A 137534-nucleotide genomic window follows, 5' to 3' on the forward strand; every position below is an offset into this window, starting at 1 on the left:
TATCTCCTGACTTTATACAGCACATTCAATGAAGCATAAGTTAGACTTTGGCATTGAAAGTATATTCTCTGTTAGACTTTATTTTTGGACAGTTTTGCTGATATTTAGCTACTTGTAACTTACATAGCATCTAATATTCCTAATCATTGGATGGTCACCAGCACTCAATCTACTTCTAGCAACAAAATCATTGATAAGTACTTTTAGAATCATTGGAATGTTGATACACTAAAAACATGAATACATGCATCTGCATCCAGTGAAGAACAATGTCAAGAAGTTAATCATACCAACCTACAGAGAGAACCTGGTTTGATATGGTCGTACGATTATCTATGAAACCCTCATTTGAGTGACGAAACAGCTTCTAACTTACCTAGAATCTAATATTCCTAATCATTGGATGGTCCTCTATACTCAATCTACTTCAAGCAACAAAAGCATCGATAAGTATTTCTAGAATCATTTGAACGTCGATAAACTGAAAAATGAATACATGCATCTGCATCCAGTGAAGAACAATGTCAAGAAGTTAATCATATCAACCTACAGAAATAACCTGGTTTGATATGGTTGTATGATAATCTATGAAACACTTATTTGAGTAAAAAAAAAACAGTATAATTCTGCAACAACAAGTTACGAGCTGTATATATGTATAGGGAGGCAAAAACTGGAACCACTCTTCTTTATGCCATGTCTAACAAACTCAGCTAATGTTCAATCGAAAGCAAAGAATACATTACACTTGCTTTGCTGTATTCAATTAAATACTTCTCTGATATGTGAAATTACTGATACAGGACAAACAGTAGCACCAACAACAACGAGAAACCCATCCTTTCAGACGACCAGTCAAGTTTCCTTTACTTGTATACACATAATTAAAGGAAAAAAAAGACATTATTGACCGTCTCTTATTTCCCCTTTCAAATCACAAGCAGAAATCTCCATTCTTTATCCAACAACAACAGTTTTTTCTATTTCTGAGATCAGTAGGGAATAAGATAATATTGAACACTAAACTTTCCCAGATTTATTATAAGATTAAAAAGTAAAACATGAAACTGGGGAGAATACCAACTACGAACAAGCGCAAGGGTTCTCGAGGGCAACAAGATCTTCCTGTCCTTCGCCCCTAAAGACGAGATACCCGACGGCCAAACCAAAGACGATGGCGATGAACACGCCGCCGTTGAAGGACATTACGGCGAGCATGAGAAGGTACCCGATCGCGGAGTTGACCCCGAAGAGGACGGCGGAGGCGAACCTCTCCGGCGACCAGACTCGTCCGGCGCCGGCACTGGAGGAGAAGAGGAGCGGAACCTCGACGGCCGACGGAGGGAGGGGCTTGGCCTTGGAGAGAATCTTAAAACGGATCCGACGGTCCTCCATGTACTGGTAGAAGACGGAGACGAGGAAGAGGGCGAGGAGGCTGAGCCCGTAGCTCAGCCAAGAATCGGTTCGCCATGAATCGAAGAGGATGGTGACCCTTATGCCCCAGTAGAAGGTCATGTGCATCATCTTGGATGTGGGGAATGGGAGGAAATGAGAGTGGCAGGAATGGAGAATTCACAGATCGGAAGCAAGAGGACGCTAGCCGGGAAATGGAGATATATACACTCTATGTGATTCCATCTGATAATTTACGCCCTTGTAAGTCGAGATAATTACGGCATTGTTATTGATGTAAGGATTGAGTGATTTGACTTTAAATATAAGGATTTTTTGTCCACAAAAAAAAGACTTTAAATACAAGGAATAATTATGAAGTGTTGGCAATTAATTTATTACAAAGTTGTCGTTAACCATCATTTTGCTATGTCATGTAACAATAGCTAATAGCTAAGGGCGACACTAAATCAAAAAAGAAACAACAAAAAAGAGAAAAAAAGAAAAAGAGTTGTTGTAATAAGGGAATTCCGAAATCATACCAAATAAAAGGAAAGGGCTTTATAGTTGGAACGAAGCTAAACTTATGCGCAAGGCTATTTTAGAAGTTTTCAAAAAGAACAGAGGGGTATCGGAGTGACGACAAAGGAAGAGTCGTAGACGAGAATGTGCAGTACAAGTTGTACTACAGTATACTGCACAAGAAGATGGAGGTAAGTTGGGCCCATAAACTCGCAATTCCCCACCCAACAACATTATTACATGTGGCGAGTGATTTGCATCCTCCAACCTGGCGCTTATGACGTAATTAATGCCCTTTGAAATGCTATAGTCGAAAGCATGTCATTTAGTCATTTTGTGTTCTTGACTAAAACTCATCATTTGCAGTAAAATGTTGTTTGTTTCAACCAATCTATATATATGTGATCCATTTGGAAATGACAAAGTTAAAGAAGCTTTACTAAGCGGTTAGGATAATCAACCAAGTATCATAAACAACATGCAGTAAGACGACGTACTTACGAAGAGAGTTACCTATGGAAAAACTTTCAAGGTCTAATTTTCTTCCAGATAAGGTAGAGATTACAAATAACAAGTAGCACTAGGAGCAAGTAAAATATTTGAATAAGAAAACAAAGATATTTAATTCAAGCACAAATCAAGGTTCGCAATTTAACGCAATTAATATTACTTGCATAAAGTTGTATATTTATCAATTTTACCGGTTCTCTCACAAGGTGAGGGTGAGATGGAGGCACAGTTCATTTGAATAAAAAGGCATAAAATATTTGACAAATATTCAAACATAATCAAACGGTACGTCTAATTAACTCAACTTTAGTAGCATTTACTGAAATCAGGAAGTGCTTTTGACACGACGGTTTAACCAGTATATAACATATATGTAAATTAAAAGGCAGCATATGTTCCACAATCCCTATATTGCTATAACAATATTTAACAGAATTTTAAATTAACAATATTTAATAGAAAATTAATAATCTTGAAATTACCTATTTATCATCTTCCATTGGATAGGCAGGCTTTGTAACTTTGAAGCTACAGAGACATAGCGAAGGTTTCAGTTGTGAAAAATCATGTTTATAATCGTGATTTTAGCAATAAAGGGCAAGTATTATTTAGGCATGTTTACAATTCAAGATGATTACAGAATTATAAAGAACAAGTTTCAACTCGGGTCACAGATCAAATAATATACGTGCGGAAGTATAATTGTCAATTATATATTTAAGGGGAAGATCACTGACACACCTGACTAGATGGAGCTGCGATAATCATCAATAGTGCTAGATTGAAATTACAGTTCAGAGAGGTAAGCATCTGATAGGTAATGACAATATGGAAAAAAAAAGATAATATATAGCTAAGCAAGCTTTGAATCTATCCAAGTTAACCTTCACCTTTAAATTTGGTGTTGGTTTTCTTTTTGGCAAACTTTTTGTGTCAACAACCTATAGCCCAACCTTCACAATTTGATCAGAAAAGTTAGCAGACGATTGGTAATGATCAATAATGCTAGATTGAAATTACAGTTCGGAGAGGTATGCAGGCAATCAATAATGACAATAGAAATATATATATAGTATATTCAAGTTAGCTAAACAAGCTTTGAATCTATCCAAGTTAATTTACCTTTAAGTTCGGTTTTGGTTTTCTTTTCAGGAAACATTTTTGTCAACAATCTAAAGCTCAACCTTCATAATCTGAACAGAAAAGTTAGCACAGTAAACATACAAAAGAGGGAGAAAACAATACAACATGTGAACATGAGGGTCACAATTTATTGCCACTACTAGTAAAGGAGGTATAGGCAATTTGGCTCAAAGTAAAAAGATTCTGTAGAAAAAATAAGAAAAGCTAAGACGAGTAGAGACTTTTAGAGAAATTGAAGAGCATATATATAACTGCATATTTGACAGTACAATACTTGATTTTTAAAACAAACCTCTCAAGCTTCAAGAGTTCCACAGTGATAGATCTAAAATACTATAAAAAGCAAGGTAAATTATTAACAGTAAAATATTTTGATATAAGATACAAAGATAGAAGATTATCAAAATCAGTAAACGAGAATTTACATGCAAAGTAACAAGAGCCAAGATTATGATTAAGAAATAGATGGGCTTAAAGATAGGAAAAGATTTGAGACAGATAATTTGTGTATCAGTTATAGCTGTAGAACAACAATAACCAAGGTAGAAAAATATCTGCAATCAGGATCTACTTATTGCTAAACATAATTAGGATCGATAAGGCGTAAATGCAAGGACCAAGGTTTTATAGTAGGCACTGAATCTAAGATTCAGGTGAAGGAAATGTAATCCAAGAAACAAATCGAGAGGATGAATAAGTTGTCATTCATTTATTGCAACTCTATAGCACAACAAAATAGCAACTCATTACCCAGACAAGCAAATTCTTCCAATGTACAGTTACAAACTATCATGTGAGCTTAAGAATGCATTAGTGCAATGAAAAATTTAGCCAAGGTTATATCATTATAACAAGATTGAAGTACCATTAAGCCGAATTGAACTTGGTTAATAAATTATATGGAAAGATCATGTCTGAACACCAAAGATGGAATTGGGAACTCGCTATAATTCACAAGATGAAAACTAGACAACTGGAAAGCCAGAAGAGAAATTGGAACATCTGAACATATGATCATAACTCAACTTTATTAAAGCAAATCACATTTGACTAGTTTTATGGAACTACTTCTAAAGCAAGTCACGTATGAACAAAACTGACTTTAACTAACAGATCTTTGCATTTGTAACTCAGTTTTCAATTTCTAATTTGACTATAATGCAATAACGATAGTCTATCACAAACTGGGGACATATTTTTAGTTCTAACAAAATAGAATAGTTAAATATCCAGAACAATATAGCATCTGTCAAGGAACAGAATAACATTTAAGTCATTTTGTTTTCTTGACTAGTAAAATTCTGCTATTCCGACCAATTAAATATGTGATTCTTTTGGAAATCACAAAGTTAGGAGCTTTACTAAGAAGTTGGATATTCAATCAAGTATCATGAGCAAGATATAGTAAGATGGGATGCTTCCAGAGGGAGTTACAGATTGTTACGAACCAGATCTGGAACGATCCGTCCGTAGGATGATCCTGAGATTTTGAGTAGTAGTAATCTCAGAAATTCTGAATCTAATGGCTTTGGAATGGTTAATCAAAAATTTGGATGAAAATTTATGATTAAAATAATAGAACAAGGTCGAAGAAGGGCAAAATAGTAATTAATTGACGTTGTGGCGGTCGTCAGAGGGTAGCTGACGACCAAAGGTGGTGGTGGCAGTTTGGAGCTCCCCTCCATCTCTTTTAAGGGTGGAATTTTTCTTGCCATGAGTAGCTGATTCCGATGTGGCTGGCGATTCTGGCTGCACAGGGGGCTGCTGTCGAGCTAAAATAATTGCTATCAAGGCTTGGACAGTCTTCTTGATCCTCTCAGAGCTCTATGTTACTCTCTTCGATAATTTCTGCAACGAGTCCATGGACTCTAACAATGCCTTCGCCTACGCCGGTGGCTCATTGCTGACGACTGCTGGTGGTACTGAGGAAATCTCAACAGACATTGAGATGAATTCTTAGTCCTCCATGGATGCAATCACCACCGGTTTAGCTTTGTATCGTGTGTTCATCATCGTCCGAGAAACGTTTGCTCTGATACTAATGTTACGAATCAGATCTGGAACGATCTGTTCGTAGGATAATCCTGAGATTTTGAGAGGTAGTAATCTCGGAAGTTTTTGATCTAATGACTTTGGAATGAAGTCAATCAAATATTTGGATGAAAATTTACAATTAAAATAGTGGAGTAATATCGAAGTAGGGCAGAATAGTAATTAACTGACATTGCGACGGTCGTCGAATGGTAGCAAATGACTAAGGGTGGTGATGGACGGCCGTGGGGTAGGATGGCTGCTGGAGGAAGGTCGTGGCTAGAGTTTGGAAGCGTTGAAGGTTCTACGGTAATGATCTACTCCTAGAAAAATAATGACGATCTAACGATTACGGTAAAAAATAAAGACGACAAGTAATGTAAGATAAATAAATTTAACTAAATATTTATTCCATGATAATCAATTAGGGATGTACTTTTTCCACATATTTAAAGAGACTAGCCCTAGACCGACTTTCATTAGGATTTGCCTTATTAGCTTATATTAAAGATAAACATCACTTAGAGATAATTATGACTTAGCTAAATCAACATTCCTTATCTTTCTCGAATTACTCCTTCGTTCCGCCGTAGATAGATTCCGAATCTGGAGAAGTCGTAAATACCAAAGTTATAGATCTAGAGGTTGATGATCTTATCCAGCTGGTTTGATATTATTCTGACATCTGTAGAATATTATGCGAAAATTTTCCTAAAAATGCGCATAGCTGGATTTAGCTAAGTAATTAAAATTATAACCTATTAAGGCTCTAATTAAACTAAATAAGCAAATAAGATAACTAGACTCCATACCACCCACCTATGCTGCTAGCCATGCCGGAACATCCCACCTAAGAACCGGCCATGGTAGAAACCACACACACCATGATGGTCGAACAAGAGTGCATTGAACCATTGGTAGACGAAAGCACCCTAGAGTTTGGAGCGGATGCACCCCTTGAGTGCGCACATCAAGGCTCGGCCCCACCACATGGTGACATGCCACTAGCTGAAAACCCGCCTCATCCGATGGCTAGGGCTTGCTTTGATTTGACAACGCCTAGGGTTTTGGCAAGACCATTTGTAGCTATAGTTTGGCTCGAACCATCCGCGGTTAGGATTTGGTTCGAGCCAACCATGGCTAAGGCAGATTATGGCTCAAACCAGCGAGCCTTAAAGAAGAAAACACCACGGGGCCCCTTCCAAGTGATAGATGGGACGCACAGGAAGATCAATGACATAAAGTTCGAGAGCGGACGAAGGTTTGAAAATCACCATGAACACCTTGAGGACAAGGTGGACGAAAACGTGGTGGATTGATACGATCTGGGTCAAATCGGATCACATCATGAGGACATTGGGCTTAATGGATTGAGTCTAATTATCTTATTTGCTTATTTAGTTTAGTTAGAGCCTTAATAGATTAGAATTTTATTTAATTAGTTAAATTCAGCTCTGCGCAGTTTTGGAAAAATATTTGCAGAATATTTTACAGACGTCAGAATAATATCAAACCAACTGGATAAGATCGCCGACATCCAGATTTATAACTTTAGTATTCATGACTTCTCCAAATTTGAAAACTAAGGATTAATTCGAGAAAGATAAGTAAGACTGATTTAGTTAAGTCATGTTTATCTTTAACATGAGCTAATAAGACAAATCTTAATAAAAGTCGGTCTATGGTTAGCCTATATGTGGAGTGCATCCCTAATTGATTATCATGGAATGAATATTGTGTTAAATTAAGTTTATTTAACTTGCATTACTTATCGTCTTTATTTTTTACCGTAACCGATCTATCTTTTTAGAAGTAGATCATAGCCGTAGAACCTCCAACGCTTCCAAACTTTAGCCACCACCTTCCTCCAGCAGCCACGCTACCCTACCCTACGACCGTCCACCAACCCTCTGACGACCCCCGCAATATCAGTTAATTACTATTGTGCCCTACTTCGACCTTATTCCACTTATTTTAATTATAAATTTTCATTCGAATCTCTGATTGATTTCATTCTAAAACTATTAGATCTGAAACTTCAGAGATTACTACCACTCAAAATCTTAAGATCATCCTACAAACGGATCGTTCCAAATCTGATTCGTAACACAAATGAAGAAACTTTGTAGGTTTAATTTACTTCCAGATAATAAACAAAGAGAGTAATTTACAATGATGGGTAGTAATATGACCGCTAAGTAAAATATTCGAATAGGAAGACATTGATGTCTAATTGGTGCACAACAGCACAAATCGAGGTTGATACTTAAAACATAACTAATATTATGCATACTTGTAATCTAGAGAAAATATAATGAGACAATGAAATTACCTAAGCAATTAAATCACACGATTTGAGTTAAAATCCAAAACCACGAACTACCAGGTGAGATCAAAATCCAGAACGAAAACGAGAGATCGAGTCTTTTATTTTTAGATTTAATGCATCGGTCTCCTATAACATGTCAGGGGCAGATCGATCATGGAATTAGGAGTACGAAAAAATGATGCCAAAGGTTAATGCGTTCCTTGGCATCGTTCGTCTACTCTAAAGAAACTCAAACTCCCATCAACAAGAAACCAGAATAGAGAACTCATCATACAAATCACCCATCACGAACAAATAAAGAATAAGATTCCATATACAAGAAACAAACCAATCGAACCTGATCTCTCATCATATCGCGATGTCTCAATCCGACCTTGGACGATGAAGAAGATGATCCAGCTCTCCAACTCATCTGATGGATTCGCGGCCTATGGAAACCCGATGTGATGAAAACCCTAGGTGAAGACGGACGACGCCAAGACAGAGGAGGAGAAGAGAGGAGAGGAGGGAAGAAAGAATACGAGGGAAGCAAAACTGACCTCGGTAATGATACGCGCCGTCTCCTTTTAAAGAGAGTAGACTCGCAATACGCGGGGCCCACGAGATACGCAGGACCCATGGATACGTCGTGTTGCATCGCCGTTAATCCCTAACCACTTACTCAGACTAATACAGAAACGCCGTCTAAATGAAACGTTACTTGCACTTGTTTCGCGTGGGTGGCACGCGGGCGTTGTGGATGGCGGGAACCTTAGTGAGCTAATTTGAATAACGCTTTCTTTTTAACTTTTCGTTTTTTGATTGATCGGATAATGTTGCTCGCCTCGCTTAAGCTAGAAAAATAATATTAAAGATGATTACATCAGCAATATTTACTTAATATTCTGACTAAGTACCATTTTTTTTATATTTTTCTTATTTGTGAAAAAAAAACAGTGAGGAGAAGATGTCCGTGATAATGAATTATTATTAAGAATAAAGTTAACATCATAGAATTAATATATACTAACAAGTTATTTCAAGCATGGATGGTCACGTCCGCGACGTACCGGCACGAGGAATTAATATATACTAACAAGTTATTTCAAGCATGGATGGTCACGTCCGCGATGTACAGGCACGAGGGGGTGCCGCACGGCACCCCTCCTAATAGTTTCGTTGCTTGTCATCAATCTTGTTGTCGAGCTATCCGTCGTTGCTCACCGTCGTCGTTCGTCGTCGCCTAATCTCGCATCGGGTGCCCTAGTCCGAGAGATTCGGAACTTAAGTTTTTAACTGATAACTTTATATATGTATATATATATATATATATCTCGATCTCTCTTGATTTCTCTTTCTCTCTCTCGATCTCTCTTCCGCCTACCTCAAGCTAGGGCACCCAACGCTAGATCGGACTACGGCGACGGCGAGAGGCGATTGGCGAGTAGCGACAGCAACGGTGAAGGTGAATATCCCTTTTTTTTCTCTCCTCTTACGGCACGGCCATCGTTGATTTCAAGACGCTATAATCAAGGGCAAAATAAATGCTTAAACTGTCATTTTCAAAAATTTATGGGCATCTGTCAACAAGTAAAAAAAAACATCATTTTGCTGCCCATTGAATCCCCGCTACCTTTCAAATAAGAATTGGGTTTCACGGAACTGGCTGGGAACTGGAACTCCATTTCAGATCTCATGGTATTTCATGTGAAGTATTCATCATTACACAAGAAGAGTATTCTATGAACATATACACATACAAAATATCAAATCCCTGTGCAGGCAAACCAGGATCCGGATGAATTACATTCATCATAAGTCAACTGAAAAAGATGATGAGAAAACTCTGCCCAAATACCAGAGAGATGAAAAGGATTGCATCATAAAATAAAAGTAGACGAGGACAAAAGGAATAGAACCATGTGATGGTGTAAATGAATGTCTACTTGACACATTTTCCTGTTATCCTGACGAATGATTAATTGTAAGAGAGAATACAAACTACGTTATCAACTCTTGAAGACGTCAGAGAATAAACTACACTCTGCGATCTACTCAAACAATAATTCAGAAACCCAAAACATGAAAAATCCAGACATTCCGAAGCAATAAAGATAAAATGAACGATAGAGTTGGAGTTTGTTCGAGCCCAAGGCAGGACTTCAGAAAACTTCAAACAAATTCTCTTCACCAAGTTATTAGAAAAACATAAGCCGCCATGATTATAAAAAACATAAGGAAGCACATGCATAGCACATATGCATGAATTATTGGCAAATCGAAAGGCCATTATTGTCCATCTTTACTGAAACTTTGTTGGAGTCGCCCATCCTTGCTGTGCATATAATCAGTTCAAAAAAGAGTACAAATAAATGGAAAACATAGGTATATCACATTCCCCACCGCCACTAATCCCCCATATAGAGTTTAAAGCAGGTCGCCATACACACATGTTAGCAAACAGAAATAAACAAGGAAAATTTTACATAGCTCAACAGCACCTTTTGCATAAAAGTACACAGATGAACAGAAAAAGGCAAACTGATCTGACTAGCGACCGGTAAATGACTGATATGGAGTCAATTTCACGATTTAGCTAAGTAAGCATAATGATGTTAAGGATTAATATACATAATGTATTCTACAGGCAATCCTAGAAACAAGCTTAAAAGACACATAATATTTCTTGCCAGTGACACATCAAGTGAAAGGATGAGGTGCGAAATAATTTTAGTTATCAAAAGCATAATATATAGAAGAGGGAAAGCAGTAATATAGTAATTTATCATTCATCTAAATATGTGCAATGTTTTACTCCTATCAAGAATACAAGGCTATGTAAGTGTGGTACTTGCTTGGAGTTCCATACCGGATAGATTATTTACATAATCCAAATAACCAGGTTCTGACAAATCTGTAGACTTCTCAGTTTGCAAAATAATGTTAGTGCAGGCCAAACATCGGTCTGTTTCCAGCTGCTGCACTCACCCTAATTGACAGAAATATCAGATAAAGAGCTATAAGGCTAATTCCTAGCATCTTACTGGGACGCATTTCACTACGGGGGAGAGCGAAAAGAACCCAGAGGAGGCCACATATAAGAAACCCCATGGTATAAATCAATGAACTATTCTTTGGAAGAACATAGGATGCAGGCCTCGCTGACCATGCTGCAATCAACACTGAGATTCCTAGTCCAACAAGCGTGTTGAACATGGGCCCAGCATAGCATCCTGAGATAGCAACTTGAACCTCATCACTGCCTTTCAGTGCCAAAGCTACGTTCGACGTCAAGTCACCCATTGAATTACCCCATGCTAACACTGTTAAACCAAGAATAGATGGGTTGATATGCAGTATTGTGCCCAAGGCTACCAAAAGTGCAAGCAACTCATTAGCAACAATATAAAACCAGATGATACTCATAAAGAAACCTCCCAGAACCCATGGCAACAAGTATCTTCGTGGTGGATTCTCATTAGTGGTAAATAGCAAAGCCAAGGCCCCAAGAAACACTCCGACAATGCCAGCAGCTGTATAAGCGTTTATATTAACTCTGGAGTCCTCCTTGTCATGGGTGTCCCAAAGAAATGCCAAAAGAAATGGTGCTAGGGAAGCACTAGTGACCGCGAATGCCTTTGACCACCTATCTTCCTCGACGACGGGAATGGTGCACCTTCTTGGGAAGGTCAGAGGCATCTCCGCGAAAGCTAAAACTTTGAGCAGCAACGACTTATCATCTTCTGCTTCATCCCCCCAACCCCAGAGAGGCTTTGACTTATCAAACGTACCACTCCTGTGTCCATAATTTGAGAAGATAGCCACATGCGAAGCCCACATCCATTGAGGGAGCGAGGTAAACTGAGGCACATCGCCAATGGCAACATCGTCAAGAAATGGGTTGTAAATGGACGTGTCCTCGTCCCCTCCATTAGAAAAGATGCTTCCTGCAACTGGAATCAAAGGGTGCACCGCGTCCAACTTCAACATATGAGCATGCTTCCCCAATAGCTCATGCGCTGCCACGACAAAGGCATAAACCAAGTATATCATAACAAACGTAGCTGCTCCAATAATATCCACCTTCCCAATAATCAAAATTATTGACAACACAACCAGTGTGAACAGGAAGAAGGTAACATCCCTGATAAAGCATTTACGATCAATCTGAACATTCTTCTTCGCAACACACAAAGAGACTATCCCAACAACCACACAAGTAACAAATAAAGCTCCACCTAAAACACTATTCAGGCCAACTTCACCTGAGCCAGAGCCCATAAAAGCTGCTATGCTTGCGAAAACATCCGGAGCGCCATTTCCGAGAGGGAGGAGCGTAACCCCAGCGACGGTCGGAGGAAGCCTCAATAAGTTCGCCAGCTTTGAAAGACTACAGCAAAAGTAATCGGCAGCAGTATTGCCCAATAGATAAAACAACGCAAGTAGCCATAGAACAAGCACGGCGTAACCCAATACATGAAAATTCTCACAGGTGCAGTGGAAGAACATGAAGTAATCAAACAGCCCACCGTAGCTGCACTCTCTATGTGACCTCAGGAACTCGCAAGCATTGGCAAAGCCCTCGTGTTGGGTTATGCCGGAGCATACTGCATTGGGATTGACGACAAATTCGAAATTTTCAGATATATTCGCCGAATTGGGTAAAGAAAGCTCAGCTATCCGCTGACGGGGATTGATATTGGACTCGTAAATCTTCCACGGGGGGCCAAAATTTGATCTTTGGTTTAGAAATGGATTCCTAACAACGTCGCCTCTATTGTAGAAGAAGAGGAGCAATACCAGAGCACACGATGCAGCGAAAGCTGCACGATATCCGTGCTTCGGCTTCGTCATCCCCAAGAAATTCCGCAGCGAGGCGCACCGAGTAGCGGATGAGAAATATAGATTGGGTCGCTTAAGAGAATTAGAGTAGGCGATGAGGATTTTGAGGGGTCAATTAGAGTTTTCTAACCTGAATCTAATTGGGTATTTTTGGGAGCGGGAGCGTGCCTCGGAATTGGTGATGCCTCCTCTCGTACGAGAGAGAAGAACTCGGAGCAGTTACGCGTCTCCGTGCGGTGGTTCCCGCGTAAGCGGAGACCAGCGGCAGGCACGTGCACTGAACGTGGCATAAAAGCCCAACTAAGAAGTGGCTTATAATTCTAAAGCCAGCATGATATTATCATTCGTGGGCTAGATGATGGTCTGGGCCCATTACATGTTATATAAATAAATAAATAAATTTATTTATTTATTTATATTATGGATAAATTTCACTTATTCTAATGTGTATTTTATCTAAATTATAGGAGCTTATTTGAAAGGTAATCCTTCTTACCTCCTCCCTTATTAGTTCTTGGGCATTATCCTTATATCTCTTAGTTGCTAGAGTTTGTTAACTCTTCGTTTAATGCTGTCTATTATAAGCAAATTCACGGTTACAAACTTTTTCGTCTCAAAATTTATAAAACTTACATTAAATATTAAATTTAAGATCATCTAATTTATTAGAAGTCGAAATTCTAAATAGATCGTTTTAAAACTCGTCTGGTAGTCCCTTTGGTAACCAATTAATCATTAATCCATATAATTTAATTTGCTTCGTTCGCGTCTCATTATTGATTCTTAGATCCTTTTTATAACGTGACTTTTCCACATCGTTCAGCCGCGATCGGCATGCCAGCTATAACGATCGCTCATAATCGGTGGGCTTCTTGGATATTAAAAGATTATCAAGCAAAAGAAAGAAATTAAAAAAAAAAGGAGTAGTGGGCCGCATCAACGGTCATCGCTAACCCGTTCCAAAAATCCGACGCGCGCGCAATAGCGATATTCCGACAACCAACGTCTTCGTTTGATCTCCTCGCTTCGCTTTACTCGCATCTAGTTGCAATTATATATATATATATATATATAGATACTAAGACGTTTATTCCCTACAGAAATCTCTCAGCTCTGCAATATTTCCGCACGGGAGGGAGAGGGAAGCGGAAGAGGAGGGAGAAAGGAGACGGTCTCTCCTCCTAATCTCTCTATCCGTGGTCGCCGCCTCTCGAGGTAAATCTCGACATGAGATTGATTCCCCCCTTCTCTTTGCCATAATACCTCGCAATTCTGTCTCGATCCCGTAATTCTCTCGAATGATTTTGCGATCGATGGTATTTAGATCAAATTTATTGGGGGAGATGGGTTCTTGGATGACGTTGACGTTAGATCGTGGGAGCAGCTCGATGGTTTAAAGAATTGTTTATTTACGTCGCGAGATGATTCGAGAATTGAGTAGTCTCCTTTGTTGCTTAATGTAGAATAATGCTTGGATCTGAGACCTTCAATTGAGGTGGTTATACCTGCGTTAGAAGATGGGGGTGATTTCAAGGAAGGTTTTGCCTGCATGTGGAAGCTTATGTTTCTTTTGCCCTTCGTTGCGAGCTAGGTCTCGACAGCCAGTTAAGCGGTACAAGAAGCTCCTGTCAGACATTTTCCCCCGATCACAGGTTTGATCTGATTTGGTCCTAATGCTATTTTACTCGATATGGTGGGACTTTTAGATTTTTTAATTTTCTCTATTTTTGATGTTCTTACTATAAATTTTAGTTTATTTTTTATTGCTTTTGAATGTTAAACGTGAATTCCAGTTACAATGCATTGTGCCATTGTGGAAGTTGTGTTATTTTATATGGTTGAAAAAATTAATTAGGAACCACACGTTGCACATCTGCTGATTTCACTTTCTATAGATGAACCAAAGTGCATCATGCTTTCATCATCGGACTCACATTTGATGAAATTCTTTCTTCTATAATTTTTTGATCACTTGACTCCTCGTTCTATCAATATATTTGACTTCGTATTCTATCGATTAAACTTAGGCATGCCAACAAACATATATGTCTTGGACCCTGTGCAGGTTGCATGGGTATACAACAAGGAGTGCACTTGATGAAATATGAATTTTTTAAAACTCTGATAGGAGCAGTAGGTCTTATCTCATACTTTGGCATATGTTTACAGTGTCCCTAAAAGTAAATAATTCTCAGAGCAATCCGTCTAAGATGTTTTCTATGCAGCTTATGACTAGAGCTTCTATGCTTCCTAAATCCTGCCTTAAGCAATTGGTTAATCAGTTTACTATTTAGGACCTGCTATAAGTTGTAACTGTCTTCTTGGATGCACAGACACATGCATATACACATAAGACATAAGTGTGTTTGTGCACGTAAATAGAAGAAAATGGCAATTACTTCAACGTTTTCATCTTAGAAATCATCTTTTGTCCCATTACTGCATTATTGTATGGAACAAAGATGTTATTGTTATAGCAGTCAATATTGTCTTATTGTAACAAACTTATCAGTGTTAGACGTCTCATTATAACAAGTAATTGAATTTTCAGCTATTTATTCTTAACTCATAAGGCAAGCTTGGATTTTGAACTAGAGTTCGTTATAAAGAAATATATTGCTCCTAACAAAGACAAATTGTGTGTGTGGCGGGGGGAAGGATTACGGATTACAGTTCGTTAATAGGCCTGCCTCTTCATGCTGGAAAGAAGAAAATGGCACTGAAATAATTATCACCAATGCATAATCCCTCGCAGGACTACCTATCTAAACCTATACAAGAGGCAATTTCTTGCTTCTGCTGAAAGATAGTGAACATAAGGTACCAACTTCCAATTTTTGAAATGATGAATGCATTGCATCTGAGAGCCAGGGGAAATATTTGTAGTCTAAAACGTTAACAAACTTGAGAAAAAAGTGAGCTTAACATGGCACTTATATGGCATATCGGATAGAATGAGTACTGCATCTGTGTGAAATACAGCGTAGTTTGTATGTTAGTATTGTGTGGTGAGCTATCTTAAAACTGATCGAAACCTACTGATAGAAAGACAAAAGAACAAGATGCTCTCTGGATAAAATTACAACTAGAGAATAAGCTACATGAGAATTGACTATTAAGATGGTTTTGATATGTTCAACAATGACAACATAGAACATTAGTACAAAGGACTGATTTAATTTAAGTAGAAGGTGCCTTGAGAAAATATATGATAGAGCTTGATTGTTATGAAGTCTTACACTAAATAGATAAAGGAAAGAAGGGATCCATACAACTGAGTAGTTGACCTCAAATATATGGAACTAAAGTCTTTACTACCATTGTTGTTATTCTTTGCTTGTTTAATTTAGTTCTGTGCTTCTAGGCCTAATTAGAAACTAGAAAGAGTTAATGCAGTCACAAATACTTGTCTTGCAGGATGAACAACCCAATGATAGAAGAATTGCCAAATTGTGCGAGTATGCTTCCAAAAATCCTTTGCGTATTCCAAAGGTAATGCTCCATTTTTCGCCTTTGAATGCTGACAAGTTTCATCTTATAAATATTAAATGTCTTTTTCTTCGTTGATATTCTCTGTAAAGCATGCAAAATAAGAATTGATATATTGGCATAAAATAAGTAGCACAGAAAGCATCAAATAAGAATTCTGTTATTGATGCTTTCTGTGCTACTTATTGGTTGGACTGGACAACTGAGGCTACTATGTTCTCCGCTGAACTTTGAATTTCTCTTGACATTCATTAATTAGTAGAGTGAAGGATAAGAAGAGCATCCATCAAATGAATTTACCTATTTCTCTAAATAATATCACTTTCGTTCTTCAAAAAGTACACTTTCTTGTTCCTATTCTATCTTCAAGCAGTTTGGCTGTCTGATTTCTTACTTCAACATTTATCAAAGATTAAAAAGGATGAATACTTGACAAATATCATCATTCTCATCAAGCCATATTCTCCAACAATATAAAATGCAACACACCATAATTGTAAAGGTCTCATGAGACTTGACTTCATAATGGTTCTCAACCTTATCAACCCTCTGTAAGTTATATTAAGTTCCTTAATCCTTACCCAAGCCAAATGTTGGTGAGAGTGAGGCTGCCATGAACCTGTAATGCTATTTGGTACTTGAGCTGCTTATTGTCATTTCTCAGATTCCTGCAACAAGAAATCTTCCAAAGTTTCTATTGTCTTTGGAAAACCAGTATAAAATATAAACAAATAAGAAAAAAAAATTCTATGTTAAACTATGTTTTATGATTTCTACAGTTTTACTTGCTTTTTTTCTCTAGATGCATGGAAATAAAGAAAATAATTCTCATAAAGTTATTTCTCTTTCTTCATAGATTTTATGCTTTTGAGATTTAATATTCGACACTTTTGCTTATGAAATTCGTTTATACTTGTATACTTTTTGTAGATTACAAATTATTTGGAGCAAAGGTGCTACAAGGAATTACGACTCGAGCGCTTTGGCTCAGTAAAAGTCGTCATGTGCATTTATCGTAAATTATTAAGTTCTTGTAAGGAGCAAATGTAAGTTCTTCTTCTAATAAACTCAATTCTTTTCCATTCCATTCTCAAATATTATCTCCTTCTAGGTCATACTTGGGCTTTCTAAAGTCATCTTAGTGAATTCGGAGCCAGACACTATTTGATTACTGCAGTAATAATTTACTATCATTTTGTCCACTAATTGATTCTTTAGCGTAAATCCTCCCTTACTCCCTATTCTGTGTTTATTTTGGATCATTAAATGTATATAACTGATTGTTTAAAGAGTACATGCATATATTAAAAAATGATAGAGAAAGTAAAGTTCATTTACTTCATCAGAAACTCTGGGAGCATGAGTATAATTTTGCTAATCTGGATGCACACACACATATATATACACAGAACATATAACTTATATATAATGGGGCATTTGGACAAAAAAAAAACCTCTTCAGTTTTTAAAATAGCAAAAAGTGGCTCTTGTGTGCATCTTTTATATAAATTGTGTGCATTTCCTAATAGAAAGATGGATATCTAGTGTAAAAAATGAATACACTAGTTTCAAGAGCTCAATCTTGCTATTACCGAAACTTAAGGGTTTTATTGTGCAAATAACTCATATATAACTAATGATAAATGATATTGTCCATTATTTATGATTTTTTGTTCAGAATCATGTTGGTCCAGGGATGGCTCATGGCTAAACATATGGTGCTATACTTTGGAGTTTGGTTGATGAAGATAGCAATTTCTGTTTTTCTGTTATATACATGTCCATTCAGATAATTCTCAGGTTTAAAATGGTTCTCACTTAGGAAGTATGTGTCTATTAAAAAACTGAACAAATGAAAAGGATTCATCAAAGTGACTGCAATAATTTGGTTCATGAGGTTCTCCTCTTGTTGCAATTGCTTCTGAATTGGAGTTTTAGAACCATATAGGATGCACCTTGAAATAGCCAGATTGCAATGAACCTAGAATGTGGCTTGTCAAAAAATTATAACTCTATTGGTTTCAACCTTCTGTTAATAGTGATGCTCACTTTCAGTATCTTTTAAATGAGGAAATATTTAGGCATTTATATTATGCAAAAAAAAAGTGTGTGTGTTGTGTCAGTTGGACTAGAAATTTTGGGTTAAACAATTGGAAAAGGTTTCAACACCTTTCTTACCATGAATGTACCTCAGGCTTTGAAAAAAAAAAGTCATCTCAAGATGAGAGGTAAAAGTAAATTCTTGCTCTGGACACTGATATAAGTGTGTGTATATATATATACAACCAAATTGTATATCAACTTACTGCAAGACATACTTTTACTCTGTGCCCCTTGACTACTGAGATGCACGAGTGAGCTACAGCTTCACCACTTTGGCAGCTATTGCATGTCTTACATCTTATAGAAGTAATCTGATAAGTGGTAACAGTTGGCTTCTTACTTTTGTTTCCAATGAAAGTTGTTTCTGAAGTATTATATTTGCCAATCAGATACCTTCAGGACAATGACATACACATAGATTTATGATCTTATTTTATCTATTTTTTTGTAACTACTTTTCTATTTTCTTATGTGATTCTGTGTCATTATTAATGAAACTCAGGCAATGATGATCAAATTTACTCTGGGTGCAGGCCATTGTTTGCTAGCAGCTTATTGACCATAATACATACTCTTTTGGATCAAACAAGACAGAATGAAATGTGTACGATTGGATGCCACACCCTTTTTGACTTTGTGACCAATCAGGTTTGTTTTTTTTCTTTTCTTTTTGAATCAGAAATCATGGTTATTTGTAGGTTTGCAGTACTTTGAGAAAGAAAACCTTGTCAAGGTGGACTAGCTCATTCCTTACAGGAAACACCTATTGATCTTTCTTTATTATTCTTCAGATTGATGGCACTTACATGTTCAATTTGGAACTCCTAATTCCCAAACTATGCCAGCTGGTTCAAGAAATGGGTGAGGATGACAGTGTGCATAAGTTGCGTGCAGCAGGGCTTCAAGCTCTTTCTGCCATGGTAGTTCTTTCCATGATCCCATGCTAAATACTTACTGCCATCTGTGTATATGTATATATTTGAAGTCTGGATAGATGCACTAGCATTGTTGATTCTAGAGTCAAACTTTTCGGAGATTAGTACTAAGACTTCAGCATGGATTTCCTTGCCATTGGGTGGGCTATTGTATAACATGATAGGCAACTGAGTCAGATGGCAAGAGAGAGTGGACCTGGAAATATGATCTTCTGGCCTTTGCCATCGTGGCCGACAAAATGTGTGGCCATTCTTCTTTTAGTTAATATTTTTCTTGTTATAATTTAGGTTCATGGTTTTCCTTGCCTTGCTTCAGTGTATTTCTTCCGCTCTGTTTTGTTAAGTGCCCTGTAAATTTAAATTAAATGGCTGTTTGAAGTACTGAATCTACTCTGTTTTTCATGAGACATTCACAGAAGTTATTGACACCTTGTATGAGTGCAATAAGACTAAATATTGGTACCAACTGGTTGATTGCATAATTACAGTTGCCTACAAAAAACAAGCACCTGTTAAATTGAGCAAGTGACTTATATTCCAGCCCAAGTAATACATGCACGTTTCCTGTTAAGGTGTGCTTCTTCTTTGTTTAGATTGTCTTATTGCATATATGAGTAATTTTGGATTATCAAGCAAGTCTATGGGATGCATCACATGATACTCTTTGAATGTGTCAATTATGTGCTTTATTCTAGGCACAGCAAAATCTTCTGCTGTAGAAATTGCATTTAACTTGAAGAAGGATCTCTTTGCTCACACATTTTTTGTCTGATATGTTCAACTTAACTATTTAGTACTTTTTTTGGCCAATTATCTTATATTAAACTATCAAATCATATATGATTGATGATGTCGTATGCTTATTTGCATTTATTTTCCTGTACAGGTTTGGTTTATGGGTGAACATTCTCATGTCTCCACTGAATTTGACAATGTAAGCTCATATCACAGTACATATGTGTGTGTGTGTATGGCTATAGACTCACAGTAATAACTGAAAAAAATAAAGTTTTGCTAGACGAAGTACACTACTAGTGAGACTCTTTATGAATTAAAAGACGAGATTGAAACATGCACAAACACCATAAATTTAATGTAGAAAACCTTTTATCAACCAAAGGTAAAAAAACCACATACCTCTTCTATGAGGTAAAACCAAGTATTATGAGTATAGTGGTTACAAAAATACTTACAAATTGATTGCCATTATCCGCAAACGTCACGATAGTATTTTACTTGACTCCTCTTTAATACAACCGTCTCTTGTGCTTGGTTCGCAACCTTGTTGACCCTTAAGATTGTGGCTTAGCCTCGGTGACCCCTGAGGCAATCTCAAGTACCTTCTTCAATCTTGAACTAAGTGAGCATGAGATAGATCCAATATCTTCAAGCTTTAAGCATCTCCAAGAGCACCTCTCCCTTCTCTTTAGTGTAGCTTGATGTAGCCTCTAGAGGTGCCCCTCACGTTTTATGTTTTTTTTATATCCCTAGAAAGATAGACTCCAAAAAGCCTTAATTTGGTCAAATAAAAGCCAACTTGACAAAACCGTTCGAACCAGATCTAGAGCGTTCAAACGGTTTGAGTTCCAGCTAATCGTGTTCCAAAAATCTTGTTCGAACGGATATCCAACGTTCGAAGACTTTGGCCTACTGCTCGAACCCATAAGCTCTCTCTGAAAAACTTGTTTGAACGTATTTCTCAATAGATTGAGCTCTCTAGAAAATCCTGTTCGAACGCAATTCCCGCGTTGGACAGATTGAGCTCTCTGGAAAATCTTGTTCGAATGCAATTCCCACATTAGAAAACCGCTTCCCTTTGTGATGCGTATCACGTTCAAACAGATCATTGTACCGGAAAATTGTTCGGACGGATTTCCAACTCTTATTAAAATGTGCTTCGCGGGAAAAGCCGTTCGAACGAATTGGTCCCATTCAAACGGATTGGTGTGCCATTCAAAGTTAGTTCGAACGGATTCAAATTGAAAATCTTTTTGCCTCCAAGATGTGCTTTTGATTTTTACAATTGAATCTAACAAGTTACAAATTATAAGTTTTTTGTTTTGTCACAAATTAACCAACTACAAGTGCTAACAATAATGGAAGTTTTGTTAATTTGGCATATATGAGAATAAAGTTATCCGCTAAACATAGTGAAGGATTGTTGTTTACCTCTTCAGTCATTTCAAAATCAAAATGTTTCATAAGACATCACTAATTTGTCCACAGGTTGTCTCAGTAGTCCTGGAAAATTATGAGAATCCATATAATAAATATGAAATTCTTAATGTCACCAATCAAGAGTCCCATAACCGCTGGGTGCATGAAGTCCGTAAAGCTGAGGGTCATGTATCTCCTTCCCTTATTGCCATGACAAGGGTTCCTTCTTGGAAAGACATTGTAAATGATCGAGGCGCACTAAATTTGGCCATGTAAGACTTTGTAAGCTGTAACATTAGTATTTCTGCATTTCAGCTTCTTTTGCCTTCTAATTAAGTATACCTTTTCATCTCATCATTGTTCTACAGGGAAGAAGTAAATAGTCCTAGCTTTTGGTCAAGGGTCTGTCTGCATAACATGGCCAAGTTAGCCAGGGAAGCAACAACAGTACGGCGTGTCTTGGAGGCTTTGTTTCGTCACTTTGATAACAACAATCTCTGGTCACCTTCTAATGGGCTCGCTCTATGCATCTTGATGGATATGCAAACAGTAATGGATAAATCAGGTAATACTTAAACTCTTTCAGTTTGAAACCGAGTTGCTACATTTTATTAAGTAAGCAGTCAGATGTCAATGTAGAGTTTTGGAACAGAGTGATGGCAAGAGAAGTCTTAACTATGATTCATGGTTTTGATATTGCAGGTCAAAACACACATTTGTTGTTATCTATTTTAGTCAAGCATCTTGAACACAAAACAGTGTTAAAACTTCCTGAGATGCAGCTAGACATTGTTGAAGTCACTACCTGCCTTGCTAAACACTCAAAAGCTCAAACTTCTGTAGCAATAATTGGTGCAATAAGTGATCTGGTGAGGCATTTGCGCAAAAGCATGCAATGTGCACTATCTAATGCAGGTCTTGACGATGACACAGTGAAGTTGAATAATAGATTTCAAAAAGCTGTGGATGAATGCCTTGTTCAGTTGTGTAAAAAGGTTAGGGCTGCTGATTTAATATTATTGCTGAACATGACAGAATTTGCTTCTCGCCTCAGTATCCATCCAATAGCTATAACAAGTCCTAAATTGAGACTGTTAATTTGGCATTCTTTTGTTTTTCGTCATAGATAAATGTAAATAATTATATAACATTTGTTTTGCTAGAATTGCTGCATGACTTCATGAAGCTCACAATGTCATACTCCATAACCATCGTCCTGCTAAAGATGTGTAAAATTATAAGGTTCCAATTGCATACCTTCTTTCTTCTCTGCTATCAGGTTGGTGATGCTGGACCTGTTCTTGATGTGATGGCTGTAATGTTGGAGAACATTTCAACTGCCATACCTCTTGCACGATCAACTATTTCTGTGGTCTATCGTACAGCTCAAATAATTGCATCCCTGCCGAATTTGTCATATCAAAATAAGGTGAGGAGATATATAAACACATAATTTTTCTTTTTATTCATGAATAATTTATAAATGTTCAATAATATATGTGTAACCTTATGATGTATTACAGGCATTTCCTGAAGCACTTTTTCATCAGTTGCTTTTAACAATGGTCCACCCAGATCGTGAAACACATGTAGGAGCACACCGTATCTTCTCTGTAGTTCTTGTTCCATCTTCTGTCTGTCCACGCTCCTCTTCAGCCACTTCAGAATCAGCCAACATATACGATCTTCAACGGACACTATCAAGAACTGTCTCTGTCTTTTCATCTTCAGCTGCTCTTTTTGGGAAGCTGAGAAGAGAAATGTTTTCCTCGCAAGAAAGAGCATTCCAAGACAACATTGATAAAGTTTCCTACAGTGATGATGGGCAACAAAATAACATAAATGATGCAAAATTACATAAATTTCAGTCTTCTCATAGCAGAAGTTATATTATAAAAGACACACCATTGCCATCAACTGCAGATAGTTTGAGTAACTCACAGGAGATGGTATGTTAGATGCAATGTGGTAATAACTTAAGTTTAATCTGATTTAATCAGCTTATCAGAAGTAATGCTGAAAATTCCTTCAGAGATCATTAGATTGACTCTTTCCAATGCATTAAACTTCAGGATCCAATCTCCCTTAGGTTGAGCAATCGTCAGATTACTCTTCTGTTTTCCTCCTTATGGGCACAGGCCATGTCGCCTAATAATGGTCCCAAAAACTATGAAGCTATTGGTCATACTTACAGCTTGATTCTGCTCTTTTGTCAAGCCAAGGTAGGTTCACATTATGGAATGCTATTTTCAATTAGTACCAATTTAAAGTTGCAACTTTCTGTTTTAATATTATTTTGTTATTAGGGGTAATATTGAATTGTTACTGTTCGTTTCAGCTATGACCTACAGGCATTGCCCAAAAAGGGGAGAATGAGTTAATAATGTATTTGGGCAGCCTGTTTCAGTACAACCTTTTGTATTCTGAAAGTAATTAGATCTTTCTGAACAACATAAGACTGACATGTATTGCAAGTTTAATTTATTATAGATAAAGCTTCCAACCCTTAATTTTCTGGACCAACTTGGCACCAAAAGTTCCAAGCTTTAACCAATCATGCAGTATTACGAAAAATTTCAGAAAATCCTGATTCAAAATCAAGTTTTTTTTTTAAAAAAAATTCATGGTGTAATTCTCACTTTTATTCCATATGATGTTCTTCACTTCTTAGTTATCCAGCTTCAATGCACATCCCGTGAAATAACACTGAGGGGCATCTAACAGGAAGCATCTTTGATGTTTAAACTTTAAACAAAAATTGGGTGAGTCAGAGAGACAGTTAGATGTTTAGATGCATCGTGCAAGTGGCAAGTGATGAAGTTCTTGTGGATATGCTTGAAGATGAAAGGACATGATGCAAAGAGAGAAATAGAAGTAAAAGAAAAAAAGATATGTTGGTGAAATTTCTAGAGTTTATTTAAAAGTAGAGGGAGAAAAGTCTTGATTATCTAGTATCATATACGTATTTTGGGAGATATGTTATGTTACATTTCATGATGGCAGCACATGTCTAATTAAAGGCCCTGCAACTATCCATTAATTTATCTTTAGACCAATCCTAGTTAGTAGTTGCATACCATTAGTCTGTAGTCTGTACTGCTTCCCCCATATATCGGATCTTCTATCATGTTAAGAATTTGGACTTTCTGTTTCTGCAGATACTTGAGTTAGTTTTTCTATGCTTCTGACATTAATATTTTTTGGTGCAGAACTCATTCCATGAGGTCTTGATTCGTTGTTTTCAACTTGCTTTTTCATTAAGAACCATTTCTCTTCGAGGAGGTATCTTGAACATTTGATTTAGTTTTCGACCTCGTCATAGTTCAGCTAGTTTTTTTAATGCCATTGAAAGTTGGATGCTAGATTCTCTTATATTCCTGAAATTTCTTAAAGAAACATTTATATATTATTAAGTTTTCTGTCATATTTATTAATTAGTAAGTTCTCTTTCAATGTTGCTTTGTCTTAAATATCACCATCGGCACACAACAATGTTGAAGTATGTGGAAGTTTCATCGTAAATCTGCAAAAATAACTTTATGGCATTAGTGGTTTTTCTTTATTTTTGTACTTTTGCATAAATGGTTTTTCTTGGGCATCTATCTAATTTTACAACAGTTATGTGAATTTCAAAGTCATGCTATGCATGTATCATTGCATTAGTGACCTATAAAGTAACACACAGCATAGTCTAGCTGGGGCAAAAACCTTGAAATTTGATGTGTATGAGGGACCTGCTGAGCTGATAATTTCAACAGTTAAGAGCACAAGATTCAGAGGCAAATGGTGCAAGTTATCAAAATTTGACACATGCTAGAGAAGTCAAAATATTGCATTGTGGTCTACACACTAGAAATTATTTCGTGCCTGTTGTGAGAACAGGCAAAGATTTAAATGTAGATCTTATTACCTCTTAAGAGATCTTTAAAAGCTCTGTGCAAGCCTAATAATGCCAAATAGTAAAGGAAAGGATTACTCATCTTTCATTTTTTTGGTGGTCCTTTTTTAAAAGATATTTATAGTACCTAGTACAATTATGGTCTTAACAATTACTATTTTATCTTAAGGTAAATGCTTGAAGAATTTGAAGGTTCTTGTTTCTTCTCTTTATGTGGACTATTTTCATATTAGGGCCATGATGACTTGGTTGAATTTTTCACTGTCCAAAAAGTTTGTAAAATTTCTTAAACTTCTAATCTACTATTTGCTTTCCTTTAGTAGAATAACAATTGTAGGAAATTGGCTAGACTCTACAACTTTACAGATTTGCAACTTTCGTTGTTCTTAAATGTCGAGGTTGAAGATTATTATCATCTCATGCCATATGGGCAGATCTTTCATTCCATTAGCTTTTTAATTATTTGTTTACTTTCATTATTCAGTTTTATATGGATACATTCTCTTATCAAGATATAAAAAGAGAATTATTTGATATGCTTTCTCATCAATTTGTTGATTAAAGCAATAACTCTAGTATATGTGTCTGTCAACCTTTGCAGGTGTTCTGCCACCATCACGACGCCGATCACTTTTCACATTAGCAACTTCTATGGTTGTGTTTTCTTCAAAAGCTTTTAATATTTCTCCTCTCATTCCATTTGCTAAATCATCACTCAGCGAGAAGACAGTAAGCTAGTTTCCTTTTTTCAGTAGAAGTCTCCAATTTATTCGTCAAAAATAAGCATGAAGATATACGGCATATGCATATAATTTTCTAGTTTATCTAGATATAAAATCAACACATTAACGGGATACTTTCTTTCAATCATGGCATGCTTTTAATCGATTTGTTGACCCAAAATGCAATAACCTTGTTCCTTTTTCCTATTTCTAGCATTTCTCTACTGTTCCAAACATTTTGAATAGGTAACATTGTTTCAATTAGTTATACTTCTGATTCTGCCATTGAAGTCTATTAAATAGCATCCTCTATGTCCTTGAAAATTGTAACTTGTCTAATATCTTTTCTCATTTGAGTTTTTTATGGTTCTTAGCAATGATGGTTATGCCACAGGCACAACACGTGCCGCGGCACTTACTGGCCGTGCCGTAAGAAAAGGAGAGAAAAAGGTAACACCTTGGCCGTCGTCGTCTCCGCTCGCCTTCGCCGTCATTGCTCTCGGTCGCCGCTCGCCTGAGCTCGCGTCGGGGTGCCCTAGTCCCGAGGAAGGGGAAGAAAGAGATCGAGAGAGAGAGACAGAGAGAGAGAGAGAGGGGGGTTTATCGGTTAAAACTTAAGTTGCAGATCTGAATTCGGATTTATCGATTAAAACTTAAGTTGCAGATCCGGATCGGATCCAAATTCGCAACTTAAGTTGCAGATCCAAATTCTCTCTCTCTCAATCTCGATCTCTTTCTTCCCCTCCCTCGGGCTAGGGCACCCGACACGAGCTCAGGCGACGGCAAAGGTCAGCGGCGATGACGAGGTCAATGGCGAAGCTATTAGGAGGGGTGCCATGCGGCACCCCTCGTGCCACGTGTCGGTACGTCGCCAGCACGGCCATCCATGATTCTTAGAATGTATGATAAAGCCTAGAGATCTTCAATTGTTGTTCAGTATGCCTTTAGATTTATGTTCCTGTGCCAATCCTTTACATTCTTGGGGTTTTTTTTTACATATTGCTACTGAAAACTTTTAAAATATCATAATTGCCACGAAAGTCTTTCGACTCTTTTAAATTATTAGTGTTAGTTTCAAATGGATATTTCTAATAGATTATTGTTAAGGTTAACAAATACATATAGATGACTAAAATACACTTCTTATTTCTTTAAGTTTGAGTATAAAATATTTATCAATTACTCAATACAGATAGGATTTTTTTAGAGGAGAGGCTTTTTGTCTAGCATAAAAGAAGTTTTTTTTTCTTGTATTGTAATATGGGGTAAATACTGGATAACTTTTGAACAATTTTAAATAATTTATACAATAACGTAATTGCTACTTAAATCATTGAGGTCTTTCAAACATGTCACTCTGTTATCAAATTAAAACTGAACAGAGTGACATGTTTGAAAGTTTTTAGTGGCAATTAGTAAAGATCCCTACATTCTTTCATTACACAACAAATTCTATATTTAACCATCATTGGCTCAGTGCTCTTTAAGTGTAGATTAATCTTAACAATATGTGATACTGTTACCAGGTTGATCCTTTTCTCCAGTTGGATGAAGATTGGAGACTGCAGGCTGTTGGGACAGCAGATGATTGCACGACAAGAGTTTATGGTTCAAAAGAAGATGATGATGCTTCTCTGGAATCTCTTTCAGCAATTACAATGAACGAAGATCAATCAAAGCAATCCATGGTTTCACTGATCATGAACAGCTTGGGAAATATATCAGATGTTGGTGCTCCGTTGATTATTTTAGTATCTATTTTGTTTCTATGACAATAGCAGCCTGTTTTCCTTACTCGTGAAAGGATGCTATTGACTTCTCTCCATCTATGCAGCTAGAGTTATCCACCGTAAGAAAGCAGTTGCTTGATGACTTTTCTCCAGATGATGTATGTCCTCTAGGTGCTCAGTTTATTGAGCCACCTGGACAGATGTCCCTGTATAGTTTGAAAAGAGACTATAAGTCACAAGAGGTAATCACAACTCATAATTTACTGGTTATGATGTTTATGGAAAGATGCGCCACTTGAAGTTATATATGTCTCCATTTTCCACAGATCATCCCCCTAGATTTTGCATTGGATGATGATACTCTGACCGAACAATTTGATGGTCTAGCTGATTCTAAATCAAAATTTACCTTGGACACTAATCTTTTGAGCATCAATCAGCTACTTGAATCGGTACGTATATCACTTTCCTGATAACTTCAACACTTATGTTTATATTGCCTGATAAACTTTGTAGTTAGTACACTTAAAATATGGAGGGCTAAGTTCACGATATGTTCTCTTGTGACCTAGGCTCCAATAGTTTATTATACATTTAGTCTATTTATATTCAGGTTTGTCAATAGACATATGGTTTTTATGCAGTTCTCTAACTGAACAGATGTATCAACTTCCTACTATATGAAGTCACTGCTTGGAAATGATGCTATTTACAACATTTGCAAGATTAAGTTCATTGACAGGAAGTTTTAAGTTTTAACGTGACAATTCAATCAAATTCTATGTGAGCTTGTCAAAATTCAACATTATATAACTGGATGTGTCATTTGTGAGTAGGAAGTCATGAAGCATTTGAACATTAGTTTAACTAACTCCGTGGGTTTTCAATTTTATCGTTGAACATGTCGAATAATTATTGGCCTTAACCACGCATGTTTTTTTGTGTGCTTTTGTATAAAAATGTGTGTAATGATATGTACATGCACATTTTTATAGATATAAGTGAATATATACTTTCATAGAGAAGCCATGTTTGAATTACATTGATAATTGTCAAGATTTGAACAGGTACATATCTTACAATTTTCTAGAATATCCAGATAGCAAATAGAGCTAAGTGATGCATCTATAGCACCTGCAGTTACTTGTTTGATATGCCGATGGTTGTGGGCTATCTGGTGTCATGTAGTGAGGCAATTTTAATAAGAATAATGCCCTAAGATATTTCATAGTGAGTATACCTTTCCTTCTGTTCGTGGGTGGATGGTGAGGGTATTCAGGTGATTGACATTACCGAAGCAGAGGTTCTAGGGTGCAAGTTGATTGGGTCAAATTTTGGTATAGCTTGATCCAGACCGGACTGCATTACCAACTTCAGTTCTGAGATTTGGAACCCAATCCAGATCAATGCACTTGGTAGATTGGGTTGTCACGACCATCCTGGATGGTTCCAGTTTTAGTTGTGTAAACCAAACTAACATTAGTAGAACTTTCATCTATATGGTTCCATGAAGTCTACTTAAGATCCATACCTGATCCAATCAATGTTAGATCCAATCAATATGTACTTAAGATCCTCAGATTCAGGTAAAATTTTGTTTCAGTTATCACCTGTTCCTCTGTAGTCTAATTTTGAAATGAACATGTTATGTTGAAACATATGGATTTTGAGGAATTTGGCATAAAGTGTTACCATGAGTATCGTTATGTTTTGTGGATCCGTTTTCTCTTTCCGCATTTTGCTTCTTAAATACTTAATGTTGTTCATTTATGTGCATGAAATTTAAGTAATTCTTAACAGAAAATAATTAAAATGTTAATAAACATGTTCAGGTTTTGGAGACAACACGACAAGTTGGAAGATTGTCAGTGACAGGCACTTCTGTTTTACCATTCAAAGAAATGGCTAGCCATTGTGAAGCTCTGTTGGTGGGTAAACAAGAAAAATTGTCTGCATTCATGACTGTCCAGCATGAGCAGGAAGTTTCTACCACTGGCTTTCACAGAGATCTCAATGAAGTGAAATGGCCCACATACACATCCTCTGAACAGTTTGAAATGGTACAGAACTCTTCTATTCTTTTTTTTCATATACTTCTGCACTTTGACATACAATATTTGATAATCTGATGGTTTATTGTTAACTTTTGTGAACACACTTCTTTTGGAAAAGCTGAAACGCTGTTTTGTCTATTCTTCTCATGTTCCAACTTCCAAGTCTTACTTGGACTTTTGGACTAGCTGTTCCTCATTCCAAATTGATCAAGTAAATTAGAGAATTAAAAACGTCTGGAAATTTCCTCACTATCTTCAAGTTAGAGTCTCGTTTGGTATTCAGGTCCACACAAGATGCAATTGCATAACTTTTCTTCTCTAAATATCAATTGATATTCTACCACCTTCTGTAAAGTAGTTACAATTGCAAATGGAATCGCTCTGTGCCCAATCTCCAAGTTAGAGTCTTATTTGGTATTCAGGTCCACACAAGATGCAATTTTATAACTAATCTTCTTTAAATATCAATTGATATTCTACCACCTTCTGTAAAGTGGTTACAATTGCAAATAGAATCTCTCTGTGCCCAATCTTTGGTCGCCAAATCTATTCTCTTCCTGAACATCCAGTGAAACTCATCTTGTGAGGCGTGAAACTTGCTGATTTTGCGATTTTACTGCACTGTGCACTGTGCATAAACCCATTCTTGTGTTGCTTTCCATTACAAGCTTATGCTGAAGTTTCTGTTATGTTTTGCTCGGCTAATGTTTTTAATGCAGATTGGAGGTCCTTCCATTGAGCAGAACTCCAGCGCATATCCACACAAAGTGTCTGCAACCTCTCCACTCCTGTACGCAACTGACTATCAGTGCCAGCCTCACTACTTTAAGCTCCCTGCTTCTAGCCCTTTTGATAACTTCCTCAAGGCTGCTGGCTGTTGAGTTTGCATTCCTCAAATGGTATGAGGCCCTCTTGTTTATAATCATGTGAAGTAGGTTGTGCCTAGAAGCTTGGACAAGTCTCACATCCCGCTGATGGCGGCTCCTCTGTTCTCTCTTTTACATACCAATATAGTACTAAATTACGGTTAAAGTGGTTTTGGAATTTCTCATACATCATTCCTTTATTTTATACAACCGAGAAATTCGGATGTGGATATCATACTTGACAGTTAGAGAGGTGGCTCCACCTTCCAATGGTCTTGATTGATTATTATGTTGATTCACAATTATGTGTAATGTAATTATGTCCTAAAAGAAGAGCAATCCGTATTAATATCTACTTAATTTGTTTTGTCATACTGAATTTTTTTTTTAATAAAAAACTCTCCCTCCTACAAACACTTGCAAGCACCATGAGATCATGCCTTTCTGTGCTTATCAGCCAGCGAGTGCTCCTTTCAGTATTGTTATCTCCAAATTACGTCATATCCCTTAGAAACGTCTCCACAAAACCTGCAGATGTGCTGAAATCCTAGCTGGCATGCTTGTAGTAGTATAGTTTGCCCCTCTGATGCTACCCATGTTCGTACATCTATATGGTTTTAGCGGCCCCTGACACTTTCGAATCTATTGATTTTTGAGAAAAATCTATTGATGTTACCGTCGTGTTCGAGATAATGGCGTCCCAATGGGTTATTATTGTGTGCCCTTGGTCTGAGGCCACAAACGACAATGGCATAGTTGCTGTGATTAATTTCCTCTCATTAGTACTCTTCTGTCCACTTATCATCTATCCCAGCGAATGGTAAAGCTCTCTCACGATCAGTAGAGAACGTCTTCCACTGTTAGAATTGCGACGTCTTCGTTTATCCATAAAGAGCCAGTATGTTTAATCATGGATCGGAGAAAAGGGTGATCCACAAATGAGTTCGAGTACAGAGCTGACAAGGACTAAATTCCTCGCAGCAGTCGATTCTAACCGAGGCGTCGGAGTCCGTGAGGTAAGACCCCACAACCACTATGTAGGTGGTCAGGGGTCTGTCAGATTCGACGCAATGCAGCAGCGACGAAAACCCTCCGAGTCCTTCCAAAAACGCATTCATGGTGCTACTGAAGATATAGCCGAAAAACCTGGCCTGAGCCACACAGCTAATGGTGCTCCGATAGTGACACCTGTACATGTACCATATAACGTAGAATACGACTACTCGAATCTTCCCCTGTTCACCAACATGTCACATGATGCCCGTCAAGCACAAGAACATGCACCACTTACCAGGTGGCTCACTGCGAGCTTCACTGGGCCAAGTCTTCGCATCCACTCGCAGAAAGAGGAGATGCGACAAAACCCAAATATTCCTTGTTTTGTGTTTATTTGCTGTAAAAATTGATTTCATTTTTAACTCCCCCTCAATGTATCACTTTCACTAATTATCAAATAGAATTACTAATTCTCGTCCATCCTTTTTTTTTTGTTGTTGTTAAGAAGTGGGTTTTTGTAAAAGTTAGGAAAGATCAATTTAGAATTAAATATTTTAAGAAGTTGCCGTCTATCTAGGCCACTAAAGAAGAAAACGGAAAGAAGATAACTAAACTTTTTTTAAATTATTTACATTATAATTTCTAATAAAATTGGGGAAGAGAGATTTATCATACATTTAGATAGTTTTAGAAGTTGTATCCATAAACTTTTTCTTTTTTGAAAGTGCGAAAGTAGTGCGATAATTAAGGGACGGTCAAAATATAATGAATTCTTCATTATATTAGCAGCCTAGCTGTAAACATATACATTCGTGTTATGAGCCTTTACGAATTCGAGTACAACAATGTCGAACTCGCAGAAACAAAGTTGTACGCTATCTGGGTGGGATCGCGAGCCAGTTACGGCTTGATCTCTCTCTCTCTCTCTCTCTCTCTCTCTCTCGAGTGTATGACAGCTGGCTGAGAAGGACAAAGGACCCCATCCAACTCCAGCTCATAACAATGACAAATACCATTGGTGGTGGCCAAATCGGCTTCCTACCCGACGACACGTGTCCAATCATTTGCTGCGTTATGAAAAAGCTAGGAGGCCCCAGATCTATCCGTTCCTATTTGGACCAATAGAAACAGAGCTGGGATTATAAATAGATGAGTAAATAAGTAAAGAGGGAAGGAGCCGAAGTCTTCGGAGGCAAATCGCTCCCGCGCGCGATTAGAGCCTCGTCTCGGCGATCGTGAGATGATACGCGCCGGAGACGACGCTCCTGGAAGCGCGAAGACGGCGGTAACTTTCGAGAAAGCGGAGCAGCACGCCTCCGCCTCCGCCTACGCCGTGTGGGAGAAAGAGAGGTAACCTTACCAGCCGCCGCCTCGGATCGTACAGTACGATCCGTTTGGAACCCGAGTTCTCGGTCTCGAGAGAGCATCCTAAGGTTTCCCAGGGCGATGTCGGCGAAGTCAGGTGGGCAGATCGAGGTCGAGTCGGAGTCGGCGAGGTGCGCGTGCTGCGATTTGACGGAGGAGTGCACGCCGGAGTATATCTCGAAGGTGCGGGAGACGCATCAGGGCCGTTGGATCTGCGGGCTTTGCGATGAAGCGATCAAGGACGAGATCTACCGGTCGAGGAGGGCGATCTCCACGGAGGAGGCGATCGATCGTCACATGAGCTTTTCCAAGAGCTTCCGGTCAGCATCGCCGCCGTCGAACGCGTCGGAGAGGTTGATCACTGCCGTGAGCCGGCTCCTTCGCCGGAGCCTTGACTCGCCGCGGGAGGCGAGGTCAACTCCCACGACCCCTCGCATGGATGTAGCGGCGGAGAGCAGCGCCGCCGCCGGAAGCCATCGCGGGAGCGAACTCCCGCGATCTGAGAGTTGCTTCTCTGCTTTTGCTCGCTGAACTCCAGGGGAGAATCCCGTAAGAGGTGAGTAGATGGGCGAGAAATAGCAAGGGAGGAGAAAATTTCCAATAGCGGTTTAGTTCATTAATTCTTCATTAAACTACTCTCGTAGGCTGTTCCTCTTTAGTTAGTTCGTCATAAAAAGTTTAGCAAGAAGGAAGATTCTCGTTCTCGCTAATCTTGAAAGGCATAGCAATGTTCTGCCGTTAATTGTTTTATTGAGATTAATGTGTTGAAAAGTTTTTATTACATCACCGTGCTTGATGCTTTTGATATTATCAATTAATTTGCTAATCGTCAAACAAGTTTGATAGCAGCACGCTCTCTCAACTCGTTCAATTTTAGCTAGATAAGTCCTACATAGAACATAGATCAACATTATGGAAGCTCGATTCACATTGTTGATAGATATCCTAAAGGATATGGAAGCCAACCGAAGACGAGCACGAACCGTACTGGGAAATGAAAACTTCAAAGTAGCAAATGGACGCAATCTTTTAACCTCATGCTGACATGCATGCACGTCCGAAACCTCATGAACAGTAACCCCCCCCGGTATCTCATGAAGTTTTATAGTTTCTTCGATCGGCTCTTCCAATTAGTTGATGTTGAATTGGCGTGTTCCTAGCTATAAAATTGCGTTATTATTGAATGCCCGGGTGTAATGAAAAGGAAAAGGTAGATGTAAAACTAATGCTTTTTTTATTTGAGGCATAATTTTGCTTACAGCTCACTTGCTGTTAATGATATCTTAGACTAGTTCTGAAAAATTAAGTATTTGGTTGTAAACTGATTCAGTGATGTCACGATTAAACTTGATAAGACATAAAAAAAATATTTATAATATATTTTATATTAAATGATCAAATATGCTCTGTCTAATGGAACAAAAAATTGAAATGTTAGTTAATAAAATAGTAATTAAAATTTATTAATTAAATGGAAGATAAAAGAAAAGAAAAAAAAAGTTCAAGTAAGTTGCCCTAAAACCATCATTATAAGTCAATTCTACTACTACTACTACTACAACAACTAACAATAATAATAGTAATCAATCATAAAATAGCCATGACTTGGCAAAGCATGGTTAATGGTAGGAATAGATCTAATATTATTCCAAGCGCAATTGTTTTTAGGGAATGCCATAGGCATTCGAAACGCAGTGATATTCCTATTTTCTATCTATATAATAAAGAGAGCAATTAAGATAAAATTATGTTATATTATCTTGTAAAATATTTTGAGAGTGTTTAATGCGCATAGCATTACTCTTGGAAAAAAGTTTATTATATATCCCAACATCTCGCAGAGTCGTCCTTCGAAGCTCGAGGGGGTCAAATCGACACGGAGGAGGAGACGCGTCTGGGCTTGGTAGGCAGGAGGCCAAAGGTTGTATCTTTTTCTTCGTAGGAGTACTATTTTCCGTGGTCGAAGTCGTAAAGGAGAGTAAAATATTTTCTTTAGGGTTTTGAGAGCTCTCTCGAAGCCTTCGACATAAGCAGTAGTCTGGAAAAGCTAGATCTTTAGTGGTAATAGTAGAAACAGCAGAAGGCAGTGGCTTTAATTCATCCTTCTTGCTTTCGTCTTCGCCTCGTAAACAATGGATCGATTTCCTTCAACCTATCCTTTGATCGATCGCCGGAAAGGTTAGAGGTCTCTCGCTAATTTTAGATCTCGATCTTAGTGTCTTGTTTTCGTCCTGATTCATGTGATTTATGTCATATAGAACTTACATGATGAAATTTCGAGCTATGGTTTGATCTTCTTCTTTTGTTGTTGTGTTTTTTATTTATATATATGTATGTGATTTGGAGTTTAGATTAGTGGAATTCTTATTTTGCTCGCATCGTGGGGATTGAGTTTTATTGACCTTTTAGGTTTTCACTGTGCAAGTTTTTTGATTTTTTCTTCTCTCTCGGCGAGTTAGTAAGTCCATATTTTGGAAAGGAAGGAAGCAAAAGTTAGAAGAAAAGGTTTTTTAATCTATCGCTTCTATAGATAATGGCGCTTCTGGCTATGGTCGGCAAGGAACTTGAAACACTTGAATTAACTTCAATTATCTTTATAATCTTTCTTCCGTACTCAACCACCACTTACGAGGTTTTGAAAAACCATAGGTGGTAGACGGGCTGGCAAGGAATGTCTAATGCCTATGCGGTAGAAGTATTAGCCTTAGGACAGGCATCTAGAAGTCCAGGCAAATGAAATATAATTACCCAAGAAAATAATGGGTAATAGATGTCTAGTATTAATGCATTAAACTGAAAATTGAAGAATTATCTGTTAATTGAAAACATCTATAGTTAATAATTTAGTGGAGATCTTATATAGGAAAACGTCATATAGGTGCTAATACGGAGACTAGGTAATGCCTACTTAGTTTTAGGTGGATTCTACTATAGCCTATGGGAGGGGAGGAGAATATCCAATCACGGTGATAGGTGGGGTATCCTGCTGCTCCATGGAGTCGATGGCTTTTTGCTGCAGGAGGTTACAGAGGCAGAGGAGAGGAGGGAATGCAGAGGGGATGTGTATGACAGCTGGAGGAAGACAGGAATGGTAGCCTTGCAGCTGTGGGAGTAGGGGGAGAAGGCAGGGAAGTGAGGGGGCAGCCAGCTGCTGTAGGAGGAGATTATTACTAGAATGGAAGTTTCTGTTAGGGATGGAAATTTTTAACCCACACGATTTCGATTTTGGTTCAATTATTTGATACTGAGAAAAGGATTTACATAGCTCCTTTGGGATATTTTTTCTGCGGATTTCAGGATCTAATGGAATGCCATGTTGGCCGTGGCATCTGGTGTAATATACGGGTCCTGATTCTTGATATCGAACATGATGAATTTGAGAATGTTTTGCAGTGGCTTACAGGATGTTCTTTTCGTTGTTCATTGTCATTTTCTTAATGATGATTCTGAGATCATACTAGTTTAGCTATATATAATTAATATCGATTGGAGATAAAAGTATTCTGCTGCTAGGCTTTAATTCAGGTGTTAACTGAGTGATTTGATAATATTTCAATTTTTTTTGTCAAATTACTTGAATTTATACCTTGCATATTTGTTAACTTCTTATAGTTATTTGCAGGTTTGGGATAAAGTCCTTGATGAGAATTCCCTTTTTACTACAAGGATATGCATGTAGCATGACAGTTTTATACTTAAAAGAGGAATGAGTTTGTCCACCACAGGTTTCCCGCACAGGGAGAGTCTGAAAAACTTAACAAACAAGGTTACAACTCTAAATCCCAATGCAGCAGAATTTGTTCCTTCAGCACTTCGATCATCCTTTGGGAATGGCAGGAGTCCATATCTGACCAGGCCAGATATTCATTGTCTTTCTGGAGAAGCTGTCTCCTCTCAATCAAAGTGCTCTATATCCAATAGGTCAGATGATGAAATACGTGAGTTTTGGGATTGCCAACTTCCTGATGATATTACTCCTGATTTCAAGGTGATGGAGAAAGATGACCAATCACCTGGACAGCTGACACTTGCTGGTTTGTCATTACATGATGTTGAAACATCTGAATTTTCTGCAGCAGCAGTCAGCCACTTCCCAAGTGCATCACAGGAAATATCTCTTCAAGATCCTGATGGTCTCATTTCAAGTGAAGAAATGTGGTATTCTGGTCCATGCTATGGTGAAAATCAATCATCTTCTGCTTTTTTAACATCAGCGACAAACAACTGGGGCCACGACCTGCGTGATAATGATCTGTGTTATATCAATGGAAAGGAGGAAAACCAGTATAGTGGTGAGTACGATGCTTTATTTTTGGCCAACTTTTCCAAAGAACTTGCTGTTTCAGAGGATGCTGCTGTCGAACCTGTGCAGTATTTGATGTCACAGTTTCCTGGTTTTTCTGCTGAAAGCCTTGTGGATGTGTATTATGCAAATGATTGTGACTTGAAACTGACCATCGAAATTCTCACTCAACTTGAGGTAATTTTTCAGATATGTTGGTATATACTTCTGTACTACTAGTCAAGAAAACCCAGAGTTTGGCAAGGCAATTATGTGTATTTAGCAAGTGGTATGCACAATCGCGGTTCCCTCGAGCAAAGGAGCACCACCTGCATAATATATTTGGATTTTATTTTATGAAGCGCCATCTTAGATAAAAGATTCAGATGATCATAATATTGAATATGTAACATAAAATTTTCAAGGAAAAGAAAAGATGGTAATAGAAGCCATGAGATGCAATAATTTAAGATGATAATAGAACAGTTGAACCTGGAAGAATAGAAAGCAACATTATCGAGAAATGATAAGTAGTAACATACTCTCATATAGGAGTGAAGGACCCGCCAGCTGATAGGCTAATGGTCGCTTCTATTTCTTGTGATAGTGATATAGTGGATTCTGGCTCAGATTTGTCTGCCATGAGCTTTTGGATTTATTAGAGAAAGCTTTTGCACAGGGTCTCACTTGTCAAGCTAGTGCAGATGCCACTGACTTTGTTTTTTGGTATAGTTGGTAGGGTACAAGTCTTGTATAGTTGTATGTCTCAGGCATTTGCATAAGAACTTTTGGAAGGTCCATCTCAAAATTCTGTAGATCATACTTTAAGTCTTATCAATTACCATCTAATTTGGATGGTGAACATAGTTCTAGTCTTGGTTTTCCTCTACTTCTAAAATTACTGTATTGATCCCTCTCTGGCATTTGGTAGCATCTTTGCCTTGTTTCAAATCAGAGAAGTGTGGTTTTCTTTGCCAAATCAAATGTGCCTTCTCTCCTTGCCAAAAGATCTTGTCTTTCAAGATTCCCAGTTGATATTTCTTTAGATAATTGGAAGTTGAAAAATGCTTGTAACTGTTACTTGCTTATCTGCTCTATTGCTGACTTTATTCTTGGGGGAAAGGTTGTGTTGATGATAGTGGTGGTTGTCGTGGTGCTAATGAACGATGAAGATAGGTTTGAATTGTGTTAGTTGCAGCATAATGCAGATCTTGATGTGGTGCTTTAATGTATCTTGATTTTACTTGTGCATGAAGACGCAAGTTGATGGAAGGTTCTATCAGAATCCAGACTTGAAGGCCTCAACTGCTCCAAGCTTTAGCATGCTGGACTTCCCTGAACTTCTCACAGTGGAGGCTCAAAATGGTTTGTCAAAGTACAATCCAGAAGATGTTCAAGGAGCTAGTAATGAATATAGTTCCTCCACTCCATTTAGTGGAGCTATTAATTTGGCTTCAGCTGTTTGTAAACTCGCTTCCAGGGACTCTGGTAGTTTCAAGATTGAGAAGAAAGGTGCTGAAAATTGCAGTGTTGGTTCAAGTACAAGTTCGCAAGTTTTAACCAAACAATATGATGTTAATAGCAAATCGGTTGCTGGAAATAAGTTGCAAGGTGTTAGTTCTGCACGGGATGCTCTGGTCTGGCTTGAGACCGGTGGAGCAGTGGGTAATACTCTTGGTTATCTTTCTAGACTTTTCAAAAATTAATTCTTGTTCCTCTGTTTGAGACCTCTTCTCTTAAAATGTGAAGCTGATTTCTGTATTTGACAGCAAATATGTATTCAGCATCAAGGGAAGAAGTTCGCGATTTTGCACGCCTTCGAAATGCATTCTTTGAACAAGTAAGAACTTATTCATGGGGTTCATCATGTTCTTTGGTTTTGGTAATAGTAGTTACAAGTGATTCTTGACAGGCAGGACAGGCCTATCTGATTGGGAACAAAGCTTTAGCAAAGCAGTTCAGTGTCAAAGGGCAGTTTTACAATATGCAGATGAAAGCAGCTCATGGGAAAGCTAGGGAAGCCATATATCAACAAAGGTTCATTATCTTTTGACTGATAATTTTCATAACCTATCTAGGGAAGCCATATATCAACAAAGGTCCATTATCTTCTAACTGCTAATTTTCATAGCCTATTCCTGCATTGTTGTGAAATCTCTGAAGTACATGAGCAATCGAGTTTTGGAATGCAAGTCATCAAGAGATAGTACTGTAGAACCTATAACCATGTGGTTGCTAATTTCATGAATGTAGTCATCGCAAATCTTCCTCTCTTTTTTTTTTTTTTGAGAAAATAGAAGGTGAATCTTAAGAATATTCTCTGGTAATAAACCATATCTAGCAAGATACAAGCAAAAATCATTTTTTTTTCCAGTCCATCTTACTTATCAGGATGGACTATAATCATTGGAAACTTGTTTTGGGGGTTCTTTTAAGTTGATGTCTGGGCTCGCTACATTGGATAGATCCAATCATATCATCATACTCAAGGAGCGTGTTCTAACATTTTTTTTTCTGCTTTCTTTTTGGCAGAAATCCTGTAACTTCTGACCTTCAGGGATATGGCCAAGGGCAAGATTGCTTGATTGACTTGCATGGTCTTCATGTGAGTGAAGCAATCCATATTCTAAAGCATGAATTGAGTATCCTGAGGAGCACTGCGAGATCTGCTAGGCAGCGACTTAAAGTCATGATATGCGTTGGTACTGGCCACCATACCAAGGGTTCACGTACTCCTGCAAGATTGCCAATTGCCATTGAGCAGTTCCTTGTGGAAGAGGGCCTTCACTATACCCAGCCTCAACCAGGACTGCTCCGTGTTGTGATATACTAATTAACACCTGTTAGATAAACAGTAGGGAAAAGAGAAGGGGCACAGGAATTCTTGTATGTGTAACGGAGGAAGAGAAATAGAGTCTCTAACAGCAAATGAGCATGTAATACTATATGTAATGACATCTTGTTAGCATTTTGTAAAGCTTCAGGCAGCCGGTAATACTCTCATTCTCTATGACTATTCTTTTTGAACGTTGTCCTGTTGTGATTATTGAAGTTCATTTCTCAATCTCACACTACGCAGCGTCTCTTAAACCAACATATGCCTGATCGTGTATTGTGATTTGTTTTCATAATTTGTTGCAATTTACCCTCAGTTGATCAGATAATGCTTTCCTTATTAGCTTCCTATTGCTATCTTCTCTTGCAAAAGTAATGGATATCTCAATCAACTTTAGGGCAAAAGTAATGTGATTGAAGGGAGCATGCTATACTGCTGGCAACTTTAGGGCGAGAGGGGTTTACATTTGGTGAACTAGGACACTACACCTAAAACTGAGGGGTTCCAGCTATCAGAAACCTGATTGCTAAATTCGCTTTGTTTGAAGTGTTTTCAAGCTCTAAGACGTGATGATGCATTTTTGGGTTCCATTATGACCAGAAAATATGGATATCTCAATCAACGGGCCAACAAGCCAAACTAGGCTCTTCATGGGTTTGAAGAGCTATTTGGATAGCTACCAAAAACATGTGTGCTGCACTAAACATTATATTAGTAATGGTAACACTGTTAATGTGATTAATGTCCCCCTGGATTAGGGAGGTGCCTTCGTTTTTTAATAGCAATCGAGTAAATAAAACTATGTTTGGTGCCTTGGTGTTGGTGGTGACTCAGGCATTTGGATGATATGCAAAAAGTTAGGATTAAAGTTTTTTTGAGGGCCATAAGAGAAATACAGATATCACAGCTTGACAAGCTCTTATTATGGCTAAAGAGTTTCATGACCAAAGAGAGGACCAATATAAGGCCCTTAAGACGAAATCTTGATGAGGCTATTGATCCTTGGATGGACCCGCAGGAATTGCCAATGTTGGCCGAAACAAAACAGGCAACTTGATATTCATCAGTGTCAGTCCTGTTTTGGTTTCAACTCTGGAGACTGAGACCTTAGCCCTTAAATGTCTCTCTTGCGGCTCAACAACTCTTCAACATGTTATCTTTGGAAGAGACTCCAACATCCCTATTACTGCAATCTCTGGCTTGGAAGATCCAGCTTAGAATATCAGAACCTTATACATCCCTGCTTATTTTTGAAGACTGGCTTTCAGTCTTATAAATTTTTTCGTACCTACATAGAATGTAACCCGGCAACAAATTGGGTTACCCATTTTGATAGGTTTAGGCATTTTTAAACTTAGGAGAAGAACATTCTACTCTTACTCCTGGGATAAATTGTATCCTCCTCTTTGATGCTTCTGGTGTTAAAACTCAGCCGTGCCTGATCAATAAATAGCTGGTGTCTCATCTCTCTTTTTATCCCAAAAAATTTTACTGGATTTTCCCTTGGACTACTGGCGATTGATTGCCTCAAATTATTCGATACGCTGATATGCTTTAATGTTTGATTGAGATGCTGTCTTGGCCTTAACCAAATGATAAATCACAAGTTACTTTGGGAGGTTTTGAATTGTTATCTATGTAACATGGTTAATGTATCTTCGTGATGCAGCGGATGAGCCCGTATTCTCGACAACAATGCAGAAGAATTTTGCTGATTCTATAAAAGATAACACCTCGCTACTCAATTGGCTGTTGCTTGTAATTATTTGCATGAGTTTATTATACATGTACAATAAACTTTTACATTGGTTTTCTAAAAATTTAAAATCCAAACACAGGTTCACCAATCGCTATTTAGGATGTTGCTGTCATGCTCTGACCAATAGCTCATAAACGTTGCAATTAGTCTCTACATTGAGCCGCTTCAAGGCCTCAAAGCTCCTGCGGCTTCCCAGGAAATCAATTCTCTTAAATGATACAAAACCTTGATCTATTGTTTCTGTGCTAGCATATAGGGAGCGGAGTCGATCAGCATGTCTCGAATCGGTGTGAATGGCAACCTCTGTTTCATTTGCAGACATGTTTTCCTGAAGAGTAGCAAAGTGAATAAGAATTTACCCACTATATATTAATTCTAGTATTCATGAGGAGAATCAAATCCATAACCTCTGTCATGGATCATTAGAATTTAACACTAGGCTACAGTGGTGGGAGAATCAAACCCATTACCTCTGTCATGGATCATTAGAATTTAACACTAGGCTACAGCGGTGGCCTAAGGAAGCAACTCAATAGAATAATTAGCATATAGCATGGCAACTACAAAAACTAAAAGAAATATTGAATAAAATAATTACTAACTAGGTTCTTTTGGGTATCAGAAGTACTACAACTTAAAGATGCAATGTTCTTTCAGTAATCCAGGTTCATATACTCGACCAGCTAATTATTTCGTGCATGGTGGGGCAATATCTTTGATAAGAATATCTGCATGCTGAGGAGAATGCAGGAACTCCAAGTTCTGGCTTCAACAAGAATAAATCAGTTGTCAAAAGTATATTCTTCCCAGGATGTGCAGAAAACACGGTTGGTACATATAGAAGCATGAGTACAGACTATAGGCTGACCTAACAGAGAGCAGTGGGCCAATGGTAGAATCAACTGCTAGTTGCCTATATATGTACTATTTACCTGAATGCGCCAAACCATGTCATAACTATCACTTGTTAACCTTGTGAAAGCAGCATATTTGATTGAATAATGAATGAAGAATATGAGATTCTAAAGAGCTCAAAGTTCCCATGTTAATGATGTGCTATAGTTGCTACTGTAAGGGATAGTGTATCATATTATACCTGGTAAAAGTTGTAGATATGATCCAGCACCTGTATACACGTAAACCCACCATTGCTAAAGAATGTTTTTGAGTAAGGCCCCAGTTCACCAAAGCGATCAACTGGAAAGAGAATAGTGAGGAAGTGGTTCTTAAATATCAGTTCCCTTTTCTCACTGTAAAACACAAGATTGACAGTGTGGAGATTACTAACAACTCAAGATATCTAATGACAGAAGTTATGAAAATGGAAAATGTGACAGAAAATTCATTACAAGTACCTTTCTCTAAGCGGACGAGAGAAGTTCTCAAATGATGGTTCAGAATCCTTTCCATCTCCTCTTGCATCAAAAAACGGAGTTTGTTGCTCACTAGCATCTTCTGACCAGGAGGAGTCCGTATAAATACATGCAGATGAAGTTGGCTCAGATATTGACCAACAGATGGAATTCAACAAGCTGGCTGGAGTGATTGGACTGATTGGAATTTGACATGACTGACTTCCAACAAACAAAAAAGGATCACAATAAATATAAATCCACCAAAATTGTTTCCTTGCAAGTTTAATGAAACAAAATGCACATGATTTATATGCAAACATAGCAAAATCATAAAATTAGCACAGGCAAATATTGGGGGTTTCCATACAGAATCCACAAGTTGGATATGTCAAGTGTGTGAACAGAAAAAGGATTACGAACAAATACACAAAGTACTGAAATCTTGCGATTCATGATTGTTTTCTGAGACTTTCATTGCAGCTGATACTAAAATGGTTTCATTGTTGAACATACAAGTAACATTCTTAAAGAAAATCAGAAGATATGTAAGAAATGAAAAGGTGGCAAGATGAACTTCCAGTCGCCCACCAAATGAAAGATTTGAGGGTGAAGGAGTCACAAACAATGTGCAGGAAAGTTTTCCCTGGAAATTATATCCAGTTTAACAAATAAATAAGTTATTATACAACTACAATTACCAATCAAGAAACATGTATCAAATACTTATTCAAAGGTACAGCATTAGCACCATAACTACGACTTCATGTATAGAAGGATAATGTCTGATAAACTTATAACTGAGAAAGCAAGACAGTCTTCTCAGTTATGTACTATATAATATAAGCATAACAACAATATGCTCTGCAGGTAAATTTAAAATAATCAAATGGATGTCAACCACTGCTTACTTGCATACGGCGACAACGACGACCTCTGACACCCAATTTTGCTAAATCAATGAATTTCTGCCTCTCTTCAAGGTTTTCTTTATTTCCTCCATACATTGATGGAGATCTCTTAGAATTTAAAGCAACTGGACAGAAACTTCCATCTTTTGCATTCTGAAAGAAGTACACACTTAGGTAAAACTAACTTCACTTGTAAAAGAAGAGCAGTGTCAAGTAGCTGCAGGGAGTCAGAAAAGTAAGTTGGTAATAAAATCAAATTATAAATGTGACCAAACAATATTTGTCATGGTCTTCTTAATCTAACATCCGACCAGCAAAGCTGACAATGTCAGTATGTCATGGACCATATGTTAGTCCATCATCACTTATCCAGGCTACACTCCATATCAGCTCCGAGTCTTTTGGGAACATGCGATGACTAATGAATACCTCCAGAAAGCAATAACTTTCCTAATTGTAAGAAGCATTAATCTACATATAGACGAAAATAGCTGTTAAATACCTCTTTAGAGATTTGAGCATCTTCAAGAATCATGGCAACCTGTCTAGCCAGGTCTGAAGAAAGATGCATGAGTCGTTGCAAGAATTTCTCCTTTACTGTTTTCAGAACCCAGAGAGGCTGGGGCAAAAACCAAAATACAACAGCTTGAAGCTATATTACTCAACAAAGAAAATGAATAATTGCCTTCAGCTAAAGACCTAAGAGATAATATACAGAATTACTTACAGTTACAAGGTTGTTGGTGTGCCCTATGTATCTTTGGATTGAAGGACCTTCACAAACAACATAACTTGCATGACAACCAATAAACCAGTGATCCAACAAATTTGCACCTTCTCTACTAACTGCATCAACAATCTGCAAACATAGTAATTTCAAATAAATAAATAAATAACTCAACACATTCACAGAGTAATTAAAAAATAATAATTAAAAACAATAAATCGCATTTTAATGAATGAGCTGAAACTTTATGAAGATAATGGCCCATTACCTAAACAGTCGACATGAATTAGCAATTTCTATGGTAAGAGATGGGAAACTCATTTCAACTTATTTTGGTTTTAAGGTGAACTTCCTCAAGAGATAGAATTCAGGAGAAAATAATAATAATAAAACTTATGAAGGCCTAAAAGATAGAAAATCTCAACATAAATGAGATATTTCCAAATAAAATGCTCCTCCACTGCAAGATTAATTAGAAGAATCTACTTTCTTCATCATGTGTGCATGACTTTCATTTGGGATAAAAATCAATTTCACTTTGCAATCGGCTCTGTTACGAAAATAATTCATATAAGTCATACCTTCTTCCTCATTTCGCCTGAAATGTTTGAATCAATATAGAGTACATCATTGGAAAACAAATATCCATCCTTGCTGTTTTCTCCAGAAGACTGTAGCTGATTTTGCCTAGTCAGGTCTGAAGACTTGCCATCCCCAAAGGTAATTACTGGAAGACATGACTTTTCATTCCCAGGAATGTCAACGAGTCTGTTAAACTCCCCTAGTGGTAACCCATTGTCTCCAGTACTTTTTACGCTATACAAAGATTCGCTTAATCTCACTGTAGCAGAGAATCCACAAAAACATACATTAAAAGAGGAACAGCTAGAACCCTAAGAATTTTAATATTCTTTTTTGATACGCAACAGATATTATTGTAGTGATATTCTACTTTACAACATGAGATAAACCATAATATAAAGAGATTAAGGAAGCTAAACCAGGATTAATGAAAGTAATGCTAACCGTTTCTCCTCACACTGTCAACAAACCAACCCAATGTAACAACAAAGAGGCCACTCCTTGGTCCATGCTTAAGTGCATGTTCATATTTGCGTCCTCCAAAGCTGTAAAAAGTGTTAAGGGAAAAAATATCTAACATTTCCATCATGTTACTGCATTATTTACCAATAGAAATAGAAAAATGCTAGGATGATGTATAAGATGATGAGCAAAAGAAAGTGTCAGACTAAAGGATATCTGTACCACAAGATGAGTGCACTTAGGATGCAAGTTTGCACTGTACTGCCCCCCTAGTCTCTCAGTTGCAGCCATGACTTGATTTCTTGCTTCTGTCATGTGAAGAAGTCTTTTGAGTAATGAATGACATATGAAGAGTCATCATGATATATAAACGGGCATTATGACATGTGGAGTGTAACACAGTAACACTACAAAGTTGAAGAATTCCTAAGCTCAAGTTGGAGAAGCTCCAAAACCAAAAGTTTCGAAAAAAGAAGCTTGATGATAATAACCCAACAGAGCTGCAGCAGAACAAAAATGCAATTCACGCTTATACTTCTCAAATGTTTAGGGTGATTCCAGTAGAACTTGGAATCATACAAGATTAACTAATTATGCCCAACATACTACTGATAACCTTGCAATAGTCTTTCCATTAAATTATTTATTTCATGTCTATGTTGAATCTCCGGTGTAGTATACTCGTATCGTTCAGTCACATTGCAGGCAGGGTCCACTGTTAAGAAGGATGGGCTATCATGCCCTTCCTCAATACTTATATCCAAGCTACTTCTGGTCATCCATAGTATCGAGTTGAACAGACTGTAAGTAAGACTAATACCTCTTTAATTTAACAGGTTTTTCTTTCTTTTAATGTCACTCCTAAGCATCACCATTATCATCCAAGCATCACCATTTTCAAAGTCAAAAAGGCTCCCTAATATACTGCTACTGTTTAGTTACTGCAACCTAGGAGCAGCTCCCTAGTAATTTGCACAGTTAAGCCAAAGATCATTCCCAGATTATATCCAACAATTAAATTATAAAATTAACATTTGATTGCAATCAAAATAATAATAAGAAAGAAAAGGCAACAAGAAAAAAGAATATATGTGTGGTGAGATCTAAAAGTACCTTTGGATAACCCTGTGACGCATATCACCAGACCAGCGAATGGCCCACCAGCCTGGGGAACAGTAGGCTCCAGTAGGGCCGAAGAAGAGGCCGATGACATCGTCTCGGCGGATCTCAAATTACAAAATGATGAAAGAGAGGTCCCAACAAAGAGCCTTGAGCAGCCCTTGCTACTGACCACCTCCACTCTACCGCCGGCCATAACTATACCACTCTCCTTCCCAACATGGGCCAAGGGTTTCAACATGGCGCGTGACCGAAACCATACTATCTCAGCAGAGACACCTAAGAAAGTTAAGCTCTCAGTAATATTCCGGAGCAGATTAAATCGCTGTTCGCTAAACTACCAAACGTCGCCATTAAATTCCTAACGAAATTCAACAATTGAGTACGATTAATTGGAAAAACAATAACTTTTTGAGAAAGAGAACTTGCAACAACAACAAAAAAAAGATTCAAGGGGATCTAAGAATTCAAATTCGAAACTCCCGCCGAAGAATTAAAGACCAAATCTATTACAAAAACGATTCTGATTCATAAAACTGAGGAAACCATGCCTTCTTTGCAGAGAAGCCAGTCCTCATTCAACAGAGTAAACTTCCAAATTGCATCAGAAATGTCAAGAACCACTCACATATCCTCCTCAGAAAACTCCAGCTCCCCAAATTCCATCAGTAAAACACAGTAAAAGAATCGCCCCAGAAGCAAATTACCTATCCGATTGCAGTACCCAATTGCTCCAAGAGAGGATAAGAAGGTCAGTAGATCGTGGGGCTAATGATTTCGAGCAACCAGGGGGGGAGATCTGGGGAGGATTGGGTCAATGGAGAAAAGTTTTTGGGGGTTGGATGTGGTGTTGCTTTCGAGGAATAAAGGCGTTTCGTCGATAGCCTGATAGGTTAGAGAGAGTGGACTACTAATCTACTACTCCCCACTCGCGGCTGCAGCGGAAGAGGAGACGAGAAGAAAGAAACCCCCTTCCCTGGTATCAAATTGGGGTACCGCATATGCGCGGCGATATATATAAATGCCACCGTTGTTCTCGTTTATTTTCGAGTTAATGCCATTGTTTCTCGTCGTCGGTTAGTGTAACCCACGTAGATGGAGCTAAGATCGCATTAAATTAACGGATTTCGAATGCGTTAGAAGTGGAAAGCATTTTTCTGAATTAATATTAGATTAGGTGAACAAGGCTGAGTTTTGCGCAAATGAAATTTATTCAAGTTTAATTTATTTAATATCGAGTCTATAACAGAACTCATAGATTTAATCCCCCAATAGAGGTTTAGAGATGATATTTAATAAAATTAATTAATTAAAAATATTATGTGCGTTTTTTTTTTGTGGAAAGAATTAGTCAACTTATCGAATTACTATATATTATAATAAGTTAGCTTCTTTATTTAACTTATATTTAGTGTATAGCGTCTCTCCTGAAAAGTTAGCAAATTCGTCCTAGTTTTGAGGGCGCCATTGCCATTTCACAGGCTTTTAACTTATTCTTGCAGTTTGATGTCATTTTCCGTGGCGTTAAAGCAAAGCCTTCGATAAACCAACAGCGGTTGACCCGATAGCGACGGACTCCTTAAAATTGTCTCTCTTTTTCTGCAAGAGAATTTATTGCATTCCAGATTCCACCACTGGCAACTGCATCGAAGCGTCACACTTGAATGCGAAGGGAATTAGGGGACCATTAAGTTAAGCACTAAATCTACGATTAAGATGTGACCTTAATGGGACGGCTAACCTCCACGTGCAATCCTGTACGTTGGAATAGTCTGCAGAAAAGAATATTAGCCGTCCGTTCTGCGAATGTATTCTTTAGAGGAAGTAAAGCAGTCTCTTGTCTTCTTTATCTCTGGAGGAATCCAACATGCTTAAAGCCTTAAAATGCTCATCTTTTAGCACGTGGCTTGCACGGGACCATGTCCTTCTATGCCAATTGTCTCTCTGAAGTCTGAATGTAAAGTCGAGAAACAAAGTCACTGGCCATGCAAATGGTTAAATGGCTACTTTAAATAATGATTAGCAGTTTAAACTGTTAACTAATCGATTGTCTATTATGGGTTGCCAAATTTATATCTTAATTACACTTCCCTAAGTTTTGGGCTACACTTTTCAAGACCTCAAGCTTCTCTCATTCTAATTACCAGATGTTCTTTATACGAAGAGTATATTCGACTTTTAGTTCCATGCATGCATAGAGTTGCTTTTACCTTTTGACCAAGAATGCATGCCTTGTTCTTCTAATTAACTAACTAAAGGAAGAACCTGAATAGTAATTACTACTATAACTTAGTTCTGATCCACGAGGAAGGACTTAAAAAGTTTGATCATGTCATCATTTATATCTGACAAAGGTTGTGTTAATCCCTGCCACGAGCTTCCAGACAAAACGAAGAGCCAAGTCGTTGGAGAGCGAGAAAAAAGGCGAAGAAATTCTCCTTAACGAGAGACTCGGTTACATTGGTCATAAAGCTCGAGAGGTATATAGAAGTGATGGAATATAAGACTTTGGAATTTGGATGGGTGGTCGTAATCAATCCCACCGACTATATCTTATGTCAGGTCGATTCTTTTCATGAATAGGATAAAGGCAACCAACAAAACTAGTGCACATAGAACGGATGAAAGAGGAGCACTTTGCTACTACTCTACTGCTGATGGTGAACAGCTAACAGTGGGGGCACGCTATAATGGCGTGGTATGATCTCCTTTTCACCTAAATTTTGGGTACCTTGGAATCGAAACGAAGGAAGGGCGAACTACACAAGGATAAAGACTTTTTCTTTTTACCAAACTAACCCTCTTTGCAAAATATTTTTACCATAACGAACTACCTCAAATTTATTTACCAAATAAGAGGTTTAATCCACTGTATTTCTAATAAAAACGCTGAATTAAATAGCGTTTCTTTCTTGGGTTGTTCGCCGTTGTTGTCTAGTCTTAGTTTTATGTGTATAAATCTTTTTAACTTAGTCTTTCAGCAATTTAGGAAAAAGATTATCTAGCAATAAAAGTGCTGAACTAATTAATATTTTTATTAAGACTATAGTGAATTAGACTCTATTTAGTAAATAAATTTAAGGGTAGTCTATTTCGGTAAAATTTTTAAAATTGAGTCTATTTTAGTTAAAAACTCTAAGTATAAATGTGTCAAAATTGGTACAGTTAGTTTTTTTGCTTAGTATACAACTTATAATTTTTCTTTATTAAATAGTATAGATCATCTTAATTTCCAACTCTCTTTCTGAAATATAAATTAGTTAAACTTATATGCTAGGAATTATAGACTATTTTTGCATATATATATTTATTTATTTTATTTTTGCATATATTGTAGTATTTAAAATATTTTATATAAATATTAGGGTCTGTGTTATGAAAAATAAATAAAAAAGTTCCATGTAAAAATGAACAATAGTTTAGAAGTTTCAGGTGCATTAGTCTTTAAGAAAATGGGAAAAAACTTTTCCATAGATTTGCTTAGATTAACTACCTAAGCCGAGTCCGACTCATGCAAGCTTACTGGCTGCTATACACTGGAACCTAAAACTCATATGTCGTTTCCGGGTCGGATTCGCACTACACTTTCTAAAGAGCCTAATTCGGATCCGCTCAAATCTCGACCGTCGGCCGTCGCCCAAGCAGCGGACGTGTGACCTCCTTCGCGTCCTCCGGAGGATCTGTGGTTCCCGCCTCGCCGGAAATGGGAGGGATCTCGGTGTCCTCGCCTTCCCTCCTCCTCCTCTTCCTCTTCCTCCTCTCACTCCTCTCCATCCTTATCTCGGGGTAAGCAGTAAGCCAGTTTAAGGTTTCTTCTAATCTCCTTTCTTCCCCTCCTGAAAACCTTTGGGGTTTCTACCCTGATGTCGAACAAATTCCGAAGCATTTATAGGAACTTGTAAGTTTAATGTGATGTTTGATTGTCGTAATTTACTCCTATTTAATCCATGTACCCGATCGTAACTCTTTCATTTCGATTAGATTTGTTACGCCTTTAGCCGTTTTGGTTCTAATAAATTTGAAGGTGCTTTGATATGTGATACCTTTGTTGTATATAATGCAACAATCTGGCTGGTTGAGTTTCTTTCTGTATTATCCTAATAGCATCAGTTTAATGTACAATATACTATGTTGTGTTTGGTAATTATACTTACGAGAGATAGGGACTTTCGTGGGAGATTCAGGTCTCAAATCTATGGAGCTGTTGAGAAGGAGAAAACTTTGGCTATGATAAAACCAGATGGCTTGCTTGGTAATTACACAAATAAAATAAAGAACGTTATTTTGGAATCTGGATTTAATATCGTCCGAGAGACGACGGTTCATCTTGATGTGGAACAAGCGACACTCTTTTATGCTGAACATTCAGAAAAGAAGTTTTTTCAGAGCCTGGTTAAGTACATGACAAGGTATGTTTGTTTTTGAAGTGATTACCTTATCTTTTATTGGAATTAATCTTTCCATACATGGCATTAGATTTGTTTCGAAAGAAAATTTTACATTTACATACTGGAAGCTGAAAATAAAGGAAATGAAATGTCTTCCAGAATGAGCTAAGATTGGTTGTTAACTTGGTGGTCATGGACATTGGGCAGTAGCCAAGGCAGGATGTTGTGGCATTTTATATTCTCATCTAGGAGATATAAAGTTATTTATTGCCAACAATTCTAGTATATATTAAAAATGAATTTGATGATAGGCCGCTATTTTGTTATTACACTTGGTTGAAAACTCCCAACCAGGGAATTTGCACACAATAATTTGGTTGAATTTTCTATACTCAAAATATGGCCTACATTGACTGTCGATCTTTTCAGTGGCCATGTCTAGAGTATCTTTTTCCTCTAACTATGATTATAAGATGAATTCTAATAATTTATTCTTTTGGGTTCTGAGATTTAGTTACCAACAATGAACACATGCATTATGTCTTCTATTTCTCTTATTTTGTTGTCATTCAGTTGTTTTGGAGTTCTGTTTCTTTCTTTATTTTGACGTAGTATATTTCCTGTTGGTTTATAAAGTCTCGTGTTATCTCTTATATCCTTTTCTTGCTGGAATTGTGGTGTGCATATATCATCAGTAACTATTTTGGATTTCTGATTTCCTTAAGTCCTCATGTTTGATTAATTTCAATGATAATCTGGATGAATACTATATCTGTCATTTTTTACTGGATAGAATACTTATTTTTGCAGTTTTTCCAACTTGCTTTCCATGAAATTATTAGCTCTATTTGGTTCCAAGGCATCCTTTCTTTAGTTGCAATGGTGTGTGACTTAGTGAAGTATCTCCTATACTGGACTCAAATGAACCTTATACACTTGGATGTTATAAAGTTCCCTTCTGCGTTATCTATCTTCTGCTAATAAAGGCGATGTGCCTGTTACTAACTAATTTTTTTTATCCTTAGTGGCCCAGTTTTTATTATGGTTCTGGAAAAATCTGATGCCATCTCACACTGGCGTTCTTTGATTGGACCAACTGATGCAAGAAAGGCAAAAGTTTCTCATCCTAACAGGTTAGAAATTTCCTTTTTCTTTTTGACAAATAGGGAAGGGCTTTTGATATTCACAGAGCAAAATACACTATCCTTGGAGCATTTTGAATAATGACAAGATATATACATGTCTATGTGTGTGGACTTATGTGGTGTGCCTGACTGAATTTGCATGCCAAGATATATAATTTTGAATTGTGTATCTTGCTTTATGGTTGCGGTTATCAGAGTCAAGGCATATAAATAGATTATCAGTTCTGTTGACTTGCCAATGCAATAATAAGTCTCACACTCACCAGTTCTCTATATTATTTAAGGTGATTTTCTCAATAGTGGCCTCAAATATCACTTGCTGCTTGTAGGACCATTTATTTCTGATGATTATATGCGACATAGGTATTTCTCAACTAGTCTGTAATTGTCTTGTATATAGATGGGCCTTCAAAATGTTGTAGATCTAATAAGCATTTTTTTTAGGATCTTTAGTTTTTGAGCTTAGGACATCTATATTTAAGTTCTAAACACTTCCTTAAGCCTGCCAGATCTCCTACGGCAACTTTTAGGTTGTAAACTAAGCCTTTCTTTCTAACAAATATCTCACTTATGTTATAATGTTCACTATTCTGATTGTTACTTGGTCAAACCTTGTGTCTTATACGAGCTTGGCTGCTAACCTTTGCACCTTCTGCATATTCTAGCTTAATTGTGAATACTCATAATTATATGCATAATATTGATAGAATCATCAAGCTATGCATCATGGCCTCTGCTATTAGTTTAATTATGTGCACATTTCTTTTTGGTTTGCAGCATTAGAGCCATATGTGGGTTGGATTCTGAAAGAAATTGCGTTCACGGTTCAGACTCACCTCAATCTGCTGCCAGAGAAATTTCTTTTTTCTTTGGGGACATGCCACCCGGTTAGTCCTCCATTCTTTCAGTAGTGTTATCTTTTTAACACACTTTTCTTTTGTTTGGTGCTTCTGTTTACCAGTATTTGTAAACTATTCAGAGAATTCTTGTTATTTTAGTCCTATAAAAGTTTAACAATGAGCAGATGTTCTTGCAAATCTGCCTGACATATTTCTTTTATCAGTGCATTCTTTTCCTTTCTATCATATGGAATCTAGGACCTTTATATATTCTGTTATGACTGGATCATGAATTCCTTTTATGTTTATATGCGTACTTTCTTCATCATGCAGCTATTGTGAAGCATGATGAGCTTTAGAATACTCTTGCGAGGCACACAGTTTTCACAAGCAGCTCTCTTCAGAAATCAGATATTAGCAGCGTAGCTTATCTGTTCTTCAATTTGTAAAGGGAACTCATACAGCTTTGTGTGGGTGATGGCAATTCATAGACTTGTTACTTTAATATTCATCGTGTAATCCATGAGATGGCCTTACATCATCAGACAAGGTTGAGGAAAATGGAAATATGAAGGTCAAGCAGGGTCAGATGGCTACTTGGTAAATGTATGAGCATCAGAACTTGCACAAAGTTTCCCGTTTTGAAGGTTATGCATTTTAAATATAATAGTTAGATGTTGGTGCACTATTTTTAAGATTCATTTCATACTATTTTGCTCAAAATTTTGACGTCCAGCCACGGGATCTGTCAAGATTGTCTCATATGTAATGGTTTCAGCATAGTGAATTCTCCTTCCTGCATCAGCTCATCTGTAAAGTGGAATAAAAGCAGGCATCAATGCTTTCCATTGATATGACTTGAAAGTGAATGTTGTCAATTTGATTTGAGCAGAAACTTAGGACAGTCAAGTGATCCGCGAAGTTTTTTTTTTTTTTTTTTTGTGTGCAGAATAATGTGTCTGTTTGCCATCAAGTGTTTCTTACGAATTACCGTCCACATTCTGTTTTCTCTAATAATAAAGTAGACAAACTTTACTATCATTTCTTCTCTTATGTAACATGCTTTGTTCATTGAACAATTTCTATCTCCTTTTCTCCTATCTTGATGGCGCGACGACCCACAGCCCACAGCACCAACTTGTCCTTAATGATTCTTCTATGTTGGCACTTGGATGGAGAAATGTTGTTTGAAGTCTAGTTGCTGTCTGATTTTGGTTTGTTCCTTGCAATCTAATCTATACATCACTTTTTCCTTTCCATTAATTTTCTCTCTGTAGCTGGTCCTACTGCTTCGAGCCTTCGAGAGGCATCCTAGCTTAGAATCGTCTCCTATAGTGACAGGTCTGTTTCTTGCTTTATTTCTTTGTGCATATAATTAATGAAAGTCATCACAGCTAAGAATCGTCTCCTATAGTGACAGGTTTGTTTCTTGCTTTATGTCTTCATGCATTTAATTATTAATGAAATTGCACCTCTCTATATTGATATGCTAGTGATTGAGATACGTAGTTGGTCGGTTCGAATTCTAACAAATGTTTGAAGTAAACTTGCCAAATTTTTGGCTTGGCTGGGATTGTCTGAGATAAAATTCCCTTCACATATTTCTGGGGAAAAACATTTTATTTTAATTATTGAGAAAAAAAGGGATTCCTTTGTTCTTGCACATCTGCTAGTAATTGATATTATTTGTTTGCTTTGAATTTAGAGATCTCTTGAATTGGTTCAAGAACTCCTAATTGAACTAACTAAATATCTTTTTATTTTATTTTATTTATATCTAACTAAGTTTTCTTTCCTAAGAAATGAGATCAACTGTTTACTGTTCAATCGAGCTATCAAATCCAGCTAAGCTGGGGGTTAGAGTGGCCGACTTTCCTTGGTTATGTAGGGAAAGGTTACTAAACTTTTCTAAAATTGTTGGTACGTTTCTACGGCATGCCACGTTAGATAATTCGTACGACCTGTTCAAATGTGTACGTGTCACGTAAACGTGCTGTCCGACAGATATTTATCCTCTCGGTCGCGTACGCGATCCATCAAAGCTAGGCGAAGTAGAACTCGAGGGTCTTTCCTTTTCAGTGTTCCTTTCATTTCTCCCCTCGTTTCCTCTCTCAACGAGAGGTAAAGAGGAGAAAACCCTAGAAAGCAAACCCCCTTACCTCCTTTTGATTCTTGTCGGAGTCTTGTGGGATAATTGATTCGTAAGGAGAAGCCTCTAATTCTATCCTTCTCCTATCGGAATTCCTGGCTGGATCTAGAAAATTTTGTTCTTTTCTCCTTGCTTGAGGAACGTTGGGGCGAGTGGATCGAGAACCTGGGAGCTCCCACTGCCAATGCGATTTTTTTGCGCGTTTGGAGTGGATTTCGGTGTTTTTAGACAGGCCGAAAAATTTAGCTTACGATGTCTTGGGCGGGACCGGAAGATATATTTCTCTCCACCTCACTTGCAAGCTTTCTTGACAGTAAGTTTCTCTCCAACTGTGTCTCCATGATGAGCTTTTGATGAGGAATTAATTTTGCACCACCTACGTCTACCAAAATAAAGTAGATAGAAGAACGAATTAGAATTGGGAACACAGATCTGTTGAATAACATGTTTGAATCTAGGTCACTGGACTTCAGTTATACTGTACATTGGTCTGACTACAATATTCCAGGTGGTCTTTTTATTGGGTGATGATGCAAAAGAAATGGAGAGAGGCCCAGAACCGTGATAAACGAGGGAGTTCTGATTGGTTGGTATTTAGCAGGCTTCAAAGAGTGAATTTCTTGGGATCGTTTGGATCTATTAATTGCAATTGTTGTCGTCCAGCCAGTAGCTGGTTTTATGTTTCACTTCAGCAAGGGAATACAGGAATGAATGATGCACTAAAAAGAACCTAGTGCCAAAATATTCAACAAAAAAGTAGTTTTGATACCTTTCATATATTTTGAATGTAATTAATGAGATAACATCATAAAATTAGATTCCTTTAATTGAAGTTGTTTGAAACTTAGATGCACCTTCCAGTTGGTGTATGAGATTTTCCTTTTCAAGACTTCTGAATTTGTTTATTTGTCTGGAGTCTGGACTATTTATTTCTTTTAAGCAATGAGGACACATGTACTAAAAGCAATTGGCATAACGTGAGATGCAAAGTTGGATGAGTAGAATTATCAGAGGCATGATATTTGGAATCTTGGATTCAGGCTGTGATAGTTCTGGTGCTCGACAAAAAAGTAAAATGCCTAAATTCATTGAGGTTATGGCCAATTTAATCCGAAGTTCGGTGCTCAAACAAACTAGTGAACAAATACTCGAAATCTGAATTCCAGCCTGGAACTTAGGATGAAATTTCATTCTACTGTTCGTTTTGTTGAAAGTTGAATATAGCACATATTTTTCACTACTTGAAGGTTAATTATATGTTTGTTCACCAGTTTGTATCAGCACCGAATTTAGGTACAATTTTTTATAGAGATCTGACATATCCTCACTGATAAATTTACTACACAAGATTTTGCAGCAACTGGTTTTTTATGGTTCTGAGAAGTAGGTTACTAGTGATCATTATACCACATGCTTTCCATTTGAAATTGCTGCATTATTGAGTTAACTAGAACTTTTACTTTATCATAACAATCTAAACATTTTACATTTTGATATATTATTGGCTAGCTCCTCATATCTTTTCCATGTTCATTTGGCAGAGAAACTGATTGTCTTATTACGAGATGGACGAAAACTATTAGGCACTCTCTGTTCATTTGATCAATTTGGTATGCATCTCTTCTTTCTTTGTTTTGGCATGGTTTTGCACAAGATATCTCATATCAAATCTTATATTTGTTTGATCGGTGTTACCACAGCAAATGTTGTTCTTCAGAGTGCCTGTGAGCGAGTCATTGTGGGAGATCTATATTGTGATGTTCCACTTGGTTTATATGTGATCCGTGGGGAGAATGTCGTTTTAATTGGAGAACTGGTATGGACCCCTGTTATACATACGAAATCACTAAAATCTTAATGTGATGCCATTTCCTTCTGTTGATGCATTAAAAGCTATTGTTTGTGAATGCACAGGATCGTGAGAAAGAGGAACTTCCTGCTCACATGACTCCAGTTCCAGAGGCAGAAATAAGAAGGGTATGTATTATCCTGTGGGATTTTATTATCTTTAGAGACAGGAAATTTTTTCCGCTTCTGTTTGAAGCTATGTGCCACTGATAGTTTTCAGTGTTCTTATTTGAGCAGTTGATTTGATCAGCTAAGTCACTGATTATAGTCTTTAAGACGTGAATGTTTATTTCCTAAAATGTTTGATAGACCTATGTTAGACGGTAATAAGGAGGTCAATATTGTATGTTAATAACTTAATATTAAAGAGATATTATGTATAAATTGCTGGTCAGTAATAAAGATATATTCACTGCTTGGCATCCTGCACGCGGTAGAAGATCGACAAGACTAGGGAGATTTGGTTACGTTTTACCTAAGAGTAAGCTTTTGTAGATAAGTGAGTGCTCTTAATATCTGAAGCATTTATATTTCAAGAGGCTTGTGTTTGTGTCCAAAAGCTGGGAAAGAAAAGGGCTGTCTGGGGATGATGCTGTCTGAAGGAACAATTATATAGTCAATATATGGTATGAGGCTCTTGGAGAAATGGTAGGTTAGTAGTTTTGTACGTGGTCGAGATGCTGCATGTTGTGTAAGTTCATTGTACAAGAGAACAATATATTATGTTTCCAGCAGAAAAATTTTCTTAAAATGAAGGCTATGCTAGTTTTGATTTCTCTAGTTTCTTGGAAAAAGCAATCATCTCATGTGCATTTGCATTTAAGTTATTTGGTTATCCTAATTCTTCTCAGTCTAGCTATCCTCCGCATATTTGGGCATTATCTACTTGGTGATGATTAAGCCAGAGGTTCTCTAACGCATTGTTTTTTCTTTTTACCTTTTGCAGGCTGAGAAAGCAGAAAAAGATGCCAGAGATCTTAAAGGTTCTATGAGGAAGAGGATGGAGTTCCTTGATTTTGACTGACATCCAATTCCTTCAGGCCATGCTTTATATTTGGTACCTTAACCAGTTGAGGCTGCAAATTTTTATCACAGCTTCTCTTATTGGGCTTTTCAGAACCTTATCTCTTCTCATTCCAGCTTTGGGATCTGTCGAAGTGGACTCTGCAAGAAATTATGTTATTTTTTAACCTAAGTGCTTGAAAGTGCTATTTGATTTTGTTTTTTCTTCATTTGCAGCTTATCTTGAGACTAAAGTTTCTGCTACATTATTATTGGGCTGTGTACTCTTATTTACATTAGTGATTACGTGGGTTAGTATTTATCTTGTTGGAATACATTTCTTGGTTGCAATTTTTCTAGTTTACCATCCTGTCGGCAATTTCAAACATGTATGTCTGAGATGCTTTTCTCCATTGATATCGAAATCCATCAACAGGATCTCTAGAGCTCATATCAACTTGCTACTTTCTGTACTTTGGTTATTGCTTTTCAGAAGTCTGCTTGCATGCATGAGGCTCCCGTTCGGATCGAACGGGAGAAAGATACTGATAATCTGAGACCTACAACATGATTATATTTTCTACAGGATTGCCTATTGCTCATTATTTTTATTTTTTTTAAGTAGAAATGCTTGTGCTATATCCTTTATTTTTTTTATTTTTAAATTTTGGAAGTCTCTCAGGACCGCTGTCCATAATTACATCGATCGATCTCGGTTGTATTTTCTTTTAGTAGTCTGAAATTGGTGAACTTTTTTGGCTATCATGTTTCTTCTCTGCAGAATGATTTCAGCTATTCTTCTCATCATACAAGTGGTTCTCACTAGTCTGACAGGTAAAAGCGAACTTATTTCCCTCTGGCGGAATCTGAATTTATATGGGTTGGATCTTCATTTCTTTGATCCTGTCGAGTTTATTGGGGTCTAGTTGTTTGGAAGTGCCACCTACAATTTTACGAGCACTCATACATATACACTTCAATTTTGATCCATTTGCATAGTGGATTGCTAGGTTTCCCACATGACTCTATAATATTTTGTAATAAATCGTCTCTTGATTAGTATTTCAGGTTTAAGACATCTGAATCTCTACTAAGAGACCAGAATTTTAATTTATAATTTATTTAAAATGTGTTTTTATAAATGTGGCAAATTACACGTAAGGTTAAAATATTTTTCAAACATTTACAACTCATCAGATCACTTATGAGCCAATGAGTGGCGACTGACATGTGAGTCGCCGAGCTCCTGGTCTAGGCTCAATTATTAATTCTTCCAACCCCTCACCGACTAATATAAGCATATCGGAAGGAAGGACCGATAAATAATAATCTTCTCGGCTTTGAGTCTCCTCCTCAACACTCCTTCTACCGACGACTCCTTTCTCACTTCACACTAAGTAGCAGATCCAGCTCTTTCTCTCTCTCCCCCTCTGCCACACTACTGCTACTCCTACTCCTCTGTGTGAGAGAGAGAGAGAGGAGCTCTAATGGCGAGGGCGGATCTGTGGATTAATTCTTCTGTCTCACTTGTCGTCATCGTCTTGCTCTTCTTCGATTTCTTGGCCGATGCTTCGGTGCACGACTACCGAGGTGAGAAGTTCGCGAAACGAGGGAACGCATTCATCCTCCATGGTGGAAGTGAGGGGCTCTACGCTTCGCTCCCAAACCCCAATGTGACAGCCGGAGGCAGTGGCGATTCCTTTATCCGGTACCAACTCCTGTATCCGAGAGCTTATCTGTATCAGATATCCGCATTTTGCGAACTTTGATCTGGGATAGATCTGGCTATTTCTGATCTTTACTGTGATGGGTTGAGTCTTCGGGGCTTTGGGGGAACTTGGGTTGACCCGATTGTGGATCTGGGATTTGTAAGGGAAATTCGAAGGTCTGGCGTTGAGATCTGATATGAATTCGACTTGGATCTGAGTCCCTCGGATCCCATTTAAGCTTTTCTTTGGTTAAAACTAATTCTAGAGCTTATTTGTTTTAGTCGCTTGATTGAGACCAAGGATCCTTCGGTAGTCTTGTTAGAGAAGAAATCAGAGACGTAGAAGTCATAAGAATTACTTGAGTAATGTTTCTGTTGTTAGTGAAAGTATTTGACTTTGCGGAATGTTACTTGCTAGCTTTCTGTTACTGTCATTAGGAAGCTCTAAGTTTTTTGTAATCCATTATGCTTTAATTAGTCCTAGTGTGCTGACCCCCTGACTATTAAATTGGCTGGTCGCTGCATGTTTTTGGCCTTAAGATGTGAGCAATGTGCCAAAATATTTTCAACATCTGTTTCTGATTCTTGATCCAAGATGATTTTTTTGGAGGGTATAGTCAATTCGGCTTCTGAGGTTTTATTACATTAAGAATGAAGATTTTATGTAGATGGTTGCATTTCATTTTTCTACTTACAATTAAATTGCATGACAACAAACTTCCTTTTGTAGCTAATGGAATTTGTGGCCAACAGTTTCTCATGGTGTTCTTTTCCCCTCTTGTTCTCATCCTCTGGTTTTTACAGGTTCGACAAGATAACTTTTAGGAGGCCCGAGAAAGCTGCTGACTCTGTCAAGGAAACTGATTCATACAAGGTGCAAGCAATCATCTTTGAGGTGGAAGACCGGGAGACAATCGGTGGGTCAGCATATGGCGGTCAGAGAGCTGTTTGTTGCACCCCAGATCTGGCAAAGTTAGGAGCTTGCACAGAAGGCACTGTAATTCACCGCATCTCTAAACAGAATCCTGATTGGCCGCAAGTACTCGTTGCTTCTTTCAATGGAAAGGATCTTGAAGCTACACTACCATCACGGACCTTACCGATAACTAGAAGTGGGATGTACAACATGTATTTTATATATTGTGATCCAACTCTTGATGGAGTGGAGATAGAAGGGAAAACAATATGGAAAAACCCTACAGGCTACCTTCCTGGAAGGATGGCTCCTCTCATGAACTTCTACGGTTTCATGTCATTTGCTTTTGTGATACTTGCAGTCTTTTGGTTCTCTCAGTATGCAAGATTTTGGAGAGAGGTTCTTCCACTTCAGAACTGCATTACTATTGTCATTACGTTGGGAATGTTTGAGATGGCATTGTGGTACTTTGACTATGCTGAGTTCAATGAGACTGGAGTTCGTCCAATGGGTATCACATTTTGGGCTGTAACGTTTGGTACTGTGAAAAGAACAGTGGCTCGTGTTATCATTCTTGTTGTTTCTATGGGGTTTGGTGTTGTCAGGCCTACACTGGGTGGACTCACTTCAAAGGTTATTATGCTTGGAGCAACATTCTTTTTGGCATCAGAGATTCTTGAATTGGTAGAAAATGTTGGTGCTGTAAGTGATCTTTCTGGGAAAGCACGATTGTTTTTGGTTCTTCCAGTGGCAATCCTGGATGCTTTCTTCATTCTGTGGATATTCACTTCTCTATCCAAAACGCTGGATAAACTCCAGGTTAGCATATATAATTTTCCTTGGTATTTGTTCATCTCTTAATTCATACCTTCATGGCTGCACATCATCAGTTCCTGAGATTATGATAAGATTATACATTTATGTGTGTCTTTCTTTATCAATTACTATATTCTCTCTACTTCTGTTAGTCCCAGAATTTCTGGAAAAAATAAAGTGACAACTGTAAGGCTCTTTTGATTGTTCACAGGCAAGAAGGTTAATGGCCAAGCTCGACATCTACAGGAAGTTCACAAATGCATTGGCAGTGGCTGTTGTGGTATCTGTCGGTTGGATTGGCTATGAGGTAATGTTCTTTTACTGTCAACCTAATGGAGAAAAAGGGATTTTTACTATTGAAAATGTAAATGCTTGTTCTGCTAATTAAGAGAAATTGCAGTTAAGTAGCTTGAGTAGTCTCGTGTCTATGAAAGCTGATGTGCTGAAGAGTTAGTTCTTTGAAACTAAAAGAATTTGACTGTGATATAGATAATGTTGCTGATGCATAAATTGCCGGTATGACAAGGTTATTGTCTTGCTGCAGCTTTATTTCAAATCAACTGATGTATACAATGAGCGATGGCAGAGTGCATGGATAATTCCTGCCTTTTGGCAAGTCCTCTCCTTCTCTCTTCTCTGTGTCATTTGTGCTCTTTGGGCCCCCTCTCAGAACTCAATGAGGTAAAATTTCTGATAGTATCTTCTTAGGGTACTTGATGTTATCATCTTAGCAAGGAACAGAGAGCCTGTGTTTTTTTATTTCCAGTTATTAGTAGTTTAGGTATTAATATTATGGTATGGCTTTCCACTGTGCACCATGGTGTTGCTTGTTGAGCCACCAAAATTATCCTTCCAGCAATAGAACTAAAGCAGCATGCATCTTACTCCTCATGCATTGGGCACTGGAATGCCAAATTTTAGCTCTTATATAAATATTTTTTTGCCTTACGGAATGTGCCTTTATGTGCGTATATGTGTAACTACAATGTTGTTAGAGACAGATGATGCCAACAGTATTAACTGCTGTGTTTTTTCTCATGAATGTGTAAAAATTTGCTTAAAAAATTTAAGTTGGATCAAGTTTCTTGTATCTAAGCAATCATGTTTTCTCATTTAGAATTCATCTTTTTATTCAATCTGGATCTGTGTAACATTGAGTATGTAGAATGTCTATACTTGAGAGTTGAGAGCTTTACTCTAACAGGACTTGGTGCGTTCAGTATATATTGCCTGATGATTGCATTGTATGCGTGCTTCTACTAGTAGTTCATGATTTGTGAGTCCTCTTCCTGTTAATACATTTACGAATTATTGTATTTGCATCTAGATATGCTTACTCAGACGATGCAAGTGAAGACTTTGACCGAGAGGACACTCTATCCTTAATAAAGCCAGGACCTATCTCTCCGAAGGATGGCTGGGGCTCACCTGCTTCACCGGATGATAAAGCAACACTGAACATTTCGACTGCCACCTTACATAATGGCGATATTGAGGAAGACAAAAGAGAATAGTAATCATGACCTGCTTATATTTGAATGGTCTATCAGATTGTACTGATCTACAGCAACTCCCTACAGTAGATTTAATGGGATCTTCGATGTTGAGGGGTAAGATGTGTACTATTTTCTTCTGTTTGTAAGAAACTAGATCTGAGGGTATCTTGTTTCTTCTTGTAGCACTTTAATCCTCTATTTGTTCGTAGCCAGTATATTGAACCTCATTGTCATAATGGTAATATTAATGCGTTTAGGAATTAATGAATACCATAGTTTTTACTGAACATGATTGAGTTGGTCTCAATTCTGCTGTTTATTGATGTGGACTTGTCGTTTTCATTGGTGAAAGAGAAATTATTCTTGCCAGAATTCAGGCATGCATTATTGCAGACTATTTTATCCATGCATCCTGTGATCCAAGTCTGTAGGCTTTCAGAAATGTTCCATTATTGCAGACTTATCTCCTGTTCTTGAATCGTCTTCCTTCATTACTATTCCATCAACAGCTGTTTGAAGGTCAGGAAGAAGGACAACTTGGAATTGGATTAAACTAATTCATCTCAAACTAATCAAAGATATATGCCTAATTCTGCTGTATTTGAGGTCGGAGATCGTCGAGCAAAAGTTTCTGAGATCCACAACGAAATCGAATCATTATGCTTAAGTACGATCTGTCAAGTCTCGTATAAACAAACATTGCCAGATTGCGACCTGAAACTAGAATAAGCTTGGCATGTAATTTCCAATATGCTAGAAGCGAATCAATTCTAGGTCGACATAGCTGTTCATGAACCAATCAGTTCTTTTGCTGCTTAGTCACGATTAATTGTTTTTAATCAGGCACAGAAACAAAAGTTCTTCCATTAGTAGTATAAGAATATGAATCAAATAATTGGTCTAATAGCACACCGAGGCATGCTGGCATTTATTCTTTGAGAAAAGAGTAGCATATATTCATAGAAATCATACAGTACGAGTTGTATTTTAGTGTCCAGGATTTACTACCTGTAGGAAACGGGGAAATGATGAAGCTAGGAAAATATAAGTAATTACGCGATGGAAAGAAGGGGGGGAAAGAGAAACTTCATCTACTGCAGACTATTGCTGTATGCTTCACAAGCTATTTAGAAGCATTAATTCCTTTTCAAGGCTTTCCAAATTACATCCATTACAAGGAACTTATTACAACAAACTTTTATTAGGCATGCTACGCTTCCCAAGATATATCCGTTACTGACAAGATAAAGTACATTTGTAGCAAAATATGAGTTGAAAAAAAAAAAAATCTTCCAAGTTAAAGATGATGAAAAGAAATTATGAGATACATATGATGAAGCAATCACCACTATAAAGGTCACATAGATGGAACTGAGAGTCTGATTGCTGATTCCACACTGGTTATAAAAGCAAATGTTCTTGCACTTCTGATTTGACTAAAATAAAGTTCACCAACATCCTTGGTGAGGATTGCGAGGTGGCAAAGTAAGGGGTCCCTTTTTTTAAGAGGACTCGCCTAAGATGCATAGAAATATAATTGACTATTTAGATAATTTAATCATCTATCTAGCAAATAGAAATTGCAGACATGAATATCTCTTCCATATTAAAGAATGGCAGAGAAAGCGTAAAGGATTAGAAAAAATCAATTGCCATCCGGTACAACTAAGAGAAGCAGGAAATGCTATCTCAATTGTGATGTACACATTATGAGATCTGAAAGATGAGTACTAAGGGATTATGCCAGTATAAAAAAGGAGGCATGTAAGAAGCAACAGAATCAATGATGAAATGTTAAGGTGCATGAATGCAGAGAGACCAATATTAGCCATTAGTTATAAAATAGAAGCAAGGTACTAATTCATGTTCAATAGAATAAGAAGGCAACCAGCTCACACCTTTCTCTGCAACTCTGCTTGGAAAATAGCTTCAAACATCATGTTCCCATGAAGAAACCAAAATTCAGGTATTCAGGTCTATATCGTGCCTTAGCCAACTCTAGTTGAAAAAGAATGTAATAAATCCATAAAAGAAGAGCATGACAGGATTGCAGGCTGAACATGGATTGCTTGGTTTATTGACAATGGTAGCTCAATGCTCAATGATGGGACTTAATTAGGACATGGAAATAAGGTTTCAGGTGGCCATCAAGGACTATTAGTCCAGATATGACACCTATTGTGAATGCAAAATCAAATCTTTTGGCCACCAAGCCTAGGCCACAGAGGATCAACTCAAAATTGGGTAGATATGAATTCAGTAATCCAATCTAAAATTTATTAGAGTACTCAGTAGTAAAACAGAAAAAGAAGTGAAAAGAGAAAAGAGATCTGGAAAGAAAGAAAAGGAGAGCACGACAAATGGAAGGCCATAAGAAAGATAAGTTATATGCAGTGCTATGTTATCATTGTTGAGCCTTTAATGCTTCACGGTGCAGTGCACAAGGTTTAAAATCTTCAAAAGACAATGTTTAAGGAACAAATTGTATCATGTGCTTACAAATGAGAAATCAGTGAATATGACTGAGCATCTAGATGAAAAATAATAATTTACCTGTTTTGAACTGTCAAAAGAAGCACCAATGCATCATAGAAAAAAATTTGAACAATTGCTAAATGTCTATATTAATCCTGTCGTTGTTCAGTCACTCTCTAAGCAATGAAACCTTCAGAGGAAAAAGGCAATACAAGTTTACTTCTTTTCAACCTGAAAATATCTCAAAATTAGAGCTGAATGGCGTAACAGAAAACCTTGTAGCAAGAACTAAGTGCTAGAGAGAATTATGCAAATCATGAAAAAAAAAGAAGTTTATAAATAAGAAAGATGATATACGATATGATTATCCAAGATGCTGACATGAACAGTGTTCTATATGAACATGCTACACGAAAAAAACTAGATAGTGTAATAAATTGAACAAATATGCTTACAGAGACAAAGTAAAACAGGCTCTTCACAGCTCCAACAAGATATTGCCTTCGATTCTGGTTGCAGAACTCTTTGTCAGCTACAAATGCAAGTCTCTGAAAGCAAGCCCGGCATCTGTCCTGCTAACATTCAATTGGCTGATCAATTTTCCTGGAGAATTTAAAGAATATCTGCCAATATCCTCATCAGACTGCAACACACCTCTTTAAAGTTTAGCATTTTTTCCACTTTAATGGGTTCTCCTCCTACTGAGAATAGGAGGTGGGCAGCCTTCAAAGAAATCAGACACAGCATTTTCAAGATCCTCAACTGAGTACTTGATATACAACTCCGGGTGCCTCCCATTCTCTATATGCTGCCGGAACCTGCCAAGAAAAGACCGGTAAGCAGGCAACAGAAGCTCCGATATTGCAATCCTGAGCTCCTCCCTCAGCTGAGAATCTGGCACATGCCACATTGCCTGAGTGCGATGAGCCTCATCAAAAGCAGCATTGAAAGCCCTAAACCTCTCTCGAAGCGTCGACTTAGAGACCCCCGATGAGAAGCCTCCGCTGGCATGCAATCCCTCATCCCTCAAGCAGTAGAGTATCTTCATCCACGTCGCTCTCTGATAAGCAGTTGCCGCTTGCCGGTACTTTCCAGTGAGCCGTTTTAAGTAGTCATCCCCAATCATTAACCTTAGCTCAGGCGAGTCCTTCACCTTGTTGACTATATAGTGGACGTTGTTCATCAAGAAGAGGTGGGAGAGAGCAGTCTCCTTGTAGAGACTTGCCTTGCTCTCGAGATTGTGCTGGAGGACAAAAATGATCCAGATCAGGTGGGAGGCGAGAGGCAATTGGTTCTCAGACTCCGGGATGTCGAATTCGGGATCATCAGCAGTTCGGCAGCTTGCGGAGGGAGGCGAGACGATGAGTTCAATGAGCGTGGGCTTGTAATCGGAGATGAGACTGATGTAATTCATGACATAGCGAGTAAGGGGATGAATTGTACCGCCCGGAACTGGGATTCTGGAGGGATCCCGATGGACGGCGCTCTCGAACTCGGAAAGGATACCGCGAACTGCCTCGGCGAGGCGGGAAAGGATCTCGGCGGCTTGGATATAGATGGACTCAGAGGACTTGGACTGGAAGATGGCTGACACATCGGGGAGGAGGTCGGAGATGGCGTCGTGGAGGTCGAGGATCTTGAAGAGCTTCTCCGGGGATCGCCGCCCGATGGAGATAGCCTCAGCAAATCCAAAGAGCTGGAGCGCGGCGCCCTTGACGGTCTCGGCGAAGGGTGCGTCGTCACCGTCGCCGAAGACCTCATCGGAAAGGCGGCGCTCGCTGGCGAAGACGACGCGGACGGCGACGCGTGCGGCGCGGATCCAGCGGCGGATTTTGGACTCGAGGGCATCCCACTCGAGGCGCTGCACATCGCCGATGCTGAGCTTCTCGACACCGAGGCGGCGGAAGCAGAGGTCCACCGCCGACTTCCGGATGGAGCTATACACCTGGACGCACTCGCGGCCGTAGCCAGCGGATATCATCTGCTCGGAGACGGATCGGAGGTCGTAAATCGCGTCGGAGGGAAGCAGATCGATCTCGCGGATGCTGCGCATCGAACGGTAGCTGCTCCGCCTCCCAACGGTACTGCTCCCCTCCGAGTCCTCCGCCGCCGCCAACGGGCTCTCTTCCTCCCCATGGTCGGAGTACACGCCCGACTGCTCCGATTCCAGAGTGCTCGACATGGACAAAGAGCTCAGATCGACGAGTGATTCGATCTCTATCTCGTTAGCGCGGGACACCAGGATGTGACGAAACTCGTCCTCGAGCCGCGCCATCGCGATCTGGATCGCGTTCTCCGGGCATGGAGACGACGACCCTGCCGCCGACGACGAAGAGGATAATCTCCGAGGGCTGCCGATGGCGATCGGCTCCTTGATGGAGCGGCGGATCTCGTCAACAGCTCGGAGGTATTTCTTGGCCTCGGATCGATCTCCGCCGTCGAATAGCATCCGGTCTTCCTCCCGCGCCCCTGAGTCCCACCGCATGATGAGCCGCTCCGCCGCCTCCAGCTCCGCCGCCGCCGGCTCCGCCCTCGGAGCGGTGGCAACGCCAGATCCGTCCATGGGAAAATAAAAGGAAGTAGAGCTAGGGTTTCGCCGGCGTGAACTCTTTGGTCGCTAGAGATGACGGTATAAGACCTTGGATACCAGAGTAGAGAGAGCAAGAGAGAGAGCAGAGGAAGCGAGAGTGGTTTGACTTCGGAGAATTTTTCTTCTTTTTTTTCGATGATGGGCGTTCTGTTTCCAGTAGAGCGTGTGATAGGAAGATTCCCATCATCCCATGTGGAGGATCACTCATCGGACAGCTGATTCATTATCACACGGACAAGAATCACCGACTACCCAAACTCTAAAATCTAATTACTCCTTTAGTCCGAAAAATGAAAAAAAAAAAAAAAAAAGCTAGCTAGTAAGCAAAAAACAAGGAAGAAAATCCAGAGTTCGTCGCGTCTTGGGCCTCTTGGCCCATGTTGTCTGATTATTTTTTCCGGGCCCACGTGGCAACGAGTGACGCAAAGACCGAATCGTGGCCTTCTGCCATGGGTCGGCTGCTCACGAGGAGCATTGTACTAAAACTATTATGGATAATTTTCAATCTAACTAATAGAAGTTTCAAATATTCTCTCTTTTACGAGATGGAGTATCCATTTCGTCAATTTTGCCACCGTCTTCTACATGCATGAATACCGTTAAGTAGGCTAGAGTACCTCATTTATGGCAACAATGTAGCAACTTTTAGTCTAATCAACCTCTGCTGTGGCACTTAAACAGGGGAAGCTGCATTAGCGAAAGAAAGCAAGATTGGTTGATGAAAATGGAGTTGCATTTAGCACCAGACGTACTTCTTCATCTCCAATTTATAGGCAGTTCTAAATTTATGGCAGCACATGAAAGCGAGTAGGAATTAATGATATAATGTACATACATATGACTTAGATTAGTGATTTGACTTGCATAGAATGGACAAATCATATCTTTAAAAGATAGTCTACAGTTACTATGCGGCCCACTGCTGGGCCAGTGGCAAAATATAGACTTTTGCTCGTAAAAAAAAGTTAACGAAAAATAATCAAATCTAATCAGATTTATGTACACAGATTGGGTCATTTACGCACTAAATTAGGATCATACATAATCTGCTGCAATATAGGGGGTTGCAAAATAATCTTTTTGGTAAATAATTTGAAGGGAGATCAATGCAAGCAGAGTTGCTTATGTTAATCTCTTATGCCTAAAGCTATACGGGCTGCTTCACCCGTGGAGATTAGCTCTTTTACTCCGTTCCATGTCCTCCTACCTTTCCTCTGTAAGGCTTCAGGATTTGAAAGGAGCAGAGAAGGCTTGCATCTACACTCATTAATGCACCAGCATTGTTGAACTCCCCACAGTAATTTGGGGCAGAAAATATCGTCACCAATTGCCGATCCGCAAAAAATTCATAGCCATCCTCCACAACCTGCTTCATTAAGAACTGTGCATTAGATTGTACATGAAAGTAATGAAAAGCTCCAGTTAGTCATCAAAGTTGGCATTGAAGATTTTTTAATCTGGTCAATTTGCATATCAGGGATATCACCACCTATTTAACATTATTTAACATTATTCTGGGGAAAAAGACAGAACTTCTATTAATATATTGGTGAAAAGAAAATATCTCTTATTTATTTACAAGGAATACTCTCTGAATGTTAGATTTTTCCATTAAATTAATATTTAGGTGGTTTTCGTGGAAAAGAAGGAAAAAGGGACAGATAAGAATTGTAGTTGGGTGAAGAAAAGGAAATATATTATCTAGAAGGGAGGTGGTTTCCTAATGGTTGGTAGCCAATCACAAGAAGCCAAACATTCAGCTACAGTAATATTTCTACAGTGGGCTGCAGAGAATCCGCTGTCGAGAAGTATCCAAATCAGTGTCATGTAGGAACTTGTGTAGAGCTGATAGGTACCATTTGCTTTACTACTAACAACTATGTCTACTTCAACTCTAAATAATTATTATAAATAAAATTATTTAATAATTTAATAGTTTTGCTCGACGGTGTGATTAGCTTAAATAAATAGCTCCATAATACAATGAGCACAAGGCTTGAGGCATAAAACTAAGTGACTTACTCAAAAACTAAAATACTAACCTGATGAGCGCGACAAATCAGATCAAGATCATGCTTTCTCAAGAACTCGGCCACCTTATCCGCTCCAAAAGTAAAAGACACCCCTCTATCATTCTCCCCCCACCCCTTGATCTCCTTATCAGGATCTGACCACAAGAGATCGCATAGCAACCCTTGGTCTGGTACGTCGACCGGCCTCTCAATCTCCCTTATCTGATCCATACTTTGTAGATCCGGCGACAAGCCTCCATGCATGCAAAAAATCTTGTCATCAATGACGGCGGCAACAGGAAGACAATTGAAGCAGTCGGTGAAGAGCTTCCAGAGACGGACACTGAATCGACGCTTGCATTCATCATAGAAGCCGTATATGCGATTAATGGAGGCACACTCGTGATTGCCACGGAGAAGGAAGAAGTTGTCAGGGTATTTGATCTTGTAGGCCAAGAGGAGGCAGATAGTCTCGATGCTTTGTTTACCTCGGTCGACATAGTCGCCGAGGAAGAGGTAGTTGGAGCTCGGTGGGAGGCCGCCGTATTCAAATAGGCGCAGGAGGTCGGAGAACTGGCCGTGGACATCACCTGGTAGAATGAGGTTATACGACAAGGGAGCTTCGTTTCATATTAAAATTTCTACTTCACATATAAGAATCCACAAAATGTAAAGAATGAATAGAATTCAAGTTCTTGGATTAGATAGTGCAAGTTATCCTAGATTTGTAAGAAAAAAAGTCAAACTTCAATCTTATTACATTCAAAATAAATCAAATTTCAATCATATCTCTAGCAGTGGAGATGCAGTTTACATGGACACGGTCATTTTGGGTGCTAGCTAACCACTACAAAGGTAGTTAATTTCAACATTGTGATAACTTATCAGCTTATCCAAGCTCTTACTATTAGATTACGAATCGAAATTTGTTTATCGTGCCCTAACACTCCCTATTGTGTTGCCTTTATAAATAAAGATACAAAATAAATGAGAACTAAATAAAATAGAGATTAAAAAGGGGTCTAATGATGTTTCAACTTGAGATCCGACTCTAATATTAAATCATTAATGGATCCAAAATATTAACTAATCGTGCCTCAACATTAACTAGATCATATTTCAATACACCTCGCAAATAAGTGAAAGAGATGAGGTTTTGGCAATTATCCAGTCGTGCAGTAGTATGCAAAAATCTTAACCCCTGCAGTTTGTTGCGCATCATAAAAATGCTTGCATCTGGTTAAATCTTACACGAATCAGCAACAAAACTAGCTACAAAAAAAATCATTAATTTGCAAGAAATCACAATAAACTAAGCAAACTTTGAGATTATTAAAAGCCAGATCTGGCGTCAAGGAATGATAGCTGCAGAATAATCGGATATCAAAAGGAAAAGAAAATTGCAAAATTACGAACGAAATCTTCAAAGAAAACATATCATCAACCTGGTTTATCTCAATCTATCTCAATGAATTCATCGGGTATCTTTAGATCTCAAGAACAGAGACAAAATAATACAAATCCAGTCGAGAATCTCACCACAAACATTAATGGGCGCCTCCAATTCGAGCAAATTAGGCTGCCCTAGAAAGATCTCCTTGGCTGCTACGCAGAGATTCCTTATCTCCGCTTCGCTTAGCTGAATCTTCTTGCCACTGGACTTGTTCTTCTTCCCTTCCAATAACCTCTCTATCAGATCATCCAAAGAACTCCCTTCCATACTTTTTGAGAAGGATTAAGTATTAAGAAAGAAGAGAGAAGACAACAAAAAAATAAAGAAAGCGTTTGATTCTCTCTTTTTATCAATAAAACGAAATAATAGCGAATGGGGAAGAGGAACCAAGGAAACGGATGGAAACCGGAGGTTGAGGGGATCAAGTGGACGGAAATGGGGAGGAGGGGTAGACGTCTCACCGCTTCATGCGCGTGCCATGGCATCCGGGCCATCCGTAGGACTTGGGCCCCACCGCTAACAATCCACCAACAGCCAATTGTGGTTTGGATAAGGTCAATTCCCTAAGCGGGAAAGGCCTTGAGAGAGGCCCAGTCGAGGACAAATAAGGCATGACGTTGGCCCACTACTTCATAAGAGTTAAAATTATGCTTCTCTCGCTATCTTCGCACGAGGGTCGAGGGCAGCCGACAGAGCACTTTGAAATAGTTTAATGGGCTTCTGGTTAAAATGATGCATTTAGTGGTGGAATTGGGCCATGATAACTAACTGATAAGATTATCTATTTGATTACCTAGTTGGTTAGGTTTGGGTTAATTTGCTAATCGTGCAATGTGTACGCTGGAATCTCATCTACTTGTTAAGATTCAAGTTGGGTTTTACAACCTAGGGATGGGATTTTTTTTACTAGTATAAAATGATGTAGCACTATTGTAGTAATACGCAAATTGCCAAAGCACAAAAAAATATTCAAAAATCAAACTCTATATGCATTCTCTAAATTACTACAAAGCATAGTTATCAATACCAAACTGTGCAATTCAGAAGAGTTTTTGCAAGTCGCATGAGTTGCTCATTTTTCTAAATTTTCTAGTTGTCCTTAATGATCAATAATTTCTATTATTTTGTTAAATATAATTAAGATATAATATTATACAAGTCATATGATGTACTTGAAATATTAGTTGAGAATAGCTAAACAAGTGAAGAAATTCAAATTTATTAGTTTTATACATATACTTTTTAGTTTTTCAATTATTTATAAAATATTAATATTTTAAAAAAAATGTAAGATATGCTTAAATAAACAGTATAGTTCTACCGAGTGACTCGCAGGTTAAACTAACTTTAACGTTCAGTCAGGATGTGATAACTATGCCGCAAAGAACACTTTTAGAATCACTGGTGGTTATTAGTTATAATCCGTTTGTGGATATCATGCAGAAGAAAAATAAATAAGATGTAAACTGATTTCGTAATCAAATATGTATCAACCACTATAAGCTTCACGTGTAAAATTAAACACGATCTAGTCATGAGATCGCAATCGAGAAGTCAACGTCTTTCCTCTCGCCTCGACTTCTCCCCGATGCTTCCAATCCTCCTAGCTCTCCGGCACTTACCCGTCGTGGCAGTTCCCCATCGGCTTAGTCTCCTCGATCTTGTCCACCAACTCCTTCATGTCCAGTCTCCTACCGGGATCCGTCTCGATGCGCGCAGTTCACGCCGATGCGTCACAACCGCTTCATCTCGGCCACCGCCGCCTTCGACTTACCGACGATTGCCGGCTCTAGTATCTCGGCCTGGCGTTCATCAGGGAGGGCCACGATGGCCCACCTGACGAGGTCGGTCCCACCCTTGGCGTTTTGCGAGTAATGGGAGGGGAGCTTCCGGTGAGGAGCTCGAGGAAGAGGACGCACACGTGGCGATTAGTCTGGGGTGCGATATGCTGACTTGTCTTTGGAGGCAACGGAATGATTGAGGAGGGGGAGGAGGCCGTGCCGCTCGCCATCACCGCCTTTAAGGCAGACCCCACGCTGCCGCTTCCAATCTAGGGGTGCAAATGAGCCGAGCCTGAGCGGGCCAGCTTCTACTTAGTCGAGATTTTTGTTTTGGCTTGGCTTGGTTGCATTCAAGTCGAGCCGAACTTTGAATGAGCCCCACCATCCCTCCACTAATCGTGTCTTTTGCAGCGGGGAGGCTGCCACCCTTGAGGAACTGGTCGATAGGAATGTGGCCGTCGTTGGAAATCGACAAGTGTCGTCTTCTGCTCCCCCTCGTTCCTCGACCTGGACAGCGATGGACGGCTCTCCCCTTTCCATTTCCCCTTCATCTCCCCTTCCGGATTTGAAATCGCCATTGGATCCAAATGGGACGGTCGGATCCTTTTCCGATAGATTCCGGCGTAAAGATTGGTTCAAAGATCGTTGTGCGAAAATGGCAAGGAATCATCACATATAACGAAAATTTCAATTAATAAATGAGAAAAGAAAATCCGAGAAGAGAGATCTCTTACCTAAATGCTATCACCTCTCAGAATCTCGAAGAAAAGAGAGAATACCGAGAGAAATGCTGGAGAGGCGCGAGAAGAAGAGGGGAGTAATACAAAGTAGTAACAACTGCTGTGGGAGGATACTTCTCGCCTCCTCAATCCCCAATTAAATACACATCATGCTTACATGTTTTCTCCCTCTCAAAAATGCGACAGGGAGAGAGTTCTGTTTGCATGTTTTCTCCCTCTCAAAAATGCGTCAGGTCGTTCGACAACAACCCGTACTTGTGTTACGTCAAAACCAGCGACGAGCTCGTTACTCTTCCGGATTCTTGCATTTCTCGTCGCTGGTTTTGACGTAACACAAGTACGGGTTGTTGTCGAACGACCTGACGCCGAACTTCCTGAAGCTCGGAGGCACCGGCCCCTCTAAGTCGTTGTTCGACACATTGGACGAGGCAAACAGAGGCGGGGCTACCACAAGAATCCGGCCGGAGAATTTGTTTCACTCCAAGCGCAACTCGATGAGCATGGTGGTGTCCTTGAAGAGGAAACGATGGAGCCGTTGAAGGCGTTGCCGTGGAGCCAGAGCTTCTTGAGATGCGTCGTGGCGTCGAAGAAGTCGTCTCGGATGGGGCCGGAGACGTGGTTATTGGAGAGGTAGATGGACTTGAGGGCGGGGAGGCGGTAGAAGGCAGGAAGGGCGCCGGAGAATGAATTGCCCGAGAAGCTCAGTGTGCGCAAATTCTTGATGTTGGACAGCGCGGCGATGTCGACGGTGCCCATGAGGCTCATGTTCGAAAGCCGGAGGCCCGTGACGGCGCCGTCGACGCTGACCCACGGGGGCGGGGAGCTGCATGGGGTGGAGGATTAGTAATTGGGTGTCCATAAGGAGAGGTAAGTGGCGTTGGTGAAGGAGTTCTTCAGGCGGAGGAAGGCTTCGGCGTCAGACATCGATACCCCACCGGGAAGGAGGAGGTGGAGGAGGAGGACGACGACATTGACCGTGGGTGGAAGGTGATGGGAGCTAGGCCGCGGTTTAGCGTCGGCCTATTCTGTTTGGTTCCTTTTTATCTCCTCGATGACCATAGATAGTTTTCTGGAGGAAGGAAAGGAGATGGACAGAGAGAGTACTAAGATTAGTAATAGTAAGAGAACGGAAGACAACGCGGAGGTGATGGCATTCAGATTCAAATGTACAGGTAACAGCGCAGTGGTTAGAAGAAGCCAGTTCAAAAGGAGAAGGTGAGTCACTAATGATATTTTTGAGCTCTAGATATTAAATTTACCTCAATTTGGAGAATGGGCAAGCAGAGAGTCTAAAGCCTTGTGGAATTTTTGCTTATTCTACAAGCTTACAGTAATCAATAACTAGTTAAAAGGGCATATGACCGTGATCATGAGGTACGTTATCGGTACATTCTAAGCCTTTTCCCTTAATCGCATTGTTATTTGTAATTCATATATTGGGTATCTGAATAAATCTTCTTAGTTAATGGGCTATAGCTGATCAAATCCTTAAGTCATAGTTAGCCATTTTCGACGTATACGCATGCAATCCACCAATTTCAAAATTCTTTCGCACTAGAATTAATTTGACTCCCGGGACAGTAGATAGCAGAGTAACTCTTCATGCCATCCACCATTATGCTACAGGGACTGTCTCCAAACAAAAGATTCATTGACAATCTTTGTCATTTACTAACTCTTCATGCCAAGCAACATTCAACATTGGAGCAGCGTTTGACATCCACTAAATTATGCATTACTAGGTATTAAATCTTTAGGTCATATTTGATTAGTACATAAGCCTCTCTTATTTATAAATTATTATTATTTCTTATAAATAGTATTTAAATATTTTTTATCTTCGTGAGGATTAGACACATATTTCCTTACCAAAATATACATAAATTATTTATTCACGATAAATCTAGGCCTTAATCTATAACTTGAAACCAGAGAGTCCTTTATTAATTGTTATATGTATATAGCTGAAATGCCTCTGTGGTAGTACTTGAGACCTGCAAAATTTTGGATACATAACCTAACTTGTTTAGCATTGAAGAAAACTTTGAATATTTTCTCATCGATCCAATATATGGGTACAGGAGAATCTATTTGTCCTTATCATTTGCCTAACGAAAGCTTTGCCTTAGCTACCTTAATAGAGTAATTCTCACTTCAAAACTATCAGTATCACAAGGTAGGATGACAAAGTTGACAACACAACCAACCAACATATATGATGTAGAATTTATGAAATTCCACCTAACTTAAAACCTCAACTTCCAACAAAATATATTCCCCATCTAATGTGTTACTGCACTTTGCGAGTCTTCTCTACCAACTAGGGCATGTTAGGTAGAGATATTTACTTAATTAATTTGTCAAATACTAGATAAATACTCAGGAGTTACATCTATAATTTTGGTAACCGTTGAACTAAATTGTTTAAGGAAAGTCCAACTACTTATCAACACCCCATTTCTTTTAAAGTCCATACATTGCATGTCTTCCATTAATTAATTTGTCAAGTTGATTAGATAATAATTAAAGCTCACAACCAACATTTTACCGCATAATGAAAAGGTCATTAGAGAGAGAGAGAGAGAGGTCCCAATCTTGACAAGCTCCCTGCCGTCCGATCTAGATCCTAGTGCAACTACCGTTGTCTTCTTTACGAGGAGGGTATTTATGTCAATTCACAATCGTCTTCTTCACCGAAGGCACCAATGACCAACCTCGACTTTACGCCTCACTCCACGTCCCGTCCCTTTTTTTAAACTCCAATCCTTCTCCCCCATGGCCAAAATAGTAGCTTTCGAAACCTTAGTCTCCTTCCTCCGATCTCGATCTCTCTCCGCTTCTCTCCGTAACTGTCAAGTCGTTCCTTCCAAGATCCACCAATCGATCCGAATCGCCTCGCCCTACAGAATAAAGTAGATTTCGATTCGTTCACTTCGAATTCTTCGGTCCGATGGTTGAGATCTTCTCCTCCGGTGGTAGGTTTTACTTCCAGCAGCAGAGGAGATGGCTGCGTGCGTTCTTCTCGTCGCACAAGACCCTCCTTGCGGTTCTCTGGGTCGTTGGAGTCACCTCGGTGTTCATATGGCAAAGTAGCTCTATAAATGTAATTAATATCTTTCGGCCGGCGTCGGCCCCGAGGCCGGTGCCGAGGCTGAGGGCGGCTGCGTACAATTTGACGGATTTCGGAGGAGTCGGAGATGGGAAGACGCTGAACACAGAGGCGTTTGAAAGGGCAGTGGCTGCGATAGCCAGGCTTGCGAAGAAGGGCGGCGGGCAGCTCAACGTGCCCCCTGGGAACTGGTTGACGGCGCCGTTCAATCTTACGAGTCATATGACTCTCTTCCTTGCGGAGGGTGCTGTGATTCTTGGGATACAGGTGAAAAGTTTTGAATCATTTTAAGTTTAGGCGGAATTGTTTGATAATGATATGCCAATAATCAGGGATTTTGATAATTTTCCTCCCAGTTTTATGATATTATGCATCAGCCATCCAAATCAAGTCCTCCGGTGAAGATAAAAATGAGTTTTAAGTTAGACGATGGCCTTTATAGACTTTCGCATTATTTTTTGCCGGAAAGAGTGAAGACACTTCAAAAGTAGTGATCAAGGACGTCGGTAGGTTATTTGCCAATTTTTGCTTGAATAGCGATTCACGTCATGCAGTCTTATCTGATCTTCATTTGCATTTATTAATACTCTTTAGGACAGGGAAGTGGTTTATGACGATTGGAAAGTGCCATATGTCTTTCATGACTATGCTCGGAGAGTATTAGGGCTTGTATCTTTGACCAATCTTCTTTCTAACTCTGCTATTTGGTATATAGTACTAGCTCAGAGTAATGTTACCTAAAAGTTGGTAGATCAAAGAATATTACCAGAAGGAAGTCTGGAAGAAATCTTGAAATATGGAGAAAGAATACAGATCTAGTAATGTAAGCAGAGGAACAACTGGATGCAACAATTCTAAAATTGGCAAGGAGCAAGGAGATCGTTGACTAAACATACCTTTATTCTAATTGGGAACCTAGTCACATTTATGAATTGATTAAGTTGTGGGGCACGTTGAGGCTACATTTAACACAAAGGAAAAGAAAATCCGTTTATATACTGAAGCAAAATGCCCTCCTATTTTATTTCTTCATTTTTTTGGTAAGATTTAATTTAGTTTTCTGAGTAACACCTAGAGTCTAATGATTTACATAGTAATGTTGTTTGAAATTGCAAAGCAAGGAAGCACAGTTCATTATTGGTTTGAATTTCCTCATTGGTGGAAATTTCAATTTTTCTTAATAAACTGCATGAATTTACTACGAAATGATGGTTGTTTCAATTCTAGTCACTCCTTTGGATCCCTTATTTGCTAGTGTATTTGTTAAGATGCACAGCATTTAACTACTACTACTATTTCATGCCCTATAACAGGATGAGAGGTATTGGCCATTATTGCCTCCATTGCCATCTTATGGTTATGGACGTGAGCATAAGGGGCCTCGATATGGGAGTCTTATTCATGCTCAAAATTTGAAGGATGTGGTTATAACAGGTCAGCTTCTTACTTATCCTTCCATTTGGTCCTTTTTATTTCCTTATGCTTCTTTCTTTACTGGCAAAATGCACCGTTCGAGCTTCTGAGAAATTCATTAAGCAAATTAAACTAGATGATAAATTACTGAAAAGAATATTTTTGTCAAGCTTAGAGATATAGTTTAGTAAGGAACTAGTAAATCTCTGGATAAATGAAAAAAAAAGAAAGAAACAAAATAGGGAGGCTATTCTTTGAAGAGGGGTTCAATCAGTCGATGCCTCTAGTATCATTGGTTCAAGTCAACCTAAAATGAAGTCTAAGCTCGTTCTAATCAGACCAGAATCAGATTCTTTTTATGTTTCCTGAAAGCAAATACAAGGCAGGGGATATGTTTGCCTAAATTGCTGGAGTCTCTTAGAAGTGAGTAAAACTTGATCCAGTTGGTAGCAAGAATAATTCTTTGTTGACCCCCCCCACTAACCAGTCACTTAGATGTTTTATTTGGGACTGAAGGCTTGTTTGTTGTTGTCGTCGTCTTCATCGAAGTTTATTTCAAACATTCTTTGAATCGAATGGAAACTAAGTTAAATCGTATCATTTGTCTTAAATAGCCCTTAATGCCCTTAGTTAAATCACCTTGTATTTGTAGATGTTTTTGTGTTCCAGTTGTTTTTAAGTTGTGTGGTTTTTTAACTCGATATTCACTTTTTATTGATGAACAAGATTGCGGTGATTGATTGGTCGTGCTATCTTATCCTTGATTTTGTCAACAGGACATAATGGTACCATAAATGGTCAAGGTCAAGCTTGGTGGACTAAATACCGCCAAAAAATACTCAATTACACAAGGGGCCCTCTTGTTCAGCTCATGTGGTCCAAGGATATCATCATTTCCAACATAACTCTTCGTGATTCTCCATTCTGGACGCTTCATCCATATGACTGCAAGAATGTGACCATCTCAAATGTGACCATCTTGGCTCCGGTTACTGGAGCTCCCAACACAGATGGAATAGATCCAGGTATCTATACAGCGTAGGTGCTGTGACCATTCCTATGTTATGGAGAATAGGATAATGCAGCTGCACTATTTGATTAACTAATTTTTAGGAACTTCCTTATAGTTTGTTCTCTCTGTAGCTCTGCACACCATGTTTGCTTGGATAGTTTTATCTAATAGTAAAAGATGTGAACCTGATTCTCGAAGGTTACCATGACATGAGTGATGCGTCCCCTTTTATCTTTTGCATCCTACTTCCTAAGCTTCTCGTTGCATTTTTGTACTAAAATCATAAGCACAGAAATATAAAATCCTGCTACTCTCATAAGCATGATGATTAACTGTAAAAGTTTCATGATACTTCCATCATCCCTTTTGTTTATAGCCTTTCAAAGTCTGACTTGTTCATGTTGTGGATGCAGATTCTTGTGAGGGTATGGTGATAGAAAATTGTTACATATGTGTTGGTGATGATGGGATAGCAATAAAGAGTGGTTGGGATCAATATGGTATTGCATATGGGCGTCCATCTACCAATATTTTAATCCGCAATGTCACAGTTCGTTCTGTGGTGAGGTGAGATATTTATTGAGCATTTCATGTCATCTGGATAAGCATGCAAGTTTCTTAACGACATTCAGCAATGGGCATGCTATCATTGGAGCAGCAAGACATGTAGCATATTATATTAAAATTTTAACTATTGAAGTATAAAACATATTGTTTGGGCAAGGTGCAGGCCTTCTCAAATTTTAGTTTTTCTTTTGCCAGACCCATAAATTGAATATGCTTGCATATATGATTATTAGGCCTGTCAATACTCTTATGTGATAGAACTTTAAAAATAGGTGATAGTCCTATTATCTCAAGCCTGGCCATATTATTTTGTACTGTATAATAGGTTCTTTGATGCTTGCTCTCTGACCTATCATTCATCTCATCATGATACTTGGATTATCTTGCTCTTCTGTCTTTTGGAGTCGGTTTGAGAGATCTTAGCCTGATAGGTGAGGCTGGGTTTTTTATATTTAGGCCTGCTCAATTTTGAGCTGAAGACACACTAATATCTTTAAAGTCAGGTCAGTTTTGCCCACCCAAAATTATTCGGGCTTAGAGTTGGTTTGGATTGAAACCAGCCAGACAAGTGAAATGTTCAGGTTTAATTTCAGATAAATGAATATTTCTTATGTAACAATTTGTATTTAATTTGAAATAATGAAATATTGACCGGGGAACATAAAAGTTAAAGTTTGTCCCCTTTAACAGAAGACCCTCGCCTTAACAGTGTGCATATGTCCATATTGAGATGTATCAATATTTCCCAAATCAATCTTTATCAAGCTGTTAATTTGCACTAGCTAGCTCTACATAATTACAGATATTTCTACGTAAATTTGTGTACTTCATAACTACAGATATTCCTACATAAATTTGTGTAATCTTTGTTAATAGGTTGCTTCTTTTTTTCCCAGAGCATTCATTTCGTAAATTGTCTTTCCCCTGTAGTGCTTTGAGAAATCAATTGATGCTAACAGCTGATATCTTGAAAATAAAAAACGGAATTACCTTGGGCTCATGAGACCTCATTTGTTTATCCCAGTTCAGTACTATGAAAAATTATTAAGCTAGATATTATAGCTGTATTATAGGAGATCTGTTTTCAGGCCAATAGAGAGTCTCCACAGATGGTCACTTAATTAATTTTGTTTATCAGGATGGGTTTGAGAGCTGTAATTTTGCATTTCTAGCTATTTTTTCGTCGACCATGTTTCAAATTCAATGAGCTATTTGAGTGGCTTAACATTGTTCCTGAAGTCGTTATTGTGGATGCACAGTGCTGGAGTATCAATAGGCAGTGAGATGTCAGGTGGAGTTTCAAATGTTACTGTAGAAAACCTTCATGTTTGGGAGACAAGACGTGCTGTGAGGATCAAGACTGCCCCTGGAAGAGGGGCCTATGTTCACAACATCCTCTATCGGAACCTGACCTTTGATAATGTCCGTGTTGGAATTGTGGTGAAGACTGATTATAACGAGCACCCTGACGAAGGCTTCGATCCGAAGGCTGCCCCAGACATTAAGAACATAACCTTCATAGGGATCCATGGGCAGGGCGTACGAGTACCAGTGCGGATTCAGGGGAGTGAAGTGATACCCATAAAGGAGGTCAGTTTCCAGGATATGTCTGTTGGTATAACCTACAAGAAGAAGCATATCTTTCAATGCGCCTTTGTCGAGGGGCGTGTCATTGGCTATGTTTTCCCTGCACCCTGCGAGAACCTAGATATTTACGATGAGAAAGGACGACTAGTTAAACGTTCAGTATCACAGAACAGCACCGACATTGATTATGATTTCTGAATAATACGAATTGCCCTTCCATTTTCAAGGCCAGAGAGATGCTGGATGGTTTTTTTTTTCTTTCAAAGTTATCACCTTATCAAGAATTTGTAGTTGTACTCCAGTTTTTCTATTCATTCTTTCCCCTTGTTTACTTTTGCTCTTGTATATAGAGAATATTCAGTTGCTTATACTGCTGGGATATCAGGCCATGCATGAGCATGTTGCGGCCTAGCAGCTTTTGATTTTCTTGTCACTCTAGAGATAGTCCATTATAGATATTGACAACTAAGGGGAAATAAATGATAGGGTCTTTATGAAAAATAGACAATAATTCAAAGGGTCTAAATATAATCATCCCTATATTTAATCTCTTCTGCACTCTATTTTTATTTAGGGCATTGCTTCTTGCTCTCATAAAAGTCTTTGCATTGACATTCATGAGATATAAACAATGGGTTCTATGTGAAAATAGATAATGCTTAAAATGGTCCAAGTGTAATCATCTCAATATTTAATCACTTTGCACTCTACTTTTGGTTAGGTGTTACTTCATGTTCCAGTAAAAGTCTGCAGCTTAAGCTAGTACACTGACATTCATGAGGAATAAGTGAAAATAAGGTAGAGTAAACACTGAAGCATCAGCAAGGGTTGAGAGGACCTCTTGGAGAGACAGTAGCCATTATGGATAGGTTTTCTCCAAGTTGTGTTTAATTGCTAGATTAAGTGGATTTGTGCATATGTTTTAGCTTTGCGAAGGCTCGGCAGATATTTTCATTAAATCCAAGACTAATATAATAATTATAGTCTGACACACATAATGAGAGGGGGAATAAAATGATGATCATTTGGCACAATTCTCACGCCTAACTAAAGTAGACAAAACTATCTAGGCAAAGGGCATACCATCTCCTACTGGAGAACCAAGTGAGGAGAGAGAGCAATACATTCTACAGCCTTAAAGATCTTGTTTGCTTTGAGTTTAAAAACTCTTCTCAACTAGTTTAATTTTTTTTTATATCTAATTAAATTTACTTTAAAAATTTAAGACTAAGAAGTAAAACTATCTAATTAAGTTTAGAGCTTAGTCTCAGACCAATCAAGAACTATAAGCATGCCCATTAAATTGGGCTTTACTTATATAGTTATATAGTTATACCACTATTTTCTTCTTTCTCTCCAACTCTCTCTCTCTCTCACTGGGATGGATTCTACCAAAAAGGCTTCGCAGATCGTAGCGCTGTTGGACCTGAAGCCTCACCCAGATGGAGGATTCTTCTTGGAGACCTTCAGGGATTACTCCATCACTCTCTCTAAGTCTCAACTCCCACCTCACTGTAAGCATCCATTAGGTTCCTCCTGTTCACTGCTTTGAAGATTAATTTGTGATTGAGAGTTCCTCTTACCTGCTAAAATTTTGCTAGAAATGATCTTCTACAGTATATATCTTTTGGTTTTCGGATTGATTGCTGATATAGGTCCCTTTAATATCTAATTTGATCTAATCATCTCATTTAGGGCTTTTCCCCATCCCATCTATTCACTGAATCTATGGAGAAAGTTAGTGATTTCTTGATCATGGCATTGTATTCTTAAAAATCATCCGTGCTGTGGATTACTGTTCAGCTTTCTTCGATTTTGATCTCTTGTGAGTATGAGTTGCTACTTAGACTGTCTAAATTTGCCTAATTTATGGTAACCTCTATTTTTTTTTTCTAATACTATAGTTCCTTTTTGAACACATGAAGTACTTTGTTTGGTATTCTTATTGTCATGGAAGCATCTCATTGAAGTGGGAATTGAAGGATTTGTATGTTTTGTTAGGGTTTAAGATCAGTGTATCACAGAAGATGTTCTATTGATATCACCTAGGATTACTTTGCCCATTTGCGTTATCAGCCATAGACATTGACACCCATTCAATCAAATAAGTTGCATGTGAGACCGCTTCCTGCTTAATTATGTCACTCTCTTTGTAAACGTAGTCATTTTCTGATTTCAGACATACCTTACTGTCAATTAAGTCTTGCTCATCCAAGATAAGCTTTGATGTAAGCATATCCAATTTCTCCTGTGGATTAAATACTAAGTACTAACTCAAATTCTGACATCAGGCTTTCTAGGAGACACTTATCTCTTATGATTGCAGTTTTAGTTTATTGCCTTATGAGCATATGCAACAACTAACTTAAGTTTAACCTCTAGATAAGGTGGATCGGGCCGTAAGCAGTTCGATTTATTTCTTGCTTCCATCAGGGGGTATTGCTCACCTTCATCGCATCCCTTGTGCCGAAACCTGGCACTTCTACATGGGAGACCCCCTCACGGTTTGTACTGCGTTCCATCTATTGATATAGATTGCATTTACAGAAGTGTATTTGTCCTACTTCATAAAGTGCTGATATTTTAATCTGTCACTCTTCTTCAGGTATTTGAGCTATACGATGATGGCCGCATTAAGCTTACCATCGTTGGACTGGACCTAGAAGCTGGCCACCAGCCACAGTACACAGTTCCACCAAACATATGGTTTGGCGCATTCCCGACCTTGGATGTCGAATCCTCATCATCTGATGGAAGTGTTCTCAACAAAGCACCAACCAGAGATCCTGAGCTGCATTATTCTCTGGTTGGTGTCACCTGTGCTCCTGCCTTCCAATTCGACGACAATGAGTTAGCAACGCGTGATGAGCTGAAGGCTCTTGCTCCCGCTGCCGAACCCTTCATCAACTACCTCATTCCTTCCTAGATGAATCAAGTCGTTAATGCTTTGTTCATGCAAATGATTTCTTGGCCCCTTCACTCTTTTACGACATGAGTATTGCATGTTATGTGACCAGAAGTTCTTGTTAAACATCTTTATGTGAGCTACATAGTGACTGAAATGAGCAAAGTTGATTTGAAATTCAGTTTCATTATACTTCACAGTAGGGCAATAAGATGGTCTGGCATGAACTCTAGCTTGATATCAGCGGCGTAGTGAATCAGCTATTACCAATTAAGTCATAAGCTTTTGGATAAACTGATGTATCACATCCCTGTACTAGTCAATCAGGAAAGCAAAACTTGAATAGGTCGACGAATTAGGCTGCTGATAACTTCCGATGAGCAATTGAAGAAGTCATAGACGATTTTTGTTCCTTAATTGACAACAAAAATGACATATTCCTTGCAGATATGGTCAAGCTTAAATCATGTCGTCTTTGAATTGCTCAGGAATAATGGATTTTCTATGGTGGAAAAGTATTTCGCAATCCTTCAAAGCAAAGACCAAAAAAAACTTTCATTGTTCTTTACCAAATCTCTTGACTAGAGTGAAAAATTGCATATTCCCATGATATAACTTTCTAAAAAAACTAAAAAATGGTTGTGTAGGAAAAAATAACTATCTGTTCACATAAGCTTATTGCTAATTGCCCCAATTTGTCCCAAACTAAGGTGGTTTAAGTAGTTGCAATCATGCAACAGTGGCAAAACCCTCTTGATTATGTCTCCAATCACTTAACATTTGTATTTCCTAAATGGTAATAATAAAAATTGCAACCTCACACAAGAAAAACAAAACACAAATAACTCCTTAAATATTGAGATACTTAGGCCTCAAACTTTTAGCTAATATAATAAGATGTTTAATCTAGGCTTCAAGTTATGTGCATCGCTGAACAAATACTCCGAATCAAATGCCGTCGAGACCTGATCCAAACCGTCTCGCTGCCGAGTTGCTCTTCTAAGTCAACCGCACTGTAGAACCATCAATCGCACTGTCAAACTATTAACCCATCAACCAATTTTTTTTATAATATTATTTGGAGTCAAAGTAGAAGAAAAGACATTCTTAATTATGGATAATCTTTAGTAGAGTTTATAGCCACTACACAAATGAGCGATGATGGCCTGCAATAATTAGTATGCTTTGTTGTCCATGAACAGCAAGCTGTAATAATACACCCGTCTCGCACTAAGGACCACCCTGGCTTTTTATGAACTAATGGACGGAGGATATTGAGCCAAACCTTTTGAGCACACTTGTCCTTCCACGTTTGTCTACACTATTCTCGAGGGTCTGACTCCTAAAGATGCGAACAGACGCTATTCACATTGTCGGATAAGTTTCGCGGATAGTGGGGTTTTGGTTGTCGAACAAACGTTATTCACGTAGATAACGTGAACCCCCCGTTTGGAGTCCCATCTCCATCTCGAATCCCGTGTAACAGTACACAACACAGCGCATTTCGCTAGGCGAAGAGGACTGCCACCTGCTTCCGCCACGTATCTACGAAGAGCATTTTAAATGTGGGAATAAAATCATAAATTGTGGATAATAGTTTGCCGAAATTTTAAGCAAAATAGTTCGACTTTTTTAATTTAAGATAAAGTTTACTCCACGGAGTTTAGCTTTATTTTATTTTATCTTTATATGCTTTAAATTTAATCACTTAACTCTTTTTTTTTCGTCCAGATCAATTAAAACTGTTGGTAAGAGCTGCAACTTAGTCTGAATAAGAAAAGGGTAGTACACGTGGGTATAATAAAATCTGATCAAATTATAGGAGGATAAGTATAAATTAATTTTAAATTTATTAGAGGAGTTTTTACATTTTTAGAGTAATAAATTGAACTATTTTTTTTAATAGTAGTTTCTCACGCATAGTTATGAAGCATATAATATTACTGAAAGAACACCTTGGTGAAAAACTCGCCAATTTCACCAATAGGTGATTAATCAATAAAAATATATATTTTTTGAAATATTAATCTTCTTTGAGACAAGTAAAAAATAACAAGCATTAGAACAATTTAGAATTAGGAAGATATACTAATATTACATCCTGGTCTTATTTTCTTTCACGGTCAGAGTTTTATGAAGTCAATTTGTATACTTCAAAATAGTGTATATTGTTCACTTAAGGATGACGCAAATAAAAGTGAAATATTATCTTCTCAAGTCATTCCTATCAGACTCTTTGTTAGGGTTTCTTCCTTCTTTTTTTCTCCTGTAAATAATTTTTCTGTGTTGCCATTAAATGATTTCCTCCCTCGGATGCTTTGTTTACGAGGGAAGAGGCTTTTTGCTTCCCCATGAGTTTTCTTTTCTATTTCATTTCCTTTCTCTTTCCTCACTAGCTTGTTTGTGTGTCATGAAGAGTTCATCTATTATGAGTGGGTGGCTTTATTTCACCCCACTCGTCTCCTGACTTTATTTACTCGGTGTCTCTTCGTCTCTACCGTGTTGAGTGTTGTTGTCATTGTCTCCTCCTCTCTCTCGTTCCACAGGGGGAGATGAGAGAGGAGAGGGTAACATTTTTTTTCTCTTTTTTTTCTCTACTTGTCGCAACCAATGATCTTGCTTGGCATGCAGCTCTACCATAGTGATCTGATAGGTGGATGCAAGTTGGGGAGGCCCTCCTCATCTTTCACCTGCTATCTTTTATCGAGGTAGCATGTAGTTGTAACGGTGAGGGCCAAAGGATGTGGGTGACGCTATGGCAATTTGGGTTTGGCTAGGGAGAAGATTGCTAGATTTTATCACTAATGCCACCTTGAGATGACACATCGTCGAATACTTAGCTTGGATCCTCTCATATTTAGTTTTCCAATTAGAGGAAGCATTTTCTTTTTTTTTCTTTTTCCTTATTGTAGATTAAGATTTTATCACTTCAGAGACTTTTCAGGGATACATAGGATTGAGTAACGAAATTGCACGCTGAGTTTAAGCCCTCTACCCCCACGAATCCCTCAGCAACTCCTATTAAGATCAAAGTTGCTACTAGTTTCAGTTCAAATGCGGTGATATTTTAACTCAATATTCAACCTACGTATTGAAACTAAATTTAACAAATAGTTTTTTTTAAAATAATAATAATCAAAATGCATGTGCTACTGCAGCAACCGCGAGAATTCGGGGATCTCGAGACGATGACTTTTGATATTAAAAATTAAACCTGCAAACCCAATATTATTAAAAGCAACAATTGATCTAATCTCGGACCTTTGATTAGTGCCATGCCTCATCAGTCATCAGGTAGTATAATAAGAAAGAAATTCCCATAAATTAGGAGGTATTAAAAGAAAACAACAAAAGAAATAACGTTTAGTGTTTCTGATGCCGTATGAGATTATGCCACTTGACACTCGCCAATTATCTAATTAAGATCACGTGCATTCGCGGGTGTCGGCGGGCCACGATAACTAAGCCCAAGGGAACGACAAAAACGTGAGAAGAACGAGTTTTTTTTTTTCTTCTTTTTTCTCATTATTATTATTATTATTATTATTATTTAAGTACAATAATATTATGCGTTCAATTAAGTCATTGTCCTTTGCTACGCTGTTCAAGTCTCTTGCAATCTCTAAGCGGTGCTGCCATTAATGACTAAAAGGGAAACTTGTCTTAGGGCCCACTTTTTATCTCCTCTATTTTATTTTTTTAAGTTTAAATATTTATATTTTTGTTATTTGTTTGATATCTCGTTTTAATATTATCCGTCTATATTCAACTAAGTGTTAGCTTCTTTTATTGGCATCCTAACTCTCTTTTTTTCTTCTATTCATGTATATTAAAATATATCTGTTACTTTAAAGTTAAATAAAAGACTTCTATATAAAAAAGTAAGTCGATTTGTTACACGAGCAATGATTCCATACTAACAAATTAGTTATTGAAAATAATTTTCATCATTGGATAAATTAAAGGGTATATAAGACACTTTACATATGTGATTAAATTAATTAATAAAAAAATTAGAATTTAAGTATTTTCTTAGCTTATTCTTATAATTGTTTTCTTAATAATAGGACCGTCAAATTCTACCAATTTATTATTATTTTTAATTTTAATTAAAAAAAATAGATAGCTAAGAGAGAAATGAAATATGACTAATTTATCCTTACAATTTAAAAAAGTGACCGATACTTCCGGTTAATATGACCAGTACTTCTGGTTAATTTTATTTGGTATCATTTAATCTCAACCGTTCGATTAGGAGAGAGAAATTAATAGTTCTTATTAAATTATTTGGCTTATTATATTTGTTGCTTGATACCACAATCTTTGACTTAATCTATCAAATCAAAATACATAGGAGAAAATTAGAAAAAAAACTTATTTATTTCAATATATTAGATCATTTTAAACTCACCTCACCTTTATATAAGAATCTAAAAAATAAATATTGTAAATTATTCGAGTCTATATTTTAAAATTTTCTAAATTAATTATTGAATGCCATAATGATCTTACATGTATTAGTTTACTCTCCTACTGTCACATAATTTATAATTTTTATTTCAATTCTCCCTTTCTAATGCTTATATTTTTAATTCAAATCTTTCTATGACTAGGTATTCGGACTATTTCTTCTGTAAGAGTATTTGATAATTTTAAAAATTCGATCATCTATCTAGAGTATATATAATTAAAAAAAACGATGACAAAGAGATCCAAACTAGAACAAGCTAATATTATACACCACTAGAGCATCAAGGCCATCGACCTATTCAAAAGGAATCCCAACTATATTAAAATCAATTCTTTGATACTCTCTAACATGGTGAATAGTTTCACCTATCCAACTTAGAATACTTAATTCGTCAATAATAATATTCTTCTTCGGCACTAAAAATATCAAAATTTTATAATCACACATCTTTCTTCCGAAGGCAATATATCCGAGTTGAAAAGAGACTAATTTATCTTAATTTCTTTTAAAAAATTATAATAATGCATAGTATGATATATATATATATATATTAAATTACAACTAATTAGTGGCTAATGTTTATTAGATTTTGGTGGGGGAATTGGAATCGTTGACCATCTCAAAGAGATCCCCACTATGGCACTGTATACTTAGAGGCTAGCGGCCAAGGTAGACGAAGACATTAGACCAGTCAGCGAATCCATTCAAAGATAATACGTACTACCTCTCCAATAAGGGCTACCATTTCAAACCAAATCAACGATTTATTTATTTATATATATAAAAAATTGCTACATTTTGAATTGTTCATTAGCTAGAGTAGTATTTGACTGCATATGTCAAAGAGTGCATATTTATTGTCAACACTTGTTATAGAAATTGTAATGATACTTGGAAACAAGTAGCAATATGAGTGACAAAAGCATGGGGTGTAGAAATTTCCTTATATTGATTGTTCTACAAAATTATACATTCGCGCATAATAAGATCATGCCAATGCGTCATAAATATTTTAGGTAGAACTAAAATAAGAATTTTTTATTAAATAAAGGAGTTTTTATTCCAACTTTAGTGTTTGGTCGTTAAAAAAGAGGAATATATGCTGGAACAAAGATATACCATGATATCGAGGCTGGTTGCGTTAGTTAGAATAATTGATAAAAATAATCTAATTGACCTTTTGTTAGTTTAATATAAATTGATTTTTATTATTTTTTTAATTTTTTTTTTAGAGGGAGAAAGAAAATGTGTTTAAAAATTAAATATAAATTATAAGTTTATTGTATAAGTATTATATAATTATTTTTATACTAAAAAAATAATTAAATTTAATCTTTGATGATTTATACAATATAAATACGATTACAAATCAAAATATTTTTCACTATATTTATATTCTAATATATTACAACCTCATATTTATATTTCAAAAAAAAGTGGGTGAAATGTTCCAGAATTTTTATTTCCAACTAAATCCTAAAAAATAGGGATCATATTCAATTTTCTATTTTAATTTTTTATCCTGCATTTGTGATAATTTTTTAAGGGTAAAATAGGTCTATTTTAGAATAATCCCGAAAAGAGTAAATGATCTAGGAAATTAAATTCGGCAACGTGGCTCCACCCTATAAATCAATGATGTTGCTCATTGTCGGCATACAAAATAGCACGACACGTCGGCAACTCATTAACTTTCCATAGTTTACATGGTTTTTGCCACATTTGCCCCTAACATAAAATTCTTTTTTCGACTCTTTCAGAATTGTTTATCATCACTTTTATTTAAACACTTATTTTTAAAAGTACCATAAAATTAAAATATATTTTTACTGTACTATGAATTCTAAAGTTTAGGACAATAATGTAAATAACACAGTGACAATTATAATAATTTGGAAGTTTTAAGTAACAATTATGTGAAAATATCTTCTTTTTCTTTAGACATCTCATTAATTAGATCTTCTATTAATATTTATTTGTTCATGAGCACGACTTTTCAACTTGAGGGTTCCCGTTTGCGCAGTCACATCTTAGTTGTGTGGAAGACCATCCAACTACTCTCCGATGTGCCGTCTGGCAGTGGACTACTTCTATATCTCTCTGCCGACCAAAGAGACCACGTGCTCTTCTTCTTCTTCTTCTTCTTTCTTTTTTTCCCATTAAACTTGTAAAAAAGAAAAAGAGAATCTCATTCATTAAACTCGGTCGATTCTTCTCTCTCCCCGTCTCTTCCACCCGTCTTCCTTCTTTTTCTCGCACTCAGATCACGTGCATTAAAACCCCATACTTGTCACCTATATCCAGCTAACAAGGACTATAAAGACAAAAGCAAAACAACAGAGAAGATGAACAAAGAATAATAAAGAGTCCCAGAGAGAGAGAGAGAGAGAGAGAGAGAGAGAGGCATCCGGAAGAAGAAGAAGAAGAGAAAGAGAAAGAGAAGAGCAGAGGAGGATAGAGATAGAGAGAGGAGAAACTAAAGATGGAGAAGAAAGCAGAGAGGGCAGGGGAGAAGACCAACTTCTCTGTGACGTGCAGCCTCTTAAGCCAATACTTCAAGGAGAAGCGTGGATTTGGGGGTCTTGGCCTTGACATGGCACTCGAGCAACAGCCAAAGGGTGAGGTTTTTAATGTTAAAGATTACTACTTCAATGTGTTTTGCCTTGGTTAATAGTTAAGTTATTCTGTTATTATATGTGCGTACGTATATATATGTATATCGTATGAAACGAAGTAAGAGAGCTAAATCCTATCTTAGTGCACTAACTTAATACCTTTTCCTCTTGTAAACAAATGCAGAATTATATAGACCACCAACTACCATGAGCTTGATGCCAGGAGTTGATGCGTCCGAAGAGGAGGAGGAAGTTCCAAGCAATGAGGAAAATATCAAGGATCTGAGTACTACTGTGTAAGATTTTTATCTTTTCAACCAAAAAAAATGGACTTTATTTTTGCATGTAGCCATGAGGAAAATTAATTAACTTCGTGGCATTCTTTAGGGCGCCGGAGAAGGCACAGTTGACGATATTCTACGACGGAAAAGTATTAGTTTTCGATAATTTTCCTGGCGAAAAATTCAAAGACATGATCGAAATTGCAAGCAAGCAGAGCATACCAATGCAAAATTTAGGTCCCGCTGCCGTAGACGGCGACGGCGGTTGTTCTTCGAGGCAGAATCCGGCGATGTCGACCTCCGGCGGCCAAGCAGCTCTACCGAGGCCATTACGAGCCAATGTTTCTGGTAATAATTCTTTACTTACCAATCTTTTTCCCTTGTAATTTCGAACATACAAATTAAGTCAATTATGTATCATCATTTTTTTACAATTTCTACGAGAAATTAATGTAACATAACTACATAAGATCTCTCGCTCTTATTACATCTCATGTTCACATCACTGTTACTAATAAATGCCAAAATAATCTCCTGAATCACAGATATGCCCATTGCAAGAAGAAAGTCTCTCCTAAGATTCCTGGAGAAAAGAAAAGATAGGTGAGTATTTATTACTGATAACATATATAAATTATTCTTTTGTGGGCATGGTGTGATTAAGATCATAAACTGAATTATTTTTCTAATCCTTTTAGGGTTAACAGCAAGGCGCCTTACCAAGTGAATGGCTCTTCAGCAAATAAGCCAGAGGATAGCAAGTCATGGCTTGGCTTGGGACGACAAGATCTACAGCTAAACACGATCTCTGAGAGTAGAAGATAGGAGAGGCGTTTCACAACCCAAATTTTACTTAGATATTTTAAGGCCCAAATAATAATTCTTAGTTACGAGATATATATTTGTACTTCATTATTATTCATTAACTCAAGACAGCTGTTCGAATTTGCGATAGACAAAGACATTAAATGTATGCTGGCCCTTGGAATATATACACTCGGTAATGATTAACTTTAATGATGTTATATCTCGACAACTAGGAGGAATGCTTCTGTTGGATTGGATTTTTTTTTTTTTGTGCCATTTTTTATGCTTTTCATGTGCTCCATATTTATTTACCACTGCTATGATTTGATACTGGTCTCTAATTATTCTTACCTGTTACTCTGATGAGAAAATTCCTCCACTTTTTATTTGAATCTTTGTCGATCTAAAGATGAAAAGTTATTTCAGCAATTTATTCATTTATTATTATGATCGATTCTTTCTCAACTCTTGTATGGTGACTTCTTCTTATGAGCTCACCATCCAACACACTTCAAAACTTGTTTTATTTTTTTACAGCCAATGTAAATAGTTGTAAGATACGTGAAGAAGTGATCATTAGGGAACCTATTAAGAAAACAGATTAAATTCTTAGATTAATATCTTCTTTTTAGGTCCTCTAATTAAAAAAATCCTTATCCTAGAACACTGGATCTCTTTTGTCTGAATTATATAAGAAATTTTTAAAAAAAAAATTCTTAGGTGTTATGAAATGTTTAACATAATCACACGCTTCTCAATAATTAATGTTAGACTCTCTTAAAAACAACAACAACTTGCCCTTCTTTAATTTTTCCAAAAATTATAGCAACTCTCTCACTTGAATTAACCTAACACGGTTTCCTTCCCCATGCCAGCTATTGAATAAAGAGTGATGGGTACCTTCAAAATAGTAGGACTTCCATGGTTCCACCATGGAAAAATTATACATCGAAAGGCCTATTTTAATTAGAAAAGTCATGTATGCTTCACCTTTCTTTTTTCTTTTGAAGCAATAGTTTACTCGTGCATGTGGATGTGCAGTACTGCATGTTAGGCGTATATGTGGTATTATATATTCATGGACCACAGTGATGACATTAGCAGGTTTTGATAAGGTTGTTGATGAACAGTATGGGAATTTCCCAAGGTTGAGCAGTCAATTAATAGCCCCAGATAGCTAGTTGGATGTCAAACTAATGCATTATAGATACTGGCATATTGCAATCACCTCCTCAATATTAAGATGCCAATTACTCTATCAATCCAAGATAGACTTTGCATCATCTTAGACATTGATGAAGATAGTTGTAAAGTGAAAAAGAAATTACTAACGATTGCTAAGTTGTTGCATAATTCTGTTAAGTATAGCATTACTCGAAAGAAAAAACATCCAAAGTAACTAATGCAGCAATTTCGTATAATTTAATTTTCTCCAATATACTTACTTTTTGGTTATTCTCAAAATGAGGTATTTATTCTATGAATAATTATTCCTATTCACTTGTTTAAAAAATAAGGGTGTAATAATTATTTTTAATGTGATATAAATTGAAGAAAAGATAGAAAAAAAATAAAATATCTGTCTAGATAAGACAACCCATACAACAAAAAAGCAATATATTCCATGTACCAATAAAATATAACTAACCAACATCTCTACCACCTAATAGAGAGTAAATCACTACCTACCAAACAAACTGTTTCAAAAGCATATTACAAACCATAAAAACATATAACAAGAGCACGACTAAAGTGTTTTTGAAAGAAGTAAACAAAATGCAGTATCCTTCTTCAAAAAGCAAAATGCCAACCCTTAGTCTTCTATTGTTATCCATTACTTAGCCATCCTTTTAGCCTTTTTTTATCGCCCACTCATCCTGGATTACGAAATTTTATAAAAAAAATACTTTATAAAATATTCATGGTAATTTTATAAAGTATTTTTTTATAAAATTATAATAATTATCTTTTAATTTAATATAAAGTAGGTTGATGTGATAGATATCAAAAATAAATTTAGTAATTGAGATCATTGTGTCGTGCAATATATAATTTTATAAATAATATTCTATTTATAAAATAAATTTATTATGATGTTTAGTTGTTAATCTAAAATAAGAAGTTATATTTTTAAAAAAAAAATTCTTGTCTATATTAATGGAGATAGCTAGAAGATTACTATGATAAAACTCTCTCGGTAAATATAACATAATTTAAATCCGACTAGGAACCATTGAAGTAGGTGCATGCAATTGGATAAAACAACATCTTGTCAATCTCGGATTGAGATATGCTTGATTTCGTTTTGCAGAAACAAATGGAGAAGCCAACAACCCCTGAATTTAAAAATCCGGCAAAGCTAAATAATATATATATATATTCTCATGTCTAAAGCTATTAGCTACAGGTAACAGGTGAGCAACTTCCTATTCTCTGTCCCTCCTCCCATGAACAAATCCATGGATATCAGGAGGTGATTGCTTGGTAGCTTCACTTAAAAGAAACACGTGACAATCGATAGACGAAACGAGGAGGACGACTTTGGAGGCCACTGGCGACCAACCACCTCTTGCCGGGAAGCGAGTTGTTTTCTAGAAGAAGTTTTTTTTTCTTTTTTTTTTCTTTTATTATCTGAAAGGAAGAAGAGGATGTGTCATGAGTGACATCCGATCAAAAGAAGTTAATTTGCATGTGGATGAATAGAGTTTCCAAGTTCAAGCAGTAGTGCGTTAGGCACCAATTGAAGGCGACCTTGCAGCCATAGAGCGGTTATTGGATCCAATCTCTGTGGAATTTATACAAAGGTTAAAGTATTTAATGAATATACACTAGAATTTAATAAAGAAGTCACTGCGTTAATTTTTCTACGGGCAGAGATAGCTGCTGCATGCACGTCATCTGCTCTGCTGACCTAAGATACGATCAAATAGATAAAAAGATATGACTCAGAATACAAAATTTATTCTACCCATGATCATGATGGGGGGTGTGAAGAAGAAAATAATTTCCTATCATATCATGACTCTCGGATGGTCAAGCATGTGGAAAACTCGTGTCTTTAGTGCGCGAGAGGATGATCGGATTAAAAATGCTATCAACGATGGTTGTGGGTGAGATTAATTATTCATGAAAAAGAGAATAAGTAGACTCACCAAATTTTTTTTTCTTCTTTTTGATAAATTTACCAGCTAATTTAATAGATTAAACTTAATGCAAATCTTTTTTAGTTTTTACTAACATCGCACTTAGACGTGGAAAAATTTGACCCGACCCGATAATCTGACACGATAACCCAGCTCTTAATCAAGTTTGAGTTTAATATAACCGAGTTTGGGTCGTAAACGGATCAACCTGCCTAACCCGTTTAATAAACGGGCCGTGTTCGGGTTTACACAACTAACCCGTTTAAGTATATGGGGCGGATCGGGTCGAGTTGGATAAACGTCTAACCCGTTTATATATATATAAACGCTAACCCAACCATCTCTCTCAAATCTCAATCTCTACACTTCTCCTTCTTCAGCCGCCTTAATATTTTGAAAGAAAAAAATTGCCCTATCTCTCTCTCCAGCGCCGCCGCGCCTATTGCCTACCGCACCTGCTGTTGTGCCTTCTGCCTCCCTCGCCTGCCACCTCTCGCCCATGCCTCCTCCCACACCTACTGTTGCACCTGCTGCCTCGCACGCCTGCCGCCTCCAGTGTCTTCACTCTCCGTCTTTGCTTGCTGTGACCATTTACCGCGGTACCTCCGTCCTTGTCTCCGCTTGCCGCAGTGCTTTCGTCCCCCGTCTCCGCCTGCCATCGCCTCTTCGTCTCCGCCTGCACCGACCACCTCTGACCTCTCCCGTCTCGTCTTCCTTGGCAGATTCGGAGCTCATCGCCATGGGAGCCAACTTCTGGAGACTTGCCTTCGCCTCCACCGCTTCGCGAACTTCGGCAATGCCTCCCCTGCCGGAAGTTGCTGATGAATTTATTTTTTACTAAATATTCACATAATATTGTAAATCTAATGGATTTGTGTAAATGTGTGATATTTTTGTTAAATGTGTATTGTGTTAAATGGATGTAAACTAGTTAAACGGGTTGTATTGATGGGTTAAATATGTTGAATAAAAAATATAATATATTTATTAAATAGGTTAAATGGATCATTTCGGGTTAAACTGGGTTGTATAAAAAATATAATTCGTTTATTAAATGGGTTAAATAGGTCGTGTTACCCATTTATTTGGTAGTGTTCGTGTTAGTACTATTTTGACCCGACCCGAACCAGATCCGATCCAAACCCGGCTAACCCCACCCGATTGCCACCCTTCACAACACAACCTTCGATGGCGCCTAAATAGATAATTGATTCAGGTTTAGCTATACCTAAAGGATCGGATACAAGTCCAATCGTATCAACTATCAACGCAAGTTGTCTGGGATCAAGTTGGGTCCAATGCTGCTGTACTATGGGCCTTTTATTGGTCGTCGTAAGTAAGAACCCTTTTCTTATGGAGGGCCCAAATCTTTATATGAGGTTCTTAGTCTTGGATTACGGTCATTCTTACCGCGAGTGTTCATCCCACGACTTCCTCTCCTCTTCCCTCCTTACCAAATTACAAAATATCAAATAGCGCGCTCATCTCACTCTCTCTCTCTCTTTCTCTCTTTCAAGATGCCTTCAAGTGCCAAATCTTTGACAGGATCTAGGGTTGTCGGCTCCGATCTCCGAGACCTAACCCTAATGGCGGAAGACGGCGACGACGATTTGCGGAACCTCAGCGAACCCAGCTCCATCGACCAAAATCTCATGTTCTCCGCCGTCGGAAACCCTAGATATCGATCGCTGGAACCATCTAATGGCATCTTCCCGAAGAAGAGGCCGAGATCAGCTGCTTCCGCTGGTAAGGAGAATCGCCCAATCACCAAATGCCCGGAATTCGATTCTACTATTTCTGATATATCTCCCGAGGAGAGGAAGGTAGTGGAAGCGGGAAGGGGAAACCCTGCCACCTCTATATGTGATCGCTATATGTCTGCTGGATTTGAGAAAATGGAAGAGAATAAGGTCGGAAAATCGTGTCTTTGGACATCAATAGAATCGGAACATTTTGGGAGAAATCACGATAGTGAGTACAGGATTCGGGGAGAAAAATCGTTCTGTTGGGCATCAACTGCACCAAAAGCAACAGAAAATGAGGGAACACGGGACAGTGAATTAAAGATTCCTAATGATAAGTACTATTTAATGTCTATTGAATCAAGGTTATTGAAATTGAAAGCGCAGTCTGGTTCTTCTGAAAATGAGCATAGTTGTTCACAAAGTGATGATGGCGAGTATTTTGAGGCAGGTACACAGCTAAATGAATTGATGAATCTATGCTCAGAGGTTGATGCTAAAGGTGATTTGAATGTTAAGGCTTCTGAGTTGGACGGGAATGAGCTGCTTGTTGAGATATCTGAGTTGCAGTGGAGTGATCGAATAGAATGTCCTTTGTGTGGAGATGATATTTCGGAACTCAGTGAAGAGTTACGGCAGGTGCACACGAATAACTGCCTGGACAATTGTGGAACTGTGGAGGTGAATCTCTGAACCATTCTTTGCAAGTTTCACAAGACAATCTTACATATTTGCATTTAAGCATACTTTTAGTGGTTACATTGTTGCACATAATCCTTCTTGTTACAATTGAAAGAGAGTTTGAGATTGGTGCTGTTTTAGTTCATGAATTTTGTCTGATTGTGAGATAGTTGTTTAGCCATGTCATGCTGTTTCTTTTGGAAAAAAATGCACTACATTTAATGCTTTTTGGGGCATTGGAATAAAAAAGGATGGGCTATGGACATCTAGTGCATATCTTAGTCTATTTGATTTGATTTAATTATTAAGATTAAATTGAGTCCAAGTTAGAATATCAAATTTGTCTCCATCCTTTTCTTGTGTAAGTGTTAGCTAGAGGTGACTTTTATCTAGTAATGCAAGTCATAATATGTAAGTTGGCAGACCTTGTTTTGAGGTTCTCTATAGATCTATAAATACCATCTATTTCTAAAATATTCAATGCAATGAATTCACAAATGAGAGTTTGTCACATAAAAGTATGCTGGTAAACTTTTATCAGAGAAATATGGTCAGAAATGAAATACTTATGGCATGACCAAGAATAAAAATGTTCTATTTATCTGTTAATATTGTAGTTTGTTTCTATGTACGGATGCACCTTTACCATTGGCTTTATTAGTCAAAATATAATATGCCAAAATCTCATCATTCAAATATATTCCCATTACTAAAGAACCCATTTTGCAGGTAACTCATTCTGATCGTGAAACAAAATCAACTTCACCACAAGAAAATGTTGGCATCAGCTCTGTTCTTGAGTTTCTGAGGAATTTGGGATTATCTAGATATGAGGAAGTTTTTGTCAGGGAAGAGATTGATTGGGAATCCCTGCAATGGCTAACGGAAGAGGTTTGCTACGTGTGATTAGTGATTACTCTTTTCTCTATGTTTATGAGCATGTACCAGTTTTCTTATTGAGAAGCCTGTGCTTCCTGCATCTGTTGTGGGATCTCTTTATTGACTATTGCAGGCTTAAGATGCTATGTCACTTCATGCTGGTTTCTTTCTATTGAGGATATCAATTGAGAAGCTAATGTTTTTGCCTTCTACACAATTGCAGGATCTTCTGAATATAGGAATTGCTGCACTTGGACCTAGAAAAAAGATTGTCTGTGCACTCAGTGAGTTGCGGAAATTAAATGACTGCATCCAAGAGACAAACACCAGCTCTTCAAATCTAGCTAATAAGGAGACTGCAAAATTGTCTAATGGGAATAAATTAATCACAGAATATTTCAGAGGTTCTGTTAATAAGAACGTTCGCAGCCTCCAGAAACCACCTGATGAGAAGGGCCAGAAGGTTTCAGCTAGTAAGAGAGCCAGTAATAAGAAATCTGTTAGTAAAGTGGAAACTAGAGATATACCCCTTTGGTGTTGCATTCCAGGAACACCGTTTCGTGTGGTACGTTGTGCTATCATTGAGTTATAATCAAGCATTTTAGTTGTTCTGCGCAAGTTGCTCTCAATCTCTCCATTGTATAAAGTTTTCTTTATCTATAGAAACAATACTTCTTTAAAAAGGTTGTGTAACATGGATGTATGTCTTATCTCTATTATCACTGTTACTTGCACCAAATTGAGTCTCATTATTATTACCATCACTATTATCGTAAGAAAATGAGTAAAGTTGATCGATGAAAATATTAAATACTTAAAAATAAATTGGGTTCTACTTGATATATTATTTTTTAAAGAAAATGACTACAATTGATTAATGATAATTGATAGAAATAGAATTTCTTAAAAAAAAAACTCCACATCAGCACGGGTCGGCAGGGGGTGTGCCACTAGCACACCTTGTGCTAGGTGCTGTATCACCATTAGCACGGCCATCGTTGATATTGATCACGATTCATGACTTTGAATGAGTGTATTTCGAGTATGTGGCTTGTTATTTAATTAGAAAAATGAAATAGAGAAGTAGGTCCAATTAACCCTTTTGATGTAATAATGTTGGTAACTGAGGTTTTTCTGGTAGATGATGTACCTGCAACATAGACTTACATCTCAGACCATTCATTTGCATACTGCATTTCAAGTTTAACATGGTAGTGGTGTTATTAGTGGCTAGTCTCAATATAATTAAATGGTAGGACCATCAATAATTTGTAGGTATCTTGACATGTGCTCTTTGGTTAGATTTCTGAAATCTGCAAATTTGACTTATATTTTTTCTTCTAACGAACGGCAAATTTTCTTTCTCCAGAGTCTACCAAATGATATGTTGAAATTGTACTGGGTGCAATTATAGATCTCAATTCTTTTAGTCCCTTAACGCTCCTTGATCTCTGGTGTATTAATGTTTCTTGGGTTAATAAATGTTAAACTATTTTCTCTTTCTTGTCTATGGCCTTTAACTGTTCATTATTGTCAGTACCCATTTCTGTATTCACTTTCCTTTTATATCGTTTATCCAGCAATGATAACTGTAATGAGAATAATGCTTCATAATTGACCTAGGAATGTTCTGAGTCTGTTCAACAAGTGCTGTGTATGCACCAGATACATGCAAATTCTTGAGACAGATTAATCATATGCTGATTTAGCTATTCTTTCTTTTTGCAGGATGCATTTCGTTTTTTAAGAGGAGACTGCTCTCACTGGTTCCTAACACACTTCCACATAGACCGTAAGTCAATTATAAACTTTCAGTTGACAACTACTGCGATCAATTCATATCAAATGTAATTTAGTTATTGATTTGTCTAACCGTTCTCAGAAAGCTTAAGATTTTAGAATATTTGTTGAACCAAAAGAATAGAAGTTGCATTACAATTTACAAATTCTTCATTTTTAGAAGAAATTCGTAATGTTTTTGGTGGAAAGGACTCATATTCTAAAATACTACTAGATTGGATTCTATGTATTACATATTCAGTATAAAGAATTTATGATCATAAATTTTCATTATTCAAATTCTTTTAAGTTGATTGGCAATGGTTATGAGGTTTTTTTGTAGTATCAAATGCTCATAGCGTGCAATATGATACTGTCATTTTTTTGAACTAAAATCCTTCTCGCGATTCAGTAAACAAGCTAGCCTTGCTGGCTAGCCAGCTCAAGACACCTGCATAAAATTTTTGAGATTCCTGCTGAGATACTTATTATATTTCCTTTGAGAAGATTACCAGGGTTTGACAAGACATTTCTGTCGTGGGAAGATATATTGCTCCTCAATCACAGCACATCTTGTAAATCTCAAGATTGGTGTACCGTGGGAGAGAATGCAGATCTTGCCTCTCAACCAAAAGATCGTCATTGCAGGTGTTAGCTTGACATGCTTTGATGCAAACCATTGCCCTGGATCTATCATTATTCTGTTTGAACCATCTAACAGTAAGGTAAGATGATAGGATCCTAAGGGCATGGAAATAAGTTTGGCATGACAATTGTTAAGAAGCTTTACTTTTTCATGTTTGTTGCAACTTTATTTTGTTCTGAAATAATTCTGGTTTATTTGGATCCATTAGGCTGTTTTGCACACTGGAGACTTTCGATTTTCTTCAGAGATGGTTAGCAATTCTATATTAAAGTCGTCTCATATCCATACCCTTATCTTGGACACAACCTACTGTAATCCTCAAGTGCGTCATTTTTCAGAAGGAACTGATGTGCTGCACCTGTTGTAGTTGTAGCTACGTTTATTTGTTCAAATAGAAAATTCATATAAAATGCTCTTATATGCAGTATGACTTTCCAAAACAAGAGGCTGTGATACAATTTGTCATTGAAGCCATTCAAGCAGAAGCTTTCAACCCAAAAACTCTCTTCCTGATTGGTAGCTATACAATAGGTACTCTTCTCTGTATCTCTTTCTGTTGTTCTTTCAACTCTTTTCGTGATTTTGGTGCATAATATCATGCTATAATTATTTAATTTCAGGTAAAGAGAGGCTGTTTTTGGAGGTTGCTCGTCTGCTTCAGAAGAAAGTTTATGTAGGTTCTGCAAAGCTGCGTTTGTTGAGGTGCTTGGAGCTTCCTGAGGAGGATATGCAATGGTTTACAGCAAATGAAATGGAGAGCCACATTCATGTTGTTCCCATGTGGACTCTAGCAAGCTTCAAAAGGATGAAATATATCTCCAACCAATACGCTGTGAGAACATCATTTCTTATATTTTCTTTATAGTAAGAATAAAAGTAACCCATAATTCAAGGCAACAGTACAGCCTTGTCTTACAGTGTTTATAGTTTATTTGATGTTTATCATATTGCTTAGGACCGCTTTGATCTCATAGTTGCATTCTCTCCTACTGGTTGGACCTTTGGAAAAGGGAAAAAAAGGACTCCTGGGAGAAGGTGGCAGCAAGGCACAATCATCAGGTATAGCTTTGCCATTCCTGAAATGCTACTATTTGTTTCTTTTCTTTAAGAAATGATCCTCATAAATCCTCTATTAACTTTAAATACTAGATGAAAATTATAGCAAATAACATTCTATGCTATCAGAGAATTACTTACATGATTGAACTTCAGTATGTCCTCCAAATAACATAAGAACTTTACGCTTATTGACGTGGTAGGGCATATTAGATAAAAGCAACTCATGCGGTTGAAAGTATATCAGTATGCACGTGGACATTGTTGGCCTGATATCCTACTGAAAAAATACCGCAGTTTCTCATAGTTTAGGCCTGTGGTCCCAATCTCTTACTTAATCATTGATGAATAGATGCATTTCTCATGCTTAGAGCATCATTTCCATGTGAACTGGATCACTCAGGGCCTGGCCCAGCATGAGAATAAACTGTAGTTTAGAGTTTTGTCTTTGGCTCTTCCTTGCAACATATGCAGGGTTTCTTATTCATTATTTAGGTGATTGATGCAATTTGTTTTGTAGTATTATAGCTCACGAAAATTGATGATTATAATTATGAGCAAGGAGTGGGCTCGTTGAGACAGGTCCCTAGTATCATGTTAGAATTGATCGAATAAGATCCTCTGTAACCACTCCTATACTTGGTCACTTTGTTGGGGTGGACGGCTGAAGGGAGGCTGCGATTGGCTGGCTAATGTAGGGCTGTTGATCAGGCTCAATAAGGTTTTACATGACCCGATATATATATAATATGAGTATTATGAACTATTAGATTTTTTTATCTAATTGCTCTGGTTATCTTCCCATATGCTTGACATGCACTACCCTAATTTTATTTTAAACCTTGATTATCCTGTGTTCATATATCAAAGGCTTGTGTACTCTAACCAAACGTTCAAAAGTAGCAACTGCAGTTAAATTCTGGTAGGCTGAATGAACTGGTGGTTCTAGTCCATTTACTTTGCTGTCATTCAAGATGGACATTCAATTGTTTGTGTTTAAGCTAATGCTCAGAACCACCGGGGTGCGTGCTTGATTTTGTTCAGGTATGAGGTGCCATACAGTGAACATTGCAGCTTCACAGAGCTGCGGGAGTTTGTGCAGTTTATATCACCAGAGCACATAATCCCAAGTGTAAACAATAATGGCCCTGAGAGTGCAGATGCCATGCTATCCCTCCTCGTGTCTGACCCATGAAATCTACTAGTATATTTGCAGGCTGATACAGAGTTAACCAGGTACATCACCTGAAAAGAACGATAATTTTGCACCTAGAGCCGCCAAACATGTATGTGATATTGTTTATAGATTATAACAACTGACGTAAAATCTTTAATCCTCCCTCTAATATTGTTTGTAATTTAAAACTTTTTTAAGCTAATTTGCTCTCAATCTTTAGATTCTTTCTTTTCATTGTTAGTTAGAAGACTAAATATGGCTGGACAGAGGGTTAAACGCAAATTCTCTCTTACGGGATGCTAATAAAAAAATTTGATGAACATATAGGAATTTATTAAAAAATTTCCCTCAGTTTCCTTTGGACGATCTAGTGGGTGCACCTACTATCCATCGACATCGTGGCAAACTCGTCATTTTCTGGAATAATTCTATCTATAGACAACTGACCTTTTGCTTCTTTCTCGTCTTTTGTCCCTTGCTCCAGGCCACGTAACAGCTTGCGCATGCTTTAGGAAAGTTGAGTTTATTTTAGGGACCAAAGCAATCAGCGAGGTTAGAATATTCTCACAGTTGGTAAATCGAGTAGTATTATATAACTCGTGTAATATAAGGTTGTCCATTTGCTTGTTTGGTTGGCATAATAAATCTTTCTATATGGATGATGCGAAAAAAGAATCAACGAATCCAACAGGGCCAATTTTACGAAGAGGAGAGCCAAACGGCAGCCTGCTGCAAAACTTGCGGCCAGCCGCATGACTGGTTGTTCGGCAAACCAAGTAGTTTGCCAAACTTCTAAACTCCCCTGAAAAAAATATATATTTAATTTTAACAAATAATTGAATGAATAAATCAGAAGCTCCAGAGTATTGAATTGGAAGTAAAGCCGCCGAAAGAGATTTCCTCCGTGTCATCCGGCATCGGCGGCGCCGGCTGCATTGAGTCGCAAGAAAAATCCACGATCGCCGGAAAAAACCCGGGTCCGCCTGCTGTCCCCGGGGAAAGTAAGACGTCGGTAAGCCAGTCGAACACGTGCCCGCTCTCCGTCACGGCCCCATCCGATGCCTCCTCTTTCGGCGACGTGGTGGACAAATCCCTCTCTTGAGCTGGCGCCGACACCGGTGACCGTGCCCGCTTGGCGTGGCTGGCGGCGGCCGCCTGGATCTCATGCGTCTCAAGCGGGCGCTTGCCGGCTATCGGCGGCGGCGAGTCGGGGAAATTGAGGTGGCCCCCGCGGCAGCCACGTAGGCAGACGACGGCTGCGTCGAAGGCACGCGCCGCCTTCTCCGGGGTGTCATAGGATCCAAGCCAGATCCTCTCCCGGCAGTTAGGCAGCCGGATCTCCGACACCCACCTGCCCCACTTTCGCCGCCTCACTCCCCTGTAGCGCCTCTCCGCCGCCACGCTGTCCTCGGCCTTCATCACGTCCGATTTCATCAACAAAATCAACACGTGTCAGGCGTAGTGAGTGATAGCACTGCAATTTTTTTTGATGACGGCAGGAATCGGGAGGTTGTTTATATTAGAGTTTTGGGGAGGGGGAGGGGGGAGGATACGCGTTGAGAATGCGGGTGGCAACGGATAGCCGACGCGTGTCCACGGTCGAGGATCGACTATCGGGTGCTGCTCTTCCCAATTAGATGGATCCACGTTTGCAATGTACAATTAGAGCACGTGCATCCATGGGGGTTAGCAGTATTTGATCACGTTTCGAATTGGGGTGAGTGGGAGTGGTGGTATTAGATTTCTCCTCGCTTGAAGATCATGTCGGTATCATGGAAATGTAGAATCCTGTGTGTGTGTGTGTGTGTGTGTGAGAGAGAGAGAGAGAGTAATAATCTTCGTATTTAGGCTTCTAGAAGGACCCTCTCTTCCATTTCCTCCTCATTATGCTTCAAATGCTGAGTATCGACGGATAATTAGACACAGACAACCCCCGTTACCACGAAGACACGGGCCCTAAAATTATGCTTAATTAACATTAACAAGAGGACAATTAGGCATCTTAAAAAGACCATGTGATTAGTATGAGGTGCAAGGGGATGGTAATTAGAGGTTTCTTTTGACGTTTGGTTGTACACATATTAACACGTGAATAAAAGCAGCCACCATTTAGAAAAAAAAGATAAGCTTTTTTAAGTTGCGTGCTGTACTTCTCGGAGGATATAGGAGAGGTGAGTCACACTCACAAGAGTCAAAAGAGAAAAAAAAAAGAAGAGGAAGAAGAAGAAGAAGAAGAAGAAGAAAGGAAAAAAGAGTGATCTTTTGAAGAGGTGTCCATGAAGGTTCCAATTTCATTAACTTGAGTCAGTAGAGAGTGTGACTGCTTTGGACTTGGGGTCCTTCTTTGAAGAGTAGTGCGTGTTATAGTGCTAGGGATCAATAGTAACGACGTAATATGATCAATTCATCAAAAGGGGGGAATAAAAATAGAATAGGAGAAGCCCAACCAACCCCTGATGAGATATCGGATCCAAAATACGGCCCAAATGATGGGCTTGCGGCCCGTTTGCAGCCTTTCGCACCTCTTCGTATGACTTGGGTAACACGAGGACGCGTGTCACGTGGCAGTATCACTTCGGCTCTCGTTTCCGCTGTGCGAGACTTCACAGCTGATCTTCTTATCGTGGCCAGCCCGCTTCACAGCTCAGGCTCGTACTCTTTTCTTCTTCGAAAGGCGAAACCCTAGCTGGTTGGGAACCAGGAGCCTAGGATTTTTGAACTCCGTTGCTCTGCGACTCGTGGCTTGCTTCGAATTCTTTGACCGAACTCGATCTCAGTGTTAGGTTAGATCTCGCTGTTTTCTTTTATCGGGTGGATCTCATTCAAAATTGCTATGTTTTGGGGGAAATCCAAGTGATTGAGAGGAGCGTGAGCAGGCGACGGCATTCGAAGGCAAGAGTTTGAGGTACGGTGGTGATTCCACTATGCCTTACGAGCAGGATCAGGACCAGGAGGTCCATCACAACGGCGACGACGGATTAGAGGATCCCGCAAGGTGAAAAAAAAAACAACGGACCCTTTTGATGATTAGTTATTCGCCCATTTCTTTGGATTATATGTGTTTTAAAGTGGTTTTGATAACATTTGCCAGATGTCTCCATTGTGGCATTAATGCAAAATTTACATCACATATGCGCCGTGGCCCTGAGGGACGAAGAACCTTATGCAACGCTTGTGGAATTGCATGGAAAAAGGTATATACTTTCGATAAAGTAGAATTGATTTGTCATTGTGGTCATTATGCTTTTCTCTATTCTTCATGCTGGAAGTGGAGAACACGTGGTATTAGAACGACTTCTCCATGACGACCTGACTACAGTTCAACATATCATTCGTTGGATATAAATGCTATTTCGCAAACTATTCATTTTGAGTTGCATAGTGTACTATAAGCTTGGCTGGGTTGGCAGTTGGGTGTGTCACTTCTCACTTTTGTAGATTTTGAAAGAACTATCATATGTTGTGATGCAAGTGAATTATTAATCAATGTTTGATAGCTCTAAATTTCTAATTAGTTATGTTGGTCTTGGATTTTGAATATCTTCATTTACCGTATCCTCTGAATTCTTCAATGTCTAAGCTCTTTTCAAGTTTAGTGGAGATTTTGTCATAACTTCCTAGAAGAGGTCGTTAGTTAATGCTTGCCTCATGCCCCCCTGGTAGCATTGCTCGAGTGAAAGCAGTCTCTCCGATAAGATTTGAACTTGTAAGGGCTGCATATAAATTTGCCTTGTCAGTGTTCTCCACTTGCATGAGCCTCATGCACAGAGACTTCTTTTTCCAGGTTTCATGAGTTTTTATTAGAAATCAATAAGGCACAATGTCTTAGGCTTACCTTTTTTTGCAATACACATCGATTTTATCCTAATCTTGCAAAACTTAATTTTGCTTCATTTTAAGTTTTTTCCATACACATAGATCCAGTGGTTGGCATCAGAGAAATGCCCTTGAGTTTTGACTTGAATGGACTGTTTGATTTAATATTCTGTTAAGAGATAATGCTAAGAGTAATCATCTTTCATAATATATGTACTGCTGTCTAGATTTCATTTCTTTTGGTACTGCTTTGATCCTCTGTTTGATGTCACCTGCGATCCTGGAATAAGCTGTACTATAGTTTCTCTTGGATAGGACATTGATAGTATCATAGTATGTTAACTTGAATTTGTTGGCTTCACATTTCATCCATTAAAGTCTTCTAATGTCATAGCAAGTTCATCTGTTCTAATCCTTCTTATTCAGTTGTGCTACAGTCTCTCTCTGATGGACATAAATATATCTCTCGTGTACACACATGACATGCCATATCATTTTTTTTTACTTGCTTCTAGCTATTAATGAAGAGTAATACTGTATTTGATAAGCAGGGCAAACAGAGAAAAATCATTGGCTATGATGCCCCTGTTCAAGAGGTTGAAAGCTCAAAAATGGTGCCAGAACTAGATATGGAATTTGAAAATGAAGATAAAGCATATGAATTTTACAATAGATATGCTGGAATGGTTGGTTTCAGTGTACGGAAGGGTTGGTTAGATAAATCCCCTGATAACGTTATTAGATCTAGAACACTTGTTTGCTCAAGAGAAGGTTTTCGGAAGGACAAAAAGGGTGCAAAGGAAGTGAAACGACCAAGGCCAGAAACCAGAATTGGTTGCCCTGCACGTATCACAATTAAACTTACACCAGCTGGTACATTTCGCATAACAGAATTCGTAGCAGATCATAACCATCAGCCTGCACCTCCTTCGGCAATGCACATGTTAAGGTCCCAAAGGGTATTAACCGAAGTTCACACTACTGAAGCAGATTTGTCAGATGATTCAGGAACAACACCAAAATCCACAAGTGAACCTGTGGTTAGACAGGTTGAAAGTCAGAGAAATGTTAGATTTCTTCCGGCTGATTATAGGATAACTCTTCGATCGAAACGCATGAGGGCTATGCAGGTGGGAGATGCTGAAGCAGTCTTGAAGTACCTTCAAAGCATGCAGCTTAATGACCCATCATTTTTTCATGGTATTCAAGTTGACGAGGACGATAAATTAACCAACATTTTCTGGGCAGATGCAAAATCTGTGATGGATTTTAATTATTTTGGGGACGTGGTTTGTCTGGACACGAGTTACAAAGCAAATGGATATGGTAGGCCATTTGCACCATTTCTTGGTGTTAATCACCATAAGAAGCTTGTTATGTTTGGTGCAGCATTGCTATATGATGAAAGTGTAGAATCTTTTAAGTGGTTGCTTGAGACTTTCAAGATTGCAATGCGTGGAAAACAACCAAAAACAATTTTAACAGACCAGTCTATGGCAATAAGCAGTGCAATAGCTGCAGTCTGGCCAGAGACGAGTCATCGTCTATGTGTATGGCAAGTTTATCAAAATGCTGTTAAGAACCTTAATCACGTTTTTCAAGGCACTAAAACTTTTGCAAAGGATTTCGGCAGATGTATTTTTGAGTATGAGGAGGAAGAAGAATTTTTACCGGCATGGCAAGCAATGTTAGAAAAGTATGATCTTAGGCACAATGAATGGTTGGCAAAGCTTTTTGATGACAGGGAAAGCTGGACTTTAGTATATGGTAGGGAAATATTTTGTGCTGATATGAAAAGCACACTACAAGGTGAGAACTTGAGCAATGTGCTAAAGAAGTACTTGAGTCCACAAATTGATCTCTTGACCTTCTTTAAATATTATGAAAGGTTGGTAGATGAACACAGATATGCAGAATTACAAGCTGATTTTCATGCGAGTCAAAGTTTCCCAAGAGTTCCTCCCTCAAAAATGCTAAAACAAGCTGCTAACTTGTATACTCCAGCAATATTTGAAATATTCCGGAGAGAGTTTGAGGTATTCATGGATTGTATGCTTTACAGCTCTGGTGAAGTTGGGACAATATCCGAGTATAAGATTATTGTGGGTGGAAAACCTAAAGACTACTTTGTTAGACTTGACTCCTCTGATTGTTCAGTTGCCTGCAGTTGTAAGAAGTTCGAGTTCATAGGGGTTCAATGTGGTCATGTGTTGAAAGTACTAGATGTCAGAAATATTAAGGAGCTACCAGAACGTTACTTCTTAGAGCGGTGGAGAAGGGATGCTAAGTCAGGAAAACAGAAGGATCCTAGAGGAGTCGAATCTGACCCTAAGCCTTCCAGTGACAGTGTGATGCGTGTTCCTCTGTTATCTTATGGGAGTCGTCAAGGTTTCCATGGTACCGGTCAGGTAATACTGGGATACTGTTTTTTGGGGTTGACGGTAGTAATGCACAGCATCTGATTTGTAGCAGCAACCATTTAACCAAGACAGTCAATTTGGTCGTTTAAGTTAATTCAAGTAAATATAGAAAAACAGAGAAATGACTGTTAGTCCCATTAGAGGTTCTTGGGAGTTGGGTAGGTAAATGGTAAATTTAAAGTTGAGGAATTAAAAGTATGAGTTTTAGTTCTTGATAATTGATATGACTTGTATCAATACTTAGATTATCCTCATCTAATAGTAGCAAAACTTTTACCTCTCGAAATCAGATGCATCATCTCTCTATATGTTTTGCAGGGTTATTCTACTCCAGATATACCAATGCGACCAATGTTTGGTAGTTCTCAGTTGAACAACTAGAGCACAAGAATGTCATCAAAGCACTGATCTGCAGCTTATTTGTGGTAAGGCATGATCCATTAATCTTTAAAAACTAAATAGAAGCACAGAACAATGACTTGATTACCTGTTTGTTCTATTATTATATTCTGAGCTACTGTTGTCATTCAAACGTGGCCTCAAATAACAAATTGGCAAATTGCTCTATCCTATTAAGCATTGTTGAAAACCGTCTAACAATACCTGTGTAAAGGGTCAAGATTCAGTATCTAGCATCTAAAATGCATCTGTGAGCTTATTTAATTGCATTCTGTGTGCAGGTCATCATCTTCCACAAACCTTTGCTTCAAGATAGTAGAAAACTGGCAGCGTTCATGTAATGCAGGGAAGCCGCCAAACTAATAGAGCATTGTGCATTGTCAGTAGTGATGCACATCTGACTATGGGAGATTAGCATTAACATCGCTCGCGTGACTTAGGGTACAGGCATTTGACTAGTGACAAGTGCTGAGAAATCTGTCTCATGTTTCTTCACACACATTCTTCGACGTCCAATCCGATTTGTAATATGAATTTGCCTAACATGTAATCCAATGTTTCTACAATCTCGTCAATGTATAATCTTTGTATTACCTGGTAAAGATCAGATTCCTTTGTACTTAACGCATGACTTCGTTCGACATGGTTGGATTCCCTATTGTCAAAACGGGTATATTAAATCCAACTGTTGTCAAACGTTCACTTCAGGGCCATCATTCTAACTGCATCTGTTCCAGATAATTTTCAAGCCATTTTGTTGGAGTGCATGAATCTGGAACATAATTTATCTCCTCTAATGGAGATATTTGGATATGGCACCCTATCTTTTGTTGTTAGACTCTGCTCCATTACTGAGCAGTCAAAGAAAACACTACCTAATTACTGTTCATTTACTTTACTTAGCTCCTATAGTAGATATATTAACATAGTGCTTTCCGGTGTTTGACAATTGACATGTCAATATAGCACCATTTAAACCAGAAACTATTACAATATATGAGAAGATAGTGGCTATTAATCAAGTCATATTAGCCGCAACATTTCAATCTATTAATCATCAATTTACGTACTATAACCAGCAAAAACTAGTTTAGGTAATGTATGCTAAATGGACAACTAAAGGAAATGGTAGTCAGCCCATTTTGACCTCAGACTGGTTCGAATTGTTGTTCAACTTTCTAGTTCTCTTCGGTCGAACCAAATCAGATCCACTCTACTAAATTTATTTATCAGAATAGTTTACTCATCAAAATTATTCTATTTAAGCTAATTCAGTTGTTATATTATAAGTGGTCGGAAGAATTATTCAAGTATTTAACAGTTTATGTAGAAGATAAATAACCTTATTTATAGGTTCTTTGCAGAAGAAGCGAGTCTTTTTTTTTATACCAAAATGGGCCTCCCAAGAGAATTGTTTTACTCTTTATTGGGGTTTATCTCTTTCTTCTGCTACTAAGGAAACGGACGAATCGTTCCAGTCATCAGGTTCGTAATCTCTCGAACTTTTTTCCAATTTTCCTGAATATATATTCGTGATTTATCTCATGCCGAATCCTAGATTCTTTTCCATCCCTCCAATTCTATCAAAAATTTTGGTCCTTATCTCATCTCTGCGCCATGATTGCATCTCAGGTGAATCCATGGCGTCGGTGCAGCTCTCGGGAACTGGACTTGATGCGGCGACTGCAGCAAGGAGGGGACTTGCATTTGTCGACGGGCTTCGCCTCTCTCCATCGGCCTTGAAGGTTCCTTCCACGGGAGCTTGTGGGTTTTCTCTTCACAGGAGGTGCTTTCGCGGATTGGTTGTTAAGGCTGCCACCGTTATCGCACCGAAGGTAAGTGGGTCCTGGATGTGTTTGTATTCTTCATCTTTGTTGCAATATTTACTTGCAAAGTTTGCTTTTTAGGCTTACTTATGAACTGGAACTAGATGTAGTGAGGTGGAAATTATATAACTAATAGAGGTTTAGCCAAATTTCTGACCACATAACTGTATCTTAGCACCTGAATTTGACTATAGAAGTCAACTAATACAGCAGTTTGGTCTTTTGTTGAGATCATCAGGTTTGATATAATGGTACTTTATATGACGTTTTTGTTGTGTTGAATTGCTGCTGTGGCTGTTGATTCTTCGGAGTTGACTTATGATCGCACTTTGTTAAATAACTGTTAGCCGGTGTAAACTCTGAGGTATTCAGTAGTCTGCCATTATTCCATTACCCCGTTGGTGGACGAGTATGCCTCATGTCCAGGTTTATGGGGCAACTGATTATGCAGATAAGAACTGAAATCACTTTACTTCCATATGTGCATTGAACTTTGCATCTTTAATTTAATTGTCAAGTGCTGTGCACCATTTTTTCTTATCTAATAACTACGTAGAGTAAAATTGTATGTCAACTGTTTTTCTTCTCTCTTTTTTTCCTATGAATTTTATGCTAGGATTCACCAGTTGATTAAGACCTAATGTCATATCACTTATTGTGTCTCATCAGCACCACTAAATAACATCAACTCGGGAAGACTATAATAGGAAATTTCCCATATCATTGATTTTCCCTCACATTTATTGGAAAGGAATTGAGGTTATCATTCTTTCTGCTAGCTATTTGGCATCCCAAATTGTAACAGTATTTTCATTGTATCTTGTTTGGATAACCACGAGTGCATTGGTCAGACAGCTCTAACATAATAGTAACTGTGTACATCACTTGTTGTTCACTGCAGCTTCCGGCATAATTGGCAAATCTGAGTAAACTTTAATCAGTATTGTGGCAGCATATTTCCTTTGCTTCACCATTTGCAGTCACATTGACTGGTACTTTTTCATAATTTCACAGTATACTTCCATCAAACCCTTGGGTGACAGAGTACTTGTGAAGATTAAGTCTTCTGAGGAAAAAACTACTGGTGGGATATTTCTTCCATCAACAGCTCAATCGAAACCTCAAGGAGGCGAGGTAGTCGCTATTGGAGAAGGAAGAACCATAGGCAAGAACAAAGTAGAAATTGGTGTTCAGGTATATTCTTTTTTAATAATGGTCTCTAGTGTTTTACAATCTTTTAAAGGACGTCACATGAACAAAATAATAGCTAAATGAGTAAGCCAAGGAGCTTTTAATACTAAAGTGTTATCCTGTGAAGAATTTGGAGTTTAGAGTATAATAACATAATTGTAGATGTGTTGCGCATTTAGCTTTTGGGATTCTCAAGTACTTGTTTATTGCCATTATCCATCTAGATATTACCTCGGCTGAAGATTATTGCGACACAGGCAAAGGCTTCTTGTTAGATACCCTGCAACAAGTAGCTGCTAATTTATTAGTTGCTGCTTCAAATGATCAAGTTCTATAAAGTGATTCATGGGTAACCACTAGATATGTGGCTGAACATATACTATGGATGCAGACTGGAACCCAAATTGTCTATTCGAAGTACTCAGGCACAGAGTTGGAATTTGGAGGATCCAACCATCTCATTTTGAAAGAGGATGACATTGTGGGTATTCTTGAAACCGATGATGTAAAAGACCTCAAGCCCCTTAATGATCGTGTTCTGCTTAAGGTTTGTGCCTAATAAGTTCTTGCTAGATGACTTTCATCTACTTGATGTCTTCTCTTGTTATAATATGTTAATTGTGTAACTTAACATGAGATTTTCTAGTAATAGATGCATTTAGTCATCTTATAATGCTCATGACATTTCAAATAGCCTTTTACAAATTCTCTCTTGTTTTCCTTGTATATCAGATTGCAGAAGCTGAAGAAAAAACTGCTGGTGGTTTGCTACTGACAGAGGCAACCAAGGAGAAACCTTCCTTTGGGACAGTGAGTATCTTAGCTTTTGTGAATTTGTTTGTATGTTTGTCATCAACTTGTAGGCTGAGAAGGAGAAACTTTTGGTATTGTTGTTCCTTTTGGCATTTCTAAAAGCCGCTAAGGTAAATGACTACATCCACCAAATTATTAAAATATCTTTAAAAATATTCTAATATAGACTTGACATACTAACCAAACCATTTTTAAACCATATTTCACCTTAGCGCACTCCACCAAATTAAAAGCGTGTTCTTTAATCTAATCACTGTACCGTACTAAAGGGTAATTTAAGTATTTCAGAAATTATCTTTGGTATTCTAATAGGATATTCCTTGGTGGTCCATGTACGTTTGTTTGAAAATTAATTGGGTTAAGTTTTATGAAAATTTTAGAAAAAAAAAAGCATCTTATGTTACAAAATCCTCAAAGACGGACGGAGTGTTATAAAATGATTCATTTTTAAGTTTTTTGACAGTTGGATGATAGGTTATGAAAATGTGCCAATTCTTCCATGTTGTACAGCATCGTTAAATTTGACTTTTGCTTTTGTCAAACCCAAATTGTTATGCAAAGTCTTGGTTGGCAATCCACCACCGATAGCTGCTATCATCACAAAAGGCCAGTGGCCCAGCAAGCATTTTCAAGATATTCCTATTGAACTTTTAGTATAAATGCCGATTTAGCTAGATCTCAATAACACTCGCTCCCTTTTCTGGTTGCGAATGTCTTAAACAGGTGATAGCCATTGGCCCTGGCCCTTTGGATGAGCAAGGCAGCCGGAAGCCATTGCCGGTCACCCCAGGCAACACCGTGCTGCACTCCAAGTATGCCGGCAATGAGTTCAAGAGCAGCGATGGCACCGATTATATTGTTCTAAGGGCATCTGATATAATGGCCATCCTCTCTTAGGCTCATCTTTGTCTCAATTATAGTACAAAATATTTGACAAAAGGTCAACAATGTTGCCCAAGTGTTAAATCATTTGGTGCAATGACACTGGTTGTTCTCATTCCTGTTCATTATTTAACTTTTATATGATGAGCAAAGAAGACGGTTTGGCTTTTGTAGTCATCACTGCTGTGTGGCTTGTCATATTCTATGGAACGCAAAACTTATGAGAGGTCTATTGCACGCCTTTATCACCCAATTTGTCTATTACTAAAGAAGAACCAAGAGAAATTTTACAACAAAAAATAGTGAAAATTTATCTCTTGCTTGTGCTGCTCTCATTGCCATTGTCTATAGCGGTAGCAGGCACACCAGTCATTACCGGTCATAGTATCTTATTATATAAATAAATCCATAAAAAAGAGAGTTATAGATGAACATTTTATACAACTGTGAAACGGAGAAACATAACACCAAAAGTTGAATTATGCACTTGGATTATGACTTATGATTCAACTCCACATTTAGACCATTTGATATGTCATGTAAATCACTCTAAGCTCAAACTCCACGTTCTGCTCGTGGATTTCATTTTTTTTTTTTTCAAATTTCCTTGCAATAAATTCAACTCTAATAACATTTCAATCTCTCAAAAAATAAAAATAAAAATAAAAATAAAAATAAAAATAAAATTCAAACTCTGCAGCTAACAATACAGTAAATAAATGTCATTAGTAATGACAGCTGCAAATCGCCCAAACGTGGTTTAGGCCCTCCCTCTCTTGTCGTTCGTTCGTATCGCCATTTGCCACTCTCCGCTGTTGGAAACCAAACAGCGGATCCTTTACCTAGTTTTTCTTGAACGGATCTCCCAAATCTGGTTAGCCTTCGCCCTCTCTTCTCGTTCGTATCGCCACTCTTTAAAGCTTCTTTTCTCCCCCAACCCACCCCTCCCTCTCTTCTCCTCTTCTATATATTCTCCTCGTCCATCCCCTTCCCGATTGCCTCCATTCTCCCGTGCTCTTTAGGGTTATCACCATGGAAACCCTCCGCATCTCTCCAATGGACGGCCTCCGCCTTGCGCCGCCGAGCCGCCGTGTCCTCCGTCGTACGGGGAGGCGGAACGCCGTCGTACGCGCGGCCGTGGCGGCGACGCCACCTCGGAGGGAGACGGATCCGAAGAAGCGAGTGGTCATCACCGGGATGGGCTTGGTCTCGGTGTTCGGGAACGACGTGGACGTGTACTACGATAAGCTCCTCGAAGGGGAGAGCGGGATCGGGCTCATTGACCGGTTCGATGCGTCGAAGTTCCCGACGAGGTTCGCCGGGCAAATCAGGGGGTTCTCGTCGGAGGGGTACATCGATGGGAAGAACGACCGGCGTCTCGATGACTGCTTGAGGTATTGCCTTGTCAGCGGCAAGAAGGCTCTCGAGAGTGCCGGACTTGGCGTCGGAACCGAGGCCCATAAGAAGGTACTGTCTTCGCTTAACATCGGATTACAGTTTAATTGGGGATGCGCTGATATGATAGATGCTATCCGGATGAAAAAGATCCAATTTTGATAAAATGCAGCTTGGTTTCTGAATAACTTAGAAATTTATATTGACTTTTTAGATTTTATTTGCTCGCATTGTTCTGTTATCACTTTTTACTGTTTCTTCGATGGTTTAGTAGGACAAGAGTCTATTTTCAGTACCAATTAATGCATGTTCTATATTTCACCGTGCTATTTTTCAAGGAAATATATTGACAGAGCTCAAGTTAATATCAGCAGAGAAACTACGCGGCATATTAAAATTAACTGACTTATATGCATTTATTCCGTTTTCTTTTATCTATTCGAGATCCTCCACTCCAACATCTTTTATAGGTAGTATTTCCGATTAAAAAGATGTGCTCTGTAGATTGTAATCTCTGTTCTGTGAATATCAGTACCCTTTTATCATTAGATTGCCTTGGACATTTCTTTATATCGGTACTGTACATATGTTCCACTGATAACTTTCTTAACAGATTGACAAGGTGCGAGCTGGTGTACTTGTGGGGACGGGCATGGGAGGCCTTACAGTGTTCTCTGATGGTGTTCAGGCTCTTATAGAGAAAGGATACAGAAAAATAACTCCATTTTTCATTCCTTACGCCATAACGAACATGGGTTCTGCCTTGCTTGCTATGGATATTGGTTTCATGGGTGCAAACTACTCAATTTCAACTGCTTGTGCAACCTCAAATTACTGCTTCTATGCTGCCGCGAATCATATACGTCGAGGTGAGGCTGATATAATGCTTGCTGGTGGTACCGAAGCTGCAATTATTCCGATTGGTATAGGGGGATTTGTAGCCTGTAGAGCACTATCACAGAGAAATGATGATCCTAAAACTGCATCAAGGCCATGGGACAAAGGTCGAGATGGCTTTGTTATGGGTGAAGGTGCTGGAGTACTGGTAAGCTCTATTGATTCTTTATCACATTCATCAATTGAAATAGCACTAAGTTGTGATTTTTGAAGTGTTCTAGTTTCATCTTTCTTTCTGAAAAATAAACGTTTTTGGCACTCTAGTTAGTCTAGTCCTGACTATGCTTTCACTTACTTTTGCTGCTTATTCTGATATTGTTCTCTAGAAGAAATTTAGATCATGAATCTGGCAGCTACTTTATCTCTTAGATCTCTTAGTTGAATATTCTAGTTAATGGCTTAATGCTACTCTCCATTCAACGACTAGAAAACAATCATTTGTTTCATTTGGTTATATATTGGTGCTATTCAGCCTTTCAATTAGTTCACATTTTCTTATCAAAGAATAATTATGTCTTTGAGCACCATGCTCACTTTGATAATATGATGCAGAAACACTACTTTTCTGTAGCAGCCCCAATAAATCGGGATTAAGGTTTTGCTGTTTTTATTTTTGTTGGTAATACAGAAACATGTTGACAATCATTAACCCCAAGCAATTTTTTCTTTGATCTTGATGACCTAGCTTATGCAAATTTCTACTGATTAAATTACTTAAATTTATTCCTTTAGAAAAGGGAACATGCAAACAAACATTAGAGGACGTGTTATACAAACCTATCAATCATATCAGCAGGAGTTGTTGAGAGTGTTTTTATTGTATTTTGTGTGGTACATTAAAACTAGCACCTGGACTACATATCCAAAGTGGGGCAGATTGCTGCAGAAACCTTGTTTATTGTTGTTGTGAACCACTCTAGAAGTAAATATTTTTTATGATATTCTCTTTGTTGTTTTTTCTCTGTTGGTTTTATGGAATGATTCTCTAATGGAAAAAATAGGTTATGGAGAGCCTGGAACACGCAATGAAGCGTGATGCACCAATTATTGCAGAGTATCTTGGAGGTGCTGTGAACTGTGATGCTTATCATATGACAGACCCTAGAGCTGATGGACTTGGTGTTTCATCTTGCATTCAAAAAGTCTTGAAGATGCAGGGGTTTCACCAGAGGAGGTAAAGGTTTACCTTCCTTTTGCTCCCAAAAGAGTGATGTTTCTTCTATTCATTTTCTTACAATGCCATTTGATCATCTTTCTCTAACTGCCGTGTAAAAGTGCGCCGGGGGGTGGGGGTACTTTTTTCCCTGAATACTCCATAGTCATGTAAAGTCATTGCTCCTTCCAGAAAGAATGGCAGCCTGTAAAGTGCATTCAAATATGTGATGTGCTTAAATCTTATCTTGCATGATCAGCAGAAGTACACTTTGTCATTTGACTTCTCCCTTTAAGTTGAACAAAAATCTGTTATGTCTAGCTTGCTTGAGAAAAGTGTTGCCATAGGCTTGGTGAGTAGACTCAATCCTCGGAACTTAGTTTCAATCAGTAAGTGTCTCAACTACTAGGATACGCAAAAAGTGAAAGTTGATTTGAAGAGCCTCTTCGTCTAAAATCCTATAAATTTCACCAGAATTGTTAGCATTTCTACTTAACTGGTGAATTGCCATTGTATCTGAACAGAATATTGATGTTTGATTCCAGGTTAACTACATAAATGCTCATGCAACTTCCACACTTGCTGGCGACTTGGCCGAAGTAAATGCTATCAAACAGGTCTTCAAGAACCCATCTGGGATTAAAATCAATGCAACCAAGGTCACTACTTTTCAACCTTTCAGTTCCACAAAGGTTCTTTGCTTTCCTCTCTCTGATGTGCTTCTACTTCCAGTCTATGATAGGACACTGCCTTGGTGCAGCAGGGGGGTTGGAAGCTATAGCAACAGTCAAAGCCATAAATACTGGGTGGTTGCATCCTAGCATAAACCAATTTGTGAGTATTAATATGCATTGCTTAGAATGGGGATGATCCTTATAGCTTACTTTTCTGTATTCTTGCAATATCTTCAACTTCTAGTAGTGTAAAAATTCATGTTATGGCATGCATTCAAGTTGCTTATTAATGTCTTTTTATCATTCTTTTGGAAGTAACCTATTGAGACATTAAAAGAGGAACAAATGAATATGATTGTATTACAAGCATATCTGTACACTGGATATGTGTTCTAGGATAATTTTGTTAGTTACAACTTTTAACACGGAAAAAGAGGCAATGATCCAGCACTTTCCAGTGCTTGTCTTTTAAAAGTATTAAACAATCACAAGAAAGTAGCCTTTTGCCTGAGAATTTTTTACTTTTTAAGTATAACACCTAGACAGAGGTTGAGTTTCATCGAGCATGTTCGAAATTTTCCTGCCATCATACTCGTTGTCTTAAATCTTGATCATTTCTGCAATCTCTATGTTGGATTAAAACTTCCTCCACAACTAATTGCAGGAACCAGAGCCTGCAATAGAGTTTGATACAGTAGCGAACATAAAGCAACAGCATGAAGTGAATGTTGGTAAGTTGCAGTGCCACAATCTCTCCATCTCTCCTTCCCTCCCTATCTATCTACACTCTTAATACCCAGAATGTTTTTTGCAGCTATCTCTAATTCATTCGGATTTGGAGGACACAACTCAGTGGTGGCCTTCGCACCTTTCAAGCCATGATCCGCATCCATTTGCTGGCATATACTGTCCTCATCCAGATAAAGATCTTAATGAGAAATTTATGGTGTCGTGGTTATCCGGCTTTTTCCTGTTTAATGAAAGCTAGATTGGACTTAGGAGCATGTTTGTTGCATGGACCTATAGGTTTCTTGCTTAAGAGATTCTAAGTTTCGATTATGCTCAATGGTTTGGTTTTTCTAAGTGCGTTCGTTGCAAAGAAGGTTCGTGAAAACTGTTCCCGTGTCAAAAACTTCAAAATATGAGCAACTTTTTTTATAGATATCGTGAGGGTTTGTTCTTTCGTTCCTTTGAAGAATACTTGGAAATTGAAATCTTGCCTCTAGAAACGTGATAATTCTTGGACATTTCGTGATAATTCTTGAACAAAAATCACCTTTTTGAGGAGCTGGTAAAAAAATTTCATCGAATGTGATTAAAGCTTGACCACCTCTAGAAAAGGCAATATCATTGTCAGGTCAACGTCTGGTCCGAAGTTCAAGGCCCCCACCTTGGATTATGCTTAATTAATTTAAATTTCTTATTCTATGCCGTTACTCAGTTTGATGTAGCATCACCAGCTCTATTAACTCTCAATCTGATAACCATCACTATCAATTAACATGATGGTGCAACGTCATCTTGTTTGTACAATGTAAGCATAACAGTATTCTTAAGAAAGCTCATATTATGCATTGACTGTACTCTGATGGAAACCTTTCATCCTTTATCCAATACCCCCCTGCTACAACTTTGCGTTACTGTTCGCCGTTCTCCAGCCAGAGGAAGTTTACGCAGAGGCCAGAGCTGAAGGAATTGACGAGAGAATGAATAGCTCGAAGTTGGAGAGACGAAAAGAAGCTCTGAAGAAGAGGGAGAGGGAGAGGGAGAGGGTCTCTACTATCAAAGGTCAAACCCTCCATTGTAAAGCATCTGAACTTTTTCCTACAACTCCATGAACATCAAACAGTGCAGCAATGAGTTTGGACTGCACTCGTTCTCTTCAGAGAACATAAATTTGACTAGTATCGTAATTGTAGTACTTTTCTATGGATATTCTGTTCTCCGAGTTCCCTGATTGTTCAATCTTGATTATCGAAAGAACAGGTCCATAGATTTTCCTAATCATACAGAGAAAGAAGTAGGTACCAAGCTTAACCGTGATACATAAAAAGTTACCTCAAGGTACGATCAACATATTCTACGATAAATCAGGCTATAAACAGGCACGGGAGCTGATCATCTTGGATAGAGAGAAACAAAATGCATAAAGACTAAAGGCAGATCGACTAATTGGACCACACATGGATCAGGCCTTGCTTGTTACCAGTGTAAATCTCGTTCCTATCCTCATCGTAGAAGAGGGCAGTGACATCCTCAAGAGCTTCCTGAATGGTGCTCCGGATGATAGATCGGCTGGAGCCACCTCGCTTGCGTGGCGCAATCTGGAGAGCAGGATCACGAGGGCAGATCTTGGCGATGCACTTACCGCTCAGGATGTTGCTCATGTTGATGGATCCGACAGCAGGAACTGCAGAGGTCAACAACAGTAGCTCATAATATCAGATATCCTTGTCAGGACCAAAAATATGATAATGGGTTTCGACGAGATAGGAGAAGTAAAATACCTTCTCCATGATCTTCGCATCCATCTTCAGCCTTGCAATAAGAAATTATCAGGTCCTGATCACTGGTGATATAAATGTTATTGGTGTTACAGTCGGGGTGCCACAGCAGGTGGTCTTCAAATGAAGTAACAAGTTCTCCACGGAAATTCCAGACTGCCACTGTCCTGTTTCGGAACGTTAAGAAAAGATGATTCTCATAAAGGAAAATGAATGCTGAGGGGGTCATGAAATCAGTCCTGCTAACTTCAATCAGCTCCGAGTTCCTCACCTAATCCAAGAGTTGAGAATGTTAATCGTGAACAAGAAAACTAACAAGAAACTAGAAGAAAATGCCATAGCAGCCTACATCAAGAATTTGCAAGTTCTCATTCTCTTGCTTGACCAGAAGCTTCTCATTGAACTGCTCAATGAAATCAACCTTCTTGTTCCGGTGTAATAAGTGATTGAAAGATTTCAACACTGTTCCATCTTCAATTGACAATATTGTAAGTGGAACATAACCAGGAGTTCTCTGGTATATTAGCAGCATGATGCCTGGACTGTGTTAGAATGTACAATATCGAGCGATCAGAAGATAAATAGATTCAGGTGCACAAGGTGTACTCAATGCATGTTATGAAATATGAAGAGGCAGCCAAACCTTATTTTGATCTCCTGAATATTCTTATCACATATAGAGTACAGAAAGTTATAATTCTTCAGGTCAAACACTTTGTAAGTACTGCATGCATAAAAACAGATATTAGATTACAATTTGTTAACAGAATATAATGTCAAGATAGTCACTTACCCATCCTGAGCTGAATAAGTAAGCACTTTGCCATTGACATCATCAAATTCAACAAAACCAGGCCATTTTAGTGATTCAGTCTCAAAAAGAGGATAGCCAGCATCTAACTGATTTCTTCTGATATACCTGCCAAGACAAAAAGAAATTATTAATAGGAAGCTAGTCAGAGAAAAAAAAAAGCATCCACCAAGACTGTTAGATAGGCGGCCTTTTATGCAATATGGTTTCTAACTATCTAGATGGAACTATTTCTCACAGTTATCACTGATCAAACAAAGTTATTCAACACAATCAAGTGGGACAATCTCATACAGAGGAGCTATAACCAAAATAAGATCAAAACACCTGTATAGGTTGGCTCTATCCTTTGTTTAAGGACACAAGTCATGTTTTATCTCAATGAAACAGGGCTTTATGCCCTTCTATAAAAAACAAAAGGAAAAAAAATATTGAAACTGAAATCTCTGTACAAAGGGAAATAACATGTTCACAGGTGTAAGAAGAAATCAAAGAGAAAGAACAATAATTCCTGCAAAGTTAAACTTTCACATGAACCAAGTTTCTTACTCTATTGGAGTTGTCCTGCATTTCAGGGAACTGAAATGGTCCGACGCATATACTGACACAGTGATAAGTGAATCATTATTCTTATTATAAAATAAGCTCCTAATCACTTCATCGGGGCTTATGTTCAAGAAGCATATACGTTTGTTTGTTGCTGTCAACAAAGAGGAAAGGATGACAATGATGATCAGAATAAAAAAGGAGGGTCAAGAGAAAACTACGAAAGCATCAGCCTTACTCCGGCTAAAAGCGGCACAGAGACCAGATTGTGCAAGAGCAAATATAACATCCTTTGCTGCAACAATCTCAATAATTTTGGATCGCTTCTTCAGAAATTGTAATTTAAGGAACCAATGGATATCATCGTCATAAGTATCAAATTCCTCCTGCATACCCAACAAAGTAATCACATGAAAAACATTTGTCAGAGGAAGTAAATTCAGAAAAGTGTGGTTAGATTGTAAACTCAAACATGCAATAGAGAGAACAGTAATGGAAGTATAGCCTTAGCAAAACAAAGTATGATCTTAGACAGCACCAGACTCCTCAATGTTCCATCTCACCTCCATTGCTATGTTACTAAAAAAATGTAATATAAATAGAGTCATTTAACTTGCTAAGAATTCTATTGCCAATCTGTCAACTCCTCCTCATGGGAAAGCGACAAGAAAAGGTCAAACCATTGAAAGGAAACTCCTTTCCTTGTCAAAAAAAAGTGATCATGTTTCCAATCCAAAGACATTTTGAGCAAGCATTTATACATCCATGGTGTTAGATGCCTATGAGTCTACCATTTCATCATCTCAAGTATATGGTATTCCTTATTATGTGTTTTAATAGTCTATTTTGAGCAAGATTGGACTTATATCCCAATTTGATTGTACCAATGGACTGGAAAATTAATATACTTTGGAAGTTGTTTTTGAAAAGTCTTAGCTATATCTTAATGTAGACATGTGTCAAAGTACAAACTTCCTTTCCAATAAAAGTGGCTATAGAGTCCATGTTAGTCTAAAGCACCTTAAATGCAGGAGCTTAAGTTTTGAAATTATGAAGGATATGGATAGCACTGAATAGTTGCAGAGAAACACTGACAATATCACAATAAAACCTCAACCTTCATCCATGTGGAAAGAAAATGTTTCTTTATCATGTCATACAAATTATGATAATCCAGAGACAAAATATGAATGATTGGGAAATATTAGAAGGCTGCATTCCTGCCTCAAATACAGTCTAAATTTCAGATATAGTAAATCCTATTCAATATTATGACTTAATTAAAAAATTCTTATCTGTCAATGGATGAACTTCCTTTGAAACAAAATTACCCATGTTGGCCTAATCAACTATGCATCAGCACTACTTTCACTACCAATCTACTGAAACATAGCAGTAACTCCAAATCAAAGATCGATAATAATATGAACCCTAACCCATCATGCCAATCGTCTTCCTACATATCAAAAGGAGATGTAATTTGTCTGAAGCAGAAGACAATCAACTTTCGACCTATCTCGAGTATTAAAAAGAACTGACATGTTGCCTCTCTGATGAAAGTAGATCAGAAGTAATACACTGCACAACCTTCTACTTTTCTTCATTTTTAGCTGCACGAAAGAAACAATTCTCAGCTTTAGCATGCCTAAACAAGCAGCGCATCCACGAAGGCAAACTAATATCAATCTCCATCGCAAGCTACCAAAACAATAAACAGTAACACTAAATCCAAGATTTCAAATTTGAGCTTCACCCTTAACCCTAGATGCCGATCATCTCCAACTTAAGAACGGCTCCAACTTAGCAAAGGCGAGACTGTAATACTAACTACAAATCCCAAACTAATAATCATAGAAGATGCAGCCAAAGTACTATCGAGAAACCCTAGAATAAGGGAAGAGAAGAACAAATTACAGAGTCGGATCTCAAATCACAGACCTGGAGCTGGATGTTTCTAAACTTCTCCGGCGAATTCGACGAATTGACACGGGCCATCCGCGGGAACCCACCGATCTCGCGGCGGAGGAGCTTCCTCACCGAATTGCTCCACTCCCGCTCCCGATTCTTCCGGGCAGAAGCGTCGCTGGAGGACCACTCCCTTCCTCGCTTCTTCGCCGTCACCCGGAACCGAAGCCTCAGCGAAGACTTCTTGTGGTTCTCCATCTCAGCTCCTCAACCCCTCTCCCTCTCTCCCCCCTTCTCTCTCTCTCTCTCTCTCTCTCTCTCTCTCTCTCTCTCTCTCTCGTGCACTAGTTCGGGGAGAAACGCGAGGAAGACGAGATGGAGAGCTCAATGAAGAGTAAGGGAAACAACTGGAGGAGCTAGGGCTATAATTTTCCCGAGCTCTCCATAGTTGCGGAGATGGAGACGGAGGAGGAGCCCAGCCTTTTCTCTCACGCTTCTTGCTTGGAGTTTGCGTTTTTCGACTTTGGTACAAGGAGTGTGTGTGGGGTTGGAGCTGTCGGAAAAGAGTAGTTTCTTTTGTTTACTAATTTATATGCCGACTAGGATTTAGTGGACAACCAAATATGGCCCAAGTCGGGTTAGCACAGCGCCTCGGCCCATACCAGACCGGATTCGAAAAGTTCTCCTCGTCATAATAAAATAAAATAATAATAAAAGGTCGGGATAAGGGGCTTTTTATAATTTAATTGCATTGCAAATATAAATTGTGTTTATTTTAATATAATAAAATGTGTATGGACTATAGAAAATATATGCACTCAATTTTTACATATTAAATCGAAAACTTAAATACAATTAAATTGCAAAAGCTTCCTTGAGGATCTCCTAAAAATATTTATAAATTTATTTCTAATTTTTTCTAGAAAAAGTCTATAGACTAATACATCCAGAAGTATTGCAATTTGTTATAGCTTAATAATGACCTAGAGGAACATATGAGCATTAGCCTTTTAACAAGGCCTATACTTGGCTGGCAAATAGACTGACTAATTAGTGAGCACGATAAGCCTCTCGCTTGCAAACACAAATATTATTGCAAGGGAGTAAAATTTTTGTCTTGAAAATAAGCTCTCACTTGGCCAAATATTGACAACACCATGAGAAAAAAAAATTAAGAAGCTTGGAAGGAGATGAAAGCATAGACAATTTAACGTCCTATAGCATAATCAGCACCATAATAAACTAGAAAGAGCAAACTTACAACATAAACTACGAACATTAAAAATAAAGCAGAAAGAGGGAGAAGTAGGCTAGGCCAAAGCATTTATGTATACAAAAAAATTCATAACAAGTATGGCTATAACAAAATTTAGAAGCATACACAAATAGACCAAGAACTGTAAGCTCACACAAACGAAACCTAACTTGACAAAAAAAAAAAAACACTTAAGTCAACATGCGACCTAGAAATCACTGCAAAAAGGTAGGGAGAGGATTCCTCTAAAAGGGAGTGAAGGAACATAGGCGCTAAACCCTAGCAAAACTAGGGTCGGCACAAGGAGTGGACATGTATCACCCACATGGTCACATTCTATTATTTCTACCTTTCAAAATAACTAACATGTTCTACGTGACAGACTCACTTTTTTTTATATATTTTATATTTTTATCTTTGTCACATAAGATATATAGATTTATATAATTTTTTTTTGGGACCATGTTTGGATTTCTAGTAATACTAACTTGCACATTAACTTATCTTATAATATGGGGTAATTGGACCTTTTAAAAGTTAAAAAGGTAGGCTAGGCAAGAGTTGGCCTGCTTGCAAATTGAATCATCTTTATTATATCTAAAAGCCCCTTGATGCGCTTAATTGGAATATCTACTTCTAAACAGGATCACCTCTCGACATCTATAAACCTATTAAGGACTTTATTCTGATTCTTTTTTAAAACGGGACTTTATTCCGAAAGAGACTGGAAACTTTTATTTTTTTTAATTATTTTTTTTTAAAGTTGAAGTTAGCTTGCTAAGGTGGGCTACATGCCATTTAGTCTGTTACGCTCATCAGAAATTTCTTCTCCTTTTAAAGTAGTTTTATGAGAATATTCAAACTCACCATGCTCTTATATTGATTCTCTTATTCATCAATCTTATAAATCTTATGTCGTCATAATTCGTCAATCTTATAAATTTTATGATGCTGTCCTCTGTTCGTCCGGAGCATCTATGGTTTTATTCGCTTATGTTACCCCCGGGGCCCATCTGTTGCCAATCACAAGGCAGCAAAAGGAGCCACGTCAGCTTGCCAGAGGCACGGGCCCAGTCTTTAAGAGCATCCGTGACCAAAGGCCCACGGGCCCCCTTCTTGACCTCACTTGTTCAAATTTCAAATACTGGACCTGAAGACCTCCCAATTATGTATATCATTATTAATCATTTTCAAAAGCATTGGTCTGATCTAAATCATGTTCAAAATCAAATTTTGAGGGCCATAAAATTAGAGGGTTTTTTTTTTTATATTAAAAATAATTAATAAGTTAAGAGGAGAGAAACTGCACTGCAGCTGCATTTAAAGTCTCTCACATAACACATTTATTCCCTCCAGCCTCCGGGGCCTCCTCAGGTACTGTTACTTACAAGATCTGCCACGTCGTCAGACTGCTGCCACGTGGGAGGCGTGACTGTCATAACCTGAATAAAAAGAAATTTGACAGGCTACTTATTTTCCAATTTGTAAACATTTAACGGGAAATTAAAAAGGAAAAAAAATGACGACGACTCCCCAGTGCGCGAATCGTGCACTCCTCAAAATCAACCACAGCGTAGGCACGACGGGTCCTGGTTGGCGTCTGACTTGGCCGTTGCCGGCGAGAGAACCAAGTCATCCGCCACGCGTCACCACCAGAAGCCCATTCCACGGTGGGCCGGCGAGAGAACCAAGTCGTCCGCCTCGTGTCGCCACCAGAAACCCATTCCACGGTGGACCGCCGAAAGAAACCGAAGTCAGGTGCACGTCGACGACCGGATCAAGAAAGAATTCTCCGCACGCACACGGAGATTAGATTAATTAGAGATAACATAGCAGCACGGCAACCCCCATCGATCAGATCACCGCAAAAAGCTACCGTCTTGGGATTCACGATGAGGTCGACGAGATCGTACCAGGAACTCGACGTCGAGTCTCTCTGGACGAAGGCCAACGAGCTCGAGGAGCAATTCGCGGCGTACAAGCTCAGAGCCGAGGACAAACCGACGAGGGTCTCCTACAAGGCCGATAGGATCAGCGAGATGGAAGCCAATCAGAGGGACTCGAGAGGAGAGCTCTACGAGAGATACGCGCAGAGACGAGACTCCAAGCTGAGAGAGGAGTGGCTGCTGAGGATGGAGGAGAAGGAAGCGGAGATGAAGGCGATGTGGGAACGCTTGGAGCAAAGCCGCGCCGAGATGGCGGCGACGTTTGTGAGTTCTTGCTCTCTTCTCTGCCTTAAAAATGTCAACTTTATTGCTTTAACTTCATGTAGTGAATAGGATTCTCTACAAAAACTTGCAGCAGAGAATTGAATCCAACCATGCCGCTCCAAGAAGCAGCAGTGCCAAAAGGCCTTCTTCGTACGGTAGAAGCATGTCTTCCTCAAAGCCTAGGAGCTCTGTATCAAATATTCCTAAGACTGCTCACTCGAATTCCATAAGGAGAAGAAACCAACCTGAGACAACTCCTCCTACAGCTCGAGACTTCTCTGACACCAGGAAGGAGAACAGAGTGCCATCATCAGGTGTGTTAGCTCGAAGCAGGAGCACAAGTACTGGAGATGTGAATGCGGTTAGAAATCGCAAGTCGGTATCGCATTCGAGGAGGAATAGCACGGCTAGCTCTGCTGAGTTTGAGGAGATGCCCAAGAAGCAAGATGAACAGATTGTTCTTAATGAGATCCAAAAGAGCGGCGCCGCCTCGAAGCCGTTCTTGAGGAGGGGCAAAGGAATTGGCCCTGGTGCTGGTGCTGCTGTAGCTAAGTTAAGAGCCTCCAGGGTTGCTGAGACTGCAGTGGATGACAAAGACGAACAATCGCCTCAGAAAGGTGGGGACTTGGACTCTAATTCCAACGACTCGGATGGCGGAAACTCGAGTTCCAATGAAGGATCAAGCGACTGCATTGATCCAAGATCTGTTCTTGAAACCAAGGATGATTCGTCCAACCATTATTCCTCAGCGGAGAAGGCGGGAGAGTCCTCGGGAGGAAGCTCTGAATCTTGGTACTCGAACGTGAATACTTCATTCTCTAACGTACCAGGGATTGATGCATTAGTAGATTCTCCTGCAGTGAGCCCACCTTCCTGCGAGGTTGATGCTCTGGAACCAAGGAAGAAATCTGGGAGCGCTGAGAAGCCCGTTTCGGCATCGAATTCTCCCGTCGAATCGCACAAGGATGCCGCGAAAGGATTGAGGAAATTACTGCATTTTGGGAAGAGAAGCAAAGGTACAGAGAGAACTATATCCGCCACAACAACTTCGCTACGTGATCAGGATGGTTATGAGCATGCCCATGAGATAGCAAACTGGTCATCGTATGATCTTGAGACTGCTTCTAATAATCCAATTGATGGACATATCATCTCTGAACAAGGTATCTCTCTTGCTTGCTAGTCCTACTTGGATTTTATGTTGACAAGGAAAAATATATACTAGACTTCAGCTTCAAATCTTAAACCATCTTCGTATGCACTTTCAAAGTTTATACTATTCAGAAAGATGTTAGTGGAAAAGTAATATTACTATGCTTCGAATCTTAAAACTCCTTTTGTTTTGTGCAGCTCACTCTTCGGTTATCTCCACAGCTACCTCAACTCGTAACATAGAAGTGTCAGAAGATCATCCATCAGGAAGATCTCCAAAAGGTAACTGCTCACTAGCAACATCTTTTAGGCTTACGAGTTACGAGAGTTCTCTTTTATTTCTTCTGTACATCGTCTAATGATCTGCGTATTAGTGGGTGTGGTTTTGATGTGCATTTGTCTTCCTTGCAGCGCACCGTTCTTTCTTTTCATTTCCATTTCGCAACAGAGGACATGAATCCAAGCACCGGTGATCGGATGAAGGTCCAGAATTTGAGTTTTTTTTTTAATTTTTTTTAAATTCTTCTTGTTTAGCTTCTGGCTAGAGAATTTCTTACCTCCACTGATACAGAATTTGCGAAAGTGTTGTGATCTTTGTTGGTTTTCTATGTTCTTTTATTTTATTTATTGCCTTTCTTTTGTTGTTTACAAACGTGATTGTACCATTAATAAAAGGTGAACCATTCTTTTTTTTTTTTTTGTGGCTATTGTTTCTTACCACGTTATCTGCATCAAAAATATATATAGGTGATATCAGATGCACATATTCAAATCAAATACTCATTTGGATTGATTCCATAAACTCATGCGGTGAGTTATGTTAGTTTGGATTCCTTTAACTGCTGTCATTTAGGTTAAATGAGAGACATGTACAGGAGAGCTTGGATTTATTTAAATGTAAGGAGTTGGTAAGCGAGAATTTCTTATCTTGTTCTCTCTTTTTGGTGTAGAAAAGAAAGTGATTTAAGGATTTGCTTTATATAAGTCTTCTTATTAGTCTAAGGGCTCCAAGATTAGTTGAAGGCGTTGACGATGACATTCTAAAAGCAGAGGTGATCAGATGCATCCCGGTATTAGGTGAATCACATATATTCTTGTGTAGTGGTTATGACTGTGCCTGTATGCCCTTTCTTGGGCTTTTATTATCTTCTCTATATTCTTTGCACATTTCGACTATGGGTATTGCTAGAACTTAGCTAGGTGCTTTCATATTAGAATTATTTTGATTCTAGTGATGTAAGGAAAGGGCTCTTCTTTTTCACCTACAGGTTCTTTTGTGTTTTATTTAAGAAAATATATAGTGTATCTAGTTATGGGAAATTTAGTAACTAACTATGGTTTTGCTGAATTAAGGGATCAAATCTTTGAATTAGATCAGTTTCCAGCATCATTTGTATATAAAACATTATAAAGACAAGGGAAAAACCCAAAAAAAAAAAAAAAAAAAAAAAAAACAAGAGGAGGTTTTCCCCCAAAATTATTTTTGTATGCATAAATTCATTTAGCAGTCACCTGCAAGTTTATCCAAGTATCATATAGAGAACTCAAAATTCATGCTCCACTTGAGAGTTGAGACTTCGCATAGAATAGATCCATGAGCAATCAACTAGGATTAAACAAATATACGAACCTTCATATATCTTTGTTTAATTAAATGCTAAGAATCTAAACATAGCATACTTCTAAACCACAGTTCATGTAATTAAGCAACTAACCTCCAGCATTATTGCAGATCTTCTTCTCGTAGCTCCTGAGGAGGAGGAGGAGGAGGGGGGCGAGAATCCGAGCTGGAGATGGAGGACACGTGTGCGGACTCCATTTGTTGGACGTCGCGAACACGTGCCCTGCTTCTCCAGCATGGCGTTCTCGTCCCGTTAAGCTCTCTTTCTTTCCGGTCACCGGGATTCTGGAGAGCAGGAAGGGCAATGAACAAAGAGTAATGATTTAACTTTGAGAGCCCATTCTTATATACATAAGAATTAAGCTCTCAAACTATATATTCCTCTAGCTTAGCAACCAGTGGGGCAGTGGTTGTGCTATCCAATGACTTGCAACGTTAGGCTGCCTAAAAGAAAATTAATGTGGAAGGAGGACATGGCTATCTACCAAGCAAACTACCTCAAAGCTACTTTGGGAAATGGCAGACAACCAACCAGGGGTCCTAAGGACGTCTTTACAAGGGGAAAGTTCATGGCAGTGGGAATGCAATGATCACCATCCAAGTACAAAGTGTAGACGAATAATGGAAAGGAGAAAGAAGGTTGAGTTCGTTACTCTTTGCTTGCTTGCTTAGATACCCTCCCGCACATTTTATACTATAAACACAAAATTAATTTAATCATTCCAAACTTGACGTAAAGTATCATGGGATAACAAGCACTCCTTTTGCCGTCCACAAGGGTTTATTATTTGTTTTACCTCATGATCAGCTTATCACCTGGCAAAAGAATTCCAGATCTTTGTCGCCATTTGGACGTAATTCTTCGCATGCCGGTGGATGACAAGAGCTGAACATTACAACACAATCCTTTGAGAGTTGTAGTCTGAAGTCCTCATACTTGTAAACTGTTCAGATGTTTGGTCAAATCATTTAACTACGATAAGTGTTAACCGTGATTGATCTATCAACAGCTCATGGAATCCTTGTCGAGACTTGTTTGTCAAACATCTTATCCCCTCTTTTATCAGAGAGAGTGATGCTTGAGCCCACTCACAACTGAAACAAGTTTGGAAATTAATAATTATATATTAAAACCCAGATAAATAGATTTACTCAGAAGGTTCAGCAGCAGAAGTATGAAACTAACTATCACTGGTGTGCGACGACCATAAAACCCATATGACATACTAAATTTTAACTTTGACTAATAAGGGCATTTATCCGCCGCCCTGAGCACATAAAGAAAGGGCAGGATAAGAACTGCAAGTCTCTGCCACTTTTTCCATAGATGGGTGCAAAACTTTGAAAAAAGTTTTGAATGAGCCTCAAGATTCTCAAAAATTATATACACATGCATAAATCAACTGAGTATTTGCAAATTCCACCGTTTTGCATTTGTGAGATATTAAGACCCTGGAATGGAGCATCTGCAAATTCAAAGGTGCATCAGAAATCTCTTATAACGTTTTTCGTACCGTTTTCAACATAAAGTAAAAGGTCTTAACTTTGTGTGCTGATGAGATGCGAAGAAGTATAGAAATGAACTCCACTGTTTATTAGTAAGAATAGCAAATCCTGCGATTCTAAGAATACTGTCTTGTTCCGGAACATGATTGAAAAAGAATTACAATATGTGAGTCCAATAGGACTTGGCACGATAACTTAAATTTTGCCTTAAAAAAAGAAGCCTTACAAAAAAGAATATATGCATCGTACGTAGATTCAGGAAGACGTCTCTGCAAATTGATCTACAACACATAGCAATAGAGTAACATTGGCTGGCAATGAGATGATGATTCAACCAGTGCCTGTCCCAGAGATATATTTTTGGGCCAAGGAAAAGCAGGCTTCCTTCTGCTTCTTGTATTCATCGTAGCGAAGGAAGAAGTACCAGAGGTAATCAAAATCAATTGGAGACACCTTTGCCTACATTTCATAAGAAAGTAAATGTATTTTTTGTTTTATACATATTGTGTATCACTTGATCTATTCTGCAAATCAAGAGACAGGAAACGTTACCTGGATAAGAGCCCACAGTGCCCAGTAAATGTGTGACGCTAACCTAAAAGTATTTGTTTCCACATGAAGGGCTTCAAGAACTTTGTCAGGCACCTGAAAGCAAGAAGACTATAACGACAGAAGAAATAATTGGACAGGAAAGGTGCAGATAATAAAGCACATTTCAGAAGAAAAGTATTCTTTTTTCCCCACTTCTCACATATCAAACTGTTTGGAAATAGTGAATTTTGTAGGCCACTATTATCTCTTGTTCCATTTCATGGCAGGTATAACTGTATAATGAATTGTTGTGTGGCTTGGCAACAAGACCAGGCTGAGTACTCTCTGCAAATCACATTTTAATATATCTTCCAAGGGTTTGAATATGTTTATAGTATGCAAGGAAGAACTATTGATACAAATCTCGGAATAAATATCATACATACTTGAGCATGTATCTATGCGAACAGTTGTAATAAACTCTGAAAGGTTAAACCTGAGTTTGCCAAAACTGCTTATCAAAGAAATTGTTGTTATAACTGAAATGCATCACAATAACTGCTCCAAGAATAGTTACACAAAATATTCTATGAGGAATGTTGCTTAAGTAAATACGAGAAGAGAGGTAAATAGATCTGTGAGGGTTCAAAGCCAATATGTGATAAGAGCAAACTGCTACTGTTAGAACTTTTGCATAGCATCAGTACAAATCTCAATTAAATAAGGCACTCAGAGATACAGTGACATTCGAAGCAAAGTCTCTTCGACACTTTGTCAATGACCTCTACTGCAAAACAGGATTGTCTAAACAACCAACTGGGTGATACCTTTGACTCAGAGAAAGACAAGCAGATAGTTCAAATAAGGCATTTTCAGCTACTTCAGTTAATTTAGCACATAATAGGAAAAATGTGATGGCAAGGGTTGCTGCCTTGAAAGGACCAAGGCTACATATAGTCCAATTTAGCATAATATCATACAAACAAGATGACTTTGCGGACAAATATAATAAAAAGAGAGATCCATCTTTTCCATTAATTTTATTGACCAAATAGCTACATTTCAACGATCTTTCAGATTATATTGATAGAGGATGGTGAACCATCAAATTTACATACCTCATCTGGTTTATCAGGTAGCAAGTAACTCCTGAAGAAATGATATTGTGCATCCTTTTTTGGGTACCTACATCAGGTAACATCATAAACAAGCCAGAACTAAGCAAACAATAGATATTAGCTGACTTCTCTAGGTCATCCTTTTCTCTATAAATGTTTAAGCATTGTCAGAGAGGACGCAACTCACAAGCTGTAATCACAGTCAAAGCCTGCATATTCATTGAAGTGGTTTGCAATGTCGTAGCCTCGATAGCTGTACGACCCATACTCGAAGTCAATGAAGTACAATTTCTCTATCAAAGAATATGGCACCAAAATAAGTTGAGGGCAAGTTTCTAAAATATACAAGTGAAATAGCATATGTGAAGGGACAAAAATGTAGAACCATATGATCATCAAAAAGTGGAGATAAGGAAGTGCAAAAACATATACCTTCTGCATCATTCAGCATCAAGTTTCCAGAAAGTAAGTCATTGTGCGCAAAGACAACAGGGGGATTCAAAAGGTCTGTAAGATCCTGTCAGCAAATAATTGCAATGAAAATATGCACCAGAGGAGGAACCTACATCTCCATAAAATTAATGGTGTCCACATAATGAAGATCACTAGAACCATTGAAGTACTCAGACATATTTGGATGAGCAACTGCCCATTCCTGCAGGGGGTAGCCCCATAAGAAGCTTCGCTCAAATTACAATGATAAAGAGCAAGGCCACTGGGATGCACTGGCAGATCAAAGGTGCTGGATCCATCAAATAGTGTCCAGTCACCAGATGTCTAACTTGCATAGGCTGAAAGATGCCATACACTGGTACACTGCCATTAATTCTAAATTGGAAAACGACAGTTACCTTTATCTTTTTACTAAATTTGGCATGATGATATATGGATTTTATTCCTTCCAAACTCAAATTTTAATTGAGAATTTCAGAGGTTAATAGGCAATATAAGAGAAAAAATTACAATAAATTGAGATAGTTGGTGTCATTACAAGGAAAGGAATAAGCACAGGAGAAAGCAAATTGAGGACGAAAAGATTTTCTTGCAACATAACATCATGTCTTCCTTGCACTAAGAATATGAAATCATAAGAGGAACCCGACAATGATAAACCTGATTTTGTATAAATATCTTGAAGGCACAGAAACTGAAAATAAGAAGTCTATGTTTTAGAGGCATCATAACTTGAGGATACACAGATTCAAGATCATTTGCAATTGTAAGGTGTTTGGAAGAGACAAAAAGCATTACATCATAAGAAAAATACCTTGAGCTCATTAACTTCATCATGTATTTCTTTAAATGAGATTGCTTCATACTTAGCCTGCTCCTCACTCTTATCAAACTTCAAAGTAGCAGCTGCAATGAAACCTTAATTATTCAGGTAAAGGAAGGTTATAGCAAGAAATAAAATAAATCCAAATGGCATGTGGCATGTGGCAGAACTCAAATGTGATCTGTAATTCAACAAACTTCACAAGCATATAATATATAATACAAGAGTCAAGAAAATAACCTTTTCTAAAAAACTTGAAGATATCATTCCAAAGTTGTGGTTCTTTAGAACCTGGAATGTCCACTTGATGGAATCTATGAAGCTCCTTGGCAATTTCAGCAGCTATTTTCGGGTTACTCATGTCTGCAAAAAGAATGTCATCAACAGCCTTTTACAATTGCCAAGTGTGCAAAACAGAATGTCCTTATAGGTCACAGTTGATACATAAGCTTGAAAAAGAAAAGGACAAAATAGAAAAAGAAAAGAAAGAACAACATATGAATGTATTCAAGGATTTAAGTAGCATCTCATAACATGCCAATGTGCCATATCACATTGAATTTGCAACATCCATTATGCTGCAATAATGATTAATGAGGATCCGACAGCTTAGTCATATAAGCACTGACCCATACTACACAAAGTATGTCTATGGTAACATTCAATAATCTATACTGTGGACCAACTCAGAAAAGTCTCTGCAAAAAACAAAAAATAAAAAAATAAAAAAATCCTGAAAACGGCATCCAAAATGAATGTTACAAGCATGCTCTCTCAAACGATTCACTTGGATTCATTCTAGAGAAAAGCAATACTACCATAATCTACTTTACCACAATCACATTTCTATGCAACTTTGCTAGATATAATGACCAGTGACATTGATAAGAAACAAAAAGTAGATAGTTCTCCAAGAATCTAGACATCAAGTGAAACATGACTCGTACCAGAGAACCAGCTGACCATTTCAACTAACCAGTCTCTAGCTTATTATCTCAGCCAGCACTCATTAGCTTAGGGCTATTTAGGACTAAGAAGACTAAATTCTAAAATGAACCCCTAGCATCTTGCAGCATAATAGAGCAGCTAGTAGCCTAGTACTACACTAGTTTTGCATCCTCTCTTCATATTGCTGACCTCAAAGAGCTGCATTTTCTCTGCATCTATCACGGTGAAAAACTACACATGTATACAAGAAAGATGCCATGTTGAACAAGTAAAAATTAGGTCCATTTAGTTACAATATAACATAAGCTTATTTCATTCTAAAAAAATAAAAAAAAAACCTTCAAAATGCATGAATTGGCCATTT

General features: G+C 38.2%; 22 protein-coding genes and 2 long non-coding RNA genes across 34 annotated transcripts in view; 14 read left to right on the forward strand and 10 right to left on the reverse strand.

The window, feature by feature from the left end:
* Window positions 1–752: 752 nt before the first annotated feature.
* Window positions 753–1681, reverse strand: LOC140780757 (copper transporter 5.1-like). Its single transcript, XM_073126507.1, has one exon. The coding sequence runs from the start codon at window positions 1522–1524 to the stop codon at window positions 1084–1086; it is 441 nt and encodes a 146-aa protein (XP_072982608.1). The 5' UTR covers window positions 1525–1681; the 3' UTR covers window positions 753–1083.
* Window positions 1682–3180: 1499 nt separating this feature from the next.
* On the reverse strand, window positions 3181–8469 carry LOC140798628 (uncharacterized). The gene is made up of 3 exons (XR_012110881.1): window positions 8265–8469; window positions 3547–3617; window positions 3181–3377 (listed from the first exon to the last, which is right to left on the reverse strand). It is a non-coding gene; the product is annotated as an uncharacterized lncRNA (long non-coding RNA).
* Window positions 8470–10715: 2246 nt separating this feature from the next.
* LOC140800141 (cation/calcium exchanger 4-like) lies at window positions 10716–12952 on the reverse strand. Its single transcript, XM_073154809.1, has one exon. It carries the CDS (start codon window positions 12758–12760, stop codon window positions 10850–10852), a length of 1911 nt encoding a protein of 636 aa, XP_073010910.1. The 5' UTR covers window positions 12761–12952; the 3' UTR covers window positions 10716–10849.
* Window positions 12953–13832: 880 nt separating this feature from the next.
* On the forward strand, window positions 13833–31062 carry LOC140799939 (protein SEMI-ROLLED LEAF 2-like). The gene is made up of 20 exons (XM_073154505.1): window positions 13833–13963; window positions 14212–14400; window positions 16166–16240; window positions 17168–17283; window positions 18874–18988; window positions 19132–19260; window positions 20162–20209; window positions 21502–21704; window positions 21801–21997; window positions 22135–22427; window positions 22712–22861; window positions 22956–23381; window positions 23505–23654; window positions 24642–24714; window positions 25932–26059; window positions 27579–27779; window positions 27887–28024; window positions 28109–28234; window positions 29615–29842; window positions 30556–31062. Exons 2-20 carry the CDS (start codon window positions 14266–14268, stop codon window positions 30715–30717), a joined length of 3093 nt encoding a protein of 1030 aa, XP_073010606.1. The 5' UTR covers window positions 13833–13963; window positions 14212–14265; the 3' UTR covers window positions 30718–31062.
* Window positions 31063–32860: 1798 nt separating this feature from the next.
* Window positions 32861–40414, forward strand: LOC140785956 (polyadenylate-binding protein-interacting protein 7-like). Of its 6 annotated transcripts, XM_073134114.1 has the most exons (7): window positions 34949–34984; window positions 35060–35241; window positions 36686–37543; window positions 38602–39010; window positions 39115–39185; window positions 39258–39382; window positions 39878–40414. In XM_073134114.1, the coding sequence occupies exons 3-7, from the start codon at window positions 36770–36772 to the stop codon at window positions 40176–40178; spliced, it is 1680 nt and encodes a 559-aa protein (XP_072990215.1). In that variant the 5' UTR covers window positions 34949–34984; window positions 35060–35241; window positions 36686–36769; the 3' UTR covers window positions 40179–40414. The 6 variants fall into 6 exon arrangements, with proteins under 6 accessions (XP_072990229.1, XP_072990222.1, XP_072990243.1 ...); XM_073134128.1 differs by lacking the exons at window positions 34949–34984; window positions 35060–35241 and adding an exon at window positions 32861–33619; XM_073134121.1 differs by having other exon boundaries at window positions 34905–35248.
* Window positions 33145–33594, forward strand: LOC140796116 (uncharacterized). Its single transcript, XM_073149030.1, has one exon. The coding sequence runs from the start codon at window positions 33145–33147 to the stop codon at window positions 33592–33594; it is 450 nt and encodes a 149-aa protein (XP_073005131.1).
* A 1505-nt stretch (window positions 40415–41919) lies between the features above and the next one.
* LOC140780437 (uncharacterized) lies at window positions 41920–48066 on the reverse strand. 3 transcript variants are annotated; one of them, XM_073126000.1, is made up of 11 exons: window positions 47801–48066; window positions 47088–47372; window positions 46190–46282; window positions 45957–46058; window positions 45512–45771; window positions 44931–45062; window positions 44706–44822; window positions 44204–44356; window positions 43296–43510; window positions 43037–43190; window positions 41920–42268 (listed from the first exon to the last, which is right to left on the reverse strand). In XM_073126000.1, exons 2-11 carry the CDS (start codon window positions 47332–47334, stop codon window positions 42050–42052), a joined length of 1692 nt encoding a protein of 563 aa, XP_072982101.1. In that variant the 5' UTR covers window positions 47335–47372; window positions 47801–48066; the 3' UTR covers window positions 41920–42049. The 3 variants fall into 3 exon arrangements, with proteins under 3 accessions (XP_072982101.1, XP_072982102.1, XP_072982103.1); XM_073126001.1 differs by having other exon boundaries at window positions 47722–48066; XM_073126002.1 differs by lacking the exon at window positions 47801–48066 and adding an exon at window positions 47645–47784.
* Window positions 48067–50617: 2551 nt separating this feature from the next.
* On the forward strand, window positions 50618–54369 carry LOC140784334 (probable nucleoside diphosphate kinase 5). The gene is made up of 5 exons (XM_073131678.1): window positions 50618–50879; window positions 51278–51502; window positions 52507–52614; window positions 53404–53513; window positions 53799–54369. The coding sequence occupies exons 1-5, from the start codon at window positions 50797–50799 to the stop codon at window positions 53822–53824; spliced, it is 552 nt and encodes a 183-aa protein (XP_072987779.1). The 5' UTR covers window positions 50618–50796; the 3' UTR covers window positions 53825–54369.
* Window positions 54370–55500: 1131 nt separating this feature from the next.
* LOC140784341 (sm-like protein LSM1B) lies at window positions 55501–58786 on the forward strand. Its single transcript, XM_073131691.1, has 5 exons — window positions 55501–55927; window positions 57156–57224; window positions 57315–57430; window positions 57529–57591; window positions 58409–58786. Exons 1-5 carry the CDS (start codon window positions 55867–55869, stop codon window positions 58484–58486), a joined length of 387 nt encoding a protein of 128 aa, XP_072987792.1. The 5' UTR covers window positions 55501–55866; the 3' UTR covers window positions 58487–58786.
* A 973-nt stretch (window positions 58787–59759) lies between these two features.
* LOC140784328 (uncharacterized) lies at window positions 59760–63687 on the forward strand. The gene is made up of 5 exons (XM_073131664.1): window positions 59760–60172; window positions 60977–61907; window positions 62116–62211; window positions 62449–62585; window positions 63232–63687. Exons 1-5 carry the CDS (start codon window positions 59952–59954, stop codon window positions 63416–63418), a joined length of 1572 nt encoding a protein of 523 aa, XP_072987765.1. The 5' UTR covers window positions 59760–59951; the 3' UTR covers window positions 63419–63687.
* Window positions 63688–66192: 2505 nt separating this feature from the next.
* On the reverse strand, window positions 66193–68633 carry LOC140790300 (exocyst complex component EXO70A1-like). Its single transcript, XM_073140326.1, has 2 exons — window positions 66530–68633; window positions 66193–66447 (listed from the first exon to the last, which is right to left on the reverse strand). Exon 1 carries the CDS (start codon window positions 68436–68438, stop codon window positions 66558–66560), a length of 1881 nt encoding a protein of 626 aa, XP_072996427.1. The 5' UTR covers window positions 68439–68633; the 3' UTR covers window positions 66193–66447; window positions 66530–66557.
* A 686-nt stretch (window positions 68634–69319) lies between these two features.
* Window positions 69320–72430, reverse strand: LOC140790309 (serine/threonine-protein phosphatase PP1-like). Its single transcript, XM_073140338.1, has 3 exons — window positions 72017–72430; window positions 70508–71067; window positions 69320–69831 (listed from the first exon to the last, which is right to left on the reverse strand). The coding sequence occupies exons 1-3, from the start codon at window positions 72195–72197 to the stop codon at window positions 69649–69651; spliced, it is 924 nt and encodes a 307-aa protein (XP_072996439.1). The 5' UTR covers window positions 72198–72430; the 3' UTR covers window positions 69320–69648.
* Window positions 72431–73397: 967 nt separating this feature from the next.
* LOC140790318 (uncharacterized) lies at window positions 73398–74671 on the reverse strand. Its single transcript, XR_012109367.1, has 2 exons — window positions 74446–74671; window positions 73398–74314 (listed from the first exon to the last, which is right to left on the reverse strand). It is a non-coding gene; the product is annotated as an uncharacterized lncRNA (long non-coding RNA).
* Window positions 74672–77128: 2457 nt separating this feature from the next.
* Window positions 77129–82558, forward strand: LOC140801889 (probable polygalacturonase). The gene is made up of 5 exons (XM_073157254.1): window positions 77129–77827; window positions 78874–78994; window positions 79750–79998; window positions 80399–80552; window positions 81812–82558. Exons 1-5 carry the CDS (start codon window positions 77402–77404, stop codon window positions 82335–82337), a joined length of 1476 nt encoding a protein of 491 aa, XP_073013355.1. The 5' UTR covers window positions 77129–77401; the 3' UTR covers window positions 82338–82558.
* Window positions 82559–83178: 620 nt separating this feature from the next.
* Window positions 83179–85225, forward strand: LOC140781571 (uncharacterized). Its single transcript, XM_073127615.1, has 3 exons — window positions 83179–83653; window positions 84522–84643; window positions 84745–85225. The coding sequence occupies exons 1-3, from the start codon at window positions 83521–83523 to the stop codon at window positions 85063–85065; spliced, it is 576 nt and encodes a 191-aa protein (XP_072983716.1). The 5' UTR covers window positions 83179–83520; the 3' UTR covers window positions 85066–85225.
* Window positions 85226–91562: 6337 nt separating this feature from the next.
* LOC140781753 (protein TIFY 10c-like) lies at window positions 91563–93428 on the forward strand. Its single transcript, XM_073127938.1, has 5 exons — window positions 91563–92133; window positions 92315–92426; window positions 92518–92759; window positions 92957–93014; window positions 93110–93428. The coding sequence occupies exons 1-5, from the start codon at window positions 91998–92000 to the stop codon at window positions 93234–93236; spliced, it is 675 nt and encodes a 224-aa protein (XP_072984039.1). The 5' UTR covers window positions 91563–91997; the 3' UTR covers window positions 93237–93428.
* Window positions 93429–97822: 4394 nt separating this feature from the next.
* LOC140795557 (uncharacterized) lies at window positions 97823–104540 on the forward strand. 3 transcript variants are annotated; one of them, XM_073148201.1, is made up of 10 exons: window positions 97823–98784; window positions 99514–99675; window positions 99887–100228; window positions 101392–101455; window positions 101950–102167; window positions 102297–102410; window positions 102514–102619; window positions 102709–102920; window positions 103044–103147; window positions 104189–104540. In XM_073148201.1, exons 1-10 carry the CDS (start codon window positions 97879–97881, stop codon window positions 104337–104339), a joined length of 2379 nt encoding a protein of 792 aa, XP_073004302.1. In that variant the 5' UTR covers window positions 97823–97878; the 3' UTR covers window positions 104340–104540. The 3 variants fall into 3 exon arrangements, with proteins under 3 accessions (XP_073004302.1, XP_073004311.1, XP_073004321.1); XM_073148210.1 differs by having other exon boundaries at window positions 102297–102338; XM_073148220.1 differs by having other exon boundaries at window positions 102091–102167.
* Window positions 104541–104953: 413 nt separating this feature from the next.
* On the reverse strand, window positions 104954–105819 carry LOC140780787 (ethylene-responsive transcription factor ERF018-like). Its single transcript, XM_073126546.1, has one exon. The coding sequence runs from the start codon at window positions 105753–105755 to the stop codon at window positions 105171–105173; it is 585 nt and encodes a 194-aa protein (XP_072982647.1). The 5' UTR covers window positions 105756–105819; the 3' UTR covers window positions 104954–105170.
* Window positions 105820–106989: 1170 nt separating this feature from the next.
* On the forward strand, window positions 106990–111558 carry LOC140780309 (protein FAR1-RELATED SEQUENCE 5-like). The gene is made up of 6 exons (XM_073125756.1): window positions 106990–107104; window positions 107198–107316; window positions 107413–107515; window positions 108689–110545; window positions 110876–110982; window positions 111238–111558. The coding sequence occupies exons 2-5, from the start codon at window positions 107246–107248 to the stop codon at window positions 110936–110938; spliced, it is 2094 nt and encodes a 697-aa protein (XP_072981857.1). The 5' UTR covers window positions 106990–107104; window positions 107198–107245; the 3' UTR covers window positions 110939–110982; window positions 111238–111558.
* Window positions 111559–112307: 749 nt separating this feature from the next.
* On the forward strand, window positions 112308–115921 carry LOC140783762 (20 kDa chaperonin, chloroplastic-like). Its single transcript, XM_073130795.1, has 6 exons — window positions 112308–112441; window positions 112589–112791; window positions 113797–113976; window positions 114365–114520; window positions 114706–114783; window positions 115510–115921. The coding sequence occupies exons 2-6, from the start codon at window positions 112597–112599 to the stop codon at window positions 115681–115683; spliced, it is 783 nt and encodes a 260-aa protein (XP_072986896.1). The 5' UTR covers window positions 112308–112441; window positions 112589–112596; the 3' UTR covers window positions 115684–115921.
* Window positions 115922–116609: 688 nt separating this feature from the next.
* Window positions 116610–120949, forward strand: LOC140783755 (3-oxoacyl-[acyl-carrier-protein] synthase I, chloroplastic). The gene is given in 8 exon segments (XM_073130782.1): window positions 116610–117135; window positions 117677–118108; window positions 118962–119094; window positions 119097–119134; window positions 119659–119772; window positions 119846–119947; window positions 120452–120518; window positions 120602–120949. Coding segments are annotated over 8 exon segments (1389 nt in total). The 5' UTR covers window positions 116610–116700; the 3' UTR covers window positions 120670–120949.
* An 859-nt stretch (window positions 120950–121808) lies between these two features.
* LOC140792433 (uncharacterized) lies at window positions 121809–126118 on the reverse strand. The gene is made up of 8 exons (XM_073143435.1): window positions 125587–126118; window positions 123887–124034; window positions 123652–123802; window positions 123085–123210; window positions 122935–123015; window positions 122641–122833; window positions 122295–122562; window positions 121809–122197 (listed from the first exon to the last, which is right to left on the reverse strand). The coding sequence occupies exons 1-8, from the start codon at window positions 125809–125811 to the stop codon at window positions 121956–121958; spliced, it is 1434 nt and encodes a 477-aa protein (XP_072999536.1). The 5' UTR covers window positions 125812–126118; the 3' UTR covers window positions 121809–121955.
* A 2582-nt stretch (window positions 126119–128700) lies between these two features.
* Window positions 128701–132443, forward strand: LOC140781159 (uncharacterized). Of its 2 annotated transcripts, XM_073127002.1 has the most exons (5): window positions 128701–129018; window positions 129110–130181; window positions 130369–130452; window positions 130582–130653; window positions 131903–132443. In XM_073127002.1, exons 1-4 carry the CDS (start codon window positions 128701–128703, stop codon window positions 130641–130643), a joined length of 1536 nt encoding a protein of 511 aa, XP_072983103.1. In that variant the 3' UTR covers window positions 130644–130653; window positions 131903–132443. The 2 variants fall into 2 exon arrangements, with proteins under 2 accessions (XP_072983103.1, XP_072983094.1); XM_073126993.1 differs by having other exon boundaries at window positions 130582–132443.
* Window positions 132444–133362: 919 nt separating this feature from the next.
* Window positions 133363–137534, reverse strand: part of LOC140780648 (probable ethanolamine kinase) — a 6718-nt gene continuing 2546 nt past the window's right edge. The window contains exons 5-11 of the mRNA XM_073126341.1: window positions 136463–136585; window positions 136214–136305; window positions 135379–135463; window positions 135134–135239; window positions 134947–135013; window positions 133850–133942; window positions 133363–133756 (exon numbers count right to left, since the gene is read on the reverse strand). Of these exons, the coding sequence (XP_072982442.1) occupies window positions 133628–133756; window positions 133850–133942; window positions 134947–135013; window positions 135134–135239; window positions 135379–135463; window positions 136214–136305; window positions 136463–136585 (695 nt within the window). The 3' untranslated portion in view covers window positions 133363–133627. The remainder of the gene's footprint in view (window positions 133757–133849; window positions 133943–134946; window positions 135014–135133; window positions 135240–135378; window positions 135464–136213; window positions 136306–136462; window positions 136586–137534) is intronic.

Source organism: Typha latifolia, chromosome 1 (assembly GCF_019914945.1).
Source record: "Typha latifolia isolate L0001 chromosome 1, TyphaL0001v2, whole genome shotgun sequence".
NCBI classification, from domain to species: Eukaryota; Viridiplantae; Streptophyta; class Magnoliopsida; order Poales; family Typhaceae; genus Typha; species Typha latifolia.

Bases quoted from the DNA above. Each gene is read 5' to 3' on its own strand.
- LOC140799939 (XM_073154505.1), top strand. From the start codon at position 14,266: ATGGGGGTGATTTCAAGGAAGGTTTTGCCTGCATGTGGAAGCTTATGT. The intron at 17,284-18,873 runs GTAAGTTCTTCT...CTCTGGGTGCAG, and splicing joins AGTTCTTGTAAGGAGCAAAT to GCCATTGTTTGCTAGCAGCT. The intron at 20,210-21,501 runs GTAAGCTCATAT...ATTTGTCCACAG, and splicing joins TCTCCACTGAATTTGACAAT to GTTGTCTCAGTAGTCCTGGA.
- LOC140790300 (XM_073140326.1), bottom strand. From the start codon at position 68,438: ATGGACGGATCTGGCGTTGCCACCGCTCCGAGGGCGGAGCCGGCGGCG.
- LOC140792433 (XM_073143435.1), bottom strand. From the start codon at position 125,811: ATGGAGAACCACAAGAAGTCTTCGCTGAGGCTTCGGTTCCGGGTGACG. The intron at 122,834-122,934 runs GTTTGGCTGCCT...ATTCTAACACAG, and splicing joins ATTCAGGAGATCAAAATAAG to TCCAGGCATCATGCTGCTAA. The intron at 122,563-122,640 runs GTAGGCTGCTAT...CTCTTGGATTAG, and splicing joins AGAACTTGCAAATTCTTGAT to GTGAGGAACTCGGAGCTGAT.
- LOC140796116 (XM_073149030.1), top strand. From the start codon at position 33,145: ATGTCGGCGAAGTCAGGTGGGCAGATCGAGGTCGAGTCGGAGTCGGCG.
- LOC140784328 (XM_073131664.1), top strand. From the start codon at position 59,952: ATGGCGAGGGCGGATCTGTGGATTAATTCTTCTGTCTCACTTGTCGTC. The intron at 60,173-60,976 runs GTACCAACTCCT...TGGTTTTTACAG, and splicing joins AGTGGCGATTCCTTTATCCG to GTTCGACAAGATAACTTTTA. The intron at 62,586-63,231 runs GTAAAATTTCTG...ATTTGCATCTAG, and splicing joins CCCTCTCAGAACTCAATGAG to ATATGCTTACTCAGACGATG.
- LOC140801889 (XM_073157254.1), top strand. From the start codon at position 77,402: ATGGTTGAGATCTTCTCCTCCGGTGGTAGGTTTTACTTCCAGCAGCAG. The intron at 78,995-79,749 runs GTCAGCTTCTTA...TTTTGTCAACAG, and splicing joins GAAGGATGTGGTTATAACAG to GACATAATGGTACCATAAAT. The intron at 80,553-81,811 runs GTGAGATATTTA...GTGGATGCACAG, and splicing joins ACAGTTCGTTCTGTGGTGAG to TGCTGGAGTATCAATAGGCA.
- LOC140781753 (XM_073127938.1), top strand. From the start codon at position 91,998: ATGGAGAAGAAAGCAGAGAGGGCAGGGGAGAAGACCAACTTCTCTGTG. The intron at 92,427-92,517 runs GTAAGATTTTTA...GGCATTCTTTAG, and splicing joins AAGGATCTGAGTACTACTGT to GGCGCCGGAGAAGGCACAGT. The intron at 92,760-92,956 runs GTAATAATTCTT...CCTGAATCACAG, and splicing joins ATTACGAGCCAATGTTTCTG to ATATGCCCATTGCAAGAAGA.
- LOC140784334 (XM_073131678.1), top strand. From the start codon at position 50,797: ATGGGAGGGATCTCGGTGTCCTCGCCTTCCCTCCTCCTCCTCTTCCTC. The intron at 50,880-51,277 runs GTAAGCAGTAAG...TGGGAGATTCAG, and splicing joins CTCTCCATCCTTATCTCGGG to GTCTCAAATCTATGGAGCTG. The intron at 52,615-53,403 runs GTTAGAAATTTC...TTTGGTTTGCAG, and splicing joins AAAGTTTCTCATCCTAACAG to CATTAGAGCCATATGTGGGT.
- LOC140781159 (XM_073126993.1), top strand. From the start codon at position 128,701: ATGAGGTCGACGAGATCGTACCAGGAACTCGACGTCGAGTCTCTCTGG. The intron at 129,019-129,109 runs GTGAGTTCTTGC...AAAAACTTGCAG, and splicing joins CCGAGATGGCGGCGACGTTT to CAGAGAATTGAATCCAACCA. The intron at 130,182-130,368 runs GTATCTCTCTTG...TGTTTTGTGCAG, and splicing joins ACATATCATCTCTGAACAAG to CTCACTCTTCGGTTATCTCC.
- LOC140800141 (XM_073154809.1), bottom strand. From the start codon at position 12,760: ATGACGAAGCCGAAGCACGGATATCGTGCAGCTTTCGCTGCATCGTGT.
- LOC140780309 (XM_073125756.1), top strand. From the start codon at position 107,246: ATGCCTTACGAGCAGGATCAGGACCAGGAGGTCCATCACAACGGCGAC. The intron at 107,516-108,688 runs GTATATACTTTC...TTTGATAAGCAG, and splicing joins GTGGAATTGCATGGAAAAAG to GGCAAACAGAGAAAAATCAT. The intron at 110,546-110,875 runs GTAATACTGGGA...TATGTTTTGCAG, and splicing joins GTTTCCATGGTACCGGTCAG to GGTTATTCTACTCCAGATAT.
- LOC140780437 (XM_073126000.1), bottom strand. From the start codon at position 47,334: ATGTTGAAACCCTTGGCCCATGTTGGGAAGGAGAGTGGTATAGTTATG. The intron at 46,283-47,087 runs GTACTTTTAGAT...TTCACATGACAG, and splicing joins CGTCACAGGGTTATCCAAAG to AAGCAAGAAATCAAGTCATG. The intron at 44,357-44,705 runs GTATTTAACAGC...TACTTCTTTCAG, and splicing joins ATGCTCAAATCTCTAAAGAG to AATGCAAAAGATGGAAGTTT.
- LOC140790309 (XM_073140338.1), bottom strand. From the start codon at position 72,197: ATGGAAGGGAGTTCTTTGGATGATCTGATAGAGAGGTTATTGGAAGGG. The intron at 71,068-72,016 runs GTGAGATTCTCG...TCATTCTACCAG, and splicing joins GGCGCCCATTAATGTTTGTG to GTGATGTCCACGGCCAGTTC. The intron at 69,832-70,507 runs GTTAGTATTTTA...TTAATGAAGCAG, and splicing joins TGATTTGTCGCGCTCATCAG to GTTGTGGAGGATGGCTATGA.
- LOC140784341 (XM_073131691.1), top strand. From the start codon at position 55,867: ATGTCTTGGGCGGGACCGGAAGATATATTTCTCTCCACCTCACTTGCA. The intron at 57,431-57,528 runs GTATGGACCCCT...GTGAATGCACAG, and splicing joins TCGTTTTAATTGGAGAACTG to GATCGTGAGAAAGAGGAACT. The intron at 57,592-58,408 runs GTATGTATTATC...TACCTTTTGCAG, and splicing joins CAGAGGCAGAAATAAGAAGG to GCTGAGAAAGCAGAAAAAGA.
- LOC140785956 (XM_073134128.1), top strand. From the start codon at position 36,770: ATGAGTTTGTCCACCACAGGTTTCCCGCACAGGGAGAGTCTGAAAAAC. The intron at 39,011-39,114 runs GTAATACTCTTG...TGTATTTGACAG, and splicing joins TGAGACCGGTGGAGCAGTGG to CAAATATGTATTCAGCATCA. The intron at 39,383-39,877 runs GTTCATTATCTT...TCTTTTTGGCAG, and splicing joins GAAGCCATATATCAACAAAG to AAATCCTGTAACTTCTGACC.
- LOC140795557 (XM_073148201.1), top strand. From the start codon at position 97,879: ATGCCTTCAAGTGCCAAATCTTTGACAGGATCTAGGGTTGTCGGCTCC. The intron at 101,456-101,949 runs GTAAGTCAATTA...TCCTTTGAGAAG, and splicing joins AACACACTTCCACATAGACC to ATTACCAGGGTTTGACAAGA. The intron at 102,411-102,513 runs GTGCGTCATTTT...TCTTATATGCAG, and splicing joins CAACCTACTGTAATCCTCAA to TATGACTTTCCAAAACAAGA.
- LOC140780787 (XM_073126546.1), bottom strand. From the start codon at position 105,755: ATGAAATCGGACGTGATGAAGGCCGAGGACAGCGTGGCGGCGGAGAGG.
- LOC140783762 (XM_073130795.1), top strand. From the start codon at position 112,597: ATGGCGTCGGTGCAGCTCTCGGGAACTGGACTTGATGCGGCGACTGCA. The intron at 112,792-113,796 runs GTAAGTGGGTCC...ATAATTTCACAG, and splicing joins CCACCGTTATCGCACCGAAG to TATACTTCCATCAAACCCTT. The intron at 114,521-114,705 runs GTTTGTGCCTAA...CTTGTATATCAG, and splicing joins ATGATCGTGTTCTGCTTAAG to ATTGCAGAAGCTGAAGAAAA.
- LOC140780757 (XM_073126507.1), bottom strand. From the start codon at position 1,524: ATGATGCACATGACCTTCTACTGGGGCATAAGGGTCACCATCCTCTTC.
- LOC140781571 (XM_073127615.1), top strand. From the start codon at position 83,521: ATGGATTCTACCAAAAAGGCTTCGCAGATCGTAGCGCTGTTGGACCTG. The intron at 83,654-84,521 runs GTAAGCATCCAT...TTTAACCTCTAG, and splicing joins GTCTCAACTCCCACCTCACT to ATAAGGTGGATCGGGCCGTA. The intron at 84,644-84,744 runs GTTTGTACTGCG...ACTCTTCTTCAG, and splicing joins ACATGGGAGACCCCCTCACG to GTATTTGAGCTATACGATGA.